At 39.5% G+C, this 120,610-nt stretch overlaps 1 protein-coding gene across 2 annotated transcripts; it reads left to right on the top strand.

Moving 5' to 3' along the window:
- The first annotated feature begins 32,977 nt into the window (after window positions 1–32,977).
- On the top strand, window positions 32,978–120,337 carry SRPX (sushi repeat containing protein X-linked). Of its 2 annotated transcripts, XM_053670623.1 has the most exons (10): window positions 32,978–33,158; window positions 77,948–78,007; window positions 82,379–82,570; window positions 84,042–84,218; window positions 94,094–94,220; window positions 104,022–104,143; window positions 104,866–105,045; window positions 106,616–106,749; window positions 109,211–109,332; window positions 119,834–120,337. In XM_053670623.1, exons 1-10 carry the CDS (start codon window positions 33,083–33,085, stop codon window positions 120,015–120,017), a joined length of 1,374 nt encoding a protein of 457 aa, XP_053526598.1. In that variant the 5' UTR covers window positions 32,978–33,082; the 3' UTR covers window positions 120,018–120,337. The 2 variants fall into 2 exon arrangements, with proteins under 2 accessions (XP_053526598.1, XP_053526599.1); XM_053670624.1 differs by lacking the exon at window positions 77,948–78,007.
- Window positions 120,338–120,610: the final 273 nt, after the last annotated feature.

The following is a 120,610-nucleotide window of genomic DNA, read 5'->3' as shown; positions in this document are numbered from 1 at the left end:
TTATTTAATGGAGCAAACGACCTTGATTTCATCCATTCTAGCTTCTGAACATTTTCTTTAATCACAGTGACCATTGCCCCATTTAAACAAAGAAAAAAATCCCACCATCCTGTGTCTTATGCATAAGGGTCATGAGGATGTTGGTCTAGAATAGATGTGATTTTGAAATTTATAAAGTAGCCTTTTATGTAAATATTGAAGTTAGTGCAATTCTAATTTTAGTAAAGGCACATTTAATAAAATGCCTTGCTATTGTCACTTATAGTAATAGTACATTATTGCAAAAACACATTGCCAAAATATAAAGTATAGGAGCCAAGTGGAAATAAAGTTCACAATAGGACTAAGACATGCCAGCCAGAATTCTAAGATGACCCCCAAGGTTCCTGCCTGCTGGTATACTTGCCCTAAATAATCCCTTCCCCTTGAGTGTGGGTGGGACCATGAATATGGTGAGATATCACTCCACTGCTTAGGTTATATAATACGGAAAAGGTGAAAGGTTCTGTAGCTCTAATTTAAATTCTTGGTCTGTTAACTTTAAGCAAAAGGGAAATAACCCTAGGTTGGCTTGACCTAATCAGGTGAGACCTTTCAAAGTGGCTTTAGAAAGCAGACATGGAAGAAGTCAGAGAAGTAGAGATGCTTTCCTATTGGCCTTGAAGAAGCAAACTACCACATTATAGAGAGGGCCATGTGCCAGCCAGTGGTGGGAAGGCTCTAGGATCTGAGGTCCTCCATCCTGCAACTTCAAGGCACTGAATTCTGCCAACAACCAGTGAGCCTGGAAGAGGAACCCAATCCTCAGATGAGACCACAGCACTGGGGGATACCTTGGCTGAAGTCTTGTTAGGCTCTGAGCAGAGTCCCAGTTAAGCAGTCTCCGGATTCCTGACCCACGAAAACTGTGAGATAACAAATATATGTAGTTTCAACCCACAAAGTTCATGGGCATTATCACGCAACAGTAGAAATTAATACTAGTTTTATTCTGGGTAGAGCCTCTCTGTATAGCAGCTTCCTTCATGAAAAGCCTGTAAGGGAGAGAGTGAGTAGAGTCTGATAGCAAGACAAGTGTTACAGTCTTAGGTCAAAATCATAGAAGTGACATCCCATTACTTTTGACATTCTCTTGGTTAGAGGCAAGTCACAGACCCCACCCATATTCAAGATGAGGGTATGACAAAGGACTTGAAGACCAGGAGGCAAGAATCACAGGGGCCATCGTAGAGCCTACCTGCCATACCAGTCATTTGGCTGCTAGTTGAAGAAAGGGAAGGGTTAGAGACCAAAGAAAGGGTTAAATCAAAGCACTTAAAAGAGGTGAACATGAGACAGGCAAAACCAAACTAAGAAAATATCCTGCTTTGTCAGAGGTATCAGAACAATTCAGACTTTTTTTTTTTTTACTTTCAAAATACTTTTTATTACCACTGTGTAATGCCTTCCAGCTTTTTCCTTCTCATTTTCTTTCTAACCTCTCCATGTCCTCTCTCAGTAGTGACATGGAAGAAAATGGGGAAAGAAAGTCACTCCAGCCCAATTTGCTTCTCTCTCTCTCTCTCTCTCTCTCTCTCTCTGTTCTTTGTATGACGCTTGTGTGGTCTTTTCTTTTTTTTTTATTTAGTTATTTTTTAAGTACAGTTTTTTGTCTATTTCTCCCATCCCAGCCTCGCCCCCACCCCGTGCTCCCCACCTCCCTCCCATTTCCATCCCCCTTAGTTCTTGTCCCTACGTCCTTCCTATTTGTTCCTCCAAATCCCTCCCCCTTTTTCCCCTTAAATTCCCTTCCCTCTCCCCTCTGGGCACTGTCCCCTTGTTCTCTATTTCAGTCTCTTTATTTTCATTCTGCTTGCTTGTTTGTTTTGTTGTTTAGCTTCCTGTTAAAGGTGAGATCATATGGTATTTGTCTTTCACCACCTGGCCTATTTCACTCAGCATAATGCTTTCCAGTTCCATCCATGCTGTTGCAAAGGGTAGGAGCTCCTTCTTTCTTTCTGCTGCATAGAATTCCATTGTGTATATGTTCCACAATTTTTGGATCCATTCATTTACTGATGGGCACCTAGGTTGCTTCCAACTCTTGGCTATTGTAAATTGTGCTGCTATGAACATTGTGGTGCATAGGTTCTTTGAAATTGATGTTTTAGGATTCTTAGGATATACTCCTAGCAGTGGAATTGCTGGGTTAAAAGGCAGGTCGATTTTTATTTTTCTGAGAAAATTCCATACTGTTTTCCATAATGGTTGTACCAGTCTGCAATCCCACCAACAGTGAACTAAGGACCCCTTTTCCCCACAACCTCTCCAACATTTGCTGTTTGTTGCTTTGTTTATGATAGCCATCCTGACCAGTATAAAGTGATATCTCATTGTGCTTTTAATTTGCATCTCTCTGATAGCTAACGATATTGAGCATCTCTTCATGTATCTCTGGATGTTCTGTATGTCCTCCTTGGAGAAGGGTCTGTTCAAGTCCTTTTCCCATTTTTTAATTGGGTTGGTTGTTTTCTTAGAGTGGAGGAGTCATGTAAGTCTTTTGTATATTTTGGAGATTAAACCTTTGTCTGAGGTATCATTGGCAAATATGTTTTCCCATACAGTTGGTTATTTTTTTAATTTAATACTGTTTTCTTTTGCCATGCAGAAGCTTTTTATTTTGATGAGATCCCATTTGTTTAATCTTTCCTTTATATTCCTTGCTGTAGGGGACATATCAGTAAAAATGTTGCTACGTGAAATATCTGACATTTTCTTGCCGATGTTCTCCTCTAGGACTTTAATGGTGTCACGGTTTATATTTAAGTCTTTTATCTACCTTGAATTTATTTTGGTGATGGTGTAAGTTGGTGCTCAAGTTTCATTTTTTTTGCATGTAGCTGTCCAGTTCTCCCAACACCATTTGTTGAAGAGGCTATCTTTACTCCATTTTATGTTACTGCCCCCTTTGTCAAATATTAATTGACTGTAGAGAGTTGCATTGATTTCTGGGCTCTCTGTTCTGTTCCATTGGTCTATGTGCCTGTTTTTATGCCAGTGCCAGGCTGTTTGCTTACAGTGGCCTTGTAATACAGTTTGATATCAGGTATTGTGATCCCACCTACTTTGTTCTTCTTTCTCAAAGGTGCAGCTGTTATTCTGGGTCATTTATGGTTCCATATAAATTTTCGAAGTGTTTGTTCTATGTCTGTGAAATATGCCATTGGTACTTTAATAGGTATTGCATTGAATGGGTATATTGCTTTGGGTAGTATGGACATTTTGATGATGTTAATTCTTCCAATCCATGAACAAGGTATATGTTTCCATTTGTTTGTGTCTTCCTTGATTTCTTTCTTCAGGGCTGTGTAGATTTCTGCATACAGGTCTTTTACCTCCTTAGTTAGGTTTATTCCCAGATATTTTATTTTTCTTTTTGCTATATTAAATGGTATTTTTTCCTTGATTTCTGCTTCTGCTGATTCATTGTTGGTATACAAAAATGCCTTTGATTTCCGGATATTGACTTTGTAACCCACTGTTTTTCCAAATTCATTGATTAGTTCGAGCAGTTTTTGGGTAGAGTCTATAGGATTTTCCATGTACACTATCATGTCATCTGCAAACAGTGACAGTTTTGCTTCCTCCTTTCCAATTTGGATGCCTTTTATTTCCTTTTCTTGCCTGATCGCTGTGGCTAAAACTTCCAATACTATATTGAATAGAAGTGGTGAAAGTGGACATCCTTGTCTTGTTCCTGATTGTAGTTGAAAAGCTTTTGCTTTTTGCCCATTGAGTATGATATTGGCTGTAGGTCTCTCATATATGGCCTTTATTATATTGAGGAATGCTCCCTCTGTTCTCATTTTGCTGAGTGTTTTTATCATAAATGGGCGTTGTACCTTATCGAAAGCTTTTTCCACATCTATTGATATGATCATGTGGTTTTTGTCTTTGCTTTTGTTTATGTGATGTATTACATTTACTGATTTGCGAATACTGAACCATCCTTGCATCCCTGGGATGAATCCCACTTGGTCTTGGTGTATGATCTTTTTGATATATTGTTGGATACGATTTGCCAATATTTTGTTGAGGATTTTAGCATCTATGTTCATCAGCGATATTGGCCTGAAGTTTTCTTTCCTTGTTGTGTCTCTATCTGGTATTGGAATGAGGATGATGCTGGCTTCATAAAAAGAATTTGGGAGTTTTCCGTCCTTCTGGATTTTTTGGAATAGTCTGTGGAGAATGGAGGTTAGCTCTCCCTTAAATGCTTTGTAGAATTCTCCTGTGAAACCATCTGGTCCAGGGCTTTTGTGTGATGGGAGTTTTTTGATTACTGCTTCAATTTCTTTTGCTGTTGTTGTTGTGTTTAGATTTTCTGCTTCTTTTTCTTTGAGTTTTGGAAGATTGTATTTTTCTAGAAAAGTGTCCATTTCCCCTACGTTGTCAAATTTCTTGGCATACAGTTCTTCATAGTAATTTCTTACAATCCCTTCTATTTCTGTGGTATCAGTTGTAATCTCTCCTCTTTCATTTCTGATTGTGTTTATTTGAGTCCTCTCTCTTCTTTTCTTGATGAGCCTACTTAAAGGCTTGTCTCTTTTGTTTATCTTCTCAAAGAACCAACTCCTGGATTCATCGATCCTTAGAATTGTGCTTTTAGTTTCTATGTCATTTAATTCTGCTTTAATCTTGGTTATTTCCTTCCTTCTGCTTGCTCTGGGCTGTCTTTGTTTTTGTTCCTCGAGTTCTTACAGGCATAGGGTTAGGTTGTTTGTTTGAAATGTTTCTGTCTTCTTTAGGTAGGCCTGTATTGCTATAAACTTCCCTCTCAGGACTGCCTTGGCTGTGTCCCATAAGTTTTGGGTTGTTGTGAGATCATTTTCATTTGTTTCCAGAAACATTTTGATTTCTTTCCTAATTTTATTCTTGACCCATTCATTGTTTAATAGCATACCATTCAGTCTCCATGATTTTGGGTGTTTTAGGTTTTTTCCTTTGGGGTTGGTTTCCAATTTCAGTCCCTTGTGGTCAGAGAAGATGCTTGGTATGATTTTAATTTTCTTGAATTTGTTGAGGCTCGTTTTGTGTCCTGTCATGTGGTCTATCTTTGAAAATGTTCTATGTGCATTTGAAAAGAATGTGTATTTAGCTTCTTTGGGATGAAGGGCTGTATATATATCAGTTAAGTCCATTTCATCTAGGGTGTTGTTCAATGCCGCAATATCTTTGTTGATATTTTGTTTGGAAGATCTGTCCATTTTTGACAGTGGGGTGTTCAAATCCCCTACTATAATTGTGTTGCTGTCAATATCTTTTTTGAAGTCCTCTAAGATTTTCTTAATATATTTGGGTGCCCCTATGTTAGGTGCATATATATTTATGATATCAGTGTCTTCTTGGTGGATTCTTCCCTTGAGTATTATGAAGTGACCTAATAGGTCTCTCTTTATGGCCGTTTTTTTGAAGTCTATTTTGTCTCATATGAGAATTGCTACCCCATCTTTTTTTTTCTTGTCCATTTGCTTGGAAATTTTGTTTCCAGCCTTTCACGTTTAGTCTGTGATGGTCTTTTGTCCTGAGGTGGGTCTCTTGTAGGCAGCATATGTGTGGGCCATGCTTTCTTATACATTCTGCTATTCTGTGTCTTTTGATTGGAGCATTTAATCCATTTACATTTAAGGTTATTATTGATAGGTACTTATTCATTTTCATTTTTGTACCTGTGTTCCTCTCTGTCTCCCTCTTTTCCTTTCTTTCCTTAAAGCAGTCCTTTTAGTATTTCTTGTAGAGCTGGTTTGGTGGAGGCGTATTCTTTTAGGCTTCTTTTGTCTTGGAAGCTCTTTATTTGGCCTTCTATCTTGATTGAGAGCCTTGCTGGGTAAAGTAGCCTTATTTGTAGGCGTGTGGTTCTCATTATTTGGAATATTTCTTGCCATTCTCTTCTTGCTTGGAGTGTTTCCATTGAGAAGTCAGTAGCTAACCTTATTGGGGCTCCCTTGTATGTTACTTCTTTTTTCTCCCTTGCTGCCTTTAAGATTCTCTATTTGTCTTGGAATTTTTCCATTTTAATGATGATGTGTCTTGAAGTGGGCTTTCTTGGGTTCCTCTAGATTGGGACTCTCTGTGATTCCTGGATTCGTGTGACTTTTTCTCTCATCAAGTTAGGGGAATTTTCTCTCATTACTTGTTCAAATATGTTTTCTATCCTTTGTTCTTCTTCTCCTTCTGGTATTCCTATTATTTGGATATTATTATGTTTCATATTGTCTTGCATTTCTCTTAATCCCTCTTCATTCTTTCTGAGCCTCTTTTCATTTTCTTGCTCTTTCTGTGAGATTCTTTCTACTTTGTCCTCCAACTCGCTAATCCGATCCTCCACCTCATCTATCCTACTTTTGAAACTTTCTACTGTGTTCTTCAATTCAGAAATTGTATTCTTCATTTCCTCTTGTCTCTGGCTGATAGTTTCTATTTCCTTTTTCATGTTGATGTAGGTTGCAGAGAGATCATTGTAGTTCCCCTGTAGTTCTGATTGCTCATTGTGAGCCCTTTGAACTTCATAATAACCAGTGCTTTGAATTCACTATCTGATAGTTGATTAGCCTCTATTTCATCTAACATTCTTTCTGAAGTTTCTGCTTTTTCTTTCATTTGGGGATTGTTTCTTTGTCTTCTCATTGTTTGAGACTCTTCTCGTTAGTCTCAGCTTCTAAAATTGATCTGTTCTGACTCCCTGGGTTTATGGTGTGAGCTTCTGTGGTATGATACCTGTGAAGTTCAGTGGTGCAGACTCCTTCAGGTATCTTGATGTTCTCTGTCTCCCCCTACTCTCAGGCTGGTCCCTGCGCTGGTTGCCTACCACTGCTGAGTGTCCCAGCTCCCGTATCTGACTCCCCGGTGTCCAGTCCTGTCACTGTGGCAGTGGCACAGGGGCTGAGAATGTCCCGGCTCCCGTAGCTGGCTCCTCGGTGCCCAGGCTTGTTGCTATGGCGGCAGCACAGGGGCTGCGTGTGTCCCAGCTCCCGTAGCTGACTCTGCCGCTGTCTGGTGTTTCAGCGTGGGTCACAATATCTGGCTTTTAATTTCATAAATGCTGGGTAACCGATGGTTTATTGTGCTGTTTGTCTATAGATCTGCCAGAATTTTCACCCACGAGTACAGGAGCTAGAATCCGTTCTGTCCTACTCCGCCGCCATCTTCCCAGCATCTCTCCAGACTTTTTAATAAGGTGGTTTGTTGAGAATCATCAACACTCAAAGTTGTTTTTCATGGTACAAGTAAATACCTTTATAAAATCCATTATAAAAACATTATACCAGCCATCTGCCCTTGGACTGTGAATGATTATATTATATTTGGTTTTCTATTTAGCTTTTGCATTGAAATACTTACTGAACACTTCCTACATGCCAGATAGTATGCCAGAATCTAAGAAAATAGAAGTCATAGTTAACGTGGAGTAAAATGAATTTTAAAAATGCACTATCATTTGGAGATACTAGGGCAATTAAAAAAACCTAAGTTTCCTAATTGGATGGAAAAGATTAATGAACACTAACCTTCAAACAAACAAACAAAAAAAGTAAGGTAACATATTTGAGAACTCAAAAAAGAAAAGATCTTATCAAAGATCTTTTATCAATTATTTTATTATCATCAAGTCTAACAAAAATTGAATGATCAACTTATACTAATTTCAAAAATAAAAGCAGTTACATTAACAATAACCTTATAGCTTTAATAAAAAGTGAAATGATTATTTTTTACTTTATTTTTATTGTTAACATTATGAGAGATGTCAACATAATCATTATGCCGACATAATGATTTTCCACCCCTGACATGATTATTTTAATCCCTAAACTAACCCCTGCTTTTATCATTGCCATTAATTTCTCTTTCCTCTCTATGGTACTGTTACTTTGGATGTTTTTTATTGACCTTTTTGATACCTGAAAATAGAATCTTTTGACTTGAAATTAGGGAGTTATTGACATTGTTCAGATTATTATGGATCAAATATTAATTGGATATTAATTTACAGAATTCCAGTAGTGATCGGATTTTAAGGTATGATGAAAGAACATGCAAATTCCATGTCAAAACATTAAGATAAAGGAAAAGTTGGTAGTTACTAAAACCTTCCTTTGTATGAAGAAGAAACTGTACAATTCTGAAAAGGTGCTTACATTAGTTTCCTTGGGCTCCTGTAACAGAAGACCATAAACTGGGAGGCTTGAAAACAATAGCAATTTATTATCTCACAGTAAAGTTCTGGAGACCAGAAGTCCAAAATAAAGATGTTGGCAGGGCCATGCTCCCTCTGAAGGCACTAGGGATGTTTCATGTCTCTCCTAACTTCTGGTAGCCTCAGGCATTCTTTGGCTTATAGATACATGATATTGCTTCCATCAGTATCCACACATGGCATTTTCCTTACATTTCTTCACATTGTCTTCCTTGTGTACATGTCTGTTTACATTTCCAATTTTTCTTCTTTTATAGGGGTACCAGTCATATTGGAATAGAACCCACCCTGATGACCTCATTTTAATTTAATTACCTCCTTACAGACAACATTCCAAGAAATATCACATTCTGAAGTACTGGGGGTTATGACTTCAGCATATCTTTTAGGGGAAACACAATTCAACCCATAGCAGTACTTCAGTTAGGAAGAATGTAAGAGACCAGAGTCTAAAAATTGAGATACTTTTGTGTGTGATCTGTTGCTCTCAAATGGAAGCACTGTTTTGGGTAGCATCATTTTCTAGCACTGAAGTGGAGAGTGAAGAATGAGAAAAGTGATATTCCATGTGTTTGTTGTTCTTTGAGTACCTTGTGATGCCCATCCCACTGATCACATGTAATTTATGGCATGTGCTAATACATGTGGTGCACATGTCTGTGGATAACATTTTATATACTGTAAAATATATTTTATAGGATGCAGCTCCATGATTTTTTATATATTTTTAAATACTTCTCTTCATTTAGATAACAAAAATTAGAAAGGTTCAGCCACACCTAGGTTACAAAAAGGAGATGGTTCTAGTATAACTACTTAACCAGTTTTCATCTTACACAATCGTGGCTCTCCAGGCCTACCACAAAAAAGGTACTGATTTTTTTTAAAAGATTTTATTTACAGCTACACCAGCTGGAGCAAGGTACTGAATGTTTAAAGTAACCAATACAATCAGCCAGATTACCTGTGAAAACCTAAATACGAGCTCCGATTTGGTTAACAGCCCCTAGAACACACACACATACATACATGCACGTAAATTCTAGTGAAAATCATCTCGGATCCAGAGTTAAGTCCAGCAAACCACATTTGCATTTACTTGAATACCTTGGCTTTATTTACCTAAGAAGTCTAAACTGAGCACATGGCAGAATTTAGAAAAGTTCTTTTAAAGATAGTTTTTTCTTTCTCTGTGATTATTCATGAAATGTGAACATACCATTTTTCTATGTCAGATGTCCTGTGTTGATAAGATATATAAACATATAGAAGTGATAATAGTTGATGTTAATATGGTATATATTTACTCAGACACTTTCTTGAATGGGAAACATTCAGCAAAGAGACTGCAGACTTGGTTTTCTCCATTCTGGATGCAAAAATCTTGCCTATAACCAGCAGCCAGAGACACATATCACATGGAGGAAGCATTTCATCCAGAACTTTATGAAGACAACTTAGACATTTACTGAGAATCATAAGTATATATATTTTATTATAAGAATGAAGCCTACTTATACACAATAGTTATAACATTAACATTTAATAAGTTTATGTACCACATGCTGTTCTAAAAGCATTCATTAACACATTTAACCTTCACATTAAACCTATGAAAAAAATTTATCTCCATTTTCAGATGGAGAAATGAGTCACAGAGAAAACAAACACTTCAGAACAGACAGCTTGTAAGTGGGGTTTCTGACTATAAAACCTGTGCTCTTAATCACTACCCTTTAAATTATGTAGAGTACTGTCATTATTTAATTTCCTATATTCATTTCCATTTTATCTGTCTGAAGAATTAATGAATATTCTTAGTTAGGTATGACTTTGAAAATAGTCTTCATTTTTAAATTATTTGTATTGATTATGCTATTACAGTCTTCCCAATTTCCCTCCTTTATTCACCCCCTCCACCCTGCCCCCCAACCTTCCCTCATTCCCCCCCTTAGTTCATGCCCATGGGTTGTACATGTAAGTTCTTTGAGTCCTCTGTTTCCTATACCATTTGTATCTCTCCCCATTTATTTTATACCTACTAATTATGCTTCTTCTTCCCTGCACCGTTTCCCCCCTACTCCTTCCTTCCCCCTCCCCACTGAACTCCCTCCATGTGATGTCCATTTCTCTGATTCTCTTCCTGTTCTAGTTGTTTGCTTAGTTTTTATTTTTGTCATTTGTCTTTTCTTTTAGGTTCATTTGTTGATAGTTATGGGTTTGTTGTCATTTTACTGTTCATATTTTTTATCTTTTTCTTAGACAAGTCCCTTTAACATTACATGTAATAAGGGCTTGGTGAGGATGAACTCCTTTAACTTGATCTTATCTGGGGACCACTTTATCTGCCCTTCCATTCTAAATGATAGCTTTGCTGGATAGAGCAATCTTGGATATAGACCCTTGCATTTCATGACTCGGAATACTTCTTTCCAGCCCCTTCTTGCCTACAAAATTTCTTTTGAGAAATCAGCTGATAGCCTTATGGGAACTCCTTTAAAGGTAACTGTCTCTTTTTCTCTTGTTGCTTTTAGGATTTTCTCTTTGTCTTTAATCTTGGATAACTTAATGATGATGTGCCTTGATGTGTTCCTTCCTGGGTCCAACTTCTTTGGGACTCTGGGCTTCCTGGACTTCCTGGAAGTTTATTTCCTGTGCTAGATTGGGGAAGTTTTCCTTCATTATTTGTTCAAATAAGTTTTCAATTTCTTGCTGTTGTTCTTCTCCTTCTGGCACCCCTATAATTTGGATATTGGACTGTTTCAGGTTGTCCCAGAGAATTTTCAGCCTCTCTTCATTTTTTTGGATTCTTGTTTCTTCATTCTGTTCTGGTTGGATGTTTATTTTGTACCTTTGTTCCAAATCATTGCTTTGAATCCCCGTTTCCTTCCTGTCACTGTTGGTTCTGTGAATATTTTGCTTTATTTCACTTTGGGTATCTTTCATTTGTTCTTTCATTTTTCAACCATGCTCAATCAGTTCTGTGAGCATTTTGATTTCCAGGGCTTCAGTTTCTCCATCAGATAGGTTGGCAATCTCCTCATTGCTTAGTTCTGAGGTTTTGCTCTGTTCTTTCATTTGGGCCATATTTCTTTGTCTTGGCATACCTGATAAGTTGTAAGGGGATGGGGTCTTAGGTATTCACCCAAGCAGGGCAACCCTTTTTGCTGCCAGAAGCACCTTCCATGATTCTTGTGAGGAAGGGGCCAGAGATGGAACAGTGCAGCTTGCCTGCTCCTCTCTAGTGGGCTTTCCAACAGACTCTTGAGTCAGACTGGAAGTATCTCCTACTGCATGGCAACCCCAGCCATAGCCCAAAGTCAGTTCTGAGTCTCAGTTTTCCCCCTAAGTTAGTCCCTCCAGAGCAGCTCTCAACAGTCAGCCCCACCCCTCAGCCCCCTCCCTGGGGTTTTTCTGAGTTGGCCTGCATGGTCCGCCCTACCAGTCTGGTTGTTCTGGTTGATTTTTTCTTTACTTCCTTGGTTGTCAGAGTTCCATGCAGTTTGATTTTCTGGTTCTTTTGGTTGCTTATAGATTTTAAATTGGTTGTTGCCCTCCTTTTGGTTGTGGGAGGAAGCAAAGGGTTTCTACCTAGACCTCCATCTTGGTTGAAACCGAAAATAGTCTTCATTTTGATCTTGTTTTGGTTTATTTGACTCCAGTTCTATTGATGAGTTCTATTCTGTGTGTCACATTGTCATCTCCTTTGAGGTCTGTATTAAATTAGGTTATATGTCTATATTAGCTTTGTACTGGGTCAGCTTAGCTAACCCAGAACTATGTTTCCCAGAATTTACTTTCTTGTGTGGTTCTAGTTTCTGGTTGGCCATGGGAGATTTTAGAAGGTAAAGATGAGTGACAGTCATTATTCTCTGAAGGTCAGTGTTCGGTGCTAGGCAATACCACAGTGTGCACATTGCTCATAAGATGTTGGCTTACCTTGTTAGCACACAGCAGCAGCTGGGCCCACAGATTCTTGTCCTTGTGGGTTTCTGTTTGTCCTTATGGGTTCCTGTTTGTCCTTGCTCTCCCACACTTCATGTTCAACTTTTCTGGCTGCCAGCCTTGCTGCTTATAGTGACTTCGGGCTCATTACCATATGCAGAGACAACAGCTCTTTGTGTAGTTCCTTACCAGCTTCCACAATTGCTTAAGGTTTAATCCTCACCATAAATTCCAAATTCCAGAGGTAGGATTGAGGGTGGGAGGTTGGGGTGGGGGGGGGGAAGTGATGGCAGAAAAATGGGGACAGCTGTTCTTTAACAACAATTAGCAAAATAAAAAAATCCAAATTCCATGTCACATATTCAATATGAGTCCATAAGGTGAGTGTTGTAGGTGGTTCTGATCCGCAGAGTCATTTAAGGACACAGGCCAATGGAGATGCTGACATCTCAACACTTGTGTTTTATGATTGCTGAGAGAAAGAGAGAGGGACTGGATGACTTTTAAGTGCTTTGGGTCAAAAACGGCAGATGTTACTTCCTCAAGCCCTTTGGGCACATGACTCCATTTAACTATAAGGTGGACTTAGAAATGTGGAGAAACATATACGGTGACCAATAAGTGCCTCTTCTACAGTCCACATTTCTGTTCACCAAATCTCTTTTTGCTTCTGTCTTCTATTTAGTGGATGTTATTGGCACTCTACCTTGTCTTTATCAAGGAAGTGCATGCATCCCTAGTTGCTGCGTTGCCCAACAGCTCATAGCTGCACATTCTGCAAAGTTGCCCTTAGTCAAAGGGAGGCCTTCTTGAAAAGTTGATGCCTTTATCTCTGGGGAGTGGACCTCAGCCAGTAACTGAATGACACACAGTTCCAAGCACTCTCCCTTGCTTTACTGTGGGAATAACTATTCCAATATCAGAGTGCATTTATTCTATATCTAATACCACATTTTTGCTTACCTTTCCCCTGCTCTATTTTCCCTCTCTATAGTCCTTTATCCTGAGAACTTTCCCCTGACAAATCACTTGAACAAGAATCTTAGACTCTACTTCTAGGTAATCTGATCTAAAACATTCCTGCACAATGAACACCTTCCACCTTCTCCAAGGGAGACCACCAAAGTCCCATCTAATCAATGACTAGCCCACAATCCTGCATTTCTGGGTGATGCATGGCAATCGTGTCAGGACCAGCGTTGGTTCTTCTTGGTTTAGAAGACTAACAAAGTAGACAAATTATCTGGACTGCCCTCAAACATACATGTAACGTATAGTGGCAGAAATAAACACTCCTACTTAGAGGAAGAAGGGAGACACACAGATGTTACTGGAATGTAGCAATTTTAAAACCCTGTTCTGCAGATGTTTACAGGCCCCTATGCCAAGAGTGAAGGACCTTCTGAATTAGGCCCTGATTTTCTCTCTGGAAAGAACTCCAGAGAGTTCTGTCCACTGTTCTTTATAAACCCTGGATCTTCTCTCTGAAGATTCTTTTTCTATCATGCTCCTTCCCATATCTGAAGTAGTTATTGAAAAACTACTTATGTGCTCCTTGAGTCTGTATAGCTTTCTTAGCTGCCATTAGAAGATTGGAAATTAAAAATAGAAGATTCGTTTTAAGTGTTAAATAGCGAAAGACTGTCTTTGTTTTGTGTTACTTGTTTTTGCTTAGGCTTGTGGCTTCCCAACAGTACAAGACTCTTAAAAACTCATTAGACTTATCAATGGATGAATGGGCAAATAAAATGAGGTGCATCCGTATAATATATTATTTGGCCATAAAAAGGAATGAAGTAGAGACACAGGCTACAATGTGGATGTACCTTAAATGCATTATGCTTAAGTGACAGAAGTCAGATACAAAAGATCACAGATTATATAATTCTGCTTACATGAAATATCGATAATAGTTAAATCCATAGAGACATAAAGTAGATTAGTGGTTTCTAGGGGCTAGGAGGAGGAGATAATGGTAATTGACTGGTAATTGGAGCGATGAAAAGTTTCTGGAATTATGTAGTTGGGGTGATGGTTGTACAACTTTGTGAACATACTAAACACCACTGAGTTATACCTTAAAAATAAACAATAAAAATGTACCAGATTTTTTCATATGTGATTGTAGTGAATTCTATGTAACATTCACATCCACAGTTCTTTTTGGAACATAGTTAATAGATCTGGCATATTTTGTGTTATTTTTTACATCCCACATCTTTCTCCTGATTCGATGGTGAGTGAATCTAAAAGAGGTCAGACGGGGCCATAATCTTAATCATATCTTTTGCCTAAGTACTTTTATACAAGTGAGTAATTTTATTGAAGGGTACACACTTAATCTTATCCTTACCATATAGTGGTTTTGAAAAAATAGCTTCATTGAGGTATAATTGAAATACTATAAACTACATATTTAAAAATATACGATTTGATGTCTATATACATATTTATACATATATACTGATATACATATATATGTGTGTGTGTGTATGTTCACTCAGTGAACATATCTGTCATTCCCAAAAGTTTACTTACATTTCTTTTTTTTTCACATTTTGTATTGTTGTTCAAGTACAGTTGTCTCCATTTTCCCCTCACCACTTTCCCCACCTCAGCCATCCCCACTTCCCACCTTTAATCCTACCCCCCTTTGGCTTTGTCCATGTGTCCTTTATACATGTTCCTGAAAACCCTCTCCACTTTTCTCCCCCATTAGTCCCTCCCACCTCCCTTCTGGTTATTGTCAATTTATTCTTAATTTCATTGTCTCTGGTTGTATTTTGCTTGTTTGTTTGTTTGTTTTGTTGATTAGGTTCCACTTATAGGTGAGATCACTAATGCATCCTGTGTAACACCTCTCTTTTCCACCCTTCTACACCCCCTCCCTCAGGCAATCACTGATAAGTTTTCTATCATTATAGATTAATTTTCATTTTCTAGAATTTATATAAGTGGGATGATACATTATATACTCTTTTTTATCTGGCTGAATTCACTCAGCATAATTGTTCTGAGTGGAATGTCTGGGGTATATGGTACATATATGGTTAACTTTTTAAGAAACTTCCAAACTATTTTTCAAAGTAATCATTTATAACATTTTACATTCCTACCAGCAATATAGAAGAGTTCAAGTTTCTCCACGTGTTATCTAATACTTGGTATATGTGGTCAATCTTTTAAATTTTCTCCATTCTAAAAGGTATGTAGTGATTTCATTATGGTTTTAATTTGAATTTTCCTAATGATGTTGAGCATCTTTTCTTTGTTTATTTACCGTCCGTATATATCTACTCTGGGAGATTATATTTTCTAAATTTGAGGGTGTTATTTATTTTTTATTGAATTTTGGGAGTTCTTTATTTATGTTGGACATGTGACTTGCCAGTATTTTCTCTCCATCTGTGGTTTGTCTTTTAATTTTCTTAACACTATCTTTGAAAGAGCAAGTGTTTATTTTAGAGATTAAACCTTTGTCTGAGGTATCATTGGCAAATATGTTTTCCCATACAGTTGGTTGTCTCGCTAACGACTCCACTCTAAGAAGACACCCAACCCAATTAGAAAATGGGAAAAGGACTTGAACAAACACTTCTCCAAGGAGGACATACAGAACATTCAGAGACACATGAAGAGATGCTCAATATCATTAGCTATCAGAGAGATGCAAATTAAAACCACAATGAGATACCACTTTACACCAGTCAGGATGGCTATCATAAACAAAGCAACAAACAACAAATGTTGGAGGGGTTGTGGGGAAACGGGGTCCTTAGTTCACTGTTGGTGGGAGTGCAGACTGGTACAACCATTATGGAAAACAGTATGGATTTTTCTCAGAAAAATAAAAATCGACCTGCCTTTTGACCCAGCTATTCCACTGCTAGGATTATATCCTAAGAATCCTAAAACATCAATATCAAAGAACCTATGCACCACAATGTTCATAGCAGCACAATTTACAATAGCCAAGAGTTGGAAGCAACCTAGGTGCCCATCAGTAAATGAATGGATCCAAAAATTGTGGTACATATACACAATGGAATTCTATGCTGCAGAGAGAAAGAAGGAGCTACTACCCTTTGCAACAACATGGATGGAACTGGAAAGCATTATGCTGAGTGAAATAGGCCAGGTGCTGAAAGACAAATACCATATGATCTCACCTTTAACAGGAAGCTAAACAACAAAACAAACAAGTAAGCAGAAAAAAAAACCCAAAAAACAAAGACACTGAAATAGAGAACAAGGGGATAGTGACCAGAGGGGAGAAGGAAGGGAAGTTAAGGGGAAAAAGGGGGGAGGGATTTGGAGGAACAAATAGGAAGGACACAGGGACGAGAACTAAGGGGGGGGAGGAAGTGGGAGGGAGGTGGGGAGCAAGGGGCAGGGGAGGCTGGGATGGGAAAAATAGACAAAAAACTGTACTTGAAAAATAACTAAATAAAATTAAAAAAAAATAAAACCACAAAAAAAATAAATAAAAGTTATATAATAAAATGTTTTAAATTCTTAAAAAAAAAAGAAAGAGCAAGTGTTTTTTTAATTTTGATGAAGCCCATTTAACATTATTTTCTTTTCTTTTATGGGTTATGCTTTTGGTGTCATGTCTCAGAAATCTTTCCCTACTCCAAGGTCACCAAGATTTTTCCCTATGTTTTCTTCTACATGTTTTGTGGTTGAATGTTTTACAGTTAGGACTGTGAGTCTTTTTTGAATTAGTGAATTCAAAATTCATTATCAAGAGGAATGCATTTTGAATGAATGTTTGTCTTTAGTGTGAGGTTTATCCAAGTATTTTTTATTTCTTTATATCTAAATATTTATATTTTTGGATAAATATATTTTTATAGTTTTGGATTTGTTTTATGTAATATATAAAACAAGTTTATTTATATATAAATATTTGTATTTTATATATAAATATAAAATATTTGTGTTTATTTATTTATTTATTTATTTATATCCAAATTAAAATATCCAGTATTTTTTATTGGCATATGAATGTTTAATTGTTTAATTTGTTGAAATGATTATCTTTTCTCCACTACATTGCTTTTGGCACCTTTGTCAGAAACCAACTGACATTATATGCGTGGGCCTCTTTCTGGACTTTCTTTTCTTTTTTATTGCTCTATTTGTCTACCTTTATGCCAAGACTTTACTGTCTTCATTAATGTAGCTTTTTAAAAAAAGATTTTATATATTTATTTTTAGAGAGAGGAGAAGGGAAGGACAAAGAGAGGGAGAGAAATATCAATGTATGGTTGCCTCTTGCATACCCTATACTGAGGACCTGGCCTGCAACCCCCCAGCATGTGCCCTGACTAGAAATCGAACCAGTAATGCTTTGGTTCACAGACCAGAGTTCAATTCACTAAGCTACACCAGCTAGGGCAAATGTAGCTTTTTAATGAATATTGAAGTCAAGGAGTGTCATTCCTCCAAAATTTGGTTTGTTTTTTTTTTTCAAAGTTGTGACTCTTCTGGGTCATTTGTATTTATTTCCATATTCATTTTAGAATCAGTCTGTTAATTTCTATTTAAAAAGCCTACTGTGATTTAGATTCGGATTGAGTTTAATATATAACTCAGTTTGGGGAAAATTAATATTTCAATAGTATTGAGTCTGATTTATGAACTTTAATTCCTCTCAACAATATTTTATTGTTCCTTATATGTAGATTTTGAAGAAGTTTTGTCATATTTCTCAGTATTTCATAATTTCAATGCTATTGCAAATGGTGTGATATTTAAATTTCAATTTCCAATTTTTTTTATAATAGGATAGAGAACTCACTAGTGTTTATTACTTTTTTGTAGATTGCATTGACTTTTCCACGTAGACAATCATTTAATCTTTAAATAGACAGTTTTACTTTTTTCTTTCCAATCTGAATCCACTTTAGTTCATTGACTTGCCTGATTGCACTGGCTAGAACTTGGGCACAGTATTGGAGGAGTAGCAACATTAGACATCCTGATCTTAGGGGAAAACATTCTACCATTCACCATTAAGTATGATATCAGCTGCAGTTCTTTTGTAAATAAATGCTTTTTATTGAGTTGAAGAAGTTTCCTTCTAGTCTCACTTTGATGAAAACTTTTTACCAGGCATGGATGTTGAATTTTGTCAAATACTTTTTTTTTGAGATTATCAGATAGTTTTTCTTATGGTCTGTTAATGTCATGAAATACATTGATTGAATTTTGAATTTTAAAATTTGTTTTTAGTCCTATGATAAACTCATATATTCATATAATATTGTTTGATTCAATTTGCTGAAATTTAAAGAATTTTTATAACTGTTCATAAAGGACATTGGTCTGTAGGTGTTTTTTTTTTGTGTGTGTGTGTGTGATATCTTTGTTTACTTTTGCTATCAGAGTAATAATGTTGGCCTCATAGAATGAGTTGGGATATATTCCTTCCTCTTCAATTTTCTATGACTTTCTGAAAACTGGTATTATTTTTTCTTTAAATGTTTGGTAGAATTCACCAGTGAAGTCACATTGGCCTGGAATTTTCTTTGTGGGAAGGTCTTTAACTACACATGTTGGCTCTACACATAGGCTTAAATGCTAAAGCCTATGAATGATGCATCATACTTCTCATAGTCAGAACCAACTGTATGGTTCCACCAAATTGCAAGAATGTTAGGAAATGTAGGGGAAGACATAGATATTTGATAATTACTAAATGTCTGTGCCATAGGGTCTTTTGGAAAATGATTTAAAATATGTTTACATGAGTAATGGCTCAAAGTTTAAAATGTTGAGATGTAGCAACTATAATACTAGGCAGGTTCATCCCCTCTAACACTCTGTGGAAAGCCCATTGCTTTTATCGTACAACTCTGAAATAAGATCACATTCTCTGTGCTGTGGCTCTATTCTCTGAAGTTCAGCGGAAACTCAGTTTTTCTCCTCCTATGGCTTCTGTTCCACATTGGTGAGGGAGAGGATTTTGTCCAAGTTAGGCTTTGGCAGGAAAAATAATTTCTAGATTGGATCCAAGATGAAAATGGTTCCTTGGCCTTATGGAAACACAAATACTATGACTCTTCCTGTCTTACACTATAAATATCCCAGTGTCTGCAGCAGCTTCTCTTGGCTGCGGAACTGTTTAAATATTTCATATCCTCCAATATTTGGACTGTAAAAACCCTCAAAAGTTTGAATTTTGTTAGTATTTTTATGTTATTAACATTAATATCTTAGGCATAGCAGATGCATTTGATCCTAAACTAAGAACTTACTGGAAATTATTTTCATTCAGGCACATGCCAAGATGCTCTGTTAGAGACCCATTATTAAGTAGCTTATTAGAGGTATATGTCTCTCAGATCACAATTCAAAAGTGTACAATCCAAGACCAATAAAGCTACTCTGCAATCCTCAACATAGGCCTTCCATTTATTTCATGGCTCACGATGGCTTGAGTCTAGTTCTCATAATCACCCAGTCAAGACTGAAGAGAAAGTCTCAGGAAAGCACATCGATGTTCCATTGTACGGGGACAAATCTGAAATAGCATATGTTATTGCTGCTTATATCCAATGACCAGAACTTAGTTTTATGACTACACCAAATTGCAAGAAAAGCTGAGTTATTATCCTTAACTAGGAATCCAAGTGCCTAATAAAGTTCAGGAGCTCTATTATTAAAGGGAGAGACTGGATATTTGTGGAAAGTGAGTTGGGTTTTAGGAGTGCACAATATTGGCAGGAAAGTAGAAAAAAGATTTAGAAACAAGCAAAAGAAGGCCAGCTTTGGGTGGGGGTGAGGTGCCCAGGGAAGTAGGCACTATAGGAACAGACAAGGCACTGCTATTGAGTTTTAAAAAATTACTCCATTTTGTCATTTTTTTCTGTCATTTGTTTTAGATTCAAAGTCCAAATGACCAAGAAAAGGTGCCTGCCTTATACTGTTTTGGGGAAATAGGAAGAATCAGATGAATGTTCCTCCCCAAATCCCTTGGGTATCCAGAGTTGGAGAGGGAGCTATTTGAATTCCTTATACCACCAGATTTTTCACAATGGGAGAGGTAGTTCCCAAGAAAGAAATTGAGGTACCATTTGGAAAGAGTGTTAGTCTATCACAAAACACACATCTACCATAACAATAGCTCCCAATATCTTGCCAGAATATTGGTCCCATGTAATTTATTTGGCCATTCCAAAAAACAAGATTGTGTCTACTTAAAAAAAAAAAAAGAAGTCACCATGGTATCCCATATGCTGCCAAGATCTAGGTTTCATTGATTCTTTCTTTGTATTTCCTGTGTCTATGCATTCTTTCTCCTTCTCTATGTGTTTTCCAGGCCTTTTTATCTGTTCCGTGGACTACCCATCCTCAGCTAGGATGCTTGGGATACAAATAAGAAAAACCCTAGGGAGTCTGGCAAAGCTTTCCTGAAATGGCACTTAAGATCTGAAAATAAGGAGAGGTCACCTAGAATAAGGAATTGGAAAAACAAGCAGGAGGAAGAATGTGTGCAAACACCCCAAGAAAGAAAGGAACAGAGCATAAACAAAAAGGTCAATGTGACTGCAGAACAGAGAGTGATGGGAATGGTGGTGAGAGTTGAGGATGGATAGGTAGACAAGGTACAGATCAACAGACCCTTGTATGCTGTGCTCAAAATCTTGTTCTTTCATCTACTTGGACCAATAATCAACCAAAGGGCTTTAAGCTGGTAAGTGACAGTTTGCTCTGGATACAGCAGGTGGTGAGTATACTGAAGTTGCAGGAGAGAGAGGAGTGGATGCAGGAGACCACTTAGGAAGTCATTGATAGGAATCCCAGTAGGAATCCAGTGTGTAGTGATGAAGATGGAGCAACATAGCAGAATTCAAGCAGAATAAAGAGGAAAGTCAACTGAACTTAGGGATGGGTTGGGTGGAATGGAAGGAAGGAGTCAAGGATGAATAGTGGTGCCAGTCATAGAAACAAAAGATATTAGAGGATAATTAGTTTTGCAGGTTACGGGTCTTGAATCTTTTCCATATGTGTAGAGTGGGATATGAATTATAACAATCAAGAGAAGTTATATAGTAGAGTTAAGAACACATAGGAGAGCCTAAAGATACACATTTGTGAGTTTTCAGTGCTTAGCTGGTAATTAAATCTGTGTGTCTGAATGAGGTCACTGAGGGAGAGACTAGAGAGACTCTCATGCAATTCAACAATCAGTGGTTTCCCAGAGACTAATGGGTGGCAAAAGAGACTAAGCAGCATTCAGAGAGGGTCAGAGGCATGATGGTGTGGTATCCTGGAAGGTTAAGATTGTTAGTGTTACTAGAAGTAATAGGTAGTCAGTGTTGAGAGCTTCTAAGAAGTATGTAAAGGTGACAAGTAAAACATGTCTGTTGATGCAAATAACATGCAGGTCATGACAACCAGAATTATTTCAGAGGAATAATGTGAGCAGACCCAGATTGGAGTAGGTTGACGGAGGCAGAGAGTTTAGACAACGTTTTGGAAAAGGAAAAAATGAGTTGGAGGAAAACTATATAACATAACCATCATGCAATAGCATTCATTTAAGAATAAGATATAGCAAACATTGGGTTTCATTGTACCAGGTCATACATCAAGAGACACATCACTATGTATTCTTCTTTTAAAAAGATGAGAGCATAAAGCAAAATGCCTATATCTTATATGTTCAATCAAACAGAAATTAGACTCACTCTGGCAGAGAACAAACAGAAATTAGACTTACTCTGGCAGAGAAAAGGACCAGAGCAATGCAGGAAAGCTTTAAGCATCTGCCTGGATATATTACTGTAGAATCCCAATGCTGATAGCTCAGAATTTTTATTTAGCTTGAATATGTTCAACTCTTGCGTCCCTTTGTGCAAGTCTTATAAATTTTCCATGCAGCAACTTTGCTTTGGCTACTTACCAGGGTCAGTGAAAGGCTGATCCTTGAAAGCCACTTGGAACAGCAACAACAAAAAATCCAACAGGATCTGACTAAATGAAGCATTTGATTAGTTATCACTAACAGTATGATGCAACCCAGGAAGGACTATTAACTCATTGTTTCTAAACTTGGCTTGTTTTTGTACTTGGCGGAAGCCCTCGGAGCTCTGGCCAAGCAGCAGGGTTTCTGCATGTGTGCTGGCCTGCTTGAGGACCTCACAATGAGCCAGAAACTCTCAGGATCCAAGGGAGATTTTTAGGAAAAAAAGGAGAAAGGGCATGTGTACAACCACAGGGAGAGGCATCCTATTCAGTGCACACACATACAGGGGATGTGTGTTAACTGTTCTTCTTGCAGCTGGAAGCCCTACTTCAGCCTCCAGGACTAATTTTCCAGTCTAAGTCCTCATGATGATGCTGACCTTTGGGTTGCTTACAAGAGAGTAAATGAAAGCTTTCCCTCTCTTCCAACACATCCTTCTTTGGAAACATGTGACAAGGCTGTTACCTCTAGCAGATGTTTTCTGGATGAGTCAGCATTCTAAAAGACAGAAACCCTAGGATGTGCCAGTAACAGAATCAGCAAGAAGAAAATGGGGAGACAGTTCAATGGATGCAGCCTTCTACAGGGTGCCAGTTATACCATCCTCAAAGTTGGCAGCCCAAGAATTTTATTGGGAAGAAAGAGAGAAAGGGCCAGAACTACCTCTGCAGGGCCCTGAGTGGACCCCACTGGGTTGAGGACTGGGTTCTTCTTTGGGAAATCATTATCATGATAGTTCCATGTCTCTGGGCATAGTTTTTATACAAAAATGCCCCAGTCCTGTACTAGTTATATTCCTTTTCAAATGTGCAGCCTCTGGGATAAAAATTTACTATTTCCTCATTACCATATTAAGGTATTCCTGCCTCAGCAGTTCCTGGCCTCCTACTTCTCTACTCTTCTGTTAGGCTGGGAGATTAGTGCCACAAACCACATTACAACCCAAGGTGAGGGCTTTGGGGTTTTGGACTCAATCCTTATAGAAGAGAGATTATGTCATAGGAACTAACCGATGTGCCCTCACTTTGTTCCATTTTCTGTCAGCCTCTAGTACTGGGGCATGTTCCCTTGTACACATTTCTGTGGGTTTTTACCTGGCAAAAAAGGAAGTGCCCTTCAAATTCAGATGTCTCTCGTCAAGATCCAGAAGCTGATATTTACTATGGCTTTCTTCCCTTTCCCCTATTTGAGTTATATACTCTTTTTTCCCCCTTTATTCCCTCTTGTCCAATGTACTCAAGGACCTCATCCACTGCAATGCTTTCAGTTTTCACTTCCATGCAAGCATTTCAAATCTATACCCCTCTCTTCATCTTTCCTACTGAATTTCAAAGTATTTTAACATTAGGCATCTTCCACATTGTTATTTCACCTGCATCATAATTGTAACATGTTCAAAACTAAACTCAATTTCTCCTCATACTGGTTCTTTGTATCAGTCCAAGTTCAATAAAATCAGCAGAATCAGTAGGTGATACATATTACATAAGGCCAATATGGACTTGTTACAGGGAATTGCTCTTAAGCAACTGTGGGAGCTTGCTAAGGACTTTCTGTTTGGCTGTTGTCTCTGAGAGTTAATACTGGAGCTTAAAGTTCATAGGGAAAGCAGTAGGGAAGAAAAGATGTAATGTGGAGGGGGGAGATTCAGGGCAGGCTGGAACCAACAAGCATGATCTGGAACCCCATGAGTAAGAACTGGAATTCATCTTAGTTCCTTAGTCACTGGCCTTGGTGATGAGGGTATACAGAAGAAGTGGGGCTCTTTGTTACATTACTAAACACACACTCCTGGCCTAGGAGTTGAACAAACTGAAGGAGGATTAGGGGAAGGTACAGTACTTGCAATCCCAGTTGCTGCTTCATACCAATGAGGTAAGTCAGTAAATCTGCACCATGTGTGAGCTACAAAATGGCAGTGCTTCCCTTCCAACTTCCAAATCTCCCAAGAATCCCTGTGGCTGATTTTAAGTGGAAACAAACAAGAGAATGAATTCTGGGAAATATAGCTCAGTCTAGCCAAGCTGACACATTACAAAGCCATTAAAATCCATCCCTAGCCAACTTGGCATCCATACACATCTCCTTAAAGTATACTTAATCTCTGAATAAACACACTACCAAAGTCCTTCTTCTGCTTAGTATGATACAACTATCCTGCATACAAGTCAGAAAATGTTAATCCTTTCCTCAGAGAGAATGCAAATTTCTTTTTTATCTTTAGATGATGTTCATTCTTTTCCAAGCTGATTCACATACTTCCTTTGATATCTTATAACTTAGATATAAAGTTAAGTATTATTAAGATATCTCGGTAAGATGATAAAGAGATGAGAAAAATATCTGATATATATGTATATAAACATATAGAAAAAATATCTGAGAGATATATACCTATGTAAACATATAGAAAAAATATCTGAAATATATATGTAAATATGTAGAAAATATCTGAGAATAAAAATATCTGAGATATATATATATATCTATGTAAACATATAGAAAATATCTGATATATCTATGTAAACATATATATAAACATATTTGTGTTATAAAGAAAAATATCCATTACTATAGTCTTTGTCTCTGAAGTGGTCACAGGGTCATAGCTGATATTTATAATAACTTCTCATATTGTATTACTACATATTTTTTACATTTTTTATTTTTAATATTTTTCTATTATATTTTGCATTCAGTATTATTTTTCGTCATTTTCGGGAGTATAGCATAGTGGTTAGGCAATCATATACTTTATGAAGTGTTCCCCCTGATATTTCCAGTACTCAACTGACACCATACACAGTTATTACAATATTATTAACTACATTCTCTGTGACTATTTTGTAACTACCAATTTGCACTTTTTAATTCCTTCACCTTTTCACCCAGTCCCCAACTTCCCTCCCTCTGGCAACCATTAGTCTGTTCCCTGTACATATGAGTCTGTTTCTGTTTTGTTTTTTCATTTATATTTTTCTTTAGATTCCACATAGGAGTAAAATCATATGGTAATTTTCTTTCTCTGACTGACTTATTTCACTGAGTATAATATCCTCTAGGTACATTCATCCTATTGCAAATGGTAAGACTCCATTCTTTGTTATGGCTGAGTAATATTTCATTACATATTCTTTTTGCCATCAGCAAGTACTACAGCTGGTGGTCATGGTTCTTTGCTTGGTGGTTATGCTAATTTTCATTCTTGAAGGCTCTGGGATATTATCAGTCCTGCCTGAATTGGGTTCTTGTAGTTTTCTGTTGACTTGAGCTCTAGGACATGGGAGTGTTAAGAGGCACCCTTGAGCATTTCCTGCTTTCCTGATATTCTCATTCTTATCCCCATGGTGTGGTAGTAGCAGCCTTATTCCTCTTGATGATCAGGATTAATCACCCTAGCTAGACAGTAACCCCCTTCTCCATCTGTTTTTTCAGTGGCACAGGATGCCCAGAGTATGCAGGCAGTAGTCTCATCTTCCATTTCAGTGAAATCATCATTGGGTCCTCTGTGAAAGCATTCCACCCTTTGAAACTAAGGCCTCTACACAAGCAGGGCCTATGCATCATGGGGTCAAGAAATAACATTTTGCAATAGATCAGTTGAGGTATTAGTGAATAGTACTACTCTCATTTTTACCATTGTACTCATGGATTTATGAATATTGGCTATGGGAGAAATGGCACCATATATTGGTTGCTGACTCAGTATCTAGGAGGACCTTGCCCAGCCCTGTAAGCCCAAGGGTCCCCAGCCTCCAGGCCAAGGACTGATACTGGTCCGGGCCTGTTAGGAACTGGGCTGTGCAGCAGGAGGTGAGCTTAAATGTAATGCACTTGAATCATCCTGAAAACGTTCCCCCTTCCCCGGTCCATGGAAAAATTGTCTTCCATGAAACCAGTCCCTGGTGCCAAAAAAAGTTGGGGACCACTGCTAAGGTGTTGCCACTTAGCTGATAACTGTAACTTTGTCTTCAGAAGGGCATTCCACTTTTATTAACCTGCTTCAAGATGATGGGGGACATTGTAAAACCAGTGAATTCCATGAGCATGGGCCCCTTGCCTCATTTCATTTGCTGTGAAGTGAATTCATAGATTGAAAGTAATACTGTGATGGTGGGTAAGGTATTCTGAAAGATCATGGATGGCAATTTTGGTAGAAGCATGTGAACAGAGAAGGGAAACCCATATTCAAGGTGTCCAGGTACCAGACAGACTACTCAAAGTCTTGCCTACTGGGAGGATTTTTCCTCACTGCTGTCCTTCAGGGTTGTCATAGGGTAGGTGTATAGTACTACCACTATCCACTTCCAGGAGTGTCTCCATGTCATGCAGAACTATGTGTAAACCAGGCCTGAGGATTTTCTTCCTCAGTCAACTGGTCACAGGGAACACTCCATCAGGACAGAGATCTGGACTGGAAGATAAAAGGCAATGTGGCAGAAATAGGGGCCTTGGGCATTGGGCCACCTCCTAATGCAACTTACTTGTGCCTTCAAGACTTGCTCAAACCTGATTACATGTACATTCCTTTCATTTGATGATGGAGTGCCACTATGCACACCCAGCTCTATGGCTCAGCCACTTGGACAACACTCAGTTCATGATGAGCATCTTGGGTTACATGGCAATGTGATGTGGCCCATGGCTAAGCATGCGATCTATTAATGCCCAGTGGCAAACCACGAGTCCACGAGTTGCTCTTTTTTTAAAGATTTTATTCATTTATCTTTGAAGGGGAAGGGAAGGAGAGAGGAAGAGAAATATCAATGTATGGTTGCCTCTCATGTGTCCCCTGCTGGGAACTGGCCTGCAACCCAGGCACGTGCCCTGACTGGAAATTGAACTGTGATCCTTTGGTTCACAGGCCCGCACTCAATCCACTGAGCTACACCAGCCAGGGCCAAGAGTTGCTTTTTAAATGGAGAGTCATTATTCATAAAGGATGGCAGGAATTTGCTACAAAATTCTAAGGGTCAGGTTTTCCTTTACCAATAGGATTTTGCCAGAGACTTGCAAATGCATCTTTTATCTGCCACAGACATTTGAGCACCACTGGATGGCCTGAATCATATGGCCCAGGTGGCAAAACACCTTGTACAGAAGCCTAGACATATTGCAGAGTCTTCTCTTGTTCTGAGCCCAACACAAAACCAGCATTTATTCAGTCACATTCACACAATACCTAACCAAAGAGGAAAACAGAGATTCTTTCAACCAACCTCTGTTTTAAAAATCTGAACAAGCCTCTGATTGGCCTGCATGGAACCTGTGCTTACCCCCCTAACGGCAGTGGCTTGGGGGAGTTCAATTGACCCAACCTGATTCACAGAACCACACCTATGATCCAGGTTTGGAGTTTCATAGTTGACAGTTCCTCTCCAAAACCAGTTCTCCAAATTATGTTTTTCTGGGAATTCGTCATCAAGACAAGTCAGGAAAATGCCCTTCTCAGGGTAAGATAAGGCTCTGGTGAAGGCTTTCCCCTTGTACAGTAGTTCTTTTTAATGGAGAAGTCTCTGAGCATATTTCTGAATGACAACTCTTCCCCTCTGCCAGAGCAGGAGGGGTCTTTATTGGACCTTTATCATGAAAACCTGGTAGGGTTGTTGGAGATGAAGCCTACAGCAAGGGCGGGCCCTGTTATCACTTCAGCCCCAGGCATTTCTCACTGTCATATTAGTCACACTCAGCTTCCAGCAATTTTTCTAAATTTGCCATCTGTGTTTCTACCCACAGATGTTCCAATATGTCTTCTGCTTTAGGTAACGGATCTTGGCTGTGACTTTCTGGATCTGCCTGTCTTTGCAGATGATGATGGTTGGATATATGCCCTGAAAACTCAGTTCTTTGCTGGGTTTGAGAAAAGTCATTGATTTTTCTGTTTTTGTAGCTTTTTCTTATTGTCCAGACAGGAATGATGACTTCCAAGCACGTGATGATTGAAACCAAAAGTTGTTAATTTTATTTTTTAACCCTATACACACGTACATCCTTTTATTGAACTTTATTGTGCTTCACAGATGTTGCATTTAAAAAAATTAAATACTAGACCCTCCACCAGTAAATGACTTACTTTATTGCAGTGGTCTAGAACTAAATGCACAATATCTGGGAGGAATGCCTGCATTTCTCAATTCTCTCTATGACCTTCTATTCCTACTATATAAAAGCATTTTCTTTGACTCTTTTACTGAATACACCAAAATAATGTCTAAAATTGCTTTTCCTTTTTTGTAGATTATTATTTTCATAAGAGTTTTTTTCTTTAAATCTGTAGAATAAAAACATTCCTTTTATTTTATGCTTCAGAATGTTTTCATCCCCTAGAGCTTGTCTTGTTTCATTCTGGATATTTATGCTAGAAGTCTCTTTAAGTCAGGGGATTATAAACAGATAACATTCTTGGAGTATCTTTAGATTTTTTGATCTTGACCTTGTGCATTCCCACCTTAACCCTCAATGATCTAGATTTTTAATAGATACCAGTGAGCAAAAGCACCAACCCGACTCTCCCTAGCCTTCTGGCATTCATTCACCATAATTCCAGAAGACTTAAGTCAAGTCTGTTGTCTTTGTAGTCTTGAGTTCTTGGAAACCTGGAGAGTCTATGCCAGTCTGACATCTGTATAGATGTAGTATGTCAAAGAGTAAATTCAAGATAACTGTGCAACTCAAAGTCTGGTCCCTGGACCTGTGCTACTCTCTTTTTGCCATTTTATTTTTCCAGTGAGTCATGTTTATTACTTTTACAATAGCATTGATCAAGGATAGATTGGAAAATTTAAAATAATAGTCCTTGCCAGAGACAGTTTGAGAAGCATTGCCCTACATTGCATAACTCCTGAGTGTCTCCGCAACTTTGGGAAATGCCAACCCATTTCCCAAGGGACAGTGAGCCACCCATTTTCCCCTTAAACTGCAGGCCCTTTATTCTTAATGGATGTGGAAAGAGCCGAGCCGTTTGAAAGGGTGGGAGAATGAGGAGGTGTGGGAAGATTGTAGGGGCACAGGGAGGAAAAGGCCTTCACTGACACTGTTGGGAAATCTATCTCCTGCAGTAGGTAGGTTGCTACCAGTTTCTCCTTCAAAACCATTTCTGATTAGACAAGCTCAAGGAAGTAAGTGGGGATGAATCCTAGAATCCTTTTTCTTCCTTTCCCATTGTGGTTCATTTTGCTCTGACTCAGGGGACAAGACTGGTGTCTACTTCAACCTTCTTCACACAGTACAGATTGGAAAGAAACCTCCACTGCCCCTGTGAGACTTTGATGTCTGTGTTCCTTTCTCCTCACTTCTAGCAGTTTATGCATCACCCAAGAATGCCTCAGAGGACAGAACAGGCACTGTCTGCATGGCCCTGAGGTACTCGGGAAGTCTTCCTTAGCTTGAGGGCAAGTAGGCTGAACTCTCACAGATACTGCTGTGAAGCCACCTATCCCCTACTCTGCGTCTATGTGGTTGGTTTTCGAGATCTAATGTAGGGCATCATATGTACTCTCATTTACCGGTCAGACTCAATACAGCATTTCTGCCTATAGAGATGGTTGGAACCAATTTCTTGCCTGCCTATCTTTGTGTCTCATGCCAAAAATGTCTTTTTTCCATTTATTAATAGTTACACACAGCAGAACAGAAATGAGATCATAGCTCTCTGGTACTCCCTGGGTGACTTCTCTTCTTGTTTCCATCAAGTCATTACCCCATCTTCTTGGTTCAGTTGTTTGACAAATCATGAATCTACTTAACCATCCTATTGTCTACAAAGATATTGTGGGATAAATTGATAACCTCTTCCCCTCATCTTCTCTCTGCCCTCATCCTTTCTATCAGAGAGAGGCCTGGAATAATAATAATAACTACTACTACTACTACTACTACTACTAATAATAATAATAATAATAATAATAATAATATCTGATTGGCATTTGCTCTAAGATAGTAAAGAGAGCAACACTTAACAGCAAGAGTGGTGTTTCTTGTATTTTAGCCAGACTCAGGTGCTAGCAGAAAGCCAGGTGTTCCCTCTCAGTGTAGTCAGAATTTTGTTAGTTTCTATAAGCAGAGCTTGATTTAGAGGTGATGTAGGAGAGAAAGGCCATTGGACAAACAACCCAAACCTGGAATTTGGTAGGCGCATAAATCTTTGCTCATGGATCTAAAACGGTGGTTTCAACTGGGGGCAAATTTTCCCTTAGGGGACAGTTGACTATTTTTATTGTAATAACTTGGAAAATAAGGGGCTGCTATTGGCATTTGGTGCATAAATGCCAGGGGTACTGCTAACTATTCTTCAGCCCAGGGCAGCCATCCTCCACAAAGAAGCAGTATTGAACTCCAAATGTTAATAGTGCCTAATCTGAGAAACCCTGGCCTAGGATTTATCCAGTTCTAAAACCTACACACTGAGTGTGGGTGAACAAAATTATGGATCAGGTCAAACTCCAGGCCGCATCCCTGAAGATTCTAGTTTTGTTGGTCTGGGTATTTCCATGAAGGCCCCCTGCTCCCCTTGTGTGTAGACAGGATTGAAAACCACTCCCTTGAGTGTCTTGTCTAATGGAAGCCAAGATGAGGCTGACATCCCTCATTTTTCTTGAGAATTATTGAAGGCTTCTTCGCTCTTTTAGGAGGTAGCAGCAATGGAGAAACCAGCAGGAGATGGAGAAAAGCCCCAGAAACAATGGGGAAGATAAGATATGGAAGTTCAAGTGGGAGCTTTTGTAAGAAGTGGAAAATGAATACATCCTCTAGATAAAAGAATTTGAAAACTTCCTGATGGATGTTCCCAGGGCCCTAAGACTAGCTAATGGGCCAGACTTCTGTGGCAAGTAGAAGGGAGCCCTCCACAATGGATGTGGCTCCTGCCAAGGCACAGGGCTCCCTGAATCCAGAGGCAGCTGGATTTATGTTCACACTTGTCCCTTTTTCTAGGTACCTTTGTGCAGTGCTCAAACTGCACAATCTTGATGCAACAGCCGTGGGCAGAATTTGCCTTAAATGAGATGATCTCCTTCATCAGGAAAGGGGTGAGGTTCTGCCTTATGGATTAAAAAAAAAAAAAAAACATTTGAGAAAGCCTCAGAGAAACCAGATTCATCCTGCAGGCAGTCTAGAAACCATGCAGGGGTGTTCAACCTTTTTGCATCTCTGGGCCACATGGGAAGAAGAGTTGTCTTGGGCCACACATTAAACACATTGCAAATGTAATCACACATTAAAAATCTTATAATGTTTTAAATAAATTTACGATTTTGTGTTGGGCTACATTCATAGCCATCCTGAGCTGCATATGGCCTATGGTCCACAGGTTGGACACCTCTGAATCCTTGATGCCAGATAACATGGTGGAGGCTCCAGGCCCGTCATGGTGTTCTCAGGTGGTTGAGATAAATGCAGGAAATGGAGAAATCTGGTTGCAAGAAACTACAACAGCTGGATTCCCAAAGCTGTGATTGAGACAGGGAACTTTGCCTCGTGCTTGCCCTGGAAAGAGCCTGAAGCCCCATTCCAAACCTCAATTTAGCAAGCATGCATGAGGGCCAGCCCTTGATTCATTCCTTTACAAAAGAGAAACACAAATGCTGTAGTGTGGACTTTGGCATCATCAGAACCACACACCTAAGTTCAAAACCTTGCTCTGCCCATAAAGTGAACCTGTGCAATTTCTAAGCATGGGTTTCTTCCTGGAATAAAATGGACATAATGATACAGGGCTTTGGGTGTGGTCATGAGGATTGTGGATGAAAAAGGGGATCACCTACTAAACCTGATAAGCTCATGGGTGGCCTGCATGGTGGCCTTACAAGCAGAGAGACCTAAAGTAACCACATAGGATGGTCTGAACATAAAAGTTCCTAACTACAGGCATGTCGTGGCAGGTATTCATGTCCTAGGCCTGTAGCTTCATTGACAAAGGTCAACCTTTACCTTAAGTGAGCCTGTCTGTTGTCTTTTTGCACCTAAGATAGCATCTTTTTTGTTATGATGTTAGACTGCTTTTTGTTGCCATATTTTGGAAAACAATACCTTTGAAATGTCAGAATAATTGTTTTCTAGATGCCTCAAGGCAAAGCGAAGGACACCAGAGCAGGAGACCACAGAACCCTTCATGGTTGTCTTGTTTCCTGAATACCATTTCTATGTGTCAATGTTAATTATTAATTGTCCACCGATATGAAAGAAGCATGTGTCTCTTTGTTTTACTTTTAATCTAATCTTACAGATTTCCCCACTTTGCTGTCTCCCACTCTCCATTAATCTACCACCAGTGGAATTCACGTCATCCTCCTTACGCCTCTTCCTTTTATTCGAATGTGTAAAGTAAGCTGCAAAACTACAATTCTCAGGAGCTTTTTCTCAATCCGTTGAGATTTTGCATCCCAGCAATTGTCATCAGTTTGGCTGAAACTCATAAAAATTCTCTACAGGTTTGGACATTTGTTTCACAGGGTCAAACCAGCCAATGTGGCCATCATAACCTGTGGCAGTGGGCCATTCTGGATCCCCTTGATCGCCCCTTCTCTTTCTATGTGACTCCTGCAGCTTCTTACACAAATGACATTGTGCTGGGGACCCATGATCCTTGAGGCAGTTGGGTCACCAGTGTGTGTATTCTGGTGAGGGGGCTCACAGTTGGAGAACAGAAAGATACCCCTGGAGTGCTCTGGTCCTGGGGAGTTCAGTTCCGCTTCCAGAAGAAACGCTGGCACAAAAGAGGGTGGGTGGGAGTCCCAAACCGCCCCAGCATTCCCGGGAGGCGGAGGAAGGAGGGCTGGCCCCAATCCGCAGGGAAGGAGAGAAGCGAGAGAGGAGGAGTTTTCCAGCTCAGCCGTCCTTGCTTGCCGCTCAGCCCCTCAGTCTGGTCTGTCTCTGCCCGCCCCGGGAAGCTTGCTGCGCTGCAGGGGCTGAGCTGAGCACCGAGCACCATGGGGAGCCCCGTGCTGCTGCCCCCACTGCTGCTGGTCCTGCTGCTGCTGGTCCCTCTGAGCCAAGGCTTCCCAGGTAGGGCCGGAGGCGGGGCATCCTCCCCAGCTGGGTACTGGGAACCCTCCGCTCTGGACAGAGGGAGTTTCGGGGGGCGCCCTTTGTTTGCGGCAAACTCCTTTTTTTTTTTTTTTCTTTCTGCTTCCTGAGGAGGGGATGACACGGAGCAGGGCTCAAGTCTGGGCACCGAGAGGGGAGAGCCCACTGTCAACCCCTCTCCAGGCGCCTAGCGCCTTCACAGCTCCTGGAGCCCGAGTACCCTCTGCGTCTGGGGTTCCAAGGGTCCAAGCAAACCCAAGTTGGCGCAGTAGGCTAACTCAGAGAAGTTTGGTCGCGGGCGAGTTTCTCACCACCCAGACTTTTGCCTCTCACACAGTTGCTCAGGGCCAGAGCCCAAGGGACTGGCAGATTATCTTGAAAGGAGCTCCCACCCCCTCCCACACAAGGTCTCAGGCCATCCCCTGGGGCTGCAGTCACTTTCACTGTGAAATGACTCTTTTGGACAGCACAAGCAGGGCCTCTCTTGCTCCCCTCTTCTGGGGGTTCCAAGAAAGTGTGCGCCTCTGGGAAAGAGGTGCCAGCTGAAAGCGGTGACATGTGGCATGCGTTTGGCTAGCCCTAGGGAAAAAGGGCTACACAGGCGTGGCTCTGCTAAGAGCTGCTCCACGGGCCCTGGAGGGTGTGGCTTCTTGTTGCTGGAGGGTGTGGTCTCTAGCATCTAAGGGAACCCTAGTGCTTATTAGGGATCTCCTGGTATTGGTAAAACCTTCTTTGGAGGTGTCCTTTAAAAACCTGCAGCCTATTCCTTCATCAGGGAGTCTTAGAGAGTTTGAGGGGAGCTGGGCAACATGGATGCACCCATGACCTAGAATGGAGAAGAAATCCATGACCCCACTTTAATTTAGTGTTAATGAGAACATGGTTGGTGTGGACTATATGGTGTGCAAATACTTGGCTTTGCATTCAGCATCGTGGGCAGTTTAAGCCTGGGGTCTGAGAAACAAACTTACTGACTTCTAGATGAAGGGTGGGGTGGGGTTTCCCAGATAGTGTGCTGGGGAGACATAAGGATGGCTGCTGGAAATTCTCTGCACATCCCCAAATGCATGAGTCAAACAAATGTGTGAAGTGATAAACAGGAACATTTGTGTTTCGAGCTGACTCTTGCAAGTTTAAGCTGTTTGGTAGGAACGGATTCAGGGAAAAGTGGAAAGGAGACTTTATCCTCAGTGCTAGGCAAGTGCCATTCCCATGGTGTGATAATGCCCCTACCCCCTTTAGCGGGAGTTGGGTTAAAATGAATCCAGAGAGGAAAGGGAAGTCAGTACTGGGCAAGAAGTGGCCTAGGGGGAGCAGGGGGAGTTGAGAAACTAGCTAGAGGCAGTCATACTCTGAATTAAGAGGCTTCTCTGAGCTACCCACGCATCTGCTGGAGCCTTTCTCAGCCAAGGGGCCTCTTCTCATTTTCTATCTGATCACCATCCCTCCCCTTACCATGCCCTCTGCTCTCTTTTCTCTCAGCTTCTACCCTTGTATAGTGTAGCTTGCTGCCAGAGCCCAGCCATCCACAGAATCATGGGTTTGCCAGGATGGATGCTTACCCCTCTCAGTCTTTAGGGAACTGTCCCAGGCTGGCCTGGTTCCTCAGATAGCCTGTGAGCTGTCCCCTACTGGAGGCCACCTCCCTCCTTCTTGCACTGATTCCTCACCAGCCCTCAGGCTCTCCTGAGACCCAAAATGAGTAGAAGCTGGTTGGGGAGGCTTTCAAAGCACCCCATTTGAGCTATCTCTTGGCTCTTCTCCATGGAAATGTGATCTGCTGGGGCTATTGAATTGAAGGGTGGGATTTCACTCTAAGCCAGAGGTTTTGGAAGGCTGGGGAGGGGAGATGCCCTAGGTCATCAGATCCTGAGGCAAGGTCCAGCAGGTCCTGAGGTCATGTCGGCTGAGTTCACCCTAAGTGCTGGGTGGCAGACTTTGAGGATCATTTCAGAGGCACCTTCTTAGCAAGTGGACAGCATGTCTCCAATAAGAGAGAAGGTAAGAAGCCTATCTAGGGCTCCACTCAGCCTCCTGATTATATAACCAGTTGAGGTTTAACAACAAATCTTGTCAGAGTGAGAGTAAATCTTTCCCATTTCCACCCTTAGAAAGTATCTGGAGTTCTTCCATCTTCAAATTTGATGCAGCTTTTCTGACCCTCTGATTTATTCTTTGCAGCCTAGCAAAGACACAGTATCTTTAAAAAAATGAAATGTATGGAAAGTCCATAGCCAAGTTGTTTGCATATGATTGTGTTTTCATGCCTATAAGGGTAGGGGTTTTGATTCTCTTCTTAAGTGAACTTTTGAATGCTCACAGAAGGTGGGGATGAGTGCTTCAGCCACTAAGAAAGGCTCCATGAATCTTACACCTGGAGAAAGGTGGTTAAAGTAGTGTGTTTTGACCAGCCAGGAAAGCCAGACCAGACCATAGCAGCCAAAGCAGTCTTCTGAAATGCCACATTTGGAGATGAATATTAGGAACTGAACACCTGGCTCAGGATATACAATTAAAGTCTCAGGCTAGGCTAGAAATCATTCTTTGGATTTAAAACATGTAATCAGATGACAAAAATGACTCTGCATTGAAAAGGAGAATGCTGACGAGAGCAGGACATTTTCACCTGGCATTTTCTTCACTCAGAATGCTGTCAGTATAGTATATTGGTATTGCTGCTTCTTATTTCACAGACTTGTGAGCTCTAAGAGACACCAGGAACCATTTAAAACATCATCTTCGAACTTCCCTCCTCATCAATGCTCACATCACAATTGAAATACAGACCCTTTCTTTTTGTATCATTTGTATAACATTCTCACCTTTAGTCTCTGTTATTCTAACTCATTCTACTCATTTTGGCCAGATTCTGGCCTTTTAGGTATACAGTTTTACTTTAGTGCCACTTCTATCACTTTACTTTCCTATTCCAATATGGGGAGCAACAGCTCCAGGTTCTATCCAAAGTTAAGTAGAACATTCTCAACTGTTCTCAGGAAACTATACAATTTGCTTCTGTCCTAATTTTCTAGTCTTTCTCACCTAGTTTCCTAAATCCTGGCCAAAATGGTTTAACTGTTTTTGTAGAACTGGAGTGACAGGAAAATGTCACTCAAAAAGTGAGAGAACACTTTCTGGTGTTACTGCTTCCTGAACCTGGATTGCTTTCCCCCAACCACCAGTCTGTCCAAATTCAGCCCATCATCCAATGACACCCCCATTTTAATGAAACTTCGTTTTTATCCATTGAATGGGAAGCTTCAGATTTCCTTTAAGGACCCACAGTGCTTCATGTCTCTCTTGTGGTATTTATCATGTATGCCATACTTTACAATCATTTATTTGCTCCTCTATATTGGCAGACTGTAGAGATATTGCAGGTTCGGTTCCAGAGCACCACAATAAAGAAAGAATCACAATAAAGTGAGTCATAATCTTTTCGCTAGTATGGTATCTTGCCTTTAATTAAAAAAAAAAAGCTGCATCTGTGAAGTGCAATAAAGTGCACCAAAATAAAATGAGATATACCTGTATTTCTAGATTCTGAGCTCTTGAAGGTAGGGCAATGCTATGTCTTACCCTTCTTTATATTTCTCACATTGCCTAACCGAGCACCTTAAGCCAGGTGGATACTTGTGCATATTGAGTTAATAGTTCCTTGTAATTTGGGTGATGGCCATTGGAAAGAAAAGTTGCTGAGAGAAACACATGTGCAGAGAAACAAGGCTTTGTGCCACCATCTGTATACATAGAGACTATGGCTTACTGGCTGCAAAGCTTGCATTTAAATCCAGGAACACCCTCTGTTGAAGCATAACTTTCTCTGTTAGGGGATGTAAGATGAGAGTCTGACTGCAGCCACAAGCTGGAGTTTGTATTTATTGTTTTTGTTGGCCACTTTGCTATGGCCCCTTCCAAAGAAGTTTAGTTTCCTTAGTAAACACAAATGTGTGGTGCATTAATTCCCTTTTCAGAGAACACAACTAAAATGGGTAATTGAAAGTAAAGATTGAGTTTAAGCAGAAGGTTTACTTTTGCCAAGCTATAGCATAGTATAAAATTGTAGCAGCCAAGTTCTGATTAATACCCAGATTAAAGATTCACTTCCCAAAAAGCAGCGTGAATAATAACCTCTCCTGAGTTGCAGTTCATAGGAAGTTTCTTAGGCCAGCCCCTTGGTTCTCAATTGTATGATGTATTGACCATCAGCTTTTGTGGGCAATTGTTTCAGGGGTTTTAAGCCTGAATCTTTCTTTTGGATATTTGAATATAGTTCTGAAACAGAACCAGTTTCTGCCTTCTCCAAGGAAATGTGGGCTCCACCCAGAGAGTGGAGTGTCTACTTTCCAAAGTAGACGCTAAATGATGGGGTGCTTGGGATACCAGGATGAGGAAGAAGAGGGAATTTCTTCTATCAGAAGCATTCTGTCTTACGGAGAAATAGACACTGAATGTTAAGGTGGTAAATGTTATAGCACAGGTGTGTTGACAGGCCTGGGAGTGCAGAGAGTAGCCATGCAGGGACATTGGATCTGGTTATTGAAAAATGATGCTGATAGATTCTCATGCCAAAGACAGTGGCACTACAGGCCCATGAAAGGTTAGAATGGGAGACCTGTGGGCTTCTCTAAGAACATTCTGAAATTGGAAACAAAAGTCTGGTGGGTGTTCTTCTTCTGGGGAGAAGGCCCTAACCCAGTTCAAAACCACCGCTCACTAGATCATCTTTGTGAATTTTTTGAGAGAATGTGCACTTAATGGGCACAAAATCAACATACAAAGTAAGAGGAAATGGCCAGAATAGGGAAACTTTGATTGAACCACTGAGCTGGTAGCCTTGAGTTATAACCACTGGTAATTTCCTGTTCTCCTCATTTAAAAAGCAACAGCAAACAAAGCAGACATAATCATAGACTGGAATTGCCTTAAGGCCTGGGCTGGCAACTGGTGATACCCCCAACCCCAATTTAGCACAGTTTATGGGACATGGGAGAGGGTCTTTAGTCAGTATTTGTGAATTGATTGATTGAAGCAAATATAGCAGGAAATCAATGCATTGTATTTCAAATATCCCTGTAGGATTTAACCAGAATTTTCAAGAGGATGATTCCCAAAGAAGATGGAATGCAGGATAGCAAAATGTCAGGAAATTTGCAGTACACTGAACAAAAGATTCATCTGAGCAGGCAACAATTCAGGGCATACCTAATTGCTGAGGCTCTCGGATTTCCAATCACCCTAGGAGACTTAGAGATTCCGGGGAGTTCCAGGGACAAGATTTTCAGATAAAGATTTAAGGATAAGCTTGTGCAAGAGAAAAGTCATTGGTAGCATTGCTAAACTCCCAAGTTTTCCAGATGATAATTGGTTGCACCTGGATCTTACAGTTGCCTGGTGCTCTGGCCTCAGAAACCTTAGGATCACTCATTCTCTGACTCAGTGATTCACTCACCCATAATCCTTAGCTCATACTGGATGCTTCTTTATGTATTGTTCTCCAGGAAGACGATAAATGGGTTTGGACACAATAGCTTGGATTCTCCCAGAGGTTTGGGGTTGTAAATTGAGTATGTTGGGTTTAAAACTATTTTTATGAGTAATAGTCAAACAGACCCAAACATAGAATTTGGGAGAGGGCTTTCTGCCTTAGCCTTGAAATATCCCTGCACTATTTCTTCTTCCCTACTCTTACAGTGACCTGCAGTGTGATGGCTTATATGCGTTAGCAACTTGTTTCCCCTGCTGTCACTGGCTGTTTGCAGTGTGTGTCCAGTTGTGCCTAGTGAGCATCTATCTCTTCGATGTGTATCACAACCCAGGATCCTTGGACAGAGGGCTGCGGCCTGCCACTTACTGTGTGGGTGGCTGAGCTGAATGACCCTGCCAGTTCCAGGATCCAAGAATGTTCAAAAGCACTGCTTAAATTAAGGCCATGGGATGAGAATTGAGCCAGGGTTTGGCAGGCTCTTGTGGAGTGGTAAAGAAGTGTTGACATGCCTCACCTTTTGAGACTCTGCCTCTAGAGTGGCCATCCTTGTGGGAAGTTTGACTTATTGCCACTGACTCAGCATTTGTCAGCAAAGGCTCCTATTCCTTTAAATATCCAATGCTGAAATTCTCTTTCCACTTAGATTTTAACTCAGCTTTCCAAAGGGTAGAATCATCTTGTTTGACCATTAGCTACTTATGGCTCTGATGCCTCTGACCAAAGGAACAGGTACTGGAATCTGTTGATATTATCTGTCATTTTGATTACGTGATGTCATTTTATCTCAGTTCATTAAAAGCTTCCAGTCAAGGGCTGAATGAGAAAGCAATGTCTGTTCTACCACCTGTGGTGGAGTACTGGCAAGAGTCACTTAAGGGTTCCTACCACTCTGTAACTGCTGGCGTCAGGGCCATTGCTAACCCATAAGGCACCTTTACTAGAATTAGAAAAAGATGCTGTTTGGGCACGTGTAATTCTGTGGACACAGGGCTTGGTCAGGAGGCAGACTTCAGGTAATTAGGAAAAGGATAGAGGCAGGCCTGGGACTCCACACTTGGAGAGTGGACACAGGATGACTTGAGACCCTGCTTGCTCTTTTGGTGGGTATGACAGTGGGTGCTGTGGTATAGGGAACTCCCTGAACAACCATATGTGTGGCAGTCCTAGATGACAGTAGCTCCAGGTGGGATAGAGATATGGACCTCATATTCTTTTATACCTTCTGACTACTTAAACAAAACAAAACAAAACAAAACAAAACAAAACAAAACAAAACAAAAAGCTATGCTTGCATGCCAGCATCATCCTTGCATGCTTGAATTCTTGGATTACCTGGGAGAAAGTCAGAAATGCATAAGCTCAGGCCCTACCCAAGACCTGACAAATCAGCATGTGCATTTTAGCAAGATCCTTCCAATGATTCTTATACACAGTGAAATTCGAGAAGTACTGGTCTGATGAATGAGTGCAGCCTTTTGCCAAGACCTAGTGGCTTGCCTGTTTATAACTGTCACACTCTGTTCCCCTCCTCTCTTCCTTTTCCTGTTAGCTTTGCCTTCATCCCTGTATCCTCTAGACTTCCCTTCCAGTCCCTGACATTCCTGAGATAAGCATGTACAGCCTGTAGGTTCCTACTCCGTTCTCTAACTCAAAAACAACCCCAAGAGAGTCCCTCAGAGAGTCTCTGGCTTCATCTCATTAAGTAGTCCTATCAGGAGTGCAGCCCTTGCCTGGCCTAATCTCCAGCAGCAGCCAAGCATGTCTTCAATGATTGCTAACGGGGTCCTTGCATGGTTTTGCCCCGAAGCTAAACTGGACCTTAAAAAAAACTTCAGCTCTTAAGAAGGCCACAGGAGTGTGATTAGAGCCAGTTCTGCCACTCTTACAAGACCTAGTTCTGGGGCTGAGACTCACTGGAACAGACCAACCCTTAAAGACACAGTGACTATATGTCTTTATACCAGAAACTAATGCCTCTGGGACTAGGGAGGAGGTGGCACTTGGAGGGTGAGATGGATGCCAATGGGAAAGTCAGGACAGCACACTCAGCCCTTCATATTAAGTTCTCCTCCCCGCTCCCAGCCTCATGAATGGGGCAAGTCAGGAAGACTGAACTGTTAACATCACTAAAAGGGGCTTCCCACCTTTTCAAGGGGTCCTTAAATAAGCAGTGGCATTTGGACAGGCTGCATTTGGATGACCTGGAGAGTTTGATGAAATGAGGTTGTCGGGCCCCACCTCTGTGTATTCTTTTTTGCCAGTCTGGGTTAGGGACCATTTATCTAGGGCAGGGGTCAGCAAACTGAGTCCAGGGCAGACCAAATATGGCCCACCACCTGGTTTGTATGACCAGTGAGTAGTAATAATGGTTTTTAAATTTTAAAATGGTCGAAAAATGAAAAGGAGAAGAATATTTCATGATGCATGAAAATTCTATGAAGTTCAAATGCCAGTGTCATTGGCACTCAGCCACAGTCATTCATTTGGGTATGGTCTATGGCTACTAGGTGATACAATGGCAGTGTTGAGTAGCTGTGACAGAGACTAACTGTATGGTCTGTAAGCTGAAAGTATTTATCTGGCTCTTTACAGAAGAGATTTGCCAACCTCTAGACTAGGATCTTGCTACACAAAGTATAGAAGACAAACCTGGGAGCTTTACAGAACTGTAGAATCTTGAAACTTACCTCAGATTTAATAAATTAGAACCTACCTTTTAACAAGATCCCTAGGTGTTTGGGGCTACTTCTCCTTCACCATGAGACTTGCCTAAGGACTCAACCTTAGGCAGGAGTTTTTAAAGATGCCTGGGCCAGCATACTGTCACTAGCATTGTACACCGTATTGTTAACTTATCTGACAGATAGGTGGGTGACTTATTCTCCATGTACCTCCTGATATTTCAGACCTCATTCAAACTAGGTCCCTATTTTATTCTTGCCAATTCTTGGCCAGGGCCTGCTGTCCTAATCCAAAGCTGGAGGTGGACTGACCTTTGCTATCCACTGGCAGACTTCCTTGATGTTGCCCAATTTATGGGCAGCAGGCTCAGGTTGCTCCAGATCTACTGCCTTGCCAAGGATTCTGCTAGGTGGTGTGGCCCACAGCCCTCCACTATCCTTACCCCAGATTGCTGCTGAGGGCTTGATTTGGACATCTATCTTTCACAGGTTGCTGTTCCTTCAGAAGCCTGTAATCTTGCTTCTGGTCAGGAACATGCTTAATAGAGCATTTGCAAAAGTGGCTTCCTTGAAGCACTGCTTCCTGGAGAGTTTCACAGATGTCCTATGGGCATTTATGGGCAGCAGAATTCATTGCAAATAAATTGAGAAATGCTTGGTTAAGTAAGTTTCTTGATTTCAGGACTGCTCAGGGTCATTGATACACTACTGTACCTTGTTACCCTCTGGTAGAGGACAGTGAGAAATAGTAGGGACCACAGACTCTCAGAGTATGGTCCCCAGACCAGCAGTAGCACATGGGAACTTGTTAGATATGTAAATTCTTGAGTCCCACTCCAGAGCTATTGAATCTGGGCATAAGGAAAGGTGGCCTGGCAGTGTGTTCTATAACAAACCTTCCAAGTGATTCTGGTGCACTCTCAAATGTGAGAACATTTCCAAATTTTCTCAGAGTATCTCATTAGACTAGTGTTTACTCTTTGTTGTTTTTAAAAGAAACTGTGTTTTTGGTTTCAGGAAATGGCATTTGGGAAGATGACATTAGATTTCCTGAAACATTTACTGGTGGCAGAGACCATTGCAGGCTCAAGGGGGGAAAAGGAAAGAATTAAAAACAACCTTTGGGTAACATCATCTGTCTCACATCTGCCCTGCTAAACAGCTGTGGGCACACTTGGTTAGAAGTTTCCTCCACTTGAAAGCCACCAACTTTTTTGGTTGGAAACATGTGTTCTTTAAAATGTGATTTTGTGTATTAAAGTGTGAAGAAAGCTGTGAACAGCCTTTGGGATGCATTTCTCTCCCCCTCTGTATGCTGTATCTCTTCAGAACACCCTTCTTTCTTCCTTTGCAAAATTTCCTCATTCAAATCCCTAGCTCATTTTTCCAGGGAAGCCACATCCAAATGGCTTTTGCTTGGCTCCCTGGTCATAGGAAAGCCTCTGGAAGTTTTTGGATCTAAGGCTGTGGTCTGTCCCCAGGCAGCATCTCTCAGCACAGGACATCTGTGCATTCTGTCTCAGAGCTCAGCTCACTCCCTCTCATTCTAGAGTTTCTTCCCTTCCCATTCCATTTCATGGACAGTGGTGTCCCTGTCATGGGTCTGGATGTGAATGCTTTTTTATTCTTTGCTATCACAGTTTGTAACTGTCATGTTGTCACTTTGTTTGAAAATCCCAGAAGTATTGAGGCTTGAGGGTGAGGTGAGAGGAGCCCCTGAGATTCCTTGCCAAGGTATTTGCTCTGTCTTTGTTGAGGTCTTCAGACCTCAAGAGCTATTGTGGATGGGTGAGTTCTTGATTTGTTTTTGCCTTCTGAACATAATTGAAAAGAAGCAGAATCACCTCATGGTCCAGAAAACAAAGGCATTCACATCTATCCCAGATGTGAATGTGGTGCAGGAATGAGCTCTTCTCCAGCTCAGCATCTCTGTAGTGTGCTCTAGAGCTCTCTGATGCCATGTGGCCTCAGTCAGAACCTTCATATGGAACCTTTGCTATAAGCAGTGCTATAGCCTCCCTCATTTCTTTGATTTTTGGCCTCAGTTGGCCTCTGTGCCTCAGTTGGCCTCTGTGGAGGACAGTTAAGCCTTCAGAGGACCATATGCCAATGCTTTGGTTTCACTCTCTGGTTTTCCCTTAAAGGCTAGACCTTTTTTTTTGTCTGTCTATTGAATGAAAACAGACTCCAGAGCTTTGGGAATGTCCCTTGGTGGAAGCAGGAGTTGGCATTTGTTTAGAGCCCCTGCTTTGGGATGACCTTCTCAGATCTACGTGCCTATTGTTTCTCATTTCTTCCCTCTTCCAGCTTTAGGCGATGGGCAGGAACACAAGTTGGCCCTTCATAATATTAAACTAAATATTATGGGTGACTAAATTGGAAATAGATTATGTTTCCCTTGGATGAGAGTAATACATTCATTTATAAAATTATCCTTTTAAATTTGTTTCTGTTAGCTATGTAAAATATGGCCACAATTAAAATTTCCACAAGCCACATGCCATCTTAATTGTCTTTGCTAGTTAAAGGCTGAGTGCCTGGGGACTCTGGATGCCAGTAGCTCTGCCTGAAGTTTCCTTTCAGGTCTTGTGCAGAAGGTTTGAATAGAGGAAACACATTCTCTCAGGTGAAGAAGTGGTATAAGGACTGGTGTCTTAGAGCTCATGTCTAACAAGGATCATCCTCTTGCCATCCCTCCCCCACCTTGCCACCATTATCTTTTTCTGGCTGAAATAAAGTTAAAACTGACATCTAAGAATAGCTTTAATGGGGAAACAACTTACATAAGGGTGGTGTTGGGATGCAAGTAAGGAAGAGGGCGGATGCAGGATGGAGCTCCAGTGCCCACAGCAGTTGCCCAATAAGCGTTTTTCTCCCTTCCCTGTATCCTTCCCCCCACAGTCCATCACTGTGCTTCCTGGTATCTCCTCCCAAATAACTACTTGCACCTTAATTGTGCATTTGGGGGGACTCACACAAACAATAGCTAAGCTGGAACTTCACCTATGCTTTTGGTTTCTGATTCAGAGTTCTTTCTACTGCTGAATTGATTTCTGCTAAATAGAACTATCCAGGTTAGTAAGCGAACTAGAAGGCTGACTAATACAATGGAAACCTGGGGAGTGTTTTTGTTATCTGTTGCTGTGTAAGAAACCATTCTAAAACTCAGTGGTTTAAAACAGCAACCACCATTTATTTGTTCATGACTCTGCAGTTTGGGCAGGGCTCAGTGGGAATGGCTCATCTCTCCTCAACATGGTGTTGGCTGGGGCAGCTCATATGGGGCAGATGGATTCAAGGTGGCTCCACTAACATGTCTGGCAGTTCATCTGGGATGACTGGAATGGCTGGGATTTTGGGGCCTTTCTTGCTACCTCTTTACAGCCTCCCATTCTCAGATCTTCTTTCCCTCCATGGTGTCCTTTTCTCCAGTAGAATAAATGGACTTGTTTACATGCACATGGCTTCCCTGGGAATGACAGCCAAAGCTGCCAGGACACTTAAAGTCCAGGCACAAAACTGTCATAGCATTGCTCTGTCACATTGTATTTGTTAAAGCAAACTGCAAAGCAGGCCTAGATTTGGGGTGGTAGTAGTAGTGGATAGACTCCACCTCTTTAGCTGGAGAGAATGGTATGCATATGCAGAGTGGCAGTAATTTGTTTTGGTCAGGGTTGCAATTAATTAACTATAGAACTAGCATGAAAGAGCATATTGGAAATATGAGTTTAATTTTATTGGATATTTGATAGGTGCATTCTGATTAAATGCTGAATCCCAGGTTAGCTCTCCAAGTATATTAGACTGTTTAGCTACAGACTGTGGCATGCCCAGATTCATTGCAAGTCCATAGAATGGAGTAAATCTGTATTCCTGAGAATATCCCAGGTTTATTTCCAGTGCTTACTGGTATCAGGAACACCCCTACCCCTCACTCCCCCATACTTATTTTTTTCAATTTCATCAAAGGCAAAGACTTTATTAAAGGAAAAAGTAACTGAAAATAGAAACATAGATTTATTTCATAGACATAAATATGAAACCTGTAACTATAAAACTTCTTGATAATATGGAAGGAAATATTTGTCAGCTTGAGTTAGATAAGACTTTCCTAGATATGACACCAAAAGCACGATCTATAAAAGGTAAAAGAAACATTGTACTTCATCCACATTTAAAGCTTCCATTCTACAAAAGATACAGTTAAGAGGATGAAAAGATAAACCACAGACTGAAGAAAATATTTGCAAATGACATATATGATAAAGGACTTTTATCCAGAATATATAACTATATAATAGAGCTCTCTAAACTCAATAATAAGAAAGCAAGTAACCCAATTTAAAGAGTGGGCAAAATATTTTAACAGACATTTTACTAAAGAAGGTTATACGAAAATGTGGTAAACACCATTATCCATCTACTAGCTGGATGAACATGGCCAGCTTAACTTCTACTTTATCTGCCAAATATGAACAATGCCACCTGCTCTCCTAGGTTAGTGATTTGTAATGTACTGTGCAAATATAAGATATGGCTCTGCCCTCCCCCCCAAAAAAAAACTTGCATGCATTTCTATTCATTGTAGAGGGCTGACTAGCCATTTTCTCTTCCTCTTTCACTGGACTTTACGTGACAGACACCCACAAATTGCTGGTCATGACTGTTAGGTAACCACTGGCCACTAGCAATTTGAGGCAGATCATTTACTGTAAGCTCAAGTGGACGTGGGTGTCTCCTACAATACTTTTCCAAGCCAGCATGGTTTTTAGGGCTTCATAAAGAAACCTCTCACTGCCTACTTCTTCTGCCCGCAAGTGTCCAATGTCCTTTCATTTCAAGCAACTTGCATCATTTCGTGCCCCATAACAAAGGGCTTTAGTGTTTCTTGGTACTATCAATACCAACAAAATTTACTCTGACCTTGATTTTTTCTTTGAATTTATTTGTAATTAGTGTATTATTTTATATTCTAAAATGTATGTGTTATATTCTCATAGATTATTTTTAATCCAGAATCTAAGGACACCTCATTACATGAGGAGTAAGGACTAAGTAACAGAAAATTCTTCATCTAGTTTCTAAAGTTGGGAAAACAAGCTTCAATGAACAGCTGCAGTGTCCCAAATTATTTTCCATTTCTGTGAATCCTGAAGGCCCCTCTTCATGCATTTAGCATTCCCAAAATTCCTGAAGTTAAAAAAAAAATACTGTGAGAGGAACACACAGGTTTTTTTTTTTTTTTGAAACAGCTTTATTAAGGTATACTTGATATACAAAAGTGCCACTTAATTACCTTTGCACCTTTTTCAAAAATTAATTGACAGGTTTCTTTGCAGGTCTGTTTCTGTGTTCTTTATTCTGATTTATGGATCTATGTGCCTATGTCTTCATCAATACCCCATTATTTTAATTACTGTAGTTTTGTAAATAGTCTTAAAATTGGATAGTATTTCCTCCAACCTCTTTCTTCTTTTCCAAAATTGTTTTATGTGTAAGTTTGATATAAATTTTAGAATAAGCTTGTCTGTATCTACCCAAAATGCCTGCTGGGATCCTGACTGGAATTATCATAAATCTGTTGATCTATTTGGGGAAAATTGACATCTTTACTATTTTGAATCTTCTAATCAACAGATGCAGTATATCTCTCCATTTGGGGAGATCATTTTTTTATTTCTTTGATTAGCATTTTGGAGTTTTCAGTATACAGATCTGGTACATGTTTTGTTAGATTTGTACTTAAGTATGTCATTTTCTGCAGCTATTGGAAATGGTAATTAGAAAAAATTGCTTTCTAATGGTTCTTCACTAGCATATAGAAATACAAGTGATTTTTGTGTTATGACTTTGTATACTGCAACCTTGCTAACCTCAGGAGTTATTTTGTAGATTCTTTAGGGTAATCATGACGTTTATGAATAGAGATAGCTCTACTCCTTCCTTCCAATCTACATGCTTTTTTTTCTTATCTTATTGCACTGGTTAGGTAATACTAGTATAATGTTGAAAAAGGGTAGGGAGAGTGGATGTCTTTGCATTATTCTCAACCATAGGGGAGAAGCATTCAATCTTTAACCATGAAATATAATGTTAATTGTAGGCTCTTTGTAGATCCTCTTCATTAGGTTGAGGAAGTTCTCTCTCTTCCTAGTGTGCTTTGAGTTTTTATCATGAAAGGATGTTAAGTTCTGTCAAATGCTTTTTTAAAACAAATTGATATGATGATGTGAATGTTCTCTTTGAGTCTGTTAATGTGGTATATTACATTGATTTTTAAAATTATTGTTTATGCCATTACAGTTGTCTCAATTATCCCCCTTCACTCCCCTCTGCCCAGTCCCTCCCCCCAGTCCCATAGTCAATCCCCACACCATTGCCCATGTCCATGGGCATGGTGTTCTTTGATTAATCCCTTCACTCTCTTTCAAACAGTACTTACCTCCCCTCTTACTACTGTCAGTCTACTCCATGATTCTGTGCCTCTGTGTTTTTTTCATTCATTGATTTTTTAATAGTAAGCCAGCCTTACATTTCCAGGATATATATCACTTGATATTGATATATTATTCTTTTTATGTATTTTGGGGTTTTATCTGTTAATATATCATTGAGTACTTTTGCATCTATGTTTATGACAGATATTGTCCTGTAGTTTTATTTTCTTGTAATGTCTTTGTCTAGTTTTGGCATCACAGTAATGTTGGCCTCACAAAATGAACTGGGACATGTACTCTCTACCTGTACTTTCTAGAAGAGATTTTGTAGAGTTGGTGTTATTTCTTCTTTAAAAATTTGGAAGAATTCACCAGTAAAATTATCTGGGCCTGGAGATTTGAAGTACACATTTAATTTATTTAATATTTATGGAGCTATGCAAGTTATTGATTTCATCCTGAGTGAATTTGGGTAGTTTGTGATTTTTAAGGAATTAGTCCACTTTGTCCAACTTCTCAAAATTGTGTGTAGAGTTGTACATATAGTATATGAAATTATATTCCCTGCTTTATTCCTTCTTATCCTGGAATTTGTTTCTTCTCTTTGTTTTTCTTAGTCAGTCCTATTAGAGTTGTATCAATTATATGAATATTTTCAAAGAGCCAGCTTTTTGTTTGATTGATTTTTTCTATTGTGTTCTCTATTGTGTTGTCTCATGGGTTTTTTTTTCTTTTTTGTGGGGGCAAATAAGTTTGGCTTATTTTTCCTTTTTTAAAAATTTCTTTTATTGTTCACAGGAACAGTTATAAAGGACACATGGACAAAAACTAAGGGGGGGTGGAAATGAGAGGGAGGTGGAGAACACTGGGGGGTGGGCAGGGTTCAGAGTCAAAGACAGAAAACTGTACTTGAACAATAAATAAAAAACAAATAAACAAAAACCCATTTCTTTTATTGTTGTTCAAGTATAGTTTTCTGCTTCCCCCCACCCTCCCCACCACCCCAGCTCTCTCCATGTCCTTCCCCTGTCTCTACTCCCTTGTTGTTGCTTTATTTTTATTTAATATGTCTATACTCATTTACCAGAGATAAGAATGATTTTTGTACAGTAATTTTTTAAATAAGTGATTAAGAGGTTTCTCAAATACATAAGGTTGAACTTTAAAAAAAATTTAACATACATAAGTTGCTTTCTATTTTAGTCAACTTTACAGAAAGTTTTAAAATCTTAAATCAACATTATCTATCAAAATCAATAACAACAATAATTATTATGGTTGTAAAAATAAGGCTTCTACCTCCCTTTTTCTTGCTTTGGCTTCATTTTGTTGTTCTTTATTTTGTAAGGTTGGAAGCTTAGATTATTGTTTTGAGTTTTTTCTTCTTTTCTAATATGTGTTCAATGATATAAATTTCCCTCTAAGTGCCACTGTAGCTGTATTTCACTCCACTCTTTCTCCTCCCCTTGACCTCTAATGCCTTGAATGTTAGACTTTATGATCTTGTCCCACAGGTTCTTCAACAATATAGAAAAAAATTGAGAAGAAAATTAACCAAGCAAGGGAAATACAGGGGACAAAAAGTTGTGGATGCTCCCCCTCACTCTCTTGAGAGTATAGCTTCTCCAATCAGAAAGGTTCCCCTTATCCAGAGTTTTAGATGCCAGCAGGCCCCTGCAGCTAATGCTCTAGCTGTCATTGCTATCACTGCTATTTTTTGCTACCACAAGGTAACCTGAGGACTGCAGAAAAGAAAACAAACAAAAGGAGAACAAAGAAAACTGAAAGATTTTCCTCATTCTCTCTGAGCTTTAGGAGTTCCCTTTCCCATGCTCTGAGCCACAGATAGAGAGCTGCTTCTGGAACTCTCTCTCTACATCCAGTGTCTACTTTTGTATTTGGGCTGACTTGAGTTCATCCCATGTAAAAGTTACCACCAATTCAAATTCTGTCTTCTCAGGTCTGTCTGCTAATGTCTACCTTTCAGAGTCTTAGAATAGCTATCAGTACACTCTGTTCAGGTCCTTGAGTTGCATTCAGTAGCAAAGACAAGGCACAGTGTGTTTACTCCATCTTACCCAAAACTGGAATCTTGTGACCTTTTTTTTAATGTTACTTGATCTTTTCACAGTGATCAAATAGGTGATTTCCTTCCTCCCTTGTTTCTGTCTTTCTCTCTTTTGTTTCTTCTTTTATTTCTTTTCCATATTTTCTTGACTATGGTACCAAGTACATTGTTAGACTTTAATGAATAACTTTTAACTTGACTTTGTTTCAGACTGTAAAAATTATTTTGCATGAGGCTTTATGAATATTACAATTTAGGGAAATGATGGGAATGTTCATCATTGGAAAACACTTTATGCTTTCCAAAGATATGCCTACAAGGATGAGAAAAGAATCACAATTTTTTCATTTAAAATTTAGATTTAATATTTCAGTTAATAAGTTTTTTCATTTAAAAAGTCAGAAATACTGATCTTACGACCTCACCCTGAAAGTTCAAAAGGATAATGTATCTGATACGAGTATGAGTTACTTTTGTTTCTCTAAGTAAACTCAGTTTCATCCAAAGCCTTTTTCATGATATGATACCAATAAATCTGTTAATAATTAAAGGACTGTAACCATGCAGGATGATTATGCATCAAATGCTATATGTCCTTCTTTTGCTTTATTAGCTAGCTCATCTGAATAGTGAATGAACAATCCTATCTGTAGTCTGAGAATTGAAAATTGTGGAATTGGGGGAGATTCAGTAAAACATAATCTTTCACACAACTGAGGCTTTTGGTAAAGGTTTCAATTAATTGCTTTTGCTTGGGCACTTGTATTAGCATCATCAAACATTAAAACAGCTTCAAAGAATTAGTAAAATTATCTCTCCTTATCTATAAAAGGGTCATCTGTGAGGAACTGTATGGCTTCTTTTCCACTATGGTCAGATGACAGCTTTCTGCAGCACAACCATGGACTAGGTCATATACTAGGTGGCCCTAGCTCAGGTGATTGGATTGGCTTCCTATTCCACCCAAGCTATTTCTAATCACAGATAAACCACCCACACACCCTTATTTTGAGAAGACATCTGAAATTGACTGCAGCTTAAATCTAGTGATAGCTGAGCCTCAGAAAACATTTGTGTTAACATCCAAACTCTTTAAAACATCAACAAAGCCAAATCCCCCCATTTAATAGGCTCTTTTGAAGTCTTCTCTTATAAACCAACAATGTTAACAAGTAATTCATCATTAGCTCATTAAAACACCGCAGAAATACAAATCTAGTTTGAAGTCTAAAGTGGAACCATGCTTTTTTCAACTAGAGCACCCAGTCCTGGTTCTGATACTGCTCCTTTTGTCAGCCAGTCTGTCATTTATTAGTTCCATCTTCTTCCTCATCTGTGTCCTGCTCACACTCATTAAATCAAGTTTTTGCCCTCTGATACACTGTCTGTGTCTTCATTTAAAAATCCCCAGCAGAATGCACCAACTCCACATTTAGATAGGAAGAAATTATGGCTCTGAGAGATGGTGTGGCTGGTCACAGTCACACAGCTACATGGTGGCAGAGCTGGATGAGGCTTCCTAGCACCCTCTCCATCATTCCACTCCTACTCTTCTAGAAAGGCACTGTGTTGTTCACAGAACCTCACCTCTGAAGATACCACACTGCATTTTTAATCCACTCATAACTGAAGATAACACTTTGAGCTTTTAATCTGTTTACTCCTTTCTTTCCACATCATTTAAAAAGATATTTAATTTATTTATTTTTAGAGAGAGGGGAAAGGAGGAAGAGAAACATCCTTGTGTGGTGGACTTCAATCAGTTGCCTCTTGCACTTCACCAACCAGGGACCTGGCCCACAACCCAGGCATGTGCCTTTACCGGGAATTAAACCAGGGACCTTTCAGTTTGCAGGAGGGTGCTCAATCCACTAAGCCACACCAGCCAGGGCTGTTGAAAGAAAATCAACTTGTGATAGCATTAGAAGTCAGGATAATGGCACAATTCTTGTCATGTTCTTTTTCTTGATCTGAGTGTTGTTACATGGGTGTGTTCAGTTTGTGACAATTCATCGAACTGTGCACTTAAATGAAATATTTATAGAAAGTGTACAGCAGAGGGATGACTCTGGTGGTGAGCCAAATGGGAAAAGTACAGAAGAAGGGGCAATTGACATATGGCATCCCTGATTTTTTCCTGGGGCCTCAGAACTTAATATTCTACTAATGTTCTTCATTATGCAATGAGTCACCTCTCTCATCCATCTTAAAAATTCATTTTCCTCTTAAAGTTCTTTCATCCTCATCTCCAGGGTACTTTTATTTCCTGGCGCCTGCATAATCTTTGTACCATTAGTGCTGCAGAATCCTACTTAAAAAGAGGAATTTGCCACAGCTGAAAATCATAATGATAATCATGCCATGATCTTGCCTCCCACCCTGGGTTACTTGCTTGTTTAATATTTACTGTGCATGTTTCTAACAAGCTGGGGCACATCTGGATTTATAGTTTTCCTGCATATCTGTCCTCTAAGTCTCCAACAATATATGTGTGTATCTGTAGCTTACTTTCTAAATGGCAGCACCAAAACCTTTTGTTTTTCTCTCTTTTTACATTGAATCTGAGACATATGAAATGATTATTCTTTAAAGCTTCTTCTTCTCCACCTTTCCCACCTTTCTTTTGCATAAGGGAAGAGGCAAGAGCCCAAGTTTGCAACCAATAGTGGGTTGAATGCCATAGATCCTTCCTTCAACTCCCTGAACTGATTAAATTATCTTTCTGTAGATGTTCATCACTCTACCTTTTTATTTCTGTCTTATTTTGAGTCTTTTTCCATCCCTTTCTCCTCTGCAACCTTTTATGTTACTGAAAAGCAACCTTTTATTAACATAAAAGTTAATCTTGGCTCTGTGTGTGAGACATTATTTGGTATTGTAATTTCATAGAACTTTGACCTTGTAAAGGGCCTTAAAATTTCACCTTACTCCTCAGTGCAGACAGCCCCCATCTAACTTCCCCTGCCAGCATCCATTAGCCTTGTTGGAACACTTCCAGGCTTGGGAAGCTCTGATGGTGTCTCAAGATGGTCTCAGAGCCTTAGAAAAATCCTGCCTCATATTGGGCTGAAGACAGACTCTGGATAACTTCCAGACATTGTCTCTATTTTTCACTTGAATTAGGGTATACAGAGAAAGTCTCTCATTCGTGAGAAATCAGAGCATGGGGATTCTATATCCCTAAAGTCTAATTTTCTTCAGAGTATAAATCTGAACTTTCTTTGCCAATGAACTTTTTAGTTATTTGTTTACTTATTTACTTGTTATTGAAGCTAGCCCACATTGGTCACCTTGTATTTTTATTTTCTAGCATCTTTCAGCATGTCTGTCTCTCAAAGTGTGGCCCCAAGAATTGCCCTAAATAGCCTGGTGGTTCTCACAGTCTACTTGGTTCAGGATACTAGCCTTCTGTGGTTTAGCCTCTGTCTCCCTACTTGTCACTGTTGCTTTCCTCTCTTTAGAAGGCACTTCACCTGCCAGCTCACAATGTGGGCAACTGCCTGACCACTGTCCCAAGTCTGCCAGGGCAGGTTCATTCATACTGGGTTTGTACAGCTTCATGTAGGAAGAGAAATACAAGAATTCACATTTATAGCCCTGACTGGTGTTTTTCAGTGGATTGAGCACCAGCCTTTGAACTGAAAGGTCACTAGTTTGATTCCCAGACAGGGCACATGCCTGGGTTGTGGGCCAGGTACCCAGTAGGGGGTACACAAGAGGTAACTACATGTTGTTTCTCTATGTTTCTCCCTCTCTTCTCCTCTGCCTAAAAATGAAATAAATCTTTTAAAAAAGAATTCGCGTTTATAATCTCTATTAAATTCCTCCTTGTAGATTTCTAACCAGCCACTACCTCTGATGATTCCATCTGTGATTCCTGCCCATTTGTAGACACCCCCATTGCTGCCCTGCCCCATCTTCCCTCAGCCACCTGCACATTTCCCTGCATTGAGGTGTACAGTTCCCACTCATGCTGACAGCTTTTCACCTCAGATGTCCCTGTGTCTCAGAGGTTTTGCCTACAGGATTTCTCCAGTGCTGTGAGAGCTTGTTCAGCAGGAAGTTCTGGATCAGGAAGACATAACACCCTTGGGTCCCTCAGCTAAGGAGGGACAGGAATCAGTGGATAAATACCTAGGCTTCCATGTTCCCCAGAGGTTCTGCAATGGGAAGGAGTCCTGGTTGCCCCCAGAAGTAGTCTGTTTGTTAGCACAGCTTTATGGACTTTTCTGTTTTTCTCTTCTCACTTCCCTTACTTTCTCACTGTGCTTCCTGGAATCACCTCCCAAATGACTCACCTGTACCCAAGCCCTCATCTCAGGGTCTGCTTTAGAAGGAACAAAACTAAAATCTGTTCTCTCCAGGTTTGTATCTTCTGCAAATTTCTTAGTTTTTCTTTTACTCTTAGAACTACACGCACGCCACAGCTGATCTCCTGAGAGAGTGTTACCCATGAATCAGTTGTGAAATCCATTTAGTAAGTCGTGACCAGGACTTTTTCAAAACTAAAATGGAATAGAATAGAAAATATGAGAAGGCATCATGCCTTAAGTCCTGTTCTGTGAACTGACTGTTCTGTGACATTTCAAATGTACTGACAAGTTGAAAGCATTATTTCTCAGTCATGTAAATGTATGTGTGTACTGAGTCAAAAGGTGCGATTTTTTCTTACTGTCGGTTGTGATTTTTAAAAAAGTTAAAACGTCACTGCTTTCGAAAACACCATCTATAAATCAACATTTCTTTAAGATATGTACAAACTCTTAAGGTATTATCACCCAGTCCCAGGGATATCAGATGAAGGTATATAGGCCTTTATGCAAACAAGCTGTGTCAGAGGATGCATTCTTTTGACTAAACCAAGGACATGAGATTAATTGGGCCCCAGTTGCTCTTTTTAAAACAATGATGATCCCAAATTATCACTTTAAAAAATTCTTCTTTTTCTGTTTAAATATGTTCTACAATAAAGCTTCAATAGAACTGAAGTTTCTCATGTCCTAGATCTATACTCCATATTTTTACCCATGTAAAACTTGCCCACCCTTAGTCTTTGGCATTTCTTTGGTTTTCTATAGCTTTTCAGTGATTATGAGGTATAATTCTGCAGTCTGCCCACTACATTCTTGCAGACTCTGAGAGCTAGTCTCCCTGGATCTGGAAATTCGAACTCAGATAAAGCAGTCAACTGAGAGCTCACTGCTCTTGTTTCAAGCCCCTCTTCCTAATGTGTGGCTTTTTCTCATCTGATGATAGTTTATTTCATGGAGGTGACAATAGCACACAGGAGTTGAGACATTCTAGTTTTAGTCTGTTTAGACATTTGCACAGCTTCTCAAGTAGTATAAAATTCATCTTTATCTTCTTGTCACTTTGAAACTCTTCATTTATATTAAACTATATGGGACCTGGGTAGTTTGTAACATGACAGGATGAACAAGATGTTGACCCAGTCGTGTCACTAACTCAGTCAGTAGTTCTCCCACATGGCTGTGAGAGTAGCAGGCAACCTGAGAAGTTGTCAGATTTCATAGAACGCATGACTGCATTTAGGGCTGGGGTCCTGAAAGCCCTTGTACACAGCAGCAGCACTGGCAGCACAACCTGCCTGGGCTTTGAGCTTGAGCTCTCTTCCCCACCGCCAAAATCACCACTTTTCTTTTTCTTGATACTCTAGTTTTTGTCCCTATTTTTTTCAAAATAATTTTATTAAATAATTGGGAAAGTAACACCAGGCCATTGAAAAAAATCTGAAATGAAAAAGGGAAATAACCTGCTATCCAAAGATAATGACTTTTAATATTGCTGTTTATCTTTCTATGCTCTAGTCTATATAAACATTCACATAATGAAAACACTGTTATTTTCCATCTAATTTTGGGTGATCTGCTTTTTGTAGTTTTAAGTTTAAATTTGTGGTGGACATATTTGCTATCTAATTAATATTTTGGCAAGTGAGATGTTGGCAAAAATTTCAAATGTACTGACAAGTTGAAAGCATTTTTTTTTGCTATAAAATCGTATGTACCAACTGAATTCTACAATTAATATTTATACATGCTTCATTACATATCTATCCATCCCTCTATGCATCCATTGATACATCTATTTTTTAAATACATTTCAAACTTATAGACATTATTACCTTCCTGCTTTAGTCTGTATATCGTTATCATTTCATTACTATTTATATCATCACTGATAATAGCTATATTATAATTTATTTAGCTACTCCCCTCTTGATAGACATTAGACTATTTTCAACTTTTTGTAGTATAAACACTGTTACAACAAATGGTGTTTATAGTACACTCCTTGTTTATGCACACTTCTCTTATTGTTTCCTTAGGATGAATTCTGGTTGTGGCTGGCTCAAGATGCATGTGTATTTCTAAGGATTTTCATGCATATTGCCAGTTTGCTTTTTAGAGTCTTCCCAATTGCACATCTATAAGCAATATATAAGACTATCTATTTCTGATCTTTTACTGATCTTTTTAAGTTTTTCTAACCTGTTTGGGAAAATACATTTTATGGATTTAACTTGTAAACCTTTCTCTTTTAGTTCTTCCCCAGACTTCAAATTGCTTCTCATTATGCCATAGTGATCAGCACTTTGTGGATTTTTCCCCCTGGGCAGTCTACATTCAGAATCCCTACTTTCCATCACAGGGATAGGAAGTTCTAGTGTCTGCTTGGATGACTTCATGGACTAGGCCTTGCTTCCATTTGACCAAATTTTGTTGCCTGAGCCCTAAATAGCCTTCTCTGTCCAGCTTGATAGATTCTCATCAACCCTTTCCCAAGTTTATCTGACCCACACATAAAGTTTCTCTTGAACATTGGTAGTGGCAACCAGTAGGATATAGGCATACACACAAAAGCAAGAATTATTTTAGGTGGACTTTAAGAAAAAAGAAATTGAGGCCATCCCATGGATAAAGTACTAAGAGCTGCTTGAGAGTAGGCTGGGATGGTTTTATCTCCAGACTTCAAGTTTTCATTGGGATACTCTCAGTCTTTGAAACAGGTGTCTGCATTATACTATCTCCTGAGAGCATTTCCAGATCTAAAATTCTCAAATTTTATTGTCAAAGCATGCCTTTTAGTAGAGGCCCAAACAGTCATTCTTAAGAACTTCTAGTATAAACAAGTGCTTATAATTGCAAACAAATGAGAAACCAACTTAAACTTTTTGCATGAAATGTAATTGCTCTGGTTGAAAAAAATTTTAATTACAATAAAATGTGAAAACTGTACTTGAACAACAATTAAAGTAAAAAAGATTATAAAAAAGAAAAAATAATTAAATATTGAGTAGAACAAAAGAATATTTATATAATATGAATAAACGAATTAAAAAAGCAGCAAATACCTTTGTTCTTACCAGCCAGTTTAATAAAAAGAACATTGCCAATATGTATATGAATTACCTTGAAGTCTTTGCTATGCCCCTGCTGGATCCCTTCTATTTCCTCTGAGGTAAGAAATATCCTCACTTTTGGTTTATTATTCCTCTGACATTCTTTATAGTATTTCTGAATATGTTTATATGTCTAATAGTACAGTATTTACTTTTGCATGCATGTGATCTTTGTATAAATGCACTCATGCTGACCATATTCTTCTGCAATTTACTTTTTTCATTTAACATTAGATTCTTGAGATTTGTTGATATTTTTTGAGTGTGGTTATAGTTTGCTTATTCACAATACTATATAGAATCTCATTGTATAAATATGCCATAGTTTATTCATGCTGCTCTTGATGTGCATTTGGATTGTTGCTAGGTTTATGTTATTACAAACAGTGCTGTTGGGAAGATTCTTATCCATTTCCCCGGAACAATGTGCAGGAATTTCTCTAGAATAAATATGTAGAAGTGGAATTTCTGGATCATGTATAACTTTGCTATTGTTCAGTAATGTGAAATTATTTACTAAAGACATTGTACCAGTTTAACATTTTTCCACCAATGTGTGTCTCCACCGCTAAATATCCTTGTCAACACTTGATCTTGTTAGACTTCTACATTTTTGGCAGACTGGTTGTGAAACTGTTATCACTATGGTTTTAATTATTATTGTATTAATGAGATTTTTAATAATAATATAATAGCAATAATAATGTGGCTATGAATTCTCATAGGAGGGTTTTTTCATCTTCCACTTTGTGCTAAAGAATAAGATGAAATTTTTTCTTCACAGTGCTGGCACATGGGATGGATTTATTTCTAGTTCACTCTTTATACTGAATGTGCAGCTCTTTGGTGGAACAGCTTTATGTGGGGTTGAAGAAAGGTGGAAGGTCTCCTCTGAAACTGCCACTTTTGAATGGTCCCTGGAGTTTGTCTTCTGTACTTGAGTCTTCAATGAGTCCATGGATTTCAAAGCTCGGTTTGGGCAGTTGTCCTCAGAATGGAAGGTGGACTTTGTTATCTCCTGACGAGGTTCCCATTTTGCAGAAGTTTTGGCCTCTGAATAGTCCTCAGTTAATTACAAACTCAAAGTAGATTTCAAAATTAAAGGAAAAAATCATCCAAAAGTTTTAGTTGGTTTTTGTATGAGCATGGTTAGGCTAAAATGTCTCCCATGCTGCCTGAAATAGAGTCATAATCACTTGACTTTAAAATTAATTCCCTTTCCAACCTATCATTACTTTTTAATGTATTTCATTGGCTTTGACCAGAGCAATCAGTTAATTTGATGAGTGGAAGAATAAATACTCATACCCCCTCCAACAACCCTCCCTCAGATTCACAAACTAGAAAATTCTCAGTGTAGAAGGCAACCGGATCACTTGGTCAAGATTTTTCATGAATTTTTGTGTATACTTACTAAGGGAAGTGATGAAAAGACTGCCTAGGATGTTTCCCATTTACTGCCTGCCTTAATTTTTCATTTGCAATTTCTTGCTCAGCATTTCATTGAAGACAGTTCTAGGAGACATCAGCATTCATGCGTTAGTGCCCATGTCTTACTTTCCAGATGAATCCTGTATGGTGAGAAAGATCCCACGTTCTATTTGATTTTGCTGTATAGAATTTGAGTATGACATGCCTATCATACATTTAGAAAAACTTTCAAAGAGTTATACCAGCAGAACAATTATCGGCAACTTTTGTAAGGGATGCAAAGTAATGTGTTTGCATTTTTCCTTACTTTTGGATAGGTGTCATGTGAATACATTGATTAAATAAAATACTATGTGTAAATCAGCCAGCCTGGGGTGGGCAATGCCTGGGTTAGTGTCCGTTCACTGAATAGTAGGTCCTGCTTTCTCTTTACAAGCTGCAAATACCTGTGTTAGGACTCACTTGTGCCTGCTGTAGCCAATAAAACCGAATAAGGTGCTACTGCACAGAGCTGCTCCTGTATGGTTAAAGGTTGGAGGAATCACCGTGACTTCATTTGATTTACCTTTTATTTGGCTGCTCTCTTCTCATCCTGAGCTTGTACCTACTCATCAGGGTGCTGGAAAATTGCTCAGAAAGACGTAGCTTTGGCAAAGTTCCCTTAAAGGTGTAAACTTTCTTCTTCAGTCACTCATGGTTTCTAAGAACTGGCCTTATCCCAGGGTTTCTGAGTATGGAGACTTTACCAGCTCCACCAGTACCCTCCCTGCAAACAGTCTTGCCTTGACCCTGGGGCTGAGGACTTGAGGTGCTGGAGGAAAGATAAAAGGAAGTTGTCACTGCAGGCCCTTCTCCAGTAATGGTCTGGGAAGGGGCCAACATCCCTGCAGGCTCCTATATTGACAAGTTGCAGCATCCTTGAGAGCAGCCAAGACATTAAAATGGTAATTTGTATTTGCATCTGGAATTTCTAAGCTCTGAGTTATTGGACTAGAGGCCTCTCAGTAAGAGAAACCAGAACACACATATAAATATCCAAATCCATATAAGCCTCTTTGTTAGACTCTAGGTCTGCAGATCAAGACTGACAACTAGCAGGATGATTGTACTGTAAATAGAATGAATCTGAATGCTGTGTTCCAGGATAGGGGTGGGGAGCAGTAGATGTGGGATGTAGCAGAAACTACAGAGGGGTAAACATCCTTTTAGTGGATACTGAGTTACCTCCAGGCATAGTTAGAGTTCCACTACAGTATGACTTAAAACAGCTTGTGTAGACTCTTCAGGGGATGTGATTATCATTTATAATCTGGTTCCTAAAGGAAAGCCAAGTTTGTATTACAATTATCTTTTGCCATATGTTTTGGTAATTCATTTCATTTGAATGTTAATTGATGGCCTACCACTTGTCAGAATTCTTGATAGCAAAGGACAGAAACCCATCTTGCAGTAGCTTTGGCAAAAGGGAGATTTTATTGTTTTATGTACGGGCAGAGGTATACTGGTATGCCCAATGGCTCAAATATGGTGGGATCTCTCTTTCTCTCCACTTTTCTCTGTTTTGTTTCTGCTTTTCTCTAATGATTTTATTTTCTTGGATTAGTATTCTCTGTGAGACTTAACCTTTGTCATTTTTTAACTATAGGGCTCACATCTTCCTTATTTTACCACCAGAGAAAAATGCTCTGAAGGATCTGATTGTCTCAGCTTGGTCCTTGTGGTCATCCCTATGGCCAGGGGATAGGATAAAGCCACCTCCACTAGAACCACATGGGTGACACGGGAAATATTATCCAAAAGAAGGGGTCCTGTTTCACTTAGAAGAACACAGTAGATGTCCATTGAACCTAGAAAGCCGTAGCACCAGGCACTGTGTATTGGGGTTTAGCCTTCCACAACAGGTATTGCACAAGGTCTGCAGATTATCCTTTTCAAAATCATAATTGCCATAAGTTCAGTTCCATGTTCTTCTTTCCCCAGAACTTGGTTCTTCCAGTGAAGATAATAATAATGGACAGTAGCCAATGGGTGACTGTCACTTCGAGGGCACTGAATGGAAAATGGATGCTTTCAAAATCAAAGAGAGAAGCAAAACCAGTTTGCCTCCTATCATAGGCAAAGCTGACCAAATAAATCCTGCATGAAAAGCTTCAGTTGAAGTTTTAAGTTTTCATCCTTGGGTGCTGATGTTCTATCCTCTGCCAGGGAATCAGAGAATGTTCCAGAAGGATGAAGCCTCAAGTTTCAACTGAGTAGTCTACAGCCTGCCACTTACAGTCTCATGATGTTCATGTAAGGGCTGTATTTTTGAAGTGTCTTTTCTCACAGTCTCCTCTCTCTCTCTCTGCCATTTAACTCACTGTATTAAAATATTCTACAGCTGTGCAATTAAAGGCTTGCTTCTACCATTCTCAGTACACACTGCTGCAATTTTATTTTCTAAGTATCTCTCTTTCCTAAATCCTATTATTCTCAGTTTTGCCATAATTGGCCAGGATTTTGTAAATTATACCACTGGTTTACTGCCATGCACTATGTACCAGTTGCATCTTTATTTGGGCAGCTTTTTTGAATCTTAAATACAGTATCTGTTTCTGTAAGTACAACTTTCACTAAGGGAGATGGGTGTCTCATTTTGACACTGGCGGAACTGCTCCAACAGATCAGTAATGTGTAGACTCAAGTTTTCAGGGGATGAACCCTTTGAGGGATGCCCAGTGGAAGAGTGCCTCATTAGTTTCACTGGGGCAGTAAGTGGAAACAAAACTCAACCATTGTCCCTCAGGAGTTTGACATCTAGTTGGGAATACAAAACATAATACACACCTGAAATGACTACTGAAAATTCAAAGCAGTATAAGATGAGTGCTAATTCAAACATGTGAACAGACCATTTCAATGTGAACAGAATTTCAAGATTAGAAAAGCTAATCTAGAGGAGCTAGGCTTGGAAATAGCTTTTAAAACAGAAATGGGGCTAGGAGGAAGGAAAGGGCTTTTCAGGTTGGTTGCACAAAGGTACGAAGACAAACAAATAGCTGTGAAATTGCATAGGAGTTATGGTCAGAACAGTTCAATCCTTGTTTCTCTTGTAACTGATAATTCACTTAATTTTCTGACCTGAGATTACAGTCATGACCAAGGCATCAAAGAGTCACTGTCCTCCCCAGGTTTACATTCTAGTCCCTGGCTGTTACCGACCTGATAGGGCTGCACTGAGGACTTAAAGAAGCAATGAAAATGAAAGAAGCTGGTGAGGTTTAGAGTGATGTGCCATGCTAATTGTTTATTACTAGTTGGAGGAAGAGTGAGGCAAGTTAATTTGCATGAATACGATTCCAACTAGAGGTGGAAGATGGGGAAATGTTTTGAAGGAACATGATTTGTAAACAAGCACTGTTCTTCTCACTACTCTCACTCCCTTTTACAGATGAGTAAACTGAAGCTCAGGAAAGGAAAGTGGCTACCCTAGTCAATACCACATAGTTAGTGGAGAAGCTAGAACTTAATCCAAAGGCTCTTTCAATTGCATCCTTCCAGAGAGGATGGCCATGAATGGTTTGGGAAATTTGGTCCCTGCTTGACATTTCATGAGCTAGAACATCCATGTTCTGAACAAAACAAAGGCTTCTTTCACTGCCCACAGAAACCTTTCTTAGATAGTAAGATATCTTCATTTTGAGAAAAGAAATAATTAGCTAGACAAGACTATTACCTATGGGTTTTCAAAATATTCTAAACTACCGTTTTTCTAATTTTTAACTGAGATCCATAGTATTTATCTTTAATATGTGTAATGAACTCTGGCATTTTTTTATTCTATCCTACTTTACCACAAAAATACTAGTTATGACCCATTGCATTAAGTGAAAAGTTTGAAATACAGTACTCTAGTTGATCGTTTGTAAATGTGAGGAGCATGGGATCATGATGGAGAAGGGGAATGATGGGGATATGATGAGGTGAATGTCTGAGAGATACCATAAACTTGTCCGATATAAACATTTTGGTGATTATTCTCTCTGAAGAACAATACTGGTAATAAACATTTCCTTCCATCTATCCTCCACAATTAGCAAAAGGTTTAGGTCTATCTTTCTGGGTTCTCTCTTTTCCATTTGAAATGGCATCTTCTCTGTGTACCACCCCCCTTTTCTTACTCTTAAGCTTTTATCTGTTAGTCTGCCACTGATTTAGAGTAGTAGACTTCCAAGAAAGAGTGCCTTATTTATAGTTTCTGGCTTTCTGCATACTTGCTCTGGGCCTGTGTCTCGGAGTTGAAGTTGATGTTTTTGAAATGCTAAATTATCTTCTCTGCTCCACTCTTTCAAACACCCACACTTATACACAGCTCATGGACATCTCTCCTCTGGCTGAAAACTTTGTCAAGACATAACAGAGCAAGTCATGCATGCAAATCAGGCATGTGGGACTCACTCCTGGGCTTTTTCAATGATCGCCCCCCAATATAGTAGAACTTTCTAGCTATGAAGCCCGTGGAGGAGAGAAAAGTTACCACTCCACCCTCTTTGCACCCTTCCTTGAGGTACGCCCAAATGTTTGAACACTCATGTGTGTTAGCAAGGGCCGCAAAAATTACTGCTGAAGACTCAATAGTGGTACTTCACAGCAATAAAATAACTTTCTGTAGGCTCCCATTTTTTTAAAAAATCTTTAGGTCCTGAGGCATATAGGGAACCACAGGGGTTTTCCTGCCTCAAAAGATCAACTATGGTAATAGCTTGAACCTGAAAGTCACTTTTTGCTAAAGCAAATTGCATCATCTGATCATCTGAGTTCATAGACTAGACCTGAGAGCAGTTTATTTTACTAGAGAGAATTGAGTATGTGGCTTTTCCTGGTGGAAAACCAAGGATAGTAGTAATTATTTTTATTTTTATTTTTTTAAAATTTTTTTTATTAAATTTTATTTAGTTACTTTTCAAGTACATTTTTTTAATCTATTTCTCCCATCCCACCCCACCCCCCCCCCCCGGCCGGTCTCCCCCCTCCCTCCCATTCCCCCCCCCCCAGTCCTCATCTCTGTGTCTTTCATACTTGTTCCTCAAAATCCCTCCCCCTTTTTCCCCTTAAGTTCCCTTCCCTCTTCCCTCTGGTCGTTGCCCACTTGTTCTCTATTTCAGTGTCTTTGTTTTTATTCTGTTTGCTTGTTTGTTTTATTCTTTAGCTTCCTGTCAAAGGTGAGATCATATGGTATTTGTCCTTCAATGCCTGGCCTATTTCACTCAGCATAATGCTTTCCAGTTCCATCCATGTTGTTGCAAAAGGTAGTAGCTCCTTCTTTCTCTCTGCTGCATAGAATTCCATTGTGTATATGTACCACAATTTTTTGATCCATTCGTTTACTGATGGGCACCGAGGTTGCTTCCAACTCTTGGCTATTGTAAATTGTGCTGCTATGAACATTGTGGTGCATAGATTCTTTGAAATTGATGTTTTAGGATTCTTGGGGTATAATCCTAGCAGTGGATTAGCTGGGTCAAAAGGCAGGTGGATTTTTATTTTTCTGAGAAAATTCCATACTGTTTTCCATAATGGTTGTACCAGTCTGCAATCCCACCAACAGTGAACTAAGGTCCCCTTTTCCCCACACCCTCTCCAACATTTGTTGTTTGTTGCTTTGTCTATTATAGCCATCCTGACTGGTGTAAAGTGGTATCTCATTGTGGTTTTAATTTGCATCTCTCTGATAGCTAATGATATTGAGCATCTCTTCATGTGTCTCTGGATATTCTGTATGTCCTCTTTGGAGAAGTGTCTGTTCAAGTCCTTTTCCCATTTTTTAATTGGGTTCGATGTCTTCCTAGAGTGGAGTCGGGTAAGTTCTTTGTATATTTTGGAGATTAAACCTTTGTCTGAGGTATCATTGGCAAATATGTTTTCCCATACAGTTGGTTGTCTTTTTAATTTAATACTGTTTTCTTTAGCCATGCAGAAGCTTTTTATTTTGATGAGATCCCATTTGTTTATTCTTTCCTTTATCTTCCTTGCTCTAGGGGACATATCCCGAAAAATGTTGCTGCGTGGAATATCTGAGATTTTCTTGCCGACGTTCTCCTCTAGGACTTTAATGGTGTCATGGCTTATATTTAAGTCTTTTATCCACCTTGAATTTATTTTGGTGCATGGTGTAAGTTGGTGCTCAAGTTTCATTTTTTTGCACGTAGCTGTCCAGTTCTGCCAACACCATTTGCTGAAGAGGCTGTCTTTACTCCATTTTATGTTACTGCCCCCTTTGTCGAATATTAATTGACTGTAGAGGGTTGGGTTGATTTCTGGGCTCTCTGTTCGGTTCCATTGGTCTACGTGCCTGTTTTTATGCCAGTACCAGGCTGTTTTGATTACAGTGGCTTTGTAATACAGTTTGATATCAGGTATTGTGATCCCCCCTACTTTGTTCTTCTTTCTCAAAAGAGCAGCTGCTATTCGGGCTCGTTTATGACTCCATATAAATTTTTGAAGTGTTTGTTCTATGTCTGTGAAATACGCCATTGGTACTTTAATAGGTATTGCATTGAATCTGTATATTGCTTTGGGTAGTATGGACATTTTGATGATGTTAATTCTTCCAATCCATGAACACGGTATATGTTTCCATTTGTTTGTGTCTTCCCTGATTTCTTTCTTCAGTGCTGTGTAGTTTTCTGCATACAGGTCTTTTACCTCTTTGGTTAGGTTTATTCCCAGATATTTTATTTTTCTTTTTGCTATATCGAATGGGATTTTTTTCCTTGATTTCTTCTTCTGCTGATTCATTGTTGGTATACAAAAATGCCTTTGATTTCTGGATATTGACTTTGTATCCTGCTGTTTTGCCAAATTCATTAATTAGTTTGAGCAGTTTTTGGGTAGAGTCTATAGGATTTTTCATGTACACTATTATGTCATCTGCAAACAGTGACAGTTTTGTTTCCTCCTTTCCTATTTGTATGCCTTTTATTTCCTTTTCCTGCCTGATCGCTGTGGCCAAAACTTCTAATACTATATTGAATAGAAGTGGTGAAAGTGGACATCCTTGTCTTGTTCCCGATCTTAGTGGAAAAGCTTTTAGTTTTTTCCCATTGAGTATTATATTGGCTGTAGGTCTCTCATAAATGGCCTTTATTATATTGAGGAATGTTCCCTCTATTCCCATTTTGCTGAGTTGTTTTTATCATAAATGGGTGTTGTACCTTATCAAAAGCTTTTTCTGCATCTATTGATATGATCATGTGGTTTTTGTCTTTGCTTTTGTTTATGTGATGAATTACATGTACTGTTTTGCGAATGTTGAACCATCCTTGCATCCCTGGGATGAATCCCACTTGGTCATGGTGTATAATCTTTTGGATATATTGTTGGATGCAATTTGCCAATATTTTGTTGAGGATTTTAGTGTCTATGTTTATCAGCGATATTGGCCTGAAGTTTTCTTTCTTTGTTGTATCTCTATCTGGTTTTGGAATTAGGATGATGCTGGCTTCATAAAAGGAGTTTGGGAGTTTTCCATCCTTTTGGATTTTTTGGAATAGTCTGTGAAGAATGGGGGTTAGCTCTTCCTTAAATGCTTTGTAGAATTCTCCTGTGAATCCATCTGGTCTGGGGCTTTTGTGTGATGGGAGTTTTTTGATTACTGCTTCAATTTCTTTTGCTGTTATTGGTCTATTCAGGTATTCTACTTCTTTTTCATTGAGTTTTGGGAGATTATATTTTTCTAGAAATGTGTCCATTTCCCCTAGGTTCTCAAATTTCTTGGCATACAGTTCTTCATAGTAATTTCTTACAATCCTTTCTATTTCTGTGGTATCAGTTGTAATCTCTCCTCTTTCATTTCTGATTGTGTTTATTTGTGTCCGTTCCCTTCTTTTCTTGATGAGCCTACTTAAAGGCTTGTATATTTTGTTTATTTTTTCAAAGAACCAACTCCTGGATTCATTGATCTTTAGAATTGTACTTTTAGTCTCTATGTCATATAGTTCTGCTCTGATCTTAGTTATTTCCTTCCTTCTACTTGCTTTGGGCTGTTTTTGTTGTTGTTCCTCGAGTTCTTGCAGGCGTAGAGTAAGGTCATTTGTTTGAAATGTTTCTGTTTTTTTTAGGTAGGCCTGTATTGCTATAAACTTCCCTCTCAGGACTGCCTTGGCTGTATCCCATAAGTTTTGGGTCGTTGTGAGATCATTTTCATTTGTTTCCAGAAATATTTTGATTTCTTCCCTAATTTCATTCTTGACCCATTCATTGTTTAATAGCATACCGTTCAGTCTCCATGATTTTGGGTGTTTTGGGTTTTTTCTTTTGGTGTTGGTTTCCAGTTTCAGTCCCTTATGGTCAGAGAAAATGCTTGGTATGATTTCAATATTCTTGAATTTTTTGAGGCTTGTTTTGTGCCCTATCATGTGGTCTATCTTTGAGAATGTTCCATGTGCATTTGAAAAGAATGTGTATTTAGCTTCTTTGGGGTGAAGAGCTCTGTATATATCAGTTAGGTCCATTTCATCAAGGGTGTTGTTTAATGCCACAATGTCTTTGTTGATATTTTGTTTGGAAGATCTGTCCATTTTTGATAGTGGGGTGTTAAAATCCCCCACTATAATTGTGTTGCTGTCAATATCTTTCTTGAGGTCCTCTAAGATTTTCTTGATATATTTGGGTGCCCCTATGTTTGGTGCATATATGTTTACAATGTTAATGTGTTCTTGGTGGATTCTTCCCTTGAGTATTATGAAGTGACCTTCTGGGTCACTCTTTATGGCTCTTTTTTGAAGTCTATTTTGTCTGATATGAGAATTGCTACCCCAGCTTTTTTTTCTTGTCCATTTGCTTGGAAAATTTGTTTCCATCCTTTCACTTTTAGTCTGTGATGGTCTTTTGTCCTGAGGTGGGTCTCTTGTAGGCAGCATATGTGGGTCATACTTTCTTATCCATAGATACAAAATGCCATTTATCTTTTATAGCAACCCTATGAGACATGGCTTATTGGAGTATTTGAGTTTTAGGGAGATTCAGTAGCTGTCTTGGTTCTTTAGAAGCAGAGCCTGTGATTTGAAGGAATGCTTTCAGGGGAAACCTATATGTAAGGGAGAGAAGAAAAAAAAAGCTGAGCAAGCCTACAGTTACAGGAACATAAATCCTACAGAATTTTCATGAAAGGTAACACCTATTTAACAGTTAAGCAGTAACAGCTAAGCAGTTCTGAGTCTGCTTCTGAGAGTAGAATTCTAGGTCAGACGTCTCTGTCACTCTTAGACACACTGGTGATATTTTGCATATTCTAACTCATTACAAAGTTTGTGGGTCTTCTATGAATCTTCATGGGCTTCACTCCTTTAGACAAAAGCCATACTCACACATCTCATAGACATAAACTTTTCTCTGTTGTTTAATAGAGAGGATCTATAAGACATCCTTAGAAACTTTTGTGTGACTGAAGGTACTAAAGGGCACCACCTTGATTTAACAGAGGATTTAATGGTCATATCCTTGGCTGCATCTTTAGATTGTGTCTTTCTGGCAGTGCCTGGATTTGATCTTTGTTCAGAAGCCATTCAAATGTACTTTTTACTTTACTGAAGCTGTGATGTAACCCCTTTGGCATACCATTTGCTAGGAGTAAATCATCTGGCACCCACAAATAAATGCCCTGGGGCTTCCGGTAGTGCAAAATACTTTTTTCTAAACATCCAACTCTTTCCAGTATTGTCATAGTTCAAATTTATATGCTGAAGCTATCTGAGTAGGGTAAAACCATTTCAGATGTATGAACATAAGGACTCATGATTTATGCATCATAATAAATTTAAGCCCTGGCTGATGTGGCTTGGTGGGATTGTCATAGACCAAAAGGCTGTGGGTTCAACTCCCAGTTGAGGCACATTCTTGGGTTGTAGATTCAGTACCTGGTTGGGGCAAATATAGAAAACAAGTGATAGACGTTTCTCTCTCACATCAATGTTTTTTTCTCTCTCCCTTCCTCTCTGTAAAAGTTAATAAAAATTAAAAAATACAAACTTAACCAGATTCTTTTTTATTATTTTCCCCCTTTATCCCCCTCTGCACAGAACCCCCATTCTCTCCAGCATTCCTCACTCCCTCAGTTCATGTCCAAGGGTTGTGCATATAACTTCTTTGGTTTCTCCATTTCCTATACTATTCTTAACCTACCCTTGTCTATTTTGTACCTACCATTTATGCTTCTTAATCTCTGTACTTTTCCCCCCATTCTCCTCCTCCCTCTTCCTGCTAATAACCATCCATGTGATCTCCATTTCTATCATTCTGTTTCTGTTCTAGTTGTTTGCTTAGTTTGTTTTTTCTTTTGTATTTTTAATGGTTCAGTTGTTTTTTAAATATATTTTATTAATTATGCCATTACAGTTGTTCTATTTCCCCCTTGTTTCCCCTCCACCCTGCACACCCCCTCCCCCACCATTCCCCCCCCTTTGGTTTATGACCATGTGTCTCAAGTTCTTTAGATTCAATATTTCCCATACTATTCTTGTCCCCCATTTATTTTCTACCTACCATCTATGCTACTTATGTTCTGTACCTTCTCCCCCCTTCTCCTTCTCCCACTCCCCTGTTGCTAACCCTCCATGTGATCTTCATTTCTATGGTTCTGCTCCTGATCTAGCTGTCCTCTTAGTTTTCTTTTGTTTTAGGTGTGGTTCTTAATAACTGTGAGTTTGCTGTCCTTTCACTGTTAATCTTTTTTACCTTTTTTCTTAGGTAAGTCCCTTTAACATTTCATATAATAAGGGCTTGGTGATGATGAACTCCTTGAATTTGATCTTATCTGAGAAGCACTTTATCTGTCCTTCCATTCTAAATGAAAACTTTGCTGGATAGAGTAATCTTGGTTGTAGGTCTTTGGTTTTCATGACTTGGAATACTTCTTTCCAGCCCCTTCTTGCCTGTAAGGTCTCTTTTGAGAAATCCGCTGACAGTTTGATGGGAACTCCTTTGTAGGTGACTGTCCCCTTAGCTCTTGCTGCTTCTAGGATTCTCTCCTTCATTTTAATCTTGGCTAATGTAATGGTGACATGCCTCGGTGTGTTCCTTTCTTGGGTCCAACTTCTTTGGGACTCTCTGAGCTTCCTGGATGTCCTGGAAGTCTATTTCATTTGCCATATTGAGGAAATTCTCCTTTATTATTTGTTCAAATAAGTTTTCCAGTCATGACTGTTCCTCTTCCCCTTCTGGTACCCCTATAATTTGGATGTTGAAATGTCTAAAGATGTCCTGAAGGTTCCTAAGCCTCTCCTCATTTTTTTGAACTCTTGTTTCTTCATCCTTTTCTGTTTGGTCATTTTTTTCCTCCTTCTGGCCCACTCCTTTGATTTGAATCCCAGTTTCCTTTCCATTACTATTGGTTTCCTGTGTATTTCCATTCATTTCAATTAGTTTAACTTTTATATGTTCCTCTAATTTGTGGCTAAAATCAACTAGTTCTGTGAGCATCCTGATCACCAGTGTTTTGAACTGTGCATCTGAAAGTTTTGCTATTTCTTCGTCACTTAGAGTTATTGGCTCTGGGGCTCTGAGTTGTTCTTGAGCCATGTTTTTATCTGTTCATGCCTGTTATGAATTAGGAGAGGAACTCCTTAGTTGTTCACCAGGGTGGGGCCACCCAGATCACTGGTTTATGATGCTGTATGTGGGGGTTTGGTCAGAGAGGGACAATGGCGGTCCCCTCTGCCACTTTCTGCTGCTGGGGCCTGCACGGTCCATCTCACTGCTAGCTCCTTCACCGGTTTATCTGTGTGCTAATGTGTGACCACGATCAGCCCTCAGTGGGTCCACTACCTTGCGCCCTCAGTGGGTCTGCCTGCTTCTCCACACCTGGGATCTGCCCACAGCTTCTGGCGCACCTGGGTCGCGTGCCCGGGTTGGTCCAGTGGGTCTTCCCTGCCCGACCCTGCTCTGTTGCTGGCTCTGCCCCTCTTACCAGTTTGGCTGAAGGGTTTGTTGTTGTCAGACTTCCGTGTAGTTCAATTTTCTGTGGTTTGGCTGCGTTTTTGTTGCTAAAACTTTGTTGTTTTTAAAGTTGGTTGTGTGAGAAGGCGCTGTGCTTCCACCTATGCCTCCATCTTGGCGGAAGTCCCCGGTTCAGTTGTTTAAAGTTGTGAGTTTGTTGTCATTTTACTGTTCATAGTTTTGATCTTCTTTTTCTTAGATAAGCCCCTTTAACATTTCATATAATAAGGGCTTGGTGATGATGAACTCCTTTAATTTCACCTTTTCTGGGAATGACTTTATCTGCCCTTCCATTCTAAATGATAGCATTGCTGGATAGAGTCATCTTGGATGTAGGTCCTTGCATTTCATGACTTGGAATACTTCTTTCCAGCCCCTTCTTGCCTGTAAGGTTTCTTTTGAGAAATCAGCTGCCAGTCCTATGGGAACACCTTTGTAGGTAACTGTTTCCTTTTCTCTTGCTGCTTTTCAGATTCTCTGCTTTTCTTTAATCTTTGTCAATTTAATTATGATGTGTCTTGGTGTGTTTTTCTTTGGGTCCAACTTGCTTGGGATTCTCTGAGCTTCCTAGACTTGTATATCTATTTCCTTTACCAGCTTGGGGAAATTTTCTTTCATTATTTTTTTAAATAAGATTTCAATTTCTTGATCTTCCTGTTCTCCTTCTGGAACACCTATGATTCAGATGTTGGAATGTTTATAGTTGTCCCAGGGGTTCCTAAGCGTCTCCTCATTTTTTTAAATTCTTTTTTCTTCATTTGATTCCAGTTGAATGTTTATTTCTTCCTTTTGTTCCAAATTGTTGATTTGAGTCCCAGTTCCCTTCCCTTCACTATTGGTTCCCTGTATATTTTTCTTTATTTCACTTTGCATAGCCTTCACTTCTTTGTTTATTTTGCAACCACACTCAATCATTTCTGTGAGCATCTTTATTACCAGTGTTTTGAAGTCTGCATCTGATAGGTTGGGTATCTCCTCACTGCTTAGTTTCTTTTTCTGGAGGTTTGATCTCTTCTTTCATTTGGGACATATTTCTTTGTCTCAACACATCTGTTACATTGTAAGGGGTGGAGCCTTAGGTATTTAACAGGGCAGAGCAACCCAGGTCACTGCATCGTGGCACTCTTTGTGGAAGAGGGGTCAGAGAGGGACCAATGCCACTTGCTTGACTCTTGGCCCCCTTTCAAAAGACTGTCAGTTTCTCCTGCTGCCACAAGTGTCATGGGTTTTTACAGCTAGGGGTTCTGAGGTGTTACTTTCCCCACGCTGGAACCCAGGGTTAAGCAGTCTGTCTTGCTCCCCATTTGTTCCTCCCAGTTTATTGGCATGCAAATATGGGACTGCCTGGTCCACCAGTGGCCACCTTGCCCACCTGGTCCACCAGCCACTGCGTTGCTGTGTGTCCTCTCTGCCCCGGCTACCTGTCTCTGTCCCTCCAACTCATCTGGATGAATGTTTCTTCTTTAAATCCTTGGTTATCAGATCTCCATACAGTTCTATTTTTCTGGCACTTCTGGTTGTTTTTTGTTTTTAAATTGGTTGTTTCCTTCTTTTGGTTGCGCAAAGAGGTCAAGCATATCTATATATGCCTCCATCTTAGCCAGAACTCCCTCTTTTCTTTTCTTCCAACATTTATTGACTACCAATTCTGAATCATATGCTAGGTATACAAAGCAAACTAGACATGGTTCTCACCACTGAGCAATTTAGACACATGATTGACTTCATAGAATATTTTAAATTTAAATCTAGACCTATGCTGTCTAGTATAGTAGCTAACTAGCCACATATGGCTATTTAAATTTAATTTAATTAAAATTATCTAAAATAAAGGTATTTTGTTCTGTAGTTTCACTAGCTATATTTCACATGCTTAATTATTACATATGGTTAGTGGTTACTCTATTGGACAGCACAGATATAGAGAATGTCCATCATTGCATCAAGTTCTATTGGACAGCAATAATCTAGAAAAAGCCAAGAAGATCCAATAAAAGGATAAGCATTTATCCTTGTTGTAAATATACTTGTCTCTCTCATATTAAAAAGTCAAATATCAGCCCTGGCTGGTGTAGCTCAGTGGATTGAGTGCGGGCTGTGAAGCAAGGGGTCACAGTTCGATTCCCAGTCAGGGCATGTGCCTGGGTTGCGGGCCCAGTCCCCAGTGGAGGCCATATGAGAGGCAACCATGCATTGATGTTTCTCTCCCTCTCCTTCTCCTTCCCTTCCCCTCTCTCTAATAATAAAAAAAAGGAAATAAAAAAGTCAAATATCAAGCAGGTACCACATACTTCTTCACTACATATTCTTTTAGGTTGCACACCCTTATTGAAATCTACTGAAAGTTAGCCGCTTTTTTCACAGGGAAATATATTTATGTACTAAAAGGCATGTCCAATTACAAGGGGTATATGGACTCTCTAAAGCCCTTCCATTGATCCTCCAACAAGGGTGTCCAACCTGTGCCTGGGGGCTGCATGCAGCCCAGGATGGCTATGAATGTGGCCAAACACAAAAATCACAAATTTTCTTAAAACATTACAAGATACTTTTTTTTTGTCATTACATGTCACAATGTATTTAATGTGTGGCCCAAGAAAACTCTTCTTCCAATGTGGCCCAGACATGCCAAAAGGTTGGACATCCCTTCTAGGAGATCAGGGACTTGGGTTAAGAATCTCCACTGCAAAGTGAATTTTATTTTCCCCTGGACTTGTAATATAAAGTTGATGCTGCTGTTTACTATTAAATATGACTTCTTTTAAAAAAAGATTTTATGTATTTACTTTTAGAGAGAGGGGAACGGAGGGAGAAAGAGAAGGAGAGAAACATCAGTGTGTGGTTGCCTTTCCCACACTCCTAACTAGGGACCTGGCCCACAATCCAGGCATGTGCCCTAACTGGGAATCAAACCAGTGACTTTTTGGTTTACAGTCTGGTGCTCAATCCACTGAGCAACACCAGCCAAGACTAAATATGTCTTGTAATAATAATAAAATTATATTCAGAATAATGATGATGGAGAAAAGCAAAAATATCTGAGAAAACATTAAGAATGCAGAGCTGTCTTCATAATAACAAAAATAAACCCAAACCTTTGAGCTAAAAATATAACACAGAACCAGAAAATTGTACATTTGGATAATGTATCACAGTCAATAAAGAAACATATAGTTTTAGCAAATAGGCAGTGTTTTCCATTACTGTCAAATGCTCTGCACCCTACCCCTGCCACACCTTACAGTGAGAAAAGTTTAGGGTGATGGAAGGAGCACTCTAGTAGCTTTCTAAAAATTACAATTCCTAATGTAATTCTAATGCATTTAATAGATATTTCTAGTGAGGGAGTTTGGTGTCAATGTTGTTATCTACCTGGACAGTCAGAATGAAAGGGTAGGTAGGATTCAGCAGGCCAAGAAAATCCTTTTTTGAAATTTTGGGGAAAATAAATGGCTCTTTCTTTGAAAATCTGATGCATTTGATGAAATTTCTGTAAGGAGAGCAGAATTATAAATGGAATTGGCTCCAGGTGTGGTTGAGGGACAGCATCCTACATGGCACTGAGTTTTTAATTTCTGAGCCAACATGGAATTTGTATTGTGTGGAAGAAGCACTGAAGCATTCTTTCCAAAATGTGGTAATCCAAACCATATGAGCACTGATTACAGTTGTCATAATAAAATCTCAGTTAACCAGAATTCTAAAGGGATGGTCTTGTAAACAAAGAAGACTTTGTTAGGAAACCTCCCCCCTCACCTCTTTCTCTTTTCTTTCTCTCTCCCTTCCTTTCCTTCCTTCCTTCTTCTTTTCTTTCTCTATTTCTTTCTTTCGCCATGTGGAAAATCTTTCTTCAATATATATTTATATATTTCCCCTTTGCTGCTCTAGCAAGCTTTAGTAAGTATAATCTCTTAAAAATAATTTGCCAAGCTTTGATATTATTGTATCTTTCAGGTTGTCCATTTTGTAGACTGGTCATCATTTTTTATAGAAGTTGATGTATGAGTTTAGGCTTAATATAAACTGGAAATTTGGAGGGGAGTGGACGATATCTATTTTTTTTTTACTTTTATCTCCTATCAGTAGTAGGCAGCAACTTTTCCACTCATTTTTTTAACCAGTTTAGATGGATTCAGCTTTCAGTAACCAACTACTTACAGTGGCTTCAGTTGAAAGGGCATTATTTGTTGATCTAAAAAGAAGTATGGAGGTAAGATGTCTCAGGCTGATTTATTATCCCAATAAGGTCATCATGGACCTCAGATTCTTTTTATCCTTCCACTGTACCATCTTCAGCTGAAAATCTTTAATCTTGAGACATCTTACCTCATGGTTGCAAAATGGCTGCTATAGCTTCAGGCATTCATCCTTACCCAATAGCTTCTAATGCAGGTATCAGTAATCTCACCATATTCCAAATTTGACATATGTGTAAGTATATATATGTGTACATATATGTACATATTCACATGCTTCATCATGTATATAGTTTACAGTATCTCCTTTTTTGATTAGCTGTGTTTCACATGCATTTCCCATTCCAAACTTGATTAGTGACTATAAAATAGCTTGTTGATATAAGGTAATTTGTTTGTTCATTGCTCTATTGTCAGACTTTAATTTTCACTATAATAAACAATATGTGACAAATGCATCTTAGAATGCTGATGTACCAGTAAAGTCGGGCTGTTCACCTCAGGTGCCCCCATCTCTTCAGTAGGTCTCAGTCCCTTCCCTTCTGTATGGAGGGACCCCTCTGATGAGCATATTCATCTCAAATTATTTCTGAAAGTGTGAGTGTTGTCCTGATGGTCATAGAGATACACTGACTAGATCTTCATTTAAGGAAAAACTGGTTGGCTCAACTGCAGGCAGTCAGCTATCAGCCCCTTCAGAGGTCTCCTCAGCTGTTAGGAGTGTTTAGCCCAAGTTTATGTCCTTCCCAAGATGGGCCATATCAAATGGCTGATTGATGCGGAGGTATAAAGGTCCAGTCATTTCTGCCCAACATGAGAGGCTGTCATTGGGCTGAAACCAGATCTCAGCACTTCCGTCTGCCCAGACCTTCTTCCATCTTCTCCCTTTCATAGGTGTTGATTCCTGTGCACTGAACTCCACCTTAGAAGCTAGTTCCTAGAGAATTTAACCTGTGATGATTGTCTTCTTTGCTTAGAGCCAGTAATAAGGGCAGAGTTTGTTACTGCCTAGGAAGATTATATGGAGGCCAGGATGACCTGGGGGAAGAGAAAAATATTCTTAATATGAGACAGATCTCCTGATACTTACAAATGTGACATATGGAGTTGGAGAATCCAAGAATCATTAGTGGAATTCCAGTTAAACTCTGGTTATGGAGAGAAATGGGGCAGGGTGGAAGGGGAGAGGCAGTAGAATCTTCAATATTTCTAATATATTCAAAATGTATTTTGGAAACTAAGCTTCTTTGAGTAATATGCATAATAAAATTTATTTTCCATTATGAAAGTAATACATTTGTAGTAGAAAATTTAGAAGAGAAGGAAGCAGAAAAACATCCAATTATCATAAACTTTTTTCTATGCATTGTTTATCTTGAATTCGATTGCTTTAAATTGTTATAAATCACACCATTTATATAACTTTGTTACAGTACATTTTCACTTAATGTTATAGTGTGGAAAGCTTTTTTCCACACTATTATTTTTATAAACATACTTTTTAATCATGGTTACATTTTATTATATCCAATGAATGCACTATGGTTTATTTAACCATAACATTGGCCATATTATAGTCTTTTGCTATTATAAGTGACATTGCAAAGAAATCTTTGTGTGTAAAATTTTTTCTATATTTAATATAATTTCCTTGGGATAGATTTCCAGAAGTGGAATGACTGGATCAAGGGGTTCGAACATAAGCTTTTGATTCATGTTGCTAGATTGCTTTCCTAAAGACAGGTTTTCATGTTTACTTTTTGATATGGAATAATGAAAAGTTTGTGTAATCTTGTACCTGTCTGAATAGCCAGAAACCAGGTGAAGAAACCTGGGGCAAAGCAGAACATATAACTGGGGTCTTTTCCAAATGGGCACAGCCCAGCCTTCATCAACTCCCCACTTTCAATTTCCACACTCACTATCTATCATCCAGAATACAAGTGGAACAGGGACCATTACTTAATCACTTATCCTGTATGGGGATTTGAATAACCTCATAATAGAAAGTGTCTCTGTCTGTTAGGGTTGTAGGTCCCTGTAGGTAAATGTGTGGCCATGATGGTGCCAACTCAATAGTCAGTATCAGATTAGAAAGTCTAGAAGGAAAGATCTTTAGACTTACAATTACTATTTTGAAGTGTGGGTCCCGATATCATTTAAAAGATTAAGGATCTACCATTTACCGGAATTCAATATTTATTTATTTATTTTAGGCAGTTTTACAGGTTATTTTATTTATTTATTTATTTATTTATTTTAAATATATTTTATTGATTATGCCATTACAGTTGTCCTATTTCCCTCCCTTCATTCCCCTTCACCTTCTCCTACCATCCCCCCTTTAGTTTATGTCCATGTGTCTCAAGTTCTTTAGATTCTAAATATTTTTTAAATGATTCGGTTCTAACTTCCAAATGAATTTAAAATTTAAAATTAAATACAGACTTTCTTACTGTGTCTGTGGTTTTCAAGGGTTGCAAGAGTCATCAAGAAATTTTACTTTAGCCATGCTTTGATGAGAGGTTTTGAATAAACATCTAGGTGGTTGATTTTGGTCTTCATTTCCTACAAATATACCAAAGCAGCTTTGTATTTCTTTTGTCACTAAGACATTTGATTTGCCTCCTTATGGTTCACTCAAATTCACTTCACAAGATGGACAGATTTTCAGGTACCATAAACACGCAGTTCTGCTGGGTGTTCTTTGACTGCTGGGGAAACTGTGGGCTGTGTCTGAGTCACACACCTTTCACTGTGTCTCCCCTGGCATGAGATTCATATACATTGGCACCTTCTCAGAGTGAATTTGCCGAGTCCAGAATTTCATTTGGCATGTGGTGATTCCCAAACAGTTTGAGGCTCATTTTGATTGGCTCTGGTTATCCCAACCCAGCCAGGTTCACTCTGAGAGGTCCCCTGTCCTTTCATGAATGGCCATAGAAGCTTTTACTCTTGGCTCTGCGTTCTAATAGCCCTTCTTGCATGGACTGTGCCAAAGCAGTGCTTCAAAATACTCGTCCATATCATGTGGCTTTTCTTGCTGCAGTTTCTGTTCTTTTTTATTGTAGGATCTGGAGAATCACCGCTAGAAGATGATGAAGTCGGGTACTCACACCCTAGATATAAAGGTGAATGCTTTGCTTATATGCTAATGAGGACCTGCTGATGCCAGGATAACTTTCCTTTTTGCCATGCAGAGCAGATTATAATAAAGTGACCAAACAATGTAACTAAGTTCTAATTACCTTTCCAAAACAATATATTTAAAATTAATATGCGTATTATCCCATTTCAAAAATAAAGGAAAACTAAAGAAAGCAAACAAAAAGCATTTGGAAATCTCTGAAGTGCTGACCTTCAGCATCCTAGTGGTCATTTTATTCTCATAAGTTTCCTTACTGTCATTACTTCAGCAAAGCCAAGCTCTAGCTGATGAAAGTGAAAATCAAGCTATGAGTTCTGCCTGATTCATACATTACAGCCAGAATCATCCAGAGTAAACCATCCAAGGTCAAATCTGGGCCCAGTGCTACTAATGTACTGAGATGAATGGGGACTGAGAAAACTTGATTTTCATAAGCTCATTTCATCATGCTCTTTCTGAGTCCTTCTTGACTCCTAAAATGATGAGTAAAGTCTGTTGCCCCATGAAACTTTAATCTAATGATAAAGAACTCCATCTCTACACATTTCCAGCAATCCACCCAAGTATAAAAAGCCTAATCAAGAACCTTCTATGCAGGTTCAGGTAAGTATGCCCACAAGTATTTCTATTTTCTACTGGGTTTGAAATCCAGGTGTTTTAGTTCAGTGTCTAGAATTTTGCTAGTTCTTCCTCATTAGTCATGGCACTGGCACTGCTTACCTCAGGCATTTCACTTAATTGGAATGCTTGCCACATTGGCCCATAAAAATGAAAACATCTTCTCTGAATAATTGATCTAGATTTCTCCCTAAATTAACCACATCTTAATTGAAGCAGCTTCCTTTCTTTGAACCTCTACATTAAATGTTTTGCTAATTCACTTTAACTCATGGTGCTTGTATTGCTTCAAATTCAAGTCACTCATTGACATTTTAATTACTGTCACTGCAGGGCTGACAAACTATCAAAATATATATCAAAGACTGGTCTTGGAAAGTAATCCAAAAGAAATTTTTGAGAATAAATGAAAACAAGATTCTTCTCCACATGTTGACAACAGTACAGGTTTTGGATGTACAGCCAGCACTACTAGGATTTGAAAACTCAGAATATGGGGCCAAATCTGCTAATTGCACGTTGTATCAAAATATGTGAATTCATGATATATGTATACCCAGGTCATTCTTTAATGTACCTGCTAGCCTTAAATATTTGTCATGGGTACATTTGTGGAAAAGACAACCAGGAAGTGTGCTAACAACTTCAGGTATCCTGCCTCATACTAGTTTACTTTAAAATTGGCCCTGGCTGGTGTGGCTCAGTGGTCTGAGCACTGGCCCGGGAACCTAAAGGTCGCTGGTTCAATTCTCAGTCAGGGTTGTGACTGCAGGCCAGTTCCCCAGTTGAGGGCGTGCGAGGGCCAATTGATCGATGTTTCTCTCACACATTCATGTTTCTCTCCCTCCCTAGCCCTCTGTAAAATAAATAAATAAATACAATATTTTAAACTGTGTCCCTCCTAAACTCATGCCAAAGTCCATAAGCTAGATGTGACAGCTATCAACATTTGAGTGAAAAACAAGTAGAGAATTGGACATCTTTCCAGTTTATATATCAGTAAAATTGTGATCAGGACCCAGAATACAAAAAAGATTTGCCTTCAGCTGGAAGGGTTACAAGACTACTCAAAGTTGTCATAAGAAGGAATAAGGTGGTAGGAATGGGTGTGAGATGGGTATCGGATCAGAGATAAGTAAGACAGGATTTGAATCATACAATGTAAAAGCTGGATGGGACTTTGAAAAGAGTTCAATTCACTCAATCTGTTGAAGATAAGAAATCTGGTTGCCTGGAAATTTTAGTTAATCTTTCAGGGTTACTAGAAGATGATAGATTTAGGAAGTGTGCCTAGGCCTCTTGACTCTGCCCAATATTGTATCTGTACAAGCTCATTACATTTTCACCATCTCCCTCTGGATTTCTCATATTCACTCCCACCACAGTACTCTTCCCCACCTCCAATGGAGATTTTATTTTATCTCCCAGGAACTCAGTTCTCAGCCAAGGATTCCACAGTTTGGCCTGTGAGATGGTGGGAAAAGAGGCAGTTAAGGGGAGCCAACTAGCAAGAAAATAAGAGTAGAGATGGGGAAGCATGGAAACACTGCAATCTAGAAAGAGAACAGAGCAGACAAAGCAAGTAAAGACAAAGGCAGTGGGGAAGTTAGAAGAGGGGAAGATGGTAAAGATAATGAGGTAAACTAACAGGTAATTTTTAAGATGTGACATCATTTAAGTCCTCTGACAAACTATCTAAAGTGCTTCTTTGAGATGAAAAACACCAAATGCATTTGGGGGATGTCCTTGTAGGTGATCTTTTCTATTACAGTTAGAAAAGAAAAGGGGAGAGAGAGAAAGAGACCTCACTTCTATTAGTCACAGAAGCCAGTAGTTTCCAAATCTCAGTTTTGTTTGAGTCGTAGCCATCTGTGGATTTTTCCAGAATTTATCTTAAGGACTTTTCATTGTAGAAAACATATCCACAGCTGGGCAGTGCTAAGCAAGCATACCCCAAGGGCTTCCCATTTACCTGTGAACTTGAAACCTAGTTTCATGGTCTACCTGGGGCCATTACCAGAGAAAGTACTAAAACATTTGAAGTGATTCAAGAATTATTTTATATGTAGAAGAAAATAATGGAGATACATGTGCTGTTTTGTACTTCATTTCAAGGTCCAGATTTTTCTCTTTTAAAAAAGTTAGCACATAGACTACATATGTAAACTTTAGAGGAAGGTAGATATGTTCAAGGGCAGTCTGTAGGCTAGGTGTCAGCTCCTGCAAGTCTGTATCCACATGATTAAATTTAATCAGCTGTACACTAAGCACTCAGGACAATGCTTTTATCCAGAATGTCCAGGGTATACTCTTGAGTCCTGACTTTAGGACCCGCTTGAGACTGACTGCAAAACATTAAATCATGAAACATGACAGCACAAAGCTAACAAAGCAGTCTATGCACCATGCCTGGTCATGGCTGAGAAGCACTTAGAAACATCCTCAGAAGAGAATTCCTGGAAAAGTCTAGCAGGATGTGCCCTCTTTCCTGGCCACATGATGGCACATGAAGCTCACTCACTGACAGCTCAGGTACTGGGGTGGAGAGAGAGCCTGGCAGGCTTGAGGGAACTCCTCACTAGCCCCATTGATCATGTAGTGCATGTAGTGCCCACTGAGGGAACTTCTCCACTGAGGAGCTAGTCTTGCCCTAATAATTTTATGGTTCTCAGCGAACAGCTTATAAAGGCACAGGAAGAAGTTCTGATTTATTAGTGTCATCCTAACTGTGCTCTGGATAACTATGAGATCAAAATTAAAATATCTTGGAACTATGTCATCTTGGAAGGATGTCACACTCTTACCTATTTGGAGCATATCTGGGAACATCTGAAAAGGGGAGTTGCAATGATTCTATTACTTTAAGCCAAAATTATATGCTATGGGGAGAAACCTGGAAGTAGTAGCTTCATTCAAATTAATTATGATTAGTATTATGAGTTTTTACAGAGAATATGAATACAGATGTAAAAAATCCAAATTATTTTTTATTTTCTTTTTCTTCCTTTAAATGGAATTTATTGGGGTGGCATTGGTTAATAAAATTATATAGGATTCAGGGGTACAGTTCTATACTACATCATCTCTAGATTGTACTGTGTGTTCCCCACCCCAAGTCAAGTCTCCTTCCTTCACCATTTATCCCCCCTTTACCTTCTTATACTTCCCCCCTCCCTACTCTCCTTTGGTGATCACCATACTGTTGTTTGTGTCTATAAGGTTTTGTTTGTTTTGTGTTATTTTGTTTTGCTTAATTCTTTCATGTTTTTTCACCCAAGCCTACAGCCCCCCTTCCCTCTGACAGCTGTCACTTTCCTGCCAGTATATACAGATGGTTGAAGTTCACAAAGGTTATCATTTGCCCTGAAGACAATTATGTATCTAGTTCAGGGAAATGTTGAAAAGAACGAGCGTTTATTGAATCTTTACTGTGTGGTAGGCACTGTGCTAGGTGCTGATGTATTAATTTTTGGTCTTCACAAGAACCCTGACATAGCTGTAGGTATCAACTCAGAGAGGTTAAGTAACTTGTCCAAGATCACATAGGTAGTAATGGAGGAACCTGGATTCATATTCAGATACATCATAACTTCCCCATCCAGAGACATCTTAAAAGACATGGGGCACTATTTGGAAGTCCAAAATATGGAATGCAGCTAGTCAGCAACTTCTAAGGAGACCCATTTTCGGAAGATGTTATTTTCTGTTTCTCCCCTCCTTTTTTTGTTACCTCTAGACACCCCGTGGTGCTCCCCCATCAAGGTGAAGTACGGGGATGTGTACTGCAGGGCCCCTCAAGGAGGCTACTACAAAACAGCTCTGGGAACTAGGTGTGACATTCGCTGCCAGAAGGGCTATGAGCTGCACGGCTCTTCCCAGATCATCTGCCAGTCAAACAAACGGTGGTCCGACAAGGTCATCTGCAAGCGTGAGTAGCCCAGCCACATGTTGGTACTCAGGGCCAGTTATGGCCAGAATCTTTTTCTTTGAGAGGCTTTTTACTGAATGTTTTGCAGCCTTTGATGAGAAAAACTCCCCTTGTGAGCAAAATGCAGGGGGTGGGGTTTCTAAGATACCGAGGAAGTGAGATGATACCTTTCAGAGGGAAGGATGTGATCAGCTATTGGGGAAAGGGGAAGAGAATAGCGGTTTGTTCAGCAAACAGGTTATGTTTATTCAGTAAATGCTGGACCCTTTAAAGGCACTGGAGATTTAGAAACAAGATACCCACAGGCTCTGCCATCACAGGTCTCATAGAATAGCATGAGAGACAGTGAGGCAGAGATGTAAACCATGACCACAGTACAAGAATGGTGCTAAGTCATGGACCTGGGATAATGGACACAAGAAGTATTCTCCCAGGAGGTAGAGATTTGGGAGGCAGGGAACCAGTCCCTGAAGGATGCTGCTTATTCCATAAAGGAAGTGTGCCTCATGGGAGAAGACTGGAAGGGCATTCCAGGGGTGACTTTAAGCTTCATGAAAAGTCATATGCAGAAATGGTACAGCGTTGTCGAAGCACATGTGAGATACCATCGTTTTCCAAAACAGCTACCATTTACTGAGCTCCTATTGTGTGCCAAGTATTCCACATACATTCAGTTTTTTTTCCAACAATGCTGTTGATATGAGTGTCATTGCTTTAACTTTATTGTTAAGGAAACTGAGGCTTACAGCTGCAGCCATGTGGTCTGGTCTACACAGACTGTGCAGTGTGTGACCAGTGGACACTTTTTGGTGCTTCATCCAAATCTCCCTGGATGCCCTTTAACCTTGTGTGTCCATTGCCACCTCCCACCCCCAGGTTCTGAGTGCTTTGCTTCTGATGACTTGCACATTTGATATTCTTCAGAGGAAGGAAAGGGCTCTGCTTCTTTAGAGGGTCACTCTCTTTATTCTGACAGGCAGAACATTCCCACAAGGAGCCATAGCTGCTCAATACTGACTGGTAAAAGATTATGAAAGGTCAGCTTCCTTGCCTGGAGGCAGGACAAACTCAGGTGTCATTAATGTTTCAGAATTCCTTTTTGGGAGCAGTCTGAGGCTGACTTTGCCTGAAAGCCTACCTTGCCTGGGTTCCTTTCCTCTCATGGTCTGCCTGTCCCACCCCTCCCTGGTCTCCCCTAGGAGTACTCACTAAATCCCTGCATACAAATCCTTGTCTCAGTCTGCTTGTAAGGAACCCAACTTAAGACAGTGGCTTACTTAGGATGCCAACTCAAGCCACTCTGAAACAAAACTCTGTGTTCCTTCTATGTGATATGCAACTATCCATTATTTTTCTAATTCTGTTCATTGTATTTAAATTAACTTTTCACCCTATGCTTTCAGAGTTTCTGGACTGTGAAACTCTATGGACAAAACCTAAGGAGCTGAATGTTTGGTTTTCTGTTTTTCAGAAAAGCGATGTCCTACCCTTGTCATGCCAGCAAATGGAGGGTTCAAGTGCGTAGATGGTGCCTACTTTAATTCTCGGTGTGAGTACTATTGCTCACCAGGATACACACTGAAAGGAGAGCGGACAGTCATGTGTATGGACAACAAGGCCTGGAGTGGCCAACCAGCATCTTGTGTTGGTAAGAAAATCTCACAGTTCTTAGAAGGCACATACTTTGGAAGAAGCAGGGGCTGATTGTCCAGTGGATTTGAAAGGAAGCATCAATATTCCACATGTAAAGCATAAGCATCCAGGTTTGCATTCAGTAGCTTCATTCATCACTAGTTCTCTAGCTCAGCAGAGACCTAACCTCAGTCTCTGTCCTCCAGAAGTGACTTCACAGTTGGTAGCTTTCATATGGCATTTGTCTCTTTTTTGGCTTCCTACTGAGGCAGATGCAGGCTGGCAGAGTGAGGGCACACTCCTGCTGCTTTAAATCAGGGATCTGCCTTGTAGCTTTGAGCAAAGCAGAGTTTCTGACATTTGAGGGACAGCCCTGCAGAGAGCATCTCTGGGTCTTTCACCCAGCAGAGTTCCTTTGTTGCTAACTTGTAGTCAGCAAGCATGTAGTTTGCTAAAGTGGAAGGGATTTGAATGTTTTACCTTTCTCTGGGTTTGTTGAGCAGTAGTTCTTATGTGTTATTCCTGGGACCTGCAGCATCAACCTGGGACCTTTTTAAAAATGCAAATTCTCAAATCAGAGGACGGGTCTAGCACTTTTGCTATCATCAGCTCTCCTGGGGACTCTAAAGTGATTAGAGAGCCACTGATCTAAGGCAGTGCTTCTCAAACTTTAACATGCATCAGAAACACCTGGGGACCTTGGTAGAAAGGAAGATTCTAACCCAGCAGGTCTGCAATGGGCCTGAGATTCTGCTAGACTATGCTCTAGGGCAAAATCTCTGAACCTTGGCATAGTGGAAATTTGGGGCCACATGATTCTCTATCATGGTGACCTGTCCTTCTGTACTATGGAATGTTTATCAGATCCTTGGCTTTTACTCACAATATGCCAGTAACATTTTTTAATCCCTGGTTGTGACAACCAAAATGTCTCCTGACATTTTGAAATATCCCCTGGAGGGGAGAGGAAAGGAAGAAGAAAAATCACTGCCCCATTGACAATCTCCAGTCAAGGGGCATGGATCCCCACTCTGGCTACTTATTAGAATTGCTTGAGTAACTTTTAGATGCTAGTAATACCTTGCTCCTACACTAGAGATTCAGATTTATTTAGCCTGTTGTGTGATAGTTGGAGGAGGCAAGTAACATTATAAAAGCTTTCCAGGTGGTTTTCATGTGCAGCTAAGATAAAAGAATATTGAGAGCAGTGGTTCTAGAAGTGTTGTCCCCTGACCAGCAAAATCACTATCTCCCAAGAGCTTGTTAGAAATGCAAAGTCCTAGTCTCACTCCACATGTGCAGGATTAGAAACTCTGGGGTGGGACCTAGCCATCTGCATTTTCACAGACCCTCCAGGGAACTTGGATGCTCTGCAGGGGTGTCCAACCTTTTGGCAGTTCTGGGCCACACTGGAGGGAGAAGAGTTGTCTTGGGCCACACATTAAATACACAGACCCTAATTAAAACCAAAAATTCTCATAATGTTTTAAGTAAATTTATAATTTTGTTTTGGGCTACATTCACAGACATTGTTGGGCCGCATGCAGCCCATAGGCTGTGGGTTGGACACCCCTGCTTGAGAACCTGCCCTCAAAGATAAAATTATACTCAAAATAGTGCCCTTGAACCAGCAGCATCAGCACCAGCAGGAAGCTTGTTAGAAATGTAGAATCTGAGGATCCATCTTAAGCCTGGCAGATCAAAATCCACATTTTTAAGAAGATTCTTAGGGGATTCCTATTCCTTTAAAATGCTGAGGCAGACTGCTGTAGGTAGTGGTTATCATTTCAGTCTGAATCTCTAGGCCCCTGCTATTTTTCCAAAGTTCCCGCATACACTGTTACAGCTGCCAGGATCCATCCTTAAAGAACATTCTAGTCCAATCCCCCATTCTACAGGTGAGGTCTGACAGGTCACCTGACTTGCTTGGGTTTGCATAGAGTCAGGCTCTCAGGCCCTCGATCCCTGAATCCAGGGGATAGCTCTGGCACTGAGGTGCTATGACAGCCGGCCATAGGACTCTGGCTCCTACCCTTCTGGGATCTGCCCATCCTCTAGAGAACTATTTAGCTGTCTGCTAATGTGCTTTACCACAACCACCCCTCCCTCACTGCTCAGCATCTGAGACAGATACTTCAGGACTAAGACTGAAATTGGATGCTACCCTCTGGGAGCAGATAGGCAACAATGCCTGTGATCTTGGTCCCTGGGGTATCTTCATGATACCCTGTCCACTGTCTTCCCTGATAGCATCCACCATTTTGACTCTGCAGTTATGTGGTTACTAAGCTACAGCCAAGGGGCCTGGCCCAAGATGTGATCAAAATCCATCTATACCAGAGTCACAGCCTGGATCATACCTTGTATCAATTTGACAAGAGCACCAGGTTCACATTACTCAGATAACTGACTCATACTTATTCTCGGCTTTTCTTTTTCTAGGATTTAGGTAGCAGTTTGTACTGGCCAGTAATTGGGAAAATGAAAGCCACCTAGGCTTTTCAAGGTATTTCAAATAGAGGGGAATTTAATAAATTTAACATAGGAAATTTGTTACAAAAATATATGAAGAGCTGGAGGAGCAAAAGAGGAAAAACTGTTACCAGGGACAAGTTACAGCGGAAAATCATTCCAACCAAGAACTGGAAGAGGGAAAGTGGGATGGTAGTGTTATCCTGAGTTCATGAGCCTACCCATGATACTGATGCTTCTATAACTGATGCCATCATTGGGGAGAATGAAGTCAGGGGGCCACATTCGTGTTGATATTTCAGGAGTCCAGGGAACCCTCACTGATGCTCCTACCAAAAGCATAATGGCTTCCACTTCCTTCTTACCCTCTAGTCTCAGGAGGCACTTCTTTTTGGCAAATCTATCTGGCACCCACCTGGGAAATATAATTTTGAGGCTTTTAGCTAGGCAATAAAGGTGAGATTATAGAAAAACTGAGCATCAACAGAATATTTGGCCCAGCAACCTTTTTCTGAAGTTTTAAACTTCTCCCCCAGAATCACTGTAGTGGTCAGTAAAAAGAAAGATTTCAGAGTGCTGGTCAACCGGCACAGGTACCATGGTGTGGGGACTATGAACTCTGAATATACTTCTCTTGAAGCGTATAACCTAAGGCCAGATATTCAGGTCAAAATGGCCACTCATGGATGTTGCTTTCAGTATGTCCCCTGTGACTTGGTATGTGCAAGCTATTTCTTCAAAACAATTTGAAAAGTTTTGAAGCTCTCTTACCTCACATTGGAAAGGGCAGAGGTGATGGGAGGAGATGCTCAGAAATCTGTCTGCTAAGCAAGTGCTGGCAAAGAGTTCTGTAGGAATCATACCATTTCGATGCCCAGATTGTGTGAAACAATGGAAAGAAAATGCTAATTATTCTCAAAAAGCAATAAGCATGCCTTAAGCTGCACCAGATGGTCCTGGAACCTTGCAAGAGGAAGAGAGAAAGAACAACAACAAAAAGAACCCCAATTTTAGGGGTCTTATCTTAGTTTGCCAGGGCAAGTTCCAGGCATATGTGGGGGAAGGGAAATTGTGCATGAAATTAGGTATGAGTAGCTAAAAGGGCACCAGTGAGTCACAAGAGAGCATAAAGCTCCCAGGAAAAATTGAAATGGACAAAGCAAGCAGGCAATTCTTTCTTTGATTTTGGTGACAGATAAGTTGGAGTTTGTCCCCAGTGAATTTTACTTTAGGGATATCACTGACTCTTTCGGCTTTAAATGTATTAAACTAGTTTAATAAGTTTTTGTGTTGGCGGGGCTACAGGGTCCTTGAACATAACTCAGAGCCTCAGCTTATTTTAGAAGCTGTCACATGGTGGTTGAGTAGTTCCCAGATTTCCACACAACCTTGAACAGTGCATCTTGGCTACAGCTGTGCTGAGTGCTGAAGAAATTCTCATTTCTCCCCTAGACCTGGATGCAAGAGAGAATGCTGGGCTGACTTTTGACTCAGAGGTAGTCAGTTCTGTGGTCTGGCAAATTTGAAAGTACCACAAGTTAAGATTAATTCTCTTATGCAAACCACACTCTGGTAGTAGATTCAAATCCAAAGTTAATTCAGAAACATACATAGAAATAAGTCACTGTAGGAGAAAAAACACACAGCAAATTTCGGGAGGGTAAAATATTTGAAGAACCACAACTGCCATTGATAATAATAAGAGAAAAACCTTAGAATGTAACAACTATTGTTCTGAGGAAATATCTTTTCCTTCTTTTCATTTAAATTATTTTTAGTTACATTGGCATTTAGATAGAATAATGAATAGTTAAAATTACAAGTCCTCACGGAGAGACCGGATTTTGAGCAGATACATAATCTCTCCTTTAGGCCAATACTTTTTCCTAGGCCAAAAGAAGAAGAAAAAAATTAAAGGAAGTTTAAAAAAATACGGATAATGAAAACTCAGTAAATTTCTTTAGACATGCAGAGGGGCCCAGTCAGTTATTTTTCATGAAGAACAATGTATAAACTTTGCTTTTCAAATTGCCCTCTGCTTGTTTTATATTTTCTAAAGTAGAATAGATGGAGAGTTAAAACAAATGCAATTTGGAATAAAAAAATCTCTGAGATTTAAGATATGCAAATTCATGAATACTTTTCTGACTTCCCAACTATCTGACAGGTGGGCTCACCCAATGATCCATATAGAAGTTTGCTGGGCTGCATTGCATTATTTTCAGAGATACAGTTGAACACACACACATTGAGGGGATAAGAATAAATGTATCAGTGCATTGTTGTAGATGACCATAAATTATGCCAAATTTTTGCTGGGTGGACAAATACATATTCTTTGCAAATGTTGGGGAAACCAGTTTCAGCTTTGAAACCACTTGATTGACATACTGACCCACTTTTTACCTCACATGGTTTGCTAGTGCAAACTGAACAGGTAAATTTATAGTGGCCATCTTCAATATAAATATATCACCAATTAATTTTTAGTTGACTACCTTTTTTTCCCATTTTTTAAATTGTTGTTCAATTGCAGTTGTCCCATATTTTTAGTTGGCCATCTTTTTGGTGAACATATTCACCAAACATCTCTTAATTGTAGAATTCATTGTTTTCCTTTTTGCCTCTTTTGTACAGTTGAGAATGTTTTCTAATACCTTTTGTGGTGCAAAAGAAATGGGACCACTTCCCAGGGATATCCATGGGGATTACACCATCACTGGGGAAGAAAACAATTGGGAAAGTTTTTAGTGTCTGGGTTTTCTCTGCCTTTGGCAGTCATACTCTTCTTGTGCCCCACGACATAATCACTTCCTTCCTCCATCACCAACCTCGAGCTATTTTATATTTGAAGCATCATTCTATTGCTACACAACAGGCCACACAAAACTAGGTGGCTTCAAATAGCCATGTTACTGCTTGTGATTGTTTGGGTGGGAATTTGAGCAGTACTCAGTGGAGACAGCTCACCCCTGTTCCACATAGTGACAAACTGGAGCCAGAGGATCCAAGATGGTTTCATTCCTATGTCTGGCATCTGTCAGAGGTGGCTGTACTGGCCAGAGTTTGGCTGAGCCTCTTTTTCTCTTTCTTGCTTCATAATTTCTTATCTTTCCTACATGGCCTCTTTAGTCAGCATTTGGACCTCCTTAGATGGGAGCTGGTTTCCAAGATAACAATAGTAGAAGGTGTCAGACTCTTTAAGGCCATAGGCCTGGAACTGGCAGAGTCACTTCCCTTGCATTTTATTAATCAAAGCAAGCAGTTAGTCTTGTGACTGACACAGATTCAAATTATTGGGAAATAGACTGTATAGACCTCTTGGTAGGATGAGCAGCAAATACATGAGAAGATTATGGGTAGCCATTTTTGCAGGAAATTCACCATAATATTCTTTGAAATTAGTGCTTGGAAACTATTACTGAAATATATCTTGGAAAATGTTGCACAAGGTACTATATAGACACAGATCTCCACTGGAAATACTATTTAACCAAACATTTTAGGATGCAGTTAATTTATAGTGTTAGTTTAAAAGGGTTTTTTTTTTTGCTTGTTACCTGTTGGCCAGGACATTTGAACTTCTTTCATATTTCTACCACCTACCTGTTAAGATGTGTTAACAATCCCAAGTACATGGTTCAGCTTCTTAGATAGAGGTTCATACAATGCAATATGGCAATATGTTTGTTTCCGATATTTTAGATGTAGAAAGGAAACTAGAGCACAGTCTGTGAGATGTCTCCAATGAATGAGGCAGAGGCCAGCATTTTCATGAGAGTTTCAGAATTTCCATACAATAACTGGCTCTCTGGACATCCTGACTCAACAGAGAATTGTCATTATGTTTCTATAGCAACTTTGTTCATTTCATTTGTGGAAATTTATAATAACATAAAAAGTAATGATGGACATGACTATATAATAATAGGCTTAGTTTTCTGGAGCATCTGTTAAGGGCAGCCAGCTGTTCTCATCAGCTGAAAGAGAGGGTATGATGCTTGAGGACACAACAGAATTCAATCCTGCTGCAGCTCTTCAAGGAGTTATGGGAAGCTGTAGCAGGTGACTGCAAAAGAATGTGTGTGCAGGGGTTGGAGGAGAACAATTGGGTCAGCAGCAGGCAGACACACAGAAATGTTTGGCTTATCAAAATAACTTAAAAATATTTGATCATATCTTAAAATCCCAGACCACAAAGAAACTCTAAAAGTAAGGAAATGCTTTCCAGTCTATAAATGGGGATGATGAAAACAATCTTTAGTCTAGTGGGTTTTGATAATTCAATGAAATAATGCAGAGATACTACTTAGCATGGGGTGGGCATGTAGGAGGATCCAGTAAATATTAGCTATTATTTTTAGTAATTTATTTCTTCTTGTTTCTGGTATGGAAAAGCACTGCTTCTGAAAAACTAGGGTAGTTTTGAATGGTCATTGTTAGCTAGACATAAACTGGCTTTGCAAAACTCAGAATCATCATCCAGATAACATAATTTGGAGCTTTTTTCTTATAATGTCAGTATGCCTAGTTGATACAGAAAACAACCTAGCATATCATCCAGATGTGTAGTTTACATGACATACAAACTAAGAGAATCTCTTCACTCTAATGATGTTGCTCCAAGAAAAAGTGGTAGCACAATGAAATTTTACATTAACATCTCCTCTCCTGTAACCCTCCTTTTTCGCTTTAATTTTTTTTCTTTCAAAAATTATTGAATTTATTGGGGCAGCATTGGTTAATACAATTATAGTTTCCAGGTATACAATTTCATCTGTCTATTGTATTGTGTATTTACCACTCCAAGACCCCAAGTCATCTCCTTCCATTACCATTTATGCTTCCTTTACTCCACCTCTCACCCTATTTCCCTCTGGTAATCACTATACTGTTATTTGTGTCTGTGAGTTTTTTGTTTTTATTTTTGCTTAATCTCCTCACCTTTTCACCCAGCCCTGCAACCCCCCTCCCCTCTGCCAGCTGTCAGCCTGCTTTCTATCTATGAGTCTGTTTCTATTTTGTTTGTTAGTTTATTTTGTTCACTAGATCCCACACATAAGTGAGATCATATGGTATTTGTCTTTCTCTGATTGGCTTATTTCACTTAGCATAATAATCTACAGGCCCATCCATGTTGTCACAAAAGATAAGATTTTTTTCTTTTCTTAAAAAAATTTATTTATTTATTTTTTAGAGAGAGGGGAAGGGAGGGATAAAGAGGAAGACATCAATGTGTGGTTGCCTCTAGCACACCCCCTACTGCAGACATGGCCTGCAACCCAGGCATATACCCTGACTGGGAATTGAACTGGTGATGCTTTGGTTCACAGGCCCACATTCAATCCACTGAGCTACTCCAACCAGAGCCAGATTTTTTTTTAACCACTGTGTAGTAGTCCATCATGTAAATGTATTACAGCTTTTAAATTTTTTTTCTTTTTTTTTTTTACAAAGAGAGGGGGAGGGAAGGAGAAAGAGGGGGAGAGAAACATTAATGTGAGAGAAACATTGCTTGGTTGCCTTTCTCATGACACCAAGTGGGGACCTGGCTTGCACCCCAGACACATGCCCTGACTGGGAATTGAACCAGCGACCTCTTGCTTTGCAGGACAATGCCAAACCAACTGAATCACACTAGCCAAAGCTACTACAGCTTTTTTTGCCCACTCATCTACTAATGAGCACTTGGGCTTTAATTTTTAAAAATAAATATGCTTTCTATGATGAGATCTACCAGCTACAGTTAACCAGTACTGGGCATATATTGTATACTTGTCTTTCTGATTCACCCTAAACTGTGAAATGTTCATCTGAATTATGAAAGTATGTCTTCTATTACCTACTATAGAGAAAAAGTGTTCTTTTTTAAAACTTAGCAACTGAAATTAGACACCTCAACTGTGTTTAAATCACCTTCCATATAATAACATTTATATACTTTATTTCATTAATTGTAAGAAGCATATTTTTTTACCCTATAATATCCCTGAAATTGGGCTGCATCTCACACTTGATAGTGACTTGGACTCAATAAACTATGGTGGTCATCTTAGTATTAGTATTAAGGCTGTAAATTCACACTCTATGGAAGCATGACATAGAATTAAAAATAAATTTGGATAGCTGAAGACAACACTGTTTAACAAATGATTAATAATTTCCTGTCCTAAATAACAAGAGACATTATCAGACAAGACACAGGAGAAAGTATATGAACACTTCACTTGGTGTGTTTACTCTCTCAAAGATGCTTGTGATTCAGAATCAAATGACACAATTTTTATTCAGGTTATGGTAACATGTAACTACTTATCAGTTAGAATGTAAAGCAACACAAATCTGAATATTGTTAATTTGTTATGACCTCTTGAAATACATTGGCCATCTGTTCAGAATCATCAGGTAGAGTTTGCTAAACTTCGAACTCCCCTTCTTGTAATTTCATGTTAGCTACAATAAGATAAAATCCAAACCAATGTAGAGCCAAGGTAAAACTGCTGTCCCAAAACACAAATTGTAGGTGTGGTCCAGTGGCAGTTAAAGGGGAGTATGGACCCAGACAGAGCACTGTTTGTTTTACTGTATTGAAGAATATGTTGGCAATAGACATAGCTAGAGGAGAGAGGGCTCGTTCCAGGGGTGAGGGGTCTGACTTGGGTTTTAAGTCATACTCATTATCTACATGCATTGCCTTAAGTAAATCACTAAAGCTCTCTGAGCTTGTCTCCACACCTGTAAAGTGAGAGTATTGGATAGCTCCTATAAGTCTCTGTAGTATTTTCTTTTACCTCTTCAAGGGCAGTACTCTTTTTACTTTGTGTTATATTACATATGTGCTGACTTAATGCCCCTCATAGGCTATAAGCTCGTGAAGAAGCACACAACTCTCTTGCCTTAGTGCATCTCAACCACAGGAGTTGGAATGATGCCTCGGTTAAGGCAGGCACTCACTAAAGATTTGTTGCCTTGAATTTAATAAAACTGGATGATAGCTAAGGTACCTTTCTGTAATATTCTATAATGATGTTTTTAAAAGCACGAGTGATTCCATATGGCTGAATGACTTCTATATTTAGCTGGGTTACTGCCATATTACCAAGTCAGTAGGCAGAATTTGGAGACATAGGGAAGAAGAAGCTATAGCTAATAAGTTATGCCATAATACACCTAGCAAGGCCCATTGATTTGGTTTAGCCAGGTTTACCCATGCACATGTGAGTGCTCAAACAATCTTCAAAACTCAGCAAGAGAGAAAGGGTCAGATGAAGGGAGGGAAGATAAATACAGAGTGGGTGAGCAAACCATTAAAAAATGCTGAGTACTTAGAGCTTTTGGCATGTCAAATGTAGGGTGTCAAACCCCAAGTTAATTAGATGGCTCTTGATGATAGTGAGAATACTCTGGTTATATTTTCAGATATGGAACCACCTAGAATCAAGTGCCCAAGTGTAAAGGAACGCATTGCTGAACCCAATAAGTTAACAGTCCGGGTGTCCTGGGATACCCCTGAGGGAAGAGACACAGCAGATGGCATTCTAACTGAGTAAGTGAAACTTGGCAGATGGAACAATGTTACCGCTTTTAAAATAATTTTTATTGATTTTGAGAGAGAGGGAAAGAGAGAAAGAGAGGGATTTTTGTTGTTCCACATGTTTATGCATTCATTGGTTGATTCTTGCATGTGCCTTGACTGAGGATTGAAGCTGCAACCTTGGCATATTGGGATGAAGTTCTAACCAATTGGGCTACCCAGCCAGGGCTGATGTTACCTGTTTTATGTGAGATGTGTACTATTCAAAGTGGGGAAGTGTATCTACGCTGGTCTTTTGATGTTTACAGACTCTGTACAACACTTGGTCATCTGTTCCTCACTGATGGTTTATTTTTTTCCATAGTTGTCTTCACCATCTGACATATTATGTATTTTATGGATGTATTTGTTTACTGCCATGTTCCTAATGTCTAGAACCATGCCTAGCACATAGGTGGTACTCAGTAAATATTTGTCAAAGAAAAGAAAGCAAGTAAGAAAAGATGGTGGGAAGGAAATTAGAGGAGAGACAGAAGGGAGAAGAGGAAACCACCTGGCCAGTTCAGAGATAGAATCACCCCCATTGCCAACCTAGAGAATTTCTACTCATGCCCCCAGGCTTACTAAGCCATAACCCCACTGGAAGCCTCTGTGTGTCCCAGGTGGGGCCAGATACTACCCTCCTTGTGCTCTGTGAATATGGCTTAATATAAACCCTTTGCACCCCCTTTTTGGCACCTGTTTTTCAAAACTTTTGATTTTTAACTGGTTTAAAAAAACTTGTGGCCACATTGAACACTTACATAAGAGGTTTATTAAAAAAAGAGTTGATGTCTTCTGCCTTCTTCCCCACCCCAACCCCATCCTCCAAGACCAATTGCATTCATAATTTAAGATACATCCAAAATGCTTTTTAAAATGGTTATTCCATTTGGTGAAATTAGCTACAGGTTGTTCTAATCTAGCATCTCGACCTGTACCCTGAAGATTTTTGAGTGGCCTTCCTGTTCTCTGGAGGCCACTACTTCATGTCACCATGTTCACATTCTTGCCTTGAAGGCCATGGCCCTGTTAGACCTCCCCGCTGAATTTCCATCTGTGGACAAAGAATCCCTCTGATTCTTTGCTTTACAGCAAGGAAAGCTTTTCTATAATCCTATCAACCCAGGCTGTGCAAGAGAAAAAAACATTTTAAAGCAATTATTAACAATAACAGAAAATCTTCCAACCCTAGCAGGACCTCTTATTTCTACACCCTCATAATTTTCTCACAGTGTACCATCTAGCTTAGATAATATTATTACTAGTTTTGTTGCTCCTTGTAACTACTCAAAAATAAAGTTCAAACTTTTTAAGAAAATTATTTATTTCCTGTCACATATGCATGTCACAAACCCCTAATGAGAAACTTTGGGCAATTGGAATTAAAATATAAGTCACCGTTGACATATTCAGGGATTGGGTTTTATTTATGTGTGAATCTTTGGGGCCTAGCAAAATGCCTGGCTCAGCTCCTGAAATAGAATAAGTTCTTAGATTTTTACAAGTCTGAATGAAATCCTATATAATAAGCTCAAAATATCATGTCATCAGATGACTCTATTCACTTTGGCCTTGGTAGCCTGTGTTATGGTTAGAAAGGTGACATTTTCTTTTTTAATTATATTTTATTGATTATGCTATTATAGTTGTCTCAATTTTCCCCCCTTAGCCTTCCTCCACCAAGCACCCCTCACTCCCTTGGGTAATCCCCACACCATTGTTCATGTTTATGGGTCATGCATGTAAATTCTTTGGCTACTCCACCATTTCCTGTACTGTAATTTACATCCCCATGGCTATTCTGTAACTACCCATTTGTACTTCTCAATTCCCACACTTCTTCATCCATTCCTCCACAATCCCCTCCTAACTGGCAACCATCAAAATGTTCTCTGTACCCATGATTCTGTCTCTGTTCTTCTTGTTTCCTTAGTTTGTTTTTTAGAGTCAATTATTATAAATATATATTTATTGCCATTTTATTGTTCATAGTTTTGATCTTCTTTTTCTTAAATAAGTCCCTTTAACATTTTATATAATAATGGTTTGGTGATGATGAATCTGTTTAGTTTTTTTTCTTGTCTGGGAAGCTCTTTATCTGCCCTTCAGTTCTAAATGGTAGCTTTGCTGGGTATAGCAGTCTTGACTGTTGGCCCCTATTTTCATGATTTTGAATATGTCTTGCCCATCCCTTCTAGCCTGCAAAGTTTCTTTTGAAAACTCAGCTGACAGTCTTATGGGAACTCTCATGTAGGTAACTAATTTCTTTTCTCTCACTGCTTTGAAGATTCTCTCTTTATCTTCAACCTTTGGCATTTTAAATATGATGTGTCTTGGAGTGGGCCTTTTTGCATCCATCTTGTTTGGGACTGTGCTTCCTGAACTTGCATGTCTATTTCCTTCACCAAATTAAGAAAGTCTTCTTTCATTATTTTTTCAAACAGATTTCTAATTTCTTGCTCTTTCTATTCTCCTTCTAGGACCCCTATCATGCAAATGTTGTAACACTTGAAGTTGTCCTGAGAGGCTCCTTACACTATCCTCATTTTCTTGGATTCTTTTTTTTTCTTGGTTCTGATAGCCTGGTTCTGATTGGTTGTCTTTTGCTTCCTGATGTTCCAAATCATTGATTTGATTGTTGTCTTCATCCACTCTATTGTTGTTTCCCTGTAAATGGTTCTTTATTTCAATTAGTTTACCCTTTGTTTCTGGCTGGATCCCTTTTATGCTGTTAAGGTCCTAAGTTCCTTGATGATCCTTATAACCAGTGTTTTGGACTCTGCATCTGATACATTGATTATCTGCAATTTGTTTAGTTCTTTTTCTGGAGTTTTGATCTTTTTTCATTTGGGTCATGTTTCTTTGTCTTCTCATTTTGGCAGCCTCCCTATGTTTGTTTCTATGTATTAGATAGAGCTCCTTTAACTCCCTGTCTTGGTAGCCTGGCCAAATGTAGTAGGTGTTCTGTAGGGTCCAGTGACACAACCTCCCCTGCTACCCAAGCTGGGTACTTGTGGTGTGTCTTTTGTGTAGGCTGACAACACCCTTCTCTTGTAGTTGAGCCTTGATTGGTGTTGTCAGGTCAATGGGAAGAATGTAACCAGGCCAGTTAGCTGCAAGGACTGGCTGTGAATATTGACCACCAATTTCTACCCTCCATGGAGGATCAGCTGTGCAAGGGCAGGGTGGTGGTGCTTTCACATGGTCTGTAGCTATCCACTGGGTGCACCAGCTCTAGGGTTTCCTGGGTGGTACAGGCCAAGGTCAGCTCCCACTTGTGTTCTGCCCAGAACCACCCTGCCTGAGTACTAAAGCAATCTGAGATGACTGCTACTTCTGCTTGGCTTGGAGAACCCAGGTGAAACCAAGCTGTGAACCTAGACTGGCTGCTGCTAGTGAAGGACCTGGGACCACTTAGCAAGAGGTACAGGGGCTGGAAGCTCACTGAAGCTGGCTGTTGTTTGTCTGATAAGATTTAGGAAGTTGTGGATCATAAGCCAAGACTAGTCATTCCTGTGGAAAAGCCACTGTGAAAGGCTTGGGTGGGCTAGTAAGTTGGGTGGTATGGAGCCTCAAAGCATCTCCAGGGTGGGGCAAACACTGTTAGCCAGGTTGATAGAATATCAGATACGGCACCCACCTGCTGGCTCTGTGGCTCTGTGGCTCTGTGGGGGGAGGGTTCAGAAAAGGTACAATGGCCTCTGCCCACCTTTCTGTCTGGGAGAAAGCTGGGTACTCATGCTCACCATTGGCCCCCAGCTCTCACCCAAATGGCAGACACTTCAGTTCCTTCATGTATTCCAGTGGTACCCTTCAAGCTGCCACCCAGGTGCAAGAGTTCAGAGAGAATCAGTCTAAGTAAGACTGTGTGTGGATTCTGTAAGAGGAACTGCTTGAGAATCCAGAATTTTCTTCCAGGAATTCAGTCCCTGCTGGATTTCACAGCCAGACTGATCTTCCTGGCATTGAAGCCCTAGGTTGGGAGGCCTAGTGTGGGGCTGGGACTCCTTGTTCCTGAGATATCCCTCCTGAATTTTTTAATGTATATTTTATTAACTATGCTATTACAGTTGTCCCAATTTTTTCTCCCCTTTCTCTCCCTCCTCCCTGCACCCCCACCTGCCAGCATTCTCTCCCCCCTCTTAGTTCATGTCCATGGATTGTACATATAAACTCTTTTGCTTCTCCATTTCCTGTACTATTCTTAACCTACCCCTGTCTATTTTGTGCCTACCTGTTATGCTTCTTATTACCTGTACCTTTTCCCCCCATTCTTCTGCTCCCCCTCCCCACCGATAACCTTCTATGTGATCTCCACTTCTGTGATTCTGTTTCTATTATAGTGTTTGGTTAGCTCAGTTTTTGGTTTTTTTTTTTAGGTTCAGTTGTTGATAGTTGTGAGTTTATTGTCAGTTTACTGTTCATATTGATCTTCTTCTTTTTCTTAGATAAGCCCCTTTAACATTTCATATAATGAGGACTTGGTGATGATGAACTTCTTTAACTTGACCTTATCTGGGAAGCACTTGATCTGCCCTTCCATTCTACATGAAAGCATTGCTGGATAGGTTAACCTTGGATATAGGTCCTTGCCTTTCATGACTTCAAATACTTCTTACCAGTCCCTTCTTGCCTGTAAGGTTTCTTTTGAGAAATCAGCTGATAGTCTAATTGGGAACTTCATTATAGGTAACTCTCTCCTGTTGTTGCTTTTAAGAGTCTCTCCTTATCTTTAATCTTGGGTGACTTAATTATGATGTGTCTTGATGTATTTCCCCTTAGGCCCAATTTCTTTGGGACTCTGAGCTTCCTGGACTTCCTGGAAGTCTGTTTCCTTTATCAATTAAGTTTTCAATTTTTGCCCTGGCTGGTGTAGCTCAGTGGATTGAGCATTGGCCTGTGAACCAGAGGATCATGGTTTGATTCCCAATCAGGGCACATGCCTGGGTTGCAGGCCAGTCCCCAGCAGGGGATGAATGAGAGGCAACCATACATTGATATTCTCTCCCTCTCTCATTCCCTTCCCCTCTAAAGATAAATAAATAAAATCTTTAAAAATATAAAAGTTAAAAAGAAAGTTTTCAATTTCTGGCTGTTCCTCTTCTCCTTCTGGCACCCTATGATTCAGATGTTGGAGCATTTAAAGTTGTCCCAAAGGTTCCTAAGCCTCTTCTCATTTTTTAAAAATTCTTGTTTCTTCATTCAGTTCCAGTTGGATGTTTATTTCTTCTTTTTGTTTAAAATCATTGACTTGAATCCTGGTTTCCTTCCCTTCTCAGTTTCCTGTTGGTTCCTTATATATTTTCCTTTACTTCATTTTTTACAGCCTATTTCATTTTACAACCAAGCTCAATCAGTTCTGTGGGCATCCTGATTATAAGTGTTTTGAACTCTGCATCAGATAGGTTGTCTATCTCCTTGTCACTTAGTTCTTTTTCTGAAATTTTGATCTGGTCTTTCATTTGGGCCATATTTCTTTATCTTGGCATGCTTTAAGTTATAAGGGGCAGAGCCTTAGGTATTCACCAGGGTGGACAACCCACTTTGTTGTGTCGTGGTGCTGTCTGTGGGGAAGGGGTCAGAGAAGGAACAATGCTGCTTTCTCGGCTCTTGCCATTCTTTCTGTGAGTTCCCCTGCTACCCACAAGCAGATTGTGCCTTTTCAGGTGCTGATTCCCAAGTGGGCAGGTTTGTGTAAATTCTAGGACCCTGTCAGCCTCTCCAATGGACTCATCCGTGGGACTGGGAGTTTCTTCTGCCACCACAACCCCTACAGATTTTTATAGATAGAGGTTCTGAGTCTTGAATTTCCTGTGCTAAAAACCCTGGGTTTTACAGTCTGTCTCACTCCCCATTTGTTCCTCCTGGCCTACCTGTGTGTGCATGTGGGATGCCCAGTCAGTCAGCCCCCACCCTCTCTGAGTAGTCTGCCTCCTTGCTGTGCATCCTCTCTGACCTATTGCCTGTCTCCACCCCTCCTACCAGTTTTGATGAATATTTCTTTAACTCCTTGGTTGTTGGCCTTCCATGCAGTTTGATATTCTGGCAGTTCTGGTTGTTTTTTTGTTTGTTTGTTTGTTTATAAACTGGTTATCTTTCTTTTGGTCATGTGAGGAAGTGAAACGTTTCTACCTGTGCCTCCATCTTGGCCAGAACCCCACTCCTGAATTTTTAGCCACCACATATGGATGTGGGACCAGCCTGTTCTGCATCCCTGCCCCTCCTACCAGTCTGGATGGATGTGGTTTCTTTAATTGTGTAGTTTTGGACATCTATTGAACTTGATTTCTGAATATTCTAAATGATAGCTATTCTGTAGTTTAGTTGTAATTTTAATGTGGTTGTGTGAGGTAAGCACTGTTTACCTATGCCCCATTCTTGACTGAAAGTCCCAGAAATATGGCACTTAAAATGCATCCTAGAGCCCCTACCCCTCTGTTCACAGCAGCTGTCTTGTCTGCTTCCAGAGTTCTACAGATGAGAGCCAGTGAAGGCTTGGAGCAGGATACTGTGGAGAGTGCACTCTGGCAGAATAAGGAATTCAGAGAAGGCTGTCATGTCCCCTTTTCAGCTCTCTCACTTGGGCTCTATGCTTGTGTGTCATTTCCCTATGACCCCTTCCACCATATCTTATGCAAGTTACTGTTATATAATCTCCTAAGAGGGAAAGTTCAAGTGTTAAGCTCTGAGACAACTGCTTCCTATGAGTTCCCTTATTTACTCCTGATTTCTGTTATTTGCATGTCAAAAATAAGATACAGTTTCCAAGAAGTTAGCAGACACTCATATTTGACGTATGATTCCTCTCAGGTTTATCTGCATTTCAGTCATGCTTCCCACATGCCTTAAAGCATTTGAGGCTCAAAGTGACATGTCTCTAATGGTGGGATTTCTGGCACTTTCCCAAGACCCCTCAGTTAATAACTTGTAAACAGCCTCCTTAAACATGGTTCTAAGTTATAAGGTTCTCCTCAGTGGTAACAATGGTAATTTTACATGTCCATTATTAGCAAATATTTTCATCATTCTTAGGAATTGTAGGGAGACTTCTGGCCAAGATGGAGGCATAGGTAGACACACTGTGCCTCCTTGCACAACCAAAAGAAGACAACAACAAATTTAAAAATAAAAAAGAACCAGAACTGACAGAAAATTGAACTGTATGAAAGTCCAACAAGCAAGGAATTAAAGAAGAACTATTCATCCACAGCAGTAGTAGGGGCAGAGATAGGCAGCTGGGGCAGAGATGGGCATCTGAGGCAGAGAGGACTCACAGCAAGGCTGTGACTGGTGGAGCAGGCGGTCCCACATTCACGTGTAGATAAACTGGTAGGAACAACTGGGGAGTGAGGCAGACTGCTCAACACAGAGTTCCAGCATGGGGAAATAGAGCCTCAAAATCTCTGACTGAAAAAAAACTTGTGAGGGTTGAGGTGGGAGGAGAAACTCCCAGCCTCACAGAAGAGTTCACTGGAGAGACTTACAGGGTTCTAGAATGCACACAAACCCACCCACCCAGGAATCAGCACCAGAAGGACCCAATTTGCTTGTGGGTAATGGTGAGAGTGACTGAGAGCCACCAAAGAGCTGAGCAAGTGGCACTGTTCCTTCTCAGACCCCTCTCCCACATACAGCATCACAACAAAGCAAAGTGGTTTGCCCTGCCCTAGTGAAAACCTAAGGCTCTGCCCTGTACTATGTAACAGGTGCACTGAGGCCCAAAAATGGCCCAAATGAAAGAACAGATCAAAGATCCAGAAAAAAATACAGCTAAGTGACAAAGAGATAGCCAACCTATCTCTACACAGATGCACAGTTCAAAACACTATTAATCAGGATGCTCACAGAACTGATTGAGTATGATCACAAAATAGAGGAAAAGTGAAGTAAAGGAAAATGTACAGGGAACCAACAGTGACAGGAAGGAAACCAGAACTCAGATCAACATTTTGGACCAAAAGGAAGAAACAAACAGTCAACCAGAACAGAATGAAGAAACAAGAATTAAAAGATATGAGGAGAGACTTAGCAACTTCCAGGACAACTTTAAACATTCCAATATCCGAATCATAGGGGTGCCAGAAGGAGAAGAGGAAGAGCAAGAAATGGAATACTTATTTGAACAAATAATAAAGGAGAACTTCCCCAATCTGGCAAAGAAAATAGACTTCCAGGAAGTCCAGAAAGCTCAGAGAGTCCCAACAAAGTTGGACTCAAGGGAGCACTCACCAATGTACATCATAATTACATTACCCAAGTTGAAAGATAAGGAGAGAATCTTAAAAGCAGCAAGAGAAAAGGAGACAGTTACCTACAATGTAGTTCCCATTAGACTATTAGCTGATTTCTCAAAAGAAACCTTATAGCCTAGAAGGGGCTGGAAAGAAGTATTTGAAGTCATGAGAGGCAAGGACCTACATCCAAGATTACTCTACCCAGCAAAGCTATCATTTAGAATGGAAGGGCAGATAAAGTGTATTCCAGATAAGGTCAAGTTAAAGGAGTTCATCATCACTAATCCCTTATTATATGAAATGTTAAAGGGACTTATCTAAGAAAAAGAATATCAAAACTATGAACAGTAAAATGTCAACAAACTCACAACTATCAACAGCTGAACATAAAAAAAAAACGAACTAAGCAAACAACTATAACAGGAACAAAATCACAGAGATGGAGATCACATAGAGGGTTATCAGTGGGGGAGTGGGGAGGGAAGAGAGGGGGGAAATGAACAGGGAATAAGAAGTATAAATGGTAGGTATAAAACAGACAGGGGGAGTTAAGAATAGTATGAGAAATGGAGAAGCCAAAGAACTGGTATGTGTGGCCCATGGACATGAACTAAAGCTGGGGGATGTAGGTGGGAGGTGGTGTGCAGGGCAGAAGGTAATAAAGTCAGGGGAAATAAGACATCTGTAATAACATAATTAATAAAATATATTTTAAGAAAGCTGTAGAGAGAAATTATCTGTCTGTTGAACAACAAACAAAACTCGGCATTTGATCATGCTGTACCTCTTGGTATTCTTATCAGACAGTTAAGAAGAAAGATGCTGGACTCACCCTAGCTGCAAGATCTTGGACAAGTTCTTGAACTTTTCAGTTCTACAATTTCCTCATCTATAAAGTGGAGATAATAATACCTACCTTATAAGGTTGTTCTGAATATTGAACAAACTACTATATGTAAAATGCCTAAAAGTGTGCCTGACAGTGTCCCTGCTACAGGGAACCAACAGTGACTCCCTTTTGATATGGTTGTATGAGCATTGTTTACCTATGCCCCCATCTTGACCAAAAGTCCCAGAAATAAGGTTTGTGTAAGTACAACAAACAATATTATTATTATTATCGCCAAGAAATCATAGAGAACTTTAGTTTTGCTCAGCAAAGATCTCTACTGGCCCAGATAGAAAAAGTTGTAACACCTTATGTAGACTCAAATTGCCAATGACTGGGTTCTCAGCTTCCTCCATCCTCTGTTCTACTTTCCAGTGAGAAAAAATAAATACAAACTTCCCAGGAGTTTGAGACTGCCATTTTCTGGTCTCAAACAACTCTTCCAAAACAAAGTAAAGATCAAAAATTATATATTTCAGTAAATGTTTATTCTAGTCAAACTGGTTGCCCTTCTGTGTTGTGCCATCCTCTGCAGGGTGTTCAACAAATGTCTGTAATGGTCATCTTTGGTCTGTAGGCCCACAATGGTCTAAGTGTTGCTAGGTCCATAATTATCATCTTTGTTCTTTCTGATTCCCTACCTTTAAGTGTTATTCTAAAAGGCCTCCCCCCAGGCTCGAATTTTCCAGAAGGAGACCACAAGATCCAGTACACAGTTTATGACCGAGCTGAGAACAAGGGGACTTGCAAATTTCGAGTTAAAGTAAGAGGTAAGAATGCTGATTATTGTCTTTTCCTCCTCTTTACAAGAGCAAAGGGAAGCAGGCTCTCAAGCAAGAACCCTCTAAAAGCACCCACTGCCATAAGGATACCTCCCAGTTTGGATTCACCTCTAATGAGTCCAAGAAAGTATACCACCTTAATGATTAAATTTCACAATACAAATCCAGATGAGGTTCAGTGCTGGCAGCTTACTTAAGGAGTCAGAGAAAGTTATAAGCTAGTCTCACATGAGCCTGTCCTGGCTGTACTAGAATATTAGATAACTTTTTCATCCCTGGGTTTGGGTGACCAGCTAAAGCCTGTAGGTCCTTCTATAAAGTAGGTTAGAAACTCTCTAGATTGGGCCACTGGATCATGCTTTTGGTGATTTAAGATTTTTGGTCTACCTGAAAAAAAGTGTTTTAAGGTTTATTTTATGCCTCATGGTTTGGACAGCTAACTAATAACCATCTTTACTCTTCTGCATTCAACCTCCCCATATAAAACACAGGGGGCTAAAGCAGTTGATCTCAGTGTTTTCACTGGTATAAACAGTGACCATTCCAAGGTCCATCCCCTGGCCAGATAGCCATCCCTGACCCCTCACTCATTTCACATGCTGGTGTGAAAGTCTGATTACAAATCTGGTACATCTGAGACCTCACTTTCCCTGGTTACTCTGTGGAGAGGAGCTCAGCACTGAGACTTGCTTGGGCTTGTGTCCCTACAGTAAGACGCTGTGGCAAACTCAACCCCCCAGAGAATGGTTACATGAAGTGCTCCAGCGATGGGGATAATTATGGAGCCACTTGTGAGTTCTCCTGTATCGGCGGCTATGAGCTACAGGGTAGCCCTGCCCGAGTATGTCAGTCCAACTTGGCTTGGTCTGGCACGGAGCCCACCTGTGCAGGTACGTGTTCAGCCTTCTCTATTACCAGCAGCAGAACCTAAAAATTTCTTGGTTTTGGATTCCAGTACAGGGAGGAACAGTTTCATTCTACATACTTCAAAAGGTTCAATGACATCCTCTTCATCAGATAGGTGAAAATTTTCCCTTGAGCCCTGCTGCAGGTCATCTCACCCACCCTCCTCCTTTGCCTCTGCCTCTTCTGATTTCCCTTTTAGAAGTTTTCTAATGTAAAGACATTTCTAATGTCTTCTAAGGAAAAAGCTGGATGGGAACCCAGGGCCAGCCTTTAGTGACATTATGAATCAGCAAAGCCTGCTCTAGTTACCCTTGTTTCTCCCTTCTACAAATGTAAGAATTTTTTGTACAAAAGCAGTATACCACATGTAAAGGCAATATAATGCCTCTTTTATAGCACTGGCTTGAAAGTCATGCAGACCGTGGATATTTACAATCTTTCTTCTTATGTCAAATGAGACAGATAATGGCTACTATCTGAGTTGTTGTAAGAGTGAAATGAAGTTATCCATTGAGCAATGGACTAGAGCAGTTCCTGGCCCAGGGTAAGCCCTCAATACATTTCAGCTATTCTTACTGAGGAACAAAACTTGAACTGGGTAGCAATAATACTACAAAATTTGGACTAGTCAGAAAATTCTGGACATATCTCTAATTTATATACTCCTATTTTTATCTCTTTTCCTATTCTTTTCTCATCTTTATGCTTCCCCTTTAATCCCAGACACTCAGAGTCAGATGAGAGAGAGAGAGAGAAAGAGAGAGAGAAAGAGAGAGAGAGAGAGAGAGAGATGCACCATCAGCTAAATATCCAAGTTTCTTCAATTTTATACATTAAAGTAGAAATAACATATTTCTTTCTTTTCTCATCTTACTTCCTGAGGTTGAGAAAATAATGGCCCACTCCTGCTAACTCCCCCATGTCCATATCATAATCCCCAGAATTTGTTAATATATTGCCTGACATGGCAAAAGGGGTGTTGCAGATATAATTAAGAATTTTGAGATGGGGAGAGTATCCTGTATTATCCAGGTGGGCCCAGGGTGATCACAAGAGAGAAAGAACTGCTGTCAAAACCAGAAAAAAGATAATGGAAGCAGAGGTCAAGAGACAAGAGATTTGAAGGGGCTGTGCTGCTGGCTTTGAAGATGGAAGAAAGGCCACAAGCCAAAGAATGTAGGTGGCATCTAGATGCTGCAAAAGGCATGGAAACAGATTCTCTTCTAAAGCATCTGGGGGAACCCAGCCCTGCCAACACTTTGACTCTAGCCCAGTGAAACCATTTCAAACTTCTGATGCTAGGACTGCAAGAAAATAAATCTCTGTGTTTTCAGGCACTAAGTTCCTGGTGGTTTGTCACAGCAGTAAGAGGAAAGTAATATGCTTCCCACACCTCTATCAGTACTTCTTGGGACCACCTCCTGAACAACTACTTACAACTGAATCTTTATCAGAGTTCACTTCTTACATATATGGTTCTGTGTGCCATCATAGGCTATGTTGAGTCATAACAAGTAGAGCATTTCTGACATATCTGGCCCTTTCTAATTATAGCCATGAATGTCAATGTGGGTGTCAGAACAGCAGCTGCACTTCTGGATCAGTTTTATGAGAAAAGAAGGCTCCTTATTGTGTCTACACCCACAGCCCGAAACCTCCTCTATAGGCTGCAGCTTGGAATGCTACAGGTGAGTCCATGGGGCAAGGACAAGGAAGGGACCTGTAGCCAGGAGGACCCAGTCATTTCATTAAAAGTAAAGGCCAGCTTCAATGCCTAATCCATTTACCATGAGCTTCAGGATACTGGCACTTTAGAATTACCACTGTTCATTTCTGGTTTGGGGGCATAACCTGATTAGTATTGATTCCCCAGCATTAACCTAATTATTTTCCAACTAATACCATTAGTTTATCTGCACTAATAAGCCTCACTAACTTGCTGTCCAGACCCAGCCAATAAATAATTATCTTTGCAGAACCTGCCATCTTACCTCCATCCTTGTATTGCCTTGTCCTAGCTAGGGGACTTGCGTTTCAGGTAACACAAGCTCACACCACTCCACTCTGTGGGCAATTGGCCTTGCAGGCTATATTCCATGATCACACATTTCCTGACCTCTTCTTATTCCATTCCTGGGCTGGAGGCAATCAACTGTTAGCCCAAGAAAGCTCGGTCTAAAGATAAGGGGAGTCCAGGAGTCCCCATGCCTCAGATTCTACCCCCAGTGAGCTTCCCCAATTCTCCCAGAGCTCCTCAGAGAGTGATGACCATCTTTAGAACACTAGTTCTCAAAGTCTGATTCATGAACTAGTGGCATCAGAATCAATTGGGAACTCACTAGAAATGCAAATCCTTGAGCCCCATTCCAGATCTACTGGATCAGAATATATATTTTAATTAGACCAGGTGATTCCTAAGCACCTTAAAATCTGAGGAACACTTTTCTAGGAAATGTCCCCTTCTCAGCTGGGCAAATTTTGTAACTACTAAGTGAGGCAACCAGTATCTTTAAACAACAACTAGAAATTGAAAAGATCAAACTAGAACTTGCTTAATTTTTTTGTCATTAAGCTGGTTTGCAATAAGAGTAGCCAACCTGACTGAATGGTAATGAGGCAGAATGCACACTGGTTCATGGACACAGTGCTATACTTTCTTTTTTGAGGAATATTTTATTTACTACAGTGAATGGAATTAAGTGTTTAGAGCAATATTGGTTTAACAAAAACTACAATTTTACTTCTCATTTCAGCATTAATACAATGAATGATAAGTCTTCATTCTCCTCATATACTTGAAGGACTTCCTGTGAACTCTGAACAACCATACAAAGTTTTTCAGGCTCCTCAGATAGGAGCCCAATTCATTGTGTCTTTATCCTCAATCCCTGCCATCTTACCTCCATCCTTGTATTGCCTTGTCCTAGCTAGGGGACTTGCGTTTCAGGTAACACAAGCTCACACCACTCCACTCTGTGGGCAATTGGCCTTGCAGGCTATATTCCATGATCACACATTTCCTGACCTCTTCTTATTCCATAGAAAAACTATTAAGCCAGACAACTTGCTTTTCCTCTTTGTTGGCAAACTATGGTTTTGTAGGTAAAATTTTATTGGAACACAGCCACACTCGTTCATTAGTGCAGTGTCTATGGCTGCTTGTGCACCACAGTGACACAATTGATTAGGACAGAGACCATCCAGTTTCACAGAGCCCAATGTATTTAACTATCTGGCCCTTTGCAGAAAAAGTCTGCTGATGCCCGCCCTAATCTAGTCCATTCATTTGCGTACTAGCTAAAGTGCCAATCAATAGGTTGGAAAAGATACTTGGCATCCAGGTGTTTGTATGTGACCTATGCCTAGTCAATATATTTATATTTATTTTTTAACCAGAGCCTTCAAGGAAGTTTGATTGACTTAGGTGTTTCAGTTAGAATGATAAAAAAGTCTAGTTTTACCTTTTCTAACTTTTTTTCCTGTCATTCCATATAGGGTTGTTTCAGTGGAATTGTAATTTTTAAAAAATGGAGTTCTAATAACTCAGGAGGTTCAACTTTCTTTTCACATTTAGGCAGATTTATCCTATGTTATTTTTTGTTCCCTACTGCCATCGCTGCTCCTGATGAGAGACCTTCTGGCATGTGACTGAGTGGGCCACTTTTCTGAGGCTCTTGCCAAGGGCTAGCTAGAGAGCTAGAACCTCTCATCCCTGTCTCCCTGACACATTTCAATGTGGGGAACATAGAGCAGGGGATGGGGAGGGTGGATACAAGGTCAGATAGGGGGACTCTGGAAATAATCATCCCTCCTTGAAAAGACAAATTTAGAATCCTCTGGGAGTGGTCTGGGACACTCTCTAGGAAATTTAGCTCATGTAAGGTCTTAACCCACTTTGGAAAGAGAGAGACTATTATTTTGCTTAGATTTTCAAAATCCCATCACCCAGCCACTTCTGAATGATTTTTCTAGGAAGGTATTAAAATTTTACAGCCGCTGGTTTCACCCCAATTTTTTCAAGTGTTTTCAAGATAGTGTGGAGTGTGCAAATAAACTTCCAAAAACAGACCAACTCTATTATGTCAGTTCAACATATAAGTCTCTTTCTTTAAGCCATGCTCAGGCCTTCCCTATTTTTTTTTTTTACAGCAAGCACAATGCAGCCTGGATCTTCGACATATCACTGTGGTAGAGCTGGTAGGCATGTTCCCGACCCTCATTGGCAGGATAGGAGCAAAGATTATGCCTCCAGCCCTAGCTTTGCAGCTCAGGTAAGGGGACATCCTGTCCTTAAATTTCTCCCCTATAAATGTACTTTTTTCCTGATCAGGTTCCCTGATTTCTTTCTATTCAGTATTGATTCCAGGTAACTTTCAACATTTAATGGGTTTTATTCTGGGAGTATTATAGTCATGTTAGTTGGCATGTTGCTACTTGTCCAAATGTATTATATAATAGGTAATTACCAGTGTTCTCTTATTTGACCCTCCAACCAAATATTTTCACTTTGTCTTTGTTCTTTTTTTTTTTTCTGCCTGGTGGGAATGGGATGGATAGAGGAGAGCCTGCAAAAAAGACTTAAGTAATCCTTGGTCTTATTAAGAGGGTAAGCATCCAATGAGCCTTTCCAATCTTGGCCTCCTTTTCTTCTATATTTCCAGGGCACTTGTCCATACCCCCATTTTAACACTTAAATTTTACTTTGGCAATACTTACAAAGCCAGAACCATGGTGTTGTGGACTCTGAGTAATGGTGCTATAAAGAAGCAGAATTCAGCAGCCAAAAATAATTTCAGAACACCTCCAAATTTTTATTTATATCTCTTGACCATTGTGAAAAAGAAAATTAGGCTAAGGCAAAACTGAAAATCTTTTTCACCAATCTTTTTCTCTCACACGTTGTAAGGGGCAGTGCAGATCTCTACATTGCCTTTTAGGGTTCCAAGCTAATGGCAGCTCTACCATCTCATAGCATCAACATGCAGACTCATGGCTTCCAGATCTCTTCAAAAGGGGAAGAAAGAGAGTAAAAACAAACTGTACTACTCTTTTATGCTTCATGTTGGAAGATAAAATTGCTCTTTCTCCTAGCCCCTTGGCCAGGACTCATCACATAAATATGACTGATCTTCAGTGGAGGCTGGAAAATACAGTCTTTCTGTATTTCTAAGAAGAAGAAAATGAAATAACACTTGCTGAACTCTATCACAGATATTGAAAGAGGGTCATAGAAATTCCTTGAGATAGATAGAAATATGTCCTTAGTAAATGATGTTATAGATTGACATAATAGTTTCTCTCATTTCCTTATTTTCCATTTGCTTCTTAACCCATCCCATATTTTGTTTATATCTCTCTTCAACTAAAAAGAGTCACACCCACCAAGGTAAAAAAAACCTACAGGGTCAGAAATGTGACAAGAGAAAAATAGAATACCTGAGTTCCCTTCATTTGAATGAAGGAGGGAGAAGTCTGGGTATACTCATAAGCATTTATATTTTTTGTCCTACTGTATTTGCATCTGGCACCTCCTTTGAGATCTGTACCAGGTTGTCTCAAAATTCACTACCCATCCACTGCAGAAAATACTCAAGGGGATTATTCTACATGAAACAAAGAATAGAAGGTCACAAAACTATGAGTAAGATAACAAACTTACAGCTCAAACAGGGATAATTTGTGACAACAAAATGTAAAGGGGAGGGTGAAAGGTCTGAATTTGCAAAGGAGGATGAAGATCAGATGCATTCAAAAGAAAAAGGCCTGCTATATATGTGAAACTTTCTTTTTTGTAAATAAACCTAATGGAAATCACACACATACACAAAAACAAAACAGACATATAACTTAAAATGGGAGAAAAGAGGTATGGAATATCACCAAACAAAATTATACGCAGAAACACAAAGGAAAAGAACCAATGGAGGCACACAGCTATTAGAAAAGAAAAAATAAATAAAATGGCTATAAGAAATCCTCATACATCAATAATTATCCTAAATGTAAATGGACTGAATTCACCAATAAAAAGGCACAGAGTAGCAGATTGGATGAAAAAAGAAAACCCAATCACATGCTGCCTTCAGGAGACACATCTAATCTTCAAAGACAAAGATAGATTCAAAGTGAAAGGGTAGAAAATGATTTTCCAAGCAAAAAGCATCCACATAAGAGTAGGTGTAGAGGTACTTATATCTGACTAAATAGATTTTAAGATAACAAAGGTAACAAGAGACAAAGATAGACATTTTATAATGATAAAGGACACACATGAAGAAGATATAACACTTCTAAATATATATGCACCCAATCACGGAGCACCAAACTATATAAAGCAACTACTAACAGAACTAAAGGGAGAGACTGACAAAAACACAATTATAGCTGGGGACCTAAATACTCCATTGACAGCTTTAGATACATCATCCAACCAGAAAATCAATAAAGAAATATTGGCCATAAATGACAGATTAGATGAAATGCACATAACTTACATTTATAGAACCTTTCATCCCAGAACATCAAATAATTTATTCTTCTCCAGTACACATAGAACATTCTAAAGGACAGATCATATGTTGGGTTAGGCTTAGCAAATTCAAGAAGATTGAAATCATGCCAAGCATATTCTCTGACCACAGTGCTTTGAAATTAGAAATCAACTGAAAAAAGGAAGTTAGGGAACCCACAAATGTGTGTAGATTAAATAACATACTGGTAAAAATGACTGGGTCAAAGAAGGAATAAAAGGTGAGATCAAAAGATATATCTCACCTTTTATTCCTTCTTTGACTTAATTTCACTTAACATAATGTCCTCGAGGATGGGTAATCCTCGAGGACATTATGTTAAGTGAAATTAGCCAATCAGAAACAGACAAATCCTGGCTGATTTCACTCATATGAAGTACCTACAGTCATAAAAAATCATGGAGACAGAAAGCAGAAAGGTGGTTGCCAAGCACTTGGAAGAGGGAGAATAAGTGTTTAGTGGGTATAGTTACAGTTTTTCAATATGAAAAAGTGCTAGAGATCTGTTGCACAGCAATATAAAATGCATGCTTAAGAAAGGTTAAGATGGTAAATTTAATGTTATACTTTTGCCATAATAAAAAAACTGAGCTATTTAAAAAAAAAGTATGTAGAGAGACAAATGAGAATGACAATATAACATATCAAAACTTCTGGGATGCAGCAAAAGCAGAAAGAAGAGGGAAGTTTATATCATTACAGGCTTACCTCAAGAAACAAGAGAAATCCTAAGTAAACAACCTAACATTACATCTAAAGAACTAGAAAAAAAGAACAAAAGCAACCCAAAGTCAGCAGAAGAAAAGAAATAATACAAAAATTCGAGTTGAATGAAATAGAGAACAAAAGAACTATACAAAAATTTAATACAATGAAAAACTGGCTCTTTGAAAAGATTAATAAAATTGGCAAACCCCTAGCTAGACCCATTAAGGAAAAAGAAAAGACCCATATAAACAAAATCAGAAATGTAAAAATGTTACCACAGACATCACAGAGATACAAAGGATCATACAGGAATACTATGAAGGACTACATGTGACAAAATGCAATAACCTACAAGAAATGGATAATTTCCTAGAAATATATAACCTTCCTACACTAAATCATAAAGAATTGGAAAATCTAAATAGACCAATCAGCAGTGAGGAAATTGAGGCAACCATCAAAATCTCCCCCAAAATAAAAGTCCAGGGCCAGATGGCTTCACCAGTGAATTCTGTGAAACATTCAAGAAAGATTTAATGCCTGTAATTCTCAAACTCTTCCAAAAAATTGAAGAAGAGGCAATACTTCCTAACACATTTTATAAAGCCAACATAATCCTAATACTAAAACCTGGCAAGGATAACACAAAAAAAGGAAACTACAGAATGATATCTGTGGTGACTACAGATCTAAAAATCCTAAACAAAATACTAGCAAACTAAATACAACAATGCATTAAAAAATTATAGATCACAATCAAGAGGGGTTTGTTCCAGGGCACAAGGATGGTCCAACATACACAAAACAATCAATGTGATACCCATATTAACAAAAGGAAGGATGAAGATCATATGATCTTATCAATAGGTGCAGAAAAAGCATTCGATAAGATATGACATCCATTTAAGATTAAAACATTCAAAAATGGGTATAGAAGGAAAGTAACTCAACATAATAAAGGCCATATACAACAAATCCTCTACTAATCTCATACTCAATGGTGAAAAACTGAAAGTATTTTTTCTAAAATCAGGATCAAGACAAGGATGCCCACAATCACCACTCTTATTCACTATAGTTCTTTAAGTCCAAGCCAGAGCAGTCAGGCAAAAGAGAAAAATAAAAGGCATCCAAATTTGGAATGAAGAAGTAAAGGTATCATTTTTTGAAAATGACATGATTCTGTAGATAGAAAACCCTAAAGACTCCACCAAAAAGTATTAGAAACATTATACAAATACAGTAAAGTTGTAGGATTTACAATCCATATACAAAAATCCACTGCTTTCCTGTATCCTAACAATGAAATCTCAGAAAAAGAAATTAAAAGAAAATAATTCCTTTTGCAAATGCAGCAAAAAGAATAAAATACCTTGGAATAACAGGATTTGAAGGACCTATATACTGAAAACTACAAATCATTATTAAGAAAGGTTGAAAAAGACACAATAAAATGGAAACACATTTGGACTTCCGCCAAGATGGAGGCATAGGTGGATATCCGTGCCTTCTAACACAACCAAGTTTAGAGACAACTAAATATTAGCAACAGAAAACACAGCCAGAACACAGAAAACTGAACTTTTCGGAAGTCTGTTAACAACAAATTCTTCAGTCTGACCTGTAAGGGGCGAAACCAGCAGCTGGTGGAGCGGGGTTGCACAGGAAAACTTGGTCAGACGGACTCCGGCGCGCAGAATCCAGGCGCAGGGTTGGACCTAGTGAGCGACCGAGCCAGCGACCAAGTGAGCAACCACGGGGAAACAGGAAGGAAGCAGGGCTGCGGGTTGCTGTGGTCACGCATTTATGCGCAGATAGACAAGCAAGGGAGTGGGCGATTGGACCAGGACCCAGCGGGAGAGCTCCGCCATTTGCCTGCTCTGACCCCACCTCCACATACAGCGTCATAACCCAGCGACTCTGAGTGGCCCGGCCTGGTTGAACCACCTGAAGCTCTGCTCCTACCCAGAGGAGCAAAACAGCAGAGGGTGCCGCCATTTCCCCACTCTGACCACGCCCCCACATACAGTGTCACAACCCAGCGACCTGGGAGTCCAAGGCGCCGCTCCTCACACTTAACAGGCGGGAACAGACCAAAAATGGCTCAAGAAGATCTCAAAGCCCCAGAGCTGATAAATCTAAGCGATGAAGAAATAGCAAAACTCTCAGACGCACAGTTTAGAACACTGGTCATCAGGATCCTCACAGAACTGGTTGATTATAGCCACAAATTAGACCAATATATGAAGGCGAAACTAATTGAAATGAATGGAATTGCACAGGAAACCAATAGCAATGAAAAGGAAACTGGGACTCAAATCAATGGAGTGGACCAGAAGAAAGCAAATAATGGCCAAACAGAAAAGAGTCAAGAAGCAAGAATTCAAAGAAATGAGGAGAGTCTTAGGAACCTCCAGGACATCTTTAAACGCTCCAACATCCGAATTATAGGGGTACCAGAAGGGGGAAAGGAACAGCCACCAGTGGAAAATTTATTTGAACAAATAATAAAGGAGAATTTCCCCAATCTGGCAAAGGAAATAGACTTCCAGGAAATCCAGGAAGCTCAGAGAGTACCAAAGAAGTTGGACCCAAGAAGAAACACACCAAGGCACATCATAATTACATTAGCCAAGATTAAAATGAAGGAGAGAATCCTAGAAGCAGCAAGAGCTAAGGGGACAGTCACCTACAAAGGAGTCCCCATCAGACTGTCAGCGGATTTCTCAAAAGAGACCTTACAGGCAAGAAGGGACTGGAAAGAGGTATTCCAAGTCATGAAAACTAAAGACCTACAACCAAGATTGCTCTATCCAGCAAAACTTTCATTTACAATGGAAGGACAGATAAGGTGCTTCTCAGATAAGATCAAATTCAAGGAGTTCATCATCACCAAGCCCTTATTATATGAAATGTTGAAGGGACTTATCGAAGAAAAAGAAGTTAAAGAAACATGAACAGTGAAAGGACAACAAACTCACAGTTATTAACAACCACACCTAAAATGAAAGAAAACTAAAAGGACAGCTAGATCAGGAGTGGAAACATAGAAATGAAGATCTCAAGGAGGGTTAGCAACAGGGGAGTGGGAGGAGGAGAAGGGGGGAGAAGGTACAGAAAATAAGTAGCATAGACAGTAGATAGAAAATAGATGGGGGGCAAGAATAGCATGGGAAATATAGAATCTAAAGAACTTGAGACACATGGTCATAAACTAAAGGGGGGTAATGGTGGGGACGGGGGTAGGGTGGAGGGGAATGAAGGGGGAATAGAACAACTGTAACAGAATAATCAATAAAAAATTTTTTAAAAATATATAAGAATGAAATTTTACACTTTTAATCTGTAATAAAAAATAAAATAAAATGGAAACACATCGTTCATGGTCTCAAAGAATCAACATAGTTAAAATGGTCATATTACTAAAAGCAATATAGAAATTTATGCAATTCCCATCAAAATCACAATGGCTTTTTAAAAAATAGAATGAAAAAATTATCAGATTTGTATGGAACCACAAAAGACCTTGAAGGAACAAAGCAATTCTGAGAAAAAAGAATGAAGCTGGGGGTGGTATCACACTACCTGACTTCAAATTATACTACAGAACAATGATAATAAAAATAACATGCATGGTATTGCCAGCAAAACATATGCACAAACCAATGGAACAGAATTGAGAGCCCAGAAATAAAATTATATATACAAGGGCAAATAAATTTTGATGAAGGAGCCAGAAACATACAATGGAGAAAAGAAAACCTTTTCAATAACTGGCGCTGGGAAAATTGGAGGTTCACATATTTCTAAATAGGCAACAACTTCATAAGAGCTACTTTGAGAATTTTTATTATAAATTTTCATGTTTATTTAGAACTACCTGTTTATACCCTATGTAAATGATTCTTTAAAAACCTATTGCAGAATTTGCTAAATGTTTCTTTGGAACATACACACACACACACACAGTACAATGAATCTATAAAATCTTGATATTTTAAACTGTTTAAATTTGAAGAACAGGAAAATAAGTGCAATTTATGAAAATTTCTATTATTCAGGTTTTATGTTTGGGAGCTATCGTAGACCTCTATAAGCTGAGGATGATTTAAGCAACAAATAAGTTATACCAATGAATCTTGCAGTAGTTATCAAATTTTAGCCTGCCTCAGAATCTTTTGGAGGGCTGTTAAAACACAGAGTGCTGGGTTCCACCCCCAGAGTTTGTGATTCAGCAGATTTAGGATGTGGCCTGACAGACTGCATTGCTAGCAAGATCACAGGTGTTGCTGATGCTACTGGTATAGGGACCACACTGGGAGAACCACTGGCCCTAGTGTTTTACCAAAGGCTTCACAATTGGTTTAGAAATAGGAATTTTGCAAAGCAGCCTATAAAAAGAGAATAAATCACTACTGTGTAGCCAAAAGATAGTCCAGGTAAATGTTATACATAAAAGATTCCTCACATGCATTACCTAAGAGAGTCTGTGTTAGGCCTCATGTCCCCTTTATCAGACCCATCAGTGAGAAACAAGGGTTTGGGCTAATGGAAGTTTGTTTTTTTGAATTCCACCCTAGAGTCTAGAGCAGAAGAAAAGAACTATAGACAAAAGAAGGGGAAGCAAGACAGAGGAGAGGCAGAATGCCTGGAGAATCTAAAAATTCTGTCTGTTTGGAATATTATTTCAAAATAGCACTGAAGCCATGATAAATTAGTTGAAGGTCAGAATTATAAAGGAAAGGGTGGGTGCCTGGTGTTACAAGATCAGCACTTCCCTGCTTTCTTGCACTCATTTCTTTTATATCTGGACATGTGAGTTAATTCATGTTCCCTAGAGTAATTTTCCAGCAATATCATGGATGATAGGGACTAAGAATGGCATAACTTTTATATCCACATTATATTTTAAGGTATAATTGACATATACCATTATTAGTTTGAGGTGAACAGCATAATTATTTGATATTTGCATATATTGTAGAATTATCTCAATTAGTCTATATAACAACTGTCACCATATATAATTGCAAAACTATTTTTCTTGTAATGAGAACTTTTAAGATTTACTCTCTTAGCAACTTTGAATATGTATTACAGTTTTATTAACTTTAATTGCCATTTTTTTGTTTGCAACAGCCCTGCAGGGGCTCATGTCTTGTTGGTTTTCAAAGCTACGTGTTTACAGGGCTTGTCTCTCAGAAGCAGGTCTTAAAAGTTGGAGTACCTGATGTGGGGTACAAACCCTTTACTCATCAGGGGGAGTCTCTCAATTTTGAGTTTCCTCCACATTGTGGTTCATCATGCTGGGGTAGGTGTTTTATACCAAAACTGCATCTCAGCCTTTTCTACCAGCTTTTATGTGGTTTCTTTCTTGTTTACTCAATAGGCTGAATCACTCTCCTAGTTTTAAGGGGATTTTTTTCCAGAGGAAATTGTTTCATATGTAGTTGTAGATTTGGTGTGTCTGTGGGATAAGATTATTCAGGATCTTCCTATGTCACCATCTTGAATCAGAACCTCCCATAGTATTTTTTTTTAAGTCTGGAGAGTTTTCTAGTACATTCTCCAGGAAGAACATATTCCAATCTGATGACAGACCTTTGTGTAACTATGACATACCACTGGCACCAGCTCTCGTCTTGTGGAGTGTCTGATCATTCATCCCTGAGATTTGTGGTCTCTTGGCCATAATAGGATGCACTTCTGTGCTTATGGCTAGCCTGTGGATCTATCTATTTATCTCTTCCTCTGGTGATTTTCTCTGTGTGTTTTATGTCAATCAAGGCACAAGGCTCACATGATGAATGTGCATGGTAGCAGATTGTGGCACCATGGGAAGCATTTCCATCCTAGGCTCATAAGCACTATAACATCAAATGCCCCAATTCATCATTGATTACACTATGCCACAGGCTCTAGAGACCACAACATTGCTTAGCCTTTTTTTCTCTCGACCAGCTTACTTCTCAATGCTTCTGTTTCCTGGGACCACCCCCTACGCTGAGCTAGGATTTCTCCCTCACCAAAAAACTGGATACTTCTCTTCTTAAAGATGCAGAGCAGTTTAGCTGTCCATTCTCACCCGACTTCATGGTCTACATTCACAAGTTCAAGGACTTCATTAAAGCACCTCTGGAAAGAATTTGCACCTGACCTCCCCTCTTACCACTGCAGGAAACCTGGAATAAACAGTGCAGTGTTGTCTCTTTTATTTCTAGTCACTTGAAGTGGAATAGTAATTTAGCTTCTTGATGGGATAATATACAAAATATTTGCGTGTCCCCCCAAACTCCTTCTTAAAAAGCAGAACTTATAAGACCTGCTTCTGAGAGATGAGCCCTGTAAACACCTAGCTTTGAAAACCAACAAGACATGAGCCCCTGCAGGGCTGTTGCAAACAAAAAAATGCAGAAAAAAGTGTAGTCAATTTGGATTTTGAATGATTTTTCCTTTGATCCATTTGTGTGAGACAAAAATTATTTTAAATCCAGATGGCAGTATATGTTCTGCCTCACACATGATCTCAAGATATATAAACTAAAAAGCAAAATCTGGAGAAGCGCCTGAGCAGGCTCATTTTTTCACTGGGCTCAGCTAATCCATCTATTTGCTTTCTTTGGCTTTCTTCATCTAAACATGTTTGCATTGATGTAAAAATAGTATTTTTGACAGTTTGAATTCTAGTGAAAGAATACAAAAAAATTAGACCTTTGGAACCAAATTGAATTATGTTTTGAATTATTTGAGGTACAAATTATAATAACCAAGTCAATATACCAAGGGTGTAGACCAAGTTCAAACCTGTGTTATCCTGAGCTGGCTACTGAATGGACCAGAACTACAAAATTTAGAAACTTATATCAATCAGCTTCACCTAGTCCGGGCTTTTTCAGCCTTGGCATTATTGCCATTCAGTAGTGGATAATTCTTTTTGGGGGGCAGGGGTTGTCCTGTGTATTGGAGGATGTTAAGAAGCATCCCTGGCCTCTCTCCCACTGTGACAACAGAAAATGTGTCCAGACATAGCCAAATGTCCCCTGTGGGGCAAAATCCCCCCTGTTGATAACCACTTACCTAGTTCTGGTGCATATGTGGTTGTGAAAACCTAGTCTGCAAAGTTGTATTGACTGAAATTTAATGCAAAATATCTGTTACTATTGTTTTACATGACTTGCGGTAACTATTGGTGCATAGTACCATTGCAGGTCTAACGACTTCCTGACAATTATAACCTAAAGCAGTGCTACTCAATCTTTTATGTGTATGCCAGTCATCTTGGAAACTTACTAATAATGAAGATTCTAATTCAGTAGGTTTGGGGTAGAGTGTGGGATTCTCCATTTCTAGCATGATTCAATGTAATGCTGCTAATCCAAGGGACCACACTTTGAGTAGTAAGGGTCAAAAGGTTGATTCAGTCTTTTGTGGCATTGAGCTTTTCTCTGAACACTGTGTCACTATAGGGCTCTGGTTGGTCCACCAAAGCCCCTGGGGGTCAGCTTTGATATATTCTTCTCTTTTTCTGCCCTAGGTTGTTGCTGCGAATCCCACTCTATTCCTTCAGCATGGTGCTAGTAGATAAGCACGGCATGGACAAAGAACGCTATGTCTCCCTGGTGACACCTGTGGCCCTCTTCAATCTGATTGACACTTTCCCTTTGAGAAAAGAGGAGATGGTCCTGCAAGCTGAAATGGGCCAAACCTGTAACACTTGATGTGATAGATCCTCTCTCTTCAGTTCCTCTTCTCTTTCTACATAGTGCTATGCACATAGAAAGGCCTCAAAAATATCCTGATGTACAGATTTTTATTTGTAATTTTTAAAGTCTATTTTATTATGACCTTTCTTTACACTTAAAAATTAGCACAATGCATTTTGTGCTTCAAAGAGTTCAAAAATGATATATTTACTATTTCTAATTCTCTTTACTCCATGATGGCTGGTTGATTTTATAGGGAAATTAAAAACCACAATCATACACATTCTTTCAATATGTTATTCAATGTGACAGATAACTTTTCTTACATCTTTTTTATATAAAACTTTTACTAATAAAATATTGTGGAGCAAATTTATTAAAAGCCATTTTGTTTTTCAAGGACCAGCCATACTTATTGTTGTCAGTGGTTTTAGGACTGCTTCTTTGTGGTGTTTTAAAAATAGAAAAAGTAGCAGAAGCAACCTCTGTATCAGAGAAGATGAAAAGTGAAAGGGGTGAGTGAAAGTGTGCCAGCTGGATGGTCCCTTTACACTTCAACAACACACAAGACTTCTAAAGAGAGACCTCCCTGACTTAGTTGAGGGAAA

This window comes from Artibeus jamaicensis, unplaced genomic scaffold (assembly GCF_021234435.1).
Source record: "Artibeus jamaicensis isolate MK-2021 breed Jamaican fruit bat unplaced genomic scaffold, CSHL_Jam_final contig_60, whole genome shotgun sequence".
NCBI classification, from domain to species: domain Eukaryota; kingdom Metazoa; phylum Chordata; class Mammalia; order Chiroptera; family Phyllostomidae; genus Artibeus; species Artibeus jamaicensis.
The sequence above is the reverse complement of the archived record's forward strand: the minus strand, read 5'-3'. Positions and strand labels throughout refer to the sequence as shown.

Bases quoted from the DNA above. Each gene is read 5' to 3' on its own strand.
- SRPX (XM_053670623.1), top strand. From the start codon at position 33,083: ATGGGGAGCCCCGTGCTGCTGCCCCCACTGCTGCTGGTCCTGCTGCTG. The intron at 33,159-77,947 runs GTAGGGCCGGAG...TTTTTATTGTAG, and splicing joins TCTGAGCCAAGGCTTCCCAG to GATCTGGAGAATCACCGCTA. The intron at 94,221-104,021 runs GTAAGTGAAACT...CCTACCTTTAAG, and splicing joins GCAGATGGCATTCTAACTGA to TGTTATTCTAAAAGGCCTCC.